The sequence below is a fragment of the Mobula hypostoma genome, chromosome 20, assembly GCF_963921235.1.
Source record: "Mobula hypostoma chromosome 20, sMobHyp1.1, whole genome shotgun sequence".
NCBI classification, from domain to species: Eukaryota; Metazoa; Chordata; class Chondrichthyes; order Myliobatiformes; family Myliobatidae; genus Mobula; species Mobula hypostoma.
Window position 1 is genome coordinate 9,194,637 of NC_086116.1, and position 144,179 is coordinate 9,338,815.

The 144,179-nt window shown below is 44.2% G+C and overlaps 1 protein-coding gene across 2 annotated transcripts; it reads left to right on the forward strand.

Annotated features, from left to right (window-relative positions):
* Positions 1–2,226: 2,226 nt before the first annotated feature.
* Positions 2,227–66,229, forward strand: st8sia1 (ST8 alpha-N-acetyl-neuraminide alpha-2,8-sialyltransferase 1). Of its 2 annotated transcripts, XM_063072367.1 has the most exons (6): positions 2,227–3,622; positions 35,279–35,423; positions 45,264–45,373; positions 48,569–48,661; positions 60,067–60,308; positions 64,343–66,219. In XM_063072367.1, the coding sequence occupies exons 1-6, from the start codon at positions 3,441–3,443 to the stop codon at positions 64,384–64,386; spliced, it is 816 nt and encodes a 271-aa protein (XP_062928437.1). In that variant the 5' UTR covers positions 2,227–3,440; the 3' UTR covers positions 64,387–66,219. The 2 variants fall into 2 exon arrangements, with proteins under 2 accessions (XP_062928437.1, XP_062928436.1); XM_063072366.1 differs by having other exon boundaries at positions 60,067–66,229.
* The last annotated feature ends 77,950 nt before the right edge of the window (positions 66,230–144,179 follow it).

A 144,179-nucleotide genomic window follows, 5' to 3' on the forward strand; every position in this document is an offset into this window, starting at 1 on the left:
CTCTGGGTTCCCCCCCCCTTTTTTTCTCTCTCAGCCTCCTGTCCCATGATCCTCTCATATCCCTTTTGCCAATCACCTGTCCAGCTCTTGGCTCCATCCCTCCCCCTCCTGTCTTCTCCTATCATTTCAGATCTCCCCCCCACTTTCAAATCTCTTACTAGCTCTTCCTTCAGTTAGTCCTGACGAAGGGTCTCAGCCCGAAACGTCGACTGTACCTCTTCCTAGAGATGCTGCCTGGCCTGCTGCGTTCACCAGCAACTTTTATGTGTGTTGGTTGAAATTGTAGCATCTGCAGATTTCCTCGTGTTTGCGTAGAATAAAATGCTCAATTGGTGCTAAGGTTGATTCTGGTTGGCCTTCAATAATAATTGGTTTCCTGAATTTGAAATGTCCTTAAATATCATATGTTTGCTTCAAGCATATTTTTTACACAAGAGGCAGGGCAATTATTTTCCTTCATTTAAACAGCTTACATGACTGAAATAACCTGTATAATTTTGAACATGGATAAAACAAGTAATTGCCCAGCATCTTATTTAATAAATTCAGTGCCTTTCATTAGAATGATTACTGGGCTTTGTTAGAATTTTTGATGTGGGGACAGAAAATTGTCCAGGACAAAATCCATTTGTTAATTATTATTGTGGGTAAAACCCATGAAGTCATTTGTTACGTCACTTCAGGAAGCTAAAGATCAATGTTTTTGTACTCAGGAGACAACCCTGGTTAGTACTGGAAGGGCAATTCAATCTGTATCTGTACCTCCTCCTTTTCAATCTGTACAGTTTCCATGGTCTCACTACTTGATTCCCTCAATTCCATAGATTTCATGTCAGCTTCCTTAGTAAATACAGATGCAAAAAACCTATTTAAGATCTCCCCCATTTCGTTTGGTTCCGCACAAAGCTGACCACTCTGATCTTCAAGAGGACCAATTTTATCCCTTACAATCCTTTTGCTCTTAATATACTTGTAAAAGCTCTTTGGATTATCCTTCACTTTGACTGCCAAGGCAACCTCATGTCTTCTTTTTGCCCTCCTGATTTCTTTCTTAAGTATTTTCTTGCACTTCTTATACTCCTCAAGCACCTGATTTACCCCGTTTCCTATACATTTCATACAACTCCCTCTTCTTCTTTATCAGAGTTGCAATATCCCTTGAGAACCAAGGTTCCTTATTCCTATTCAATTTGCCTTTAATCTTGACAGGAACATACAAACTCTGCACTCTCGAAATTTCCCCTTTGAAGGCTTCCCACCTACCAATCACATCTTTACCAGAGAACAACCTGTCCCAATCCACGCTTTTTAGATCCTTTCTCATTTCTTCAAATTTGGCCTTCTTCCAGTTCAGAACCTCAACCCTAGGACCAGATCTATCCTTATCCATGATCAAATTGAAACTAATGGTGTTATGATCACTGGAACCAAAGTGCTCCCCTACACAGACTTCTGTCACTTGCCCAAATTCGTTTCCTAACAGGAGATCCAATATTGCATCCCCTCTAGTTGGTCCCTCTATATACCAATTTAGAAAACTTTCCTGAACACATTTTACAAATTCTAAACCATCTAGACCCCTAACAGTATGGGAGTCCCAATCAATGTATGGAAAATTAAAATCTCCTACCACCACAACTTCATGTTTCCTGCAGTTGCCTGCTATCTCTTTGCAGATTTGCTCTTCCAAGTCTCGTTGACTATTGGGTGGTCTGTAATACAATCCCACTAATGTGGCCATACCTTACCTGTTTCTCAGCTCCACCCATAAGGACTCAGTAGACAAGCCTTCTAATCTGTCCTGCCTGAGCACCGCTGTAATATTTTCCCTAACAAGCAATGCCACTCCCCCACCTTTCATTCCTCTGCCTCGATCACATCTGAAACATCGGAACCCTGGAATATTAAGCTGCCAGTCCTGCCCCTCCTGTAGCCAAGTTTCACTAATTGCTACAACATCATAATTCCACGTGTCAATCCACGCCCTCAACTCGTCCGCCTTTCCAGCATCTGCAGATTTCAGCCAACGCACATAAGTTGCTGGTGAACGCAGCAGGCCAGACAGCATCTCTAGGAAGAGGTACGGTCGACGTTTCGGCCGAGACCCTTTCTCAGGACTAACTGAAAGAGGAGATAGAGTTGCGTAGTCAACGTCTGTAGGGTTGTTGAGGCCGCAGGACAGCATTCTTCAGAAACAGTGCCGTGTTCACCACAGCAGGTAGACGGAACTCGGATTGATAAGTATGATTCAGTGGTCAGAATATGAGGAAATGATGTGTCAGTCAACGGGCTGGAAGGGCGTATTCCGCGCTGTACCTCAATCAATCAGTCAGTAATTAGGTTTGTGTTAGCTGGGTGATGTTAAATTAAACCCTGAGAGGTTTCTGTTTCCCCCCTCCCGTCTTTAAGACGTTTCTCCAAACTAATCCGATGGAACGCCTCAGTAGCGGTCATTTCAATTCCACTGCCTTGGATTGCTTTGTTTGTAAAACCGTTGTATGAAGGCAGGTAGTTTCTTTAAAGCGGAGGGGAAGGGGGATTGATGTGGAATATTATTTCCTACATCAGAGCACAATGCAAAATGTGGGCAGGTGCTGCTAGGGGGGATAAAAATGAAAATTGAGTGCGAGCAGGACAGTAGAGGGTGCAATTTCAAACCGGCATCAAGGTGCATTTGTGCAGATTGAGTGAGGGAGCGCTGTGTGTTGCGTCTTGTGCGGTTGCAGTGTCAGGATGTGCTTGATATTCGACACTACGTAGCAAAAGGAGGGAAAACGCTCCAATCTCTAGTTTCATATGAACGTCAAAAAAAAATCTCAGGCATTTAAATGCTTAAAAAATCACGAGGAGCTTGCTAACAAACCCCCGTACGTTTAGCAGCGGGTGTTTTCAAGCCAGAAAATTATATAATACATATATATTTTTTTAAAAGGCTTTGAGCAGCCCACTGAATGAGCATTGTGGCATTTGAGATCGAGGGCGGTGAAAAAACATAGCCCTCCCACTGTAACAGACAAGTCAGGAGCCAAGCAGCCGGTGGATGTGCCTCGCACACAAAGCTTGCTTTGTGTAGTGGGCGAGAAGATTGCATCTCCTCGATGCACAACACTTTTTTTTGCATCACGGATGCAGTATTTTTTGCATGCTGCAGATAACTTATCTAACCTGAGCTGCGGATTTATTATTCTGCATTAGTGCATCCCCCACGTTATTAGCAATGCATCGAGGTTAAACGCAAAACGATCTTTTTTTTTGATCGTCAAAGATTTATTTGGCTCGTTCAGCTGCGAGACCGAAAGGCTGGAAGCTTTCAGGTCGCAAAGCCCACCAAATGCTGCATTGTTACAATCTCTCTAATTGTCTGCATCTCGAGAGACTAGAGGACCATGTGAAGCCGGACGCCTCCCTTCGCCCCCCTCATCCTGCTCCGTGCGCCAAGCATGGTGCCGCGGTGGCTGTGCCCCCGCTCCCGGCTGTCGCTTGGGGTAGCCCTGTGTGTCTTTGTCCTCTGCTGGCTCTACGTCTACCCGGTCTACAGGATTCCTAACGAGAAGGAGATCGTCAGCGAGATCTTGCAGCAGGCGAAGTGGAGGAGAAACCAGACAGCCATCGCTGATTTCAGGTAGGAGAGGGTGGTCGAGGGCAAAATGGTCAGTGCGGGGAGATATAACGGCACGGTGATCTTTAATTGACGGCAAACGTGGAAAGAGCCGGTGAAGTATTGGGAGCAGCGCGGTGTCTCCATACATACAGCAAAGGACAGTGTCTCTTCCACACACATGCCCCCCATTGTACGGACACACCCACACATAGATAAATTCACACAGCCACATACCAGTTCAAAAACATCTGTTTATTATGTCGTGGATATATAAACAGGAATACACCATCCACATACAGTACCAGTTTAATAATATCAGTGGACTGTATATGCATTTGAGAATGGACTTCCCAATTCAAATAGATCCATGTAATGTGTGTATGTATAACTCACGCGTACAGGAACTTGCACCAACCCAAATATGCCCATGTTTTATTGTCCTCTATACACATGAACATAATATACCAATTGAAAGTTGTCAGTGTGTTATTAAATATCCGTGCATGTGTATATCCAATGTCTCATACACACACCCATGATGTGCATTTATGTGTAGGCATGACCTCCACATACATGTGAACATACGTGCACACATGGAGGTCTATGCTGTGTGGATCTGGCATCATTACAGCGGCCAAGCCCCCAATGAACATAGCACAGCACACATTCTTCGCCAGGTGTAACTTGTACAGTATATCTCACTGGCTGGGATTCTGCTGTTGGGCAGATAAACCAGGGAACACTTATTTCTGCCGCAACAGCCCTGTATCTGAAAGAGGGCTTGATCTTCCTAGAAACCACAGTGTCACGTCTCCAGGGCTGAGGAGAAGGATTTATTTTGGTTTGGTGTAAGTGATTCTCCTCATAGTCTTTAATTATCTGTCTGTTCTTTTAGTTGTAACCACACAGTAGGTAATCAGACAAATCTGATTAGAAGGTCAACAAATAAATGAATATTGCACTTGAGATCTGAGTTTCAAATCAACTGCTAATGGTTTAGATAAGACCATAAGACATGGAAGCTGAATTAGCCTTTGAATATTCTCTTGCTAATTTATATTCTTTGTGAAGGTGTGGAGATCTGTGGCTGCTGATTATTGGGCGTCACCGGCAGAGCCCTGTGTAGCAGATGTACCAATCATTTGTCTTGCTTATTTTGTGTCCCAAAGACTGGAGAGGTCAGTGGTCACTTGGGATACACTGATATTAGATGTGTTGTTTTCCCATCAAACCCCACTCCCCACCTTCCAGAAAATGTGTGTTGTGGATGTAAAGATCACAGTCTGCACATACAGTGGTTCACAAACAGGCTGACCGCTCCCAAGAGTGGTGCCTGGTCATAGAGTCATACAGTGCAAAAACAGGCCCTTTGGCCCACTGAGTCAGTGCTGACCATCGATTTTGCCAGATTCTACGACTCCCTGTCAATCTGGGGTCAACTTTCAATGGCTGCCTAACTTACTGATTGGCTAGTCTTTGGGATGTGGGGGTAACCAGAGCAGCCAGGGGAATCTCAGAGAGTCACGCGGACTCCACAAAGACAACGTCAGACAACAGGATTGGACCTTCCTCACTGGATGTGTGAGGCAGCGACACTGCTAACTGCAGCATTGTGCCTCTCCCAACTGTGCTGAAATCCCCCATAATCAGTACAGACACTTATTCTGCAGGGAGCACGGAGAAATTCCAGGAGACTCAGGAACTAATGAATTGTGCGTGTAAGGTGTTCTGAGGTCGGAAACACCCTCGATTTAAGGGCAGATTCGAGTTCCATTCATACCTTAGCATTGAGACTGAAGACATGCAGCTACCCCCGGGGCAGGGATGGCCACCACCAAACTCCTCAGCTGAGCAGGATGAAAGTCTCAAACCAAAACCTAAAATGCTAGAAGCACTCAGCGAGTCAGGGCCCGTCAGTGGGAACGGAAACAAAGTTTTGGGAGAGGGGGGAGAAGCATATGTAGTAAATTGAACAGGCAAGTCCAGTGGGCAGAGATGGTCGGGGAGATGTGGAGGGCGTCAGAGGACTGGTAGTCTTAACGTACAGTCGGCCCTCCTTATCCGAAGGGGATTGGTTCCGGGACCCCCCGCGGATACCAAAAAACACGGATGTTCAAGTCCATTATATAAAATGGCGTAGTATTTGCTTGTAACCAACGCACATCCTCCCGTATACTTTAAATCATCTCTAGATTACTTATAATACCTAATACAATGTAAATGCTATGTAAATAGTTGTTATACTGTGTTGCTTAGGGAATAATGACAAGAAAAAATGCTCAAACGACGAGTGCTGGAGAGAGAGCTTCCGGGTTTTCCGGATCCGCGGTTGGTTGAATCCGCGCATGCGGAACCCCTGGGTAAGGAGGGCCGACTGTATTTACGTTAATGCAAAGAGCCTTACTGGTAGGATGACTAAACTGGGAGTGTGGATCAGTACGTTGAGATAATGACATCGTAGCACCACTGAAGTGTGGTTGAAGGATGACCAGGAATAACAACACAATGCGATACTTCAAAGCATGACGGGGTGGCGGGGGGGGGAGCTGTTCAGGAAACAGAGCTAGCGCCATGCTGCTAATCAGGGAGAGTATTGTAGCAGTACTCAGAGAGGACATGCTGGAGGGATAAGAAGTTACGAGAAGGAGACAATCGCTTTGATCTGATTACTATATACCATAGGCCTCCAAAAGAGTCAGCAGGGTTCAGAAAAGCAAATAGGTGAATAAATAGCAATAGGGTGCACTGACCGGCTCTTCTGCTCTGCTGACATTAACGGAAAGGTTGTTCTCGTGACACCACGTCACTAAGCTCTCATCTCCTACTTACTCCGACTCGATGTTATTTGAGATTTGGCGCATTAATGTGGTGTCATTTGCAAATTTTTACATGGCGTTAGAGCAGAATCTGGCCAGGCAGTCGTGACTGTATCAGAGGTAAAGTAGAGGGCTGGGGACACTGCCTTATGGGGCACCAGTGTTGAGGGTAATCATGGTGGAGGTGTTTATTTATTGTTATTTTTATTTAGAGATTCACCATGTTAACAGGCCCTTCTGTGCCTGCACCGCCCAGTTGCATCCATGTAACCAGTGAACCTACTAACCTTTAAGTCTTTGGAGGAAACCAGAGCACCCAGAGGAAACCCACTTGGCCACAGGGAGAACATACAAATTCCTTACAGACAGCGGTGGGATTGAACATAGGTTGCTGGCTCTGCATGATTGTATGTTAAGTACTAACTGAATAAGGTCAGTTGGTGAGGAAGTCCCCAGATGCAGTTGCAAAGGGAGATGTTGCGCCCCAAGTCCAGGAGCTTGGAGATGGAACGGTTTATTTTTATATTATATTGTTTTTTTTTTAGTTTGCATGGAATCGCGGCATCGAAAACAGAACTGTAGTAAATAGGAGTCTGATGAAGGTGCCTTTACTATCCAGATGCTCCAGACATGAGTGATGGGCCAGGAAGATGATGTCCGCCGTTATCTTGTTTTGGCAGTAGGCAAATTGCAGTGTGTCGAGGTTGTGGGAGGCTGGGACTGATCTGTGCAATCACCAGCCTCTTGAAACGTTTCATGATGATGGATGTCAAAGCCACCAGATGGTAGCTGTTAAAACACGTAACCTTATTTTTCGTTGCTCCGGATATGATGGTCATCTAGTGGTGGAAGTCTGTGGAGGAAATGTCTGTGGGCAGTGACCACAATTTGCTTTAAGGTATTTGTGGAAGAGAATGAGGTTGGATCTAGAGTTAAAGTATTAAATTGGGGGAGTCACGAGGAAATCTGCAGATGCTGGAAATTCAAGCAACACACACAAAAATGCAGGTGAACGCATCTACAGGAAGAGGTACAGTCGATGTTTCGGGCCGAGACCCTTTGTCAGGACTAACTGAAAGAAGAGATAGTAAGAGATTTGAAAGGGGGACGGGGAGGGGGAGATCCAAAATGATAGGAGAAGACAGGAGGGGAAGGGTGGATCTAAGAGCTGGAGAAGGGAATGGATCATCGGACAGGAAGCCTGAGGAGAAAGAGAAGGGGGGAAAGGAGCCCGGCGGGTGGAGAGCAGGCAAGGAGTTATAGTGAGAGGGACAGAGGGAGAAAAAAGAGAGAAAAAAGGGGGGGAAATATATAAAATAAATAAGGGATGGGGTGTGAAGGGGAGGAGAAGCATTAACGGGGGCATTAAATTGGGGGAGTGCTGACTTAAATGGTACAAGACCAGGAGATGGCATGAGTAAATCGGGAAGACCTGTTAGAGGTGTAGCCCCCCCCAGCCACCCTCAAGGTCGCTCGGCTCGCTGTCGTCTAGGGAAACAGCCTCGGCCCCGGCAAACTGGGTTATTAGTTTGTGTGGATGCTGTGTGATGTACCCCACCTCGCCCAAATAACAGACAATACACCAGATACAATTAAATGATTTACAGTTTATAGATATTACTGGAACTATATAATTAAAAGAGAATAAAATATAAAAGGCGCCACACTTATCAAAGTTCAATCTCTTCGTGTACAAAAACCGTTGGAGCTCAAGGACCTTCTTCTTCACCCTGTGACCCCCTTGGACCACCTCGACCGGCTGCCTGGGACCAACAATGGTGGTCGACCAGACGCTCCACACGAGTCTGTCTCCGTCTCCTCGCCGAACGTCCCGCTCAGGGTCCGACCCCGTTAGCGGACATCACAGCACCTCGTCCATCCTCTGTCTCGCTCTCCCGCCTTCTGCCCCAAAACCCCGCGCATACAGTATCTTCAAATACACCAAAACCATAACAACTATCCCAATTGGTTAATAACGTATTTCTTATCACCCTCTAAACCACAGCAAGCTGCTAGCGCAAACTTTCTCAGCGTTTAACACAACAAAGCCGCATTCCCCAGATTAACATAACAAAAACGCCATTTTAATTAGACTCCGCAGTAACATAAAAATCGAAACCCCGTTACACTGGGAAGAAACACAAGTGACTAGATTAGATTAGATTAGCTTTATTTGTCACATGTACAAACATTTGTACATCGAAACATGCAGTGAAATGCATTGTTTGTGTCAAATTAAATCAGTGAGGATCATTGTCACCATACTTTTGGCACTAACATAGAGTGCCCAAAACTTACTAACCCTAAAGTATTTCTTTGGAATATGGGACGAGACTGGAGCTGCCGGAGAAAATCCAGTGTGGTCACAGGGAGAATTCACAAACTCCTCAGAGGCTGCGGTTGGAATTGAACTCCAGTCACTGATCACTGGCTTTGTAAAGTGACGCACTGACCACTACTCTTTAAAAGTGAAATACTGAGTTTGAAATTATCGTGTCCCTGCAAGGGTGAAAGGATTAGGGAGTCTTGTTTAACAAAGGAATTGGAGAATTTGATCAGGCAAGGTTGAGGGGGGGTGGGGGATTATGTCAGGTATAAGAAATTGGTATCAGGTGAACCCTTTTAGATTTATAGAAGCTATAGGAGACATTTTAATAAAGCACTTAGGAAGGCAAAAAGATGATATGAACTAGCCATGACCAACAGAATTGAAGAGAATTCCAGAACATCTTGTAAACATTAGAAGCAAGAAGGTAGATAGGGAAAAAGTATGTAGGTCCCTCGAGGGATCAAAAGGGAGACTTTTGTATGGAGCCGGGCTATATCTGTGGTGTCCTGAATGAATACATTAGTATTCATCAGGGCGAAGAATGGGGAGGATGAAGAGTCAAAGGAATGATAGTCTGCAATATATTGCAGTAATGGCTAGAAAATGGAAGACTGGGAACATTTTAACAAAGCAACAAACAACTATTCTGTAAGCAATAAGGAAATGGAAGATAAATTATGAAAGTAAACTAGCACATTAATGTATTTATGCATAGTAACACTTTTTATTATTAAATAAAGTGTAAAGGGATAAAGTGAACTTTAGTCCCTTAGAATAGGAGAAGGGAAACTATTACTGGGTAAAGCAGAAGTAGCTGAGTGTTTGAATGACTATTTTTTGTCACTCTTCATGGTGGAGGATGTGTCTCATATGCCAAAGAGAGATGTTATGGATGCATTGGGAGGTGAGGATATCGATACATTTGCTATCACTAACATGGTAGTGCTGAGCAAACCAGTGGGCCTAAAGACAAACACATACCCAATCTGAAGGAATGCATCTCAGGGTACTGAAAGATATGGCAGATGTTATAGTAGGCGTGTAACTGGTAATTTACCAAAATTCTCTGGACTCTCTGCAGGCTCTGGTAGATTGGAAGACAATTATTGTCACACCACTGTTTTAAAAAGGATATAGGCAAAAGACAGATAACTAGAGACTGGTTACCTTAACATTTGCAGTTGAGAAAATGCTGAAGCTATCATTAAGGAAGAAGTAGCAAGACATCTGGATAAAAAAGTTCATCATAGATTCAGGAAGGGCAGGTCCCGTTTGACAAACTTACCAGAGTTCTTTGAGGATGTAACATGTGGAGTGGATAGATGGGAACAGGAAGATGTATACTTGGATTTCCGGAAGTTGTTTGAGAAAGGCCCGTAGATTCATCGCCTTGGACAGTCTACTATCTGCGGTGGAGACGGCCAAAATGGTACCGCACCAGGTCTTCAGGATCCATGGTTTTCCAGTGAATGTGTCAGATTGCAGTTCGCAATTCTCGTCATGTTTTTGGAGGGTGTTCTGTAAATTGATTGGGGTAACAGTGAGTCTAATCAGGGTTTCACTTGCAGTCCAATGGCCAGATGGAGTGGGTAAACTAAGATTTGGAACAAACCCTAAGATGCCTGGCCTCAGAAAGAGCAGATGAGTGGTGTGACCATTTGATGTAGACACCTCGCCCACAATACTCTACAGCATTTGGCACACGGGATATTTCTTTTCGAATGCCAGTTTGTGTATCCTCCGACCCTGCAAGGAGAAATGGACTAGGGCAAGGCAGATTTTGTTGGCCTCTACCCAGAAGGCTTAAACCAAGGCTAAACGGTCTGGCTGTCTGCTCAGGATTTGCCTCTCCAGGTGGAGCCTAGGAAATTGGCATCCAAGTTCATTGGACCCTTCTGTCCATACCGATTCATTATTCAGTCGGAGAAAACACTCAAGAGGCCACGTTTTCGCTCGATCAAATCTTTATTTAATTTGATCCGAGGAGAAGTAACCACCATACGCATCTACAGCGTCTGGCAATCAGCTCTGCCTAGCACGAGTACAAGGTTACATTTATATCAAAAGAAATGGTTTCAGTTAGCACCTCTTTCCCCTGTCCGCGCTTATGACGGTTTTGTGGTCAGCAATTTCATCATGGTCACAGCAGCTTCACGTGCAGAGGTACAAGTCAGTAAGCGCTTCGATTCTAAAAAATGAGCATGCAGTTGCAACATCTTAACCGTGTCCGGTTCTGTTGTCTAGTTCCCGCCCCTGCTATATTTTCCAGGTCACATACACCACTTAACCCTTTCTATCCCGTACTCCAACCCCCTTTTCACTTACACACTTCAAGGTTCTGAAGGAGTAAACCCGGTGGCTTGTACCTTGCAGCTCCCCAAGACTCTCAGGGTCAATCCCACCTTTCATATTTCCAAATTAAAACCTATGAACACCAGCCCTTTCATCCCACCTCCGTTAGTCCTGCTGCCACCCAGGTTTGTTGATAGGAAAGGTCTTCACCATGAGGAGAATTCTGGATTCACGAACTGTTTAGGGATGTCCAGCAGTTCCTCATGGACTGGGAAGGATTCGGACCCACGGAACGGTGCTGGGTTCCTGAAAGGGACAACTTAGATCCAGCTGTCACCCACGATTACCATCACCATCTCTCCGAGCAACAGGGCCATCAGGAGTTGGCCGTAGGGAATGGGGTCCTGTTACGATGTGTACCCAACTGCACCAGCTTCCGGGGTTTAGGTGCTTCAGAATACGGATAGCTGGATTGGCCCCTTTAAGGATTCAGGACTGTCCCGCTAATTGGCAGCCATGTTGTGCACCAGGATTTCAATATTTAAGGAGCACCTGAACAGAGGTTCAGTGCTCAATCGTCAGCTCTAGTTGGATTATCATCGAGCATCTTGTTTAATATTCTGTGCTTGTTTCAGTCTTGCATCATGTCTCAATTCCAGTCTTGGGTACTCCATCCCTGCCTAGGTCTCATCGTAATAACCCCTTCAGTCATGTGTGGGAATCCCTGGTTTGTGAGGCTCAGAAAGAGAATGAGCTCAAGTCTTTATGGTAGTCACGGAGGTACAGCATAATAAAAGTGGACGACACTCGCGACGTAGTGAACAACGATCAGGTCAGGCAGCATCCGTGGAAAGAGAAGCCATTAACGTTTCTGGTCTGGTACCCTTCATCAGAACTAGCAAAGGGAGATGGGTTGGTTTAGGTGGAAGAAAAGTGAGGGAAGGCAATGGGTGGAACAAAGGGAATTGCTCTGAATGGATGAAATAAAGTGGCAATAATTTCATTAGTCTGTACAATGTGGTTCTAATATGGTATAGTCAGACTGTATATTTAAAAACAAAAGATAGTAGGCAAAAACTGCCACTGTAGATATAAACAGAAAGGAAGAGACAGTTTCCCAAAAGTTCAAGGATTTGATGTTGAGCCCTGCAGGCTGTAACATGCCAGAGGTGAGAGGAGATGGTGATATCCAAGTTTTGTTGGGCTTCGTTGTTATAGTGCTGAGACTACAGACAGAATGATCAGAGAAGGGTGGAGAATGATTGTGACAGGGAATGGGAAGCCTGGGATCACCCCTTGGACTGAGAATAGTTGATCTGCAAAGCAATCACTCAGTCTGTGTTTGGTTTCTCCAGTGTAGAGGAGGCCTTGTTATGAATGCAGTGCACTAGCCTGGAAGAAGAGCAAAGCAACCCATCCACCTTCTGCTTCCCTGCAGCAAACTCTGTGGACCATATTGGTGACCAGTCAGCTCGCAGCTCAGAGCAGAGCTGAAGCAAGTCATCCTTGATCACGAGGGACTGTCTGAGAAGAAGACAGAGACTTTCTGCCAAGCTTCGAAGTTTCATTATGAAAAGCAGACTGCTTGTCCAGTTTCATATGGTGCTACAAAGAAAGGTTGGGTGAGACTAGAACTGGAGATCATAGGTTAGGGGTGAAAGGTGAAATATTTAAGGGGAATTTCTTCTTGCAGAAATTTCTTCCCAACCCGAGTCAGAGGGTCTTGAGAATGTGGAATGAGTTGTCAGTGGAAATGGTGAATGCAGGTTTGATTTCAACATTTAAAAGTTTAGATAAGTACATGGATGGGAGGGTTATGGAGGGGTCTGGTCTAGGTGCAGCTCGATGGGACCAGAATGATTGTTGTGCTCGGTCTAGGTAGGTCAAAGGGCCTGTTTCTGAACCGTAGTAACTCTAAAGGGTCCTGTTCCAATCCACTTTTCATAACCCAGTGACATTACCAGTGAAATACTTTTCAAATGTAGTTATTGTTTCAGATGGGAAATATTATAGATAATGAATATGCTGTAAACTCACAAATAGCCATATAATGAACTGAGTGATTTTGGCCAAGAATAAATAATCAGATAAACTAGTAAAGAGAATTCACCTGCTCTACATCAAATACTATACAGACACAAATTATTAATCAGAAGAACGCTGATTAACAAACCCGGAAAGGTTGCCTCTTTTACTCAGTCTGGGCAAGGTGTGTTTCTGAAGAAGGGTCTGATGTATATGATTTGTGACATGGGTTCTGCAGCTGTGTCAGACAATACAGATGCAGCATTTTGTAAGGTTTCCCTGTCCAACTCACCTTAAGCCTTGGGGAGTCACCATCTCCAGTATACCTGTGAGGGCTGCATGAGATGTGTTGGGCAAGGAGATGTGAAGGTGTTAATTTATCTCTATGCCTGTGGAAAACCGGAAGGCTCCCAGGGGTTGCATTGTAAAACAGGGAATTTTTCAGTTCTTCAGTTCACTTTTCAGTTTTGTTTTAAATACTGCAGGTTAAGGAATTACATCATTTTTAGTTTTAAGACCATATGACATAGGAGCAGAATTAGGCCATTCAGCCCATTGAGTCTGCTCCGCCATTCCGTCATGGCTGATCCCGGATCCCACTCAACTCCATATACCTGCCTTCCTGCCATATATCTGAGCAATGTATCTCAGAGGTTAAGTTAGAAACTTAGGAACTGCAAGGTAGAGGAAGACCATAAATCATTGATTTCTTTAACTATCCCTATAGTTGAATAATCCAGCAATAACTAATTGTGACAATCACTTAGTTAATCCACAGCAGGTTCACACAGCGAAGAAGAAAACTTCAGCGGTGTAAAACTATGGAAACCATTGTCTAAATACCTTTTGTTCTCCGAGAAAGTTTCCCTTACACACGCTGTACATCAGATATTCCTAGAGAGTGAAACAAATAGCAGTTGTGAAATAAGCCCATCCAGCTGGCCTTAAAATGACTCTTCACTGATCCAAAACATTTCTTCTTTTGCACATTGGTGTATCAGACCAAATGTCGCTCCCTGACAACAGTATCAATACGCACATCATATTTCTAGGAATATTATGGAGTGATTGGGACTGGGGTGCTCCACAATCGCTGGGACCTCGGTGTTGTACCGATGGGCACGAGCAGACGGTAGAAGGATCCTAGTGCACTTGGGCTCAATGTTGCAGCCACCACTTCAGTGCAATATCAGAGACTTGCACCGAAAGCTGATGGCATGGTTTCCCACCTAGCTGTGGTCCTCACTGGAAGCTTCGCCTTGGAGGCTAACAAAGGGGCAGTAAAGCAACTGAGCATTTAGTTAGGGCAGTCCCTGGTCTACTCCAGAGTGCAATTAAACTGGAGCTGTAATGTGTCATCTGAAAATGTGAACACCACCCGACAGCCTATTGGGCAGAGAATGCGAGATGCACGGCACCTGAATACTTCAGAAAGTGATTTCAGAGAACTGTGAGGGTGTCCCCAGCAATATCTAGTGGTGTTGATAGGGTTTGCATCTTCCTCCTATCACCTCCAACACCTCCCAGATTCCCTTTTCCATCATCCCTTCAAAACAAATCAGTAAGCTTTAAGACCTGGGCCTCAACGTCTCCTTGTGTAATTGGGTCCTGGATTTCCTCCCCAGTAGGTTCGGATTAGCAACAACACCTCCTCCACAGTCTCCATCGGTACAGGTCATAAACCCCTTATGACCACGTGGCTCAGCAGCTCCAATGCTATATTGAAGTTTGCTGACAACACCATTGTCACTGGCTGAATCAAAGTTGGTGACAAATCAGCTTATAGGAGGGAGATTGAAAATCTGGCTGAGTGGTGCCACCACAACCTCTTCCTCAATGTCAGCAAGAGCAAGGAGCTGGTTATTGTCTTCAGGAGAGGGAAACCAGAGGCCCATGAGCCAGTCCTCATTGGGGTTCAGAGGTGGAGAGGATCAACAACCTTAAATTTCTCAGTGTTCTCGTTTCAGTGGATCTGGCCTGGGCCCAGCTGCGTGCAATTAGGAAGAAAGCAGAGTTGTGCCTCTGTTTCCTGAGGAGTTTGTGAAGATTCAGCATGATATTTATAACTTTGACGAATATAGATGTGTGGTGGAGAGTATACTGACTGGCTGCATCACAGCCTGGTGTGAAAACACCAGTGCCCTTGAATGAAAGTCCTACAAAGAGTAATGGATACGGCACAGTAGATCTCGAGCCATTGAGCACATCTACACGGAGTGTTGTCGCAGGAAAGCCGCATCCACCATCAAGGACCCCACCACCCAGATCCTGCTTTCTTCTCATTGCTGCCGTTAGGAAGAGAGTACAGGAGCCTCAGGACTCGTCCAGGAACAGTTATTACTTCTCAGCAATCAGGCTTCTGAACCAGAGGGGAATAAGTTCACTCAACCCGACTTGTCCCGTCACTGACCTGTTCCCATAACCTGTAGATCCATTTTCAAGGTCTCTTCATCTCATGTTCCTGGTATTGTTGCTTGCCTGCTTGTTTGTTTGTTTGTTTATTTATTTATTATTACTATTTATTTATTTTTGTATTTGCACGGTTTGTCTTTTGCACACCTGTTGGTGCAGTTTTTTATTGGTTCTATAATGGTTATTGGATTTATTGAGTATAACAACAAGAAAATGAATCTCAGGATTGTATATGGTTATATAAATTTTACTTCACTTTACCTGTAGTCATCCACCAGCTCAATTCCTCACTGCACCGCAACCTTGTGCCCTCCTCCTTTCCAGTCCTGCTGAAGTGTCTCGGCCCAAATCATTGACTGTCCATTTCCCTGCACAGATGCTGCCTGACCTGCTGAGTTTCTCTAGCATTTTTGTGTGTGTTGCTCCAGATTTCCAGCGCTTGCAGAAACTCTTTGTGCCTGCCGTGTCGTGTGGACCGACTTCAGACCGAGGGCTGTCACCGCCCCAGTATCCATCTGTGCTGAGGGAGACACATAATCTCCAGGCTGTAGTGATAGGTGCTGGTCTCTCCTCTGCAGTAACACTTTAGCAGTGAGTGGGGAGGATTCCCCTCTCCAGTGACACTTAGCAGTGAGTGGGGAGGATTCTCCTCTCCGGTGATGGGAATGATCTCTACCCTAGCGTACAACAAAATGAATCTCAGGGTTGCATATGGTGACATATACGTACTTCGATAATAAATTTACTTTGAACTTGGAGCTGTAGCAAGACTGATGGTGAGAAATTGGTCACAAAATCGTACAGCACAGAAACAGGCCCTTCAGACCAACTTGTCTGTGCTGATTAAGGTGCCTATTTCAGCTAATCTCGTTTGCTCACATTTGGCCCAAATCATTCTGAAACATTCTTGCCCATGCCTCAACCACTTCATCTGGCAGCTTGTTCTATATTTCACCATTTGCTGAATCTGGTCAATTTTAAATTTTTCTCCTCTCACTTTAAACATATGCTTCCTTGTGTAAAAGACTGTGTGCATGCCCTGTCTACGACCCTCATGGTTTTATACCCCTCTATAAGGTTACCCCTCATTCTTTTTAATTGCAAAATAAACTTTATTCATAATTTTAAGAAATTACAAGAATAAACCATGCAATGCCTTTTCATTCTTTACATTCATAGTCAATGCTTTCAGTTCTGTTGTATAGCATTCATTTACAGCAATAACACTGTGGCCACTCATGTGGCCCCCTGGGTGGGGTACTGTTACAATAATAAATGAGGAGCTTCCTCCCCAGTAAGAGAAGAACCTGACAGTGTGGTCTTCACCCACCAGATTCCTCATTCTGCAACATTCCAAGGAATATGGGAGAGTGGGGTGGCACAGTGGCGTAGCGGTTCCATCACCAGCGAACCCTGATCGGAGTTTGATTCCCACCACTGTCTGTACATCCACCCCGTGACCGTGTGGGTTTCCTCTGATTGCTCAGGTTTCCTTCCACGTTGCAGAGGCTTATGGTTGGGGTCACGGTTAGTTAGTTGAAGGCAGGCAGTGTTGGTTCTAGAAGCCTGGTGACACTTGCAGGCTGCCCCTAGCACAATCCTCGTGTCTGTGTTTGTCGTTGACACAAACTGTACAGTTCACTGTATGCTTTGATGTACATGTGACAAATGAAGCTAATCTTTAATCTTGAATGAAGTCCCAGCCTGCCCAACCTCTCAGGCCCTCAAGTCCTGGTAAATCTCACCACCTCCTGTGGAGCAGCTTTAATGGGTTTTGGTTTACCAGCCCCTTTCCATCTGCCACCCTCACCACTGCCATCTCCTTCTGCCACCCAGACACAGTCCTGTGTGCTGCACGTCTTATTCTTGCACCGTAATCTCTTCCTGCCTCCAGCCCGCTCTCCTGAATTGGATTGGAATCAAGTTGATTATCACTCATTTGTCAGTGCAGTGCAAGACCAAAAAAAAATCTGTAAACCCGAAAAATATAGATAGTGCAGAAGGGAAATATGGCATAGTGTTCATGACTTCATGGGCCTTTCAGCAATCTGGTGGTGGAGGGGAAGAAGCTGTTTCTAAAATGTTGAATGTGTGTCTTTAGGCTCCTGTACTTCCTCTCTGGTGGTAGCAACGGGAGCCAAAAAAATTCTTTGACAAAATTTCAAGGAGGGTGAACAAAGGAGATGTAGTAGACGTGGTGTACTTGGATTTTCAAAAGGCCTTTGACAAGGTGCCGTACCGGAGGCTGCTTGGCAAGATAAGAGCCCATGGAATTACAGGGAAGTTACTAGCATGGGTGGAGCATTGGCTGGTCGGCAGAAAACAGAGTGGGAATAAAGGGATCCTACTCTGGCTGGCTGCCAGTTACCAGTGGAGTTCCACAGGGGTCAGTATTGGGACCGCTGCTTTTTACGATGTATTTCAATGATTTGGACTACACTATTAGTGGATTCGTGGCTAAATTTGCCGATGATACAAAGATACGTGGAGGAGTGGGTAATGTTGAGGGAACAGAGAGCATGCAGAGAGACTTAGATAGTTTAGGGGAATATGTAAGGAAGTGGGAAATGAAATTCAATGTTGGAAAGTGTATGGTCATGCACTTTGGTGGAAGAAATAAACGGGCAGTCTATTATTTAGATGGGAAGAGAATTCAAAATGCAGAGATGCAAAGGGACTTGGGAGTCCTTGTGCAAGGTACCCTAAAGGTTAACCTCCAGGCTGAGTTGGTTGTGAAGAAGGCAAATGCAATGTTGGTATTCATTTCTAGAGGTATAGATTATAAGAGCAGGGATGTGATGTTGAGGCTCTATAAGGCACTCGTGAGACCACACTTGGGGTATTGCGCGCAGTTTTGCGTTCCTTATTTTAGAAAGGATATCCTGACATTGGAGAGGGTTCAGAAAATATTCACAAAAATGATTCCAGGAATGAAATGGTTACTGTATGAGGAAGGTCTGGCAGCTCTTGGCCTGTATTCCCTGGAGTTCAGGAGAATGAGGTGGGGATCTCATAGAAACATTCCGAATGTTAAAAGGCATGAACAGATTAGAAATGGCAAAGTTATTTCCCATGGTAGGAGATCCCGGGACAAGAGGGCACGACTTCAGGATTGAAGGATGTCCTTTTAGAACTGAGATGCGGAGAAATTACTTTAGTCAGAGGGTGGTAAATCCATGGAATTTGTTGCCACGAGCAGCTGTGGAGGCCAAGTCATTGGGTGTATTTAAGGCAGAGATAGATAGGTTCTTGATTAGCCAGAGCATCAAAGGGTATGGGGTGAAGGCAGGGGAGTGGGGATGACTGGGAGAATTGGATCAGCCCATGATTGAATGGCAGAGCAGACTCGATGGGCCAAATAGCCTACTTCTCCTATATCTTATGGTCTTATGGTTTTAAAATAATTTTCCAGGATGTTATTGAGCTAGATAGCCTGGGTTCTAAGGAGAGGCTGTATAGGCTTGTACTTTGCTCCCTGGAGCTTCGGAGATTAAGAGATGACCTCATAGAGGTTTATAAAATCACGAGGGTCATACATAAGGTGCATGGTTGCAATCCTTTTCCTGGAGTAGGGGTCCAAAACCAGATGACACAGGTTTAAATTGAAGGGGGAGAAAAGAGGTATCTTTTTCACACCTGGTGGTGAGTAAAGGAACAAGCTGCCAGAGGATATGGTGGAGGCGAGTATAATTACAGTAGTTGAAAGGCATTTGGACAATTACATGGATTGGATGAGGCGAAAGTGATATGGGTCATATAATATCTTTCTTAGAGTACTTTTTTTTGTCTTGTACTATACTTTGCCACAAACATAGGTCAGTGATAGTGAACCGATTGCTGCCATTGGTGGAAGTTGATTTGCAAGGCACGTTTTTCACACAGCGAGTGGTAGTTGTGCGGATCCCACTGCTGGGAGAGGCTTTGGAAGCAGATACGATGGAAACATTTAAGCGGCATTAGGCATTTAGAAAAGTAAATGAACAGGCAAGAAATATGAACAGTGTTGCGGCAGATGGGTTTAGTCATGATCAGCATAGACATTGGGGGGTTGAAGTGTCTATTCCTGTGCTTGACTGATTGCAAGAAGTTTGCCGACCCATGTTCTAAGCTTTCCTGTCTGAAGCTGTCTGTCTCTCTAACTGTCAAACCATGCTCTTTCTAACCATCCTTTGTGACCAAGCTCTAGACATCCGCAGTAATATATCCTCATCATCCAAATCTGTATAATAATGTTCCTACAAAGTGCCTTGGGACTCTAGTACTGTACATTAATGACATTTATTTATAGGCAGCCTTTAATGATTACTCCACAAATCTGTATTTAAATGCTTTGAGGTTCCCAGCATCCTGTGAAATTTGGAGATGTTCCATTTGGTTTTTCACTAATTTGTTGCTACTTCATTAATATCTTTTTGGAGGGACTATATTGGGGTATTTGCTGGGTTACCACCAATTATCCTACGAAGAGAGATTCTTAAATAAAACTTGGAGGTTGATAAAGAAGTATCCAATAACAATAACCACGTGGTACTGAAAAGAAGAAACAAAAATGGGACATAAATCTCAAAGATATTCCATTTCTCCATTCCAGAGAACTTTTGTCATTAAAGTTCCCCATGTTTAGAGAATTTTAATGAATGCTAGTGAGGCTAGAAATAGGAAGATAATGCAGCTAAATATGTGGCTAAGGAAATGGTGCAGGAGGGAGTGCTTCATGTTTCTAGACAGTTGGGCTTTGTTCCAGGGAAGGTGGGGCCTTTTTCTGACGGGACGGTTTGCACCTGAACTGGAGGGGGAACTAATATCCTTGCAGACAACAGGAATTCTGCAGATGCTGGAAATTCAAGCAACACACATCAAAGTTGCTGGTGAACGCAGCAGGCCAGGCAGCATCTGTAGGAAGAGGCGCAGTCGACGTTTCAGGCCGAGACCCTTCGTCAGGACTAACTGAAGGAAGAGTGAGTAAGGGATTTGAAAGCTGGAGGGGGAGGGGGAGATGCAAAATGATAGGAGAAGACAGGAGGGGGAGGGATAGAGCCGAGAGCTGGACAGGTGATAGGCAAAAGGGGATACGAGAGGATCATGGGACAGGAGGTCCGGGAAGAAAGACGGGGGGGTGGGGGGTGACCCAGAGGATGGGCAAGAGGTATATTCAGAGGGACAGAGGGAGAAAAAGGAGAGTGAGAGAAAGAATGTGTGCATAAAAATGAGTAACAGATGGGGTACGAGGGGGAGGTGGGGCCTAGCGGAAGTTAGAGAAGTCAATGTTCATGCCATCAGGTTGGAGGCTACCCAGACGGAATATAAGGTGTTGTTCCTCCAACCTGAGTGTGGCTTCATCTTTACAGTAGAGGAGGCCGTGGATAGACATGTCAGAATGGGAATGGGATGTGGATTTAAAATGTGTGGCCACTGGGAGATCCTGCTTTCTCTGGCGGACAGAGCGTAGATGTTCAGCAAAGCGGTCTCCCAGTCTGCGTCGGGTCTCACCAATATATAAAAGGCCACGTCGGGAGCACCGGACGCAGTATATCACCCCAGTCGACTCACAGGTGAAGTGATGCCTCACCTGGAAGGACTGTTTGGGGCCCTGAATGGTGGTAAGGGAGGAAGTGTAAGGGCATGTGTAGCACTTGTTCCGCTTACACGGATAAGTGCCAGGAGGGAGATCAGTGGGGAGGGATGGGGGGGACGAATGGACAAGGGAGTTGTGTAGGGAGCGATCCCTGCGGAATGCAGAGAGAGGGGGGGAGGGAAAGATGTGCTTAGTGGTGGGATCCCGTTGGAGGTGGCGGAAGTTACGGAGAATAATATGTTGGACCCGGAGGCTGGTGGGGTGGTAGGTGAGGACCAGGGGAACCCTATTCCTAGTGGGGTGGTGGGAGGATGGAGTGAGAGCAGATGTACGTGAAATGAGGGAGATGCGTTTAAGAGCAGAGTTGATAGTGGAGGAAGGGAAGCCCCTTTCTTTAAAAAATGAAGACATCTCCCTCGTCCTAGAATGAAAAGCCTCATCCTGAGAGCAGATGCGGCGGAGACGGAGGAATTGCGAGAAGGGGATGGCGTTTTTGCAAGAGACAGGGTGAGAAGAGGAATAGTCCAGATAGCTGTGAGAGTCAGTAGGCTTATAGTAGACATCAGTGGATAAGCTGTCTCCAGAGACAGAGACAGAAAGATCTAGAAAGGGGAAGGAGGTGTCGGAAATGGACCAGGTAAACTTGAGGGCAGGGTGAAAGTTGGAGACGAAGTTAATAAAGTCAACGAGTTCTGCATGCGTGCAGGAAGCAGCGCCAATGCAGTCGTCGATGTAGTGAAGGAAAAGTGGGGGACAGATACCAGAATAGGCACGGAACATAGATTGTTCCACAAACCCAACAAAAAGGCAGGCATAGCTAGGACCCATATGGGTGCCCATAGCTACACCTTTAGTTTGGAGGAAGTGGGAGGAGCCAAAGGAGAAATTATTAAGAGTAAGGACTAATTCCGCTAGACGGAGCAGAGTGGTGGTAGAGGGGAACTGATTAGGTCTGGAATCCAAAAAGAAGCGTAGAGCTTTGAGACCTTCCTGATGGGGGATGGAAGTATATAAGGACTGGACATCCATGGTGAAAATAAAGCGGTGGGGGCCAGGGAACTTAAAATCATCAAAAAGTTTAAGAGTGTGAGAAGTGTCACGAACATAGGTCGGAAGGGATTGAACAAGGGGTGATAAAACAGTGTCGAGGTATGCAGAAACGAGTTCGCTGGGGCAGGAGCAAGCTGAGACAATAGGTCGGCCAGGACAGGCAGGTTTGTGGATCTTGGGTAGGAGGTAGAAACGGGAAGTGCGGGGTGTGGGAACTATAAGGTTGGTAGCAGTGGATGGGAGATCCCCTGAGCGGATAAAGTCGTTGATAGTGTGGGAGACAATGGCCTGGTGCTCCTTAGTGGGTCACGATCGAGGGGTAAATAAGAGGAGGTATCCGCGAGTTGTCGCTGTGCCTTGGCAAGGTAGAGGTCAGTACGCCAGACTACAACAGCACCCCCTTTATCAGCGGGTTTAATAATAATGTTAGGATTAGTGCGGAGGGAGTGGAGAGCAGAGCGTTCCGAAGGAGTGAGGTTGGAATGGGGACAAGGTGCGGTGAAGTCGAGACGGTTGATGTCTTGCAGGTAGGTTTGCTATTTCTGTTCAGTGGGGTTTAAACTAGATTTGCTGGGGGAGGGGAACCAGAGTGCTAGAGCAGATAGTGAAGTGGAGGAGGATTAAGGTCATGCGAGGACTGCAAAGACAGTAATCAAAGGTTTGTACATGATAGAAATGTTCTCAGGTGCAAATATTTCAATGCGAGGAGTACTGTAGGTAAGGCAGATGAGTTTAGGGCATGAATTGACACGTGGGATTACCACATTATTGCTGTTAGTGAGACTTGGTTGCAGGAGGGGCAGGACTGGCAGCTTAATATTCCCGGGGTCCGTTGTTTCAGACGTGACAGAGGGGGAGGGATGAAAGGGGGAGGAGTGGCATTACTAGTCAGGGAGAATATCACAGCTGTGCGTAGACAGGACAGCCTGGAGGGTTTTTCTACAGAGGCCATATGGGTGGAGCTGAGGAACGGGAAAGGAGTGACCATACTAATAGGGTTGTATTATAGACCGCCCAATAGTGAGAGAGAATTGGAGGAGCAAATCTGTAGAGAGGTAGCAGACCGATGTAAGAAACAGAAAGTTGTAATAGTAGGGGATTTTAACTTTCCACATATTGACTGGGACTCCCACACTGTGAAAGGGTTAGATGGCGTGGAGTTTGTCAAATGTGTTCAGGGAAGTTTTCTAAATCAATATATAGAGGTACCAATGAGAGAGGAGGCAATACTTGATCTCCTATTAGGGAACCAGACAGGTCAGGTGACAGAAGTATGTGTAGGTGAACATTTTGGGTCCAGCGACCATAATGTCATTAGTTTCAAGTTAATTATGGATATGGATAGGTCTAGTCCTCGAGTTAAGGTTCTAAATTGGGGAAGGGCCAATTTTGAGGAAATGGGAAAGGATCTAGGAAGAGTGGATTGGGATAAGTTGTTTTCTGGCAGGGATGTGGTCAGTATGTGGAAGGCATTCAAAGGCGAAATTTTGAGAGTGCAGAGTTTGCATGTTCCTGCCAGGATTAAAGGCAAAGTTAACAGGCATAGGGAACCTTAGTTTTCAAGGGATGTTGGTGATCTGATTAAGAAAAAGAGAGAGGTGCATAGCAGGTATAGGCAACAAGGAACAAATGAGGTACTTGAAGAGTATAGAAAATGTAAGAAAATACTAAAGTAAGGAATCAGGAAGGCAAAATGTAGACATGAGGTTGCTTTGGTGGATAATGTGAAGGTAAACCCGAAGGGTTTCTACAAGTATATTAAGAGTAAAAGGATAGTAAGGGACAAAATTGGTCCCCTAGAAGATCAAAGTGGTTGTCTATGTGTGGAGCCTCACGAGATGGGGGAGATCTTAAACATTTTTTTGCATCAGTATTTACTCAGGAAACTGGCGTAGCGTATATGGAAGGAAGGGAAACAAGCAGCAGTGTCATGGAACATACAGAGATTAAAGAGGAGGAGGTGCTTGCTGCCTTACAGCGAATAAAGGTAGATAAATCCCCTGGGCCTGACATGATATTTCCTCGGACCTTGAGAGAGGCTAGTGTAGAAATTGCAGGGGCCCTAGCAGAAAAATTTTAAATGTCCTTAGCCACGGGTGCGGTGCCGGAGGACTGGAGGGTAGCTCATGTTGTTCCATTGTTTAAAAAAGGCTCCAAAAGTAAACCAGGTAATTACAGGCCGGTGAGCCTGACATCAGTAATAGGTAAGTTATTGGAAGGTGTTCTGAGAGATCGGATATATAGTCGGCCCTCCTTATCCGCGAGTTCTGCATGTGCGAATTCAACTAACTGCGAATCGGGAAAACCCAGACGTTCTCTCTCCAGCACTCATTGTTCGAGCATTGTTCGCCTCGCATCTCGTTTGCTCGCTACTTTGTTTCTGTGAAAAACATGGCTCCTAAAAAGCAATTACGTGGTCAAAGCAATTCCTCAAAGGCTAAGAGGAGCGTAAAGTGCTACCTCTCGCCGAGAAATTAGAAATATTAGATCTTTTGAAAAGTAGCATGTCGCATTCCGAAGTGAGCCGTAAGGTCGGTAAAAACGAATCGAGCATTCGCACAATAAAGCAGAAGGAAGCGGAAATTCGTGCAAGTGTTAGTGCCAGGGATGGCTGGCTGGCTATGTAAAGTGCTACAGCCTCAAGAACTTAAAGATCACAGGAGAATCGGGATCGGCTTTCCGAGAAGAGCTACGATGGTTGCATCTGTACTGAACATGTACAGACTTTTTTTCTTGTCATTATTCCCTAAGCAATACAGTATAACAACTACTTACATAACATTTACATTTACATTGTATTAGGTATTATAAGTCAACGGAACAGAAACATTGAGGGCTGTGGGTCCTGTGCTGCCCTGCGTCCTAAAGTCCACCCGCACTGAGACAGGTTAAATAAGGGACTTGAGCATCCGTGTTTTTTGGTATCCGCGGGGGGGGGCGTGGGGTGGGTCTCGGACCCAATCCCTTGCGGATAAGGAGGGCCGACTGTACAAGTATTTGGACAGCCAAGGGCTGATTAAGGATAGTCAGCATGGCTTTGTGCGTGGTGGATCGTGTTTAACGAATCTTGGAGAGTTTTTCGGGGAGGTTACTGAGAAAGTGGATGAAGGAAAGGCTGTGGATGTTGTCTACATGGACTTTAGTAAGGCCTTTGACAAGGTCCCACATGGGAGGTTAGTTCAGAAGGTTCAGACACTAGGCATCCATGGAGAGGTTGTAAACTGGATTTGAAATTGGCTGTGTGGGAGAAGACAGAGAGTGGTAGTGGATGATTGCTTCTCAGACTGGAGACCTGTAACTAGTGGTGTGCCTCAGGGATCTGTGCTGGGACCATTGTTGTTTGTTGTCTATATCAATGATCTAGATAATAATGTGGTAAAATTGGATCAGCAAGTTTGCTGATGACACTAAGATTGGAGGCGTTGTGGATGGCGAGGAAGGCTTTCAAAGCTTGCAGAGGGATCTGGACCAACTGGAAAAATGGGCCAGAAAATGGCAGATGGAACTTAATGCAGACAAGTGTGAGGTGTTGCATTTTGGAAGGACAAATCAAGGTAGGACATACACAGTAAATGGTAGGGCACTGAGGAGTGCGGAGGAACAAAGAGATCTGGGAGTTCAGATACATAATTCCCTGAAAGTGGTGTCACAGGTAGACAGGGTTGTAAAGAAGGCTTTTGGCATCCTGGCATTCATAAATCAAAGTATTGAGTATAGGAGCTGGGATGTTATGGTGAGGTTGTATAAGACATTGGTGAGGCCAGATTTGGAGTATTGTGTACAGTTCTGGTCACCTAACTATAGGAAGGATATCAGTAAGATTGAAAGAGTACAGAGTAGATTTACTAGGATGTTGCCGGGTCTTCAGGAGTTGAGTTACAGGGAAAGATTGATCAGGTTAGGACTTTATTCCTTGGAGTGTAGAAGAATGAGGGGGGATTTGATAGAGGTTTACAAAATTATGAGGGGTAAAGACAGAGTAAATGCGAATAGGCTCTTTCCACTTAGATTAGGAGAGATAAATAAGAGAGGACATGGCTTTAGGGTGAAAGGGGAAAGGTTTAGGGGGGACATTAGGGAGAACTACTTCACTCAGAGTGGTGGGAGTGTGGAACGAGCTGCCATCTGACGTGGTAAATGTGGGCTCACTCTTAAGTTTTAAGAATAAATTGGATAGGTACATGGATGGGAGAGGTCTGGAGGGTTATGGACTGGATGCAGGTCAGCGGGACTAGCGGAATAATGTTTTGGCACAGACTAGAACGGCCGAATGGCCTGTTTTCCGTGCTGTAGTGTTCTATGGTTGTATGGTTCTAATGTGTTTGACTAGAAATAGTATCCAGGAAAACCCTCATGTAGGGCAAGTAGCTTCTGCCTTTGGAAAAGTTACAGAATGATTTGTTTTGGGGTGTATTCCCAAGTGAAAGAGGTTACTGTCTGTAGAGAATGGGGCATAAGGGGAAGTTTGAACCATACTCTAAGTGGGTACATTGAAGCATTTCATGTGTATGTCATGTAACACAGAAACAGGCCCTTTGTCCCACCAAGTCTGGGTTCATTGCCAATCAAATAGCATGGAAACAGTCTCTTCACTGACTCCATGCCACATCCATCCACCCATTTACAGTAATCCTCCATTGACTGCATCATATTCTGTCACTCACCTTCACACTAGGGACTAGGTAGTGGTAGATTGGGAGTGTAGCTAGGTCAATATGGCGATCCCTTGTGGCGCGCTGAAGGAGCAAGTAGATAATGCGAAGCCTTTGTAAGAGACTCGTCAGGCTGCACTTGGCACTTGGGGATATTGTCAACAGTTTTGGGTCCCCATATCTCAGAAAGGATGTGTTGTCATTGGTGAGAGTCCAGAGGAGGTTCCCGAGGATGATTCTGGGAATGAAGAGGTTAACATATGTGAAGCGTTTGGCAGCTTTGGGCCTGTACTAACTGGAATTTAGAAGAATGCCAGGGAAGGGGTGGGGGGGGGATCTCATTGAAACCTACCAAACGTTGAAAGGACTAGATAGGGTGGATGTGGAGAGGATGTTTCCTGTGGTGGGGGTATCCAGAACTCGAGGGCACAGCCTCAAAATTGAGGGGGTGACCTTTTAGAACAGAGCTAAGGAGATTTTTTTTTTAGCCAGAGAGTAGTGAATATGTGGAATGCTCTGCCACAGACTGCAGTGGAGGCCAAGTCCATGGGTATGTTTAAGGCAGAAGTTGATAGTTCCCCAATCGGTCAGGGCATCACAGGATAGGGCAAGAAGGCAGGTGTATGGGGTTGAGTGGGATCCAGGATCAGGCATGGTGGAATGGCGGAGCAGACTCGGGCTGAATGGCCTAATTCTTCTCCTATGTCTTATGGTCTAATGTACGGCAGCCGGTTAACCAATCAACCCCCATGCCTTGAGGGAAGCTCGCGGAGGAACTCTCTTGGTCTGAAAGAGAAATTGTAAACCGCACACGGAGAGCACTGGAAGTCAGGACTGAACCAGGGTCACTGGAGCCGTAAGCCAGTGCCACTTCACCATCAGTAGTGTTGCTGAGCTTTTGATCAGTGGGGTTTTGTGTGCATTGGACTGCACTGGTAGATGGAGTGTGTAGCTAGGCTAATATGGTGATCCCCTGTGGTGCTGTGAAGGGTAGTAGAAGATGAGAGGCCTGCAGACCATGTCTCTCCACTGCCACAATCCTTCTGACGTCAGAGCTCTCCGGTTCTGGACTGGAATTGGGATGCAGTGTTGAAGCTGTACAAGGCGTTGGTGAGGCCAAATTTAGAATACGCAGTTCTGCTCATCGACCCACAGGAGCAATGCAAGTAAGCCTGAAAGAGTGCAGAGGAAAATCACACAAGGTCGTCAGGATTTGAGGACCTGTGTTCTAGAAAGAGTGCAGAGGAAAATCACACAAGGTCGTCAGGATTTGAGGGCCTGTGTTCTAGGGGAAGGTTGAATAGGTTAGGACTTCATTTCCTGGAGCACAGAAGAATGAGGAGAGATTTATACAAAATAATGAGAGGTATAGACAGGGTGAATGCATGGAGGCTCTGTCCCCTCAGGTTAGATGAGAATAGAACTAGAGGGTGAAAGGTGAAATTCCTAAGGGGAATATTGAAGGGGACTTCTTCATTCACTGGGTGGCTCGAATGTGGAACGAGCTGCCGGTGGAAATTATAGATGAAGGCTCAGATGTAGCATTTAAGAGAAGTTTGTATGGGTACATGGATGAGAGGGGTATGGTCTGGGTGCAGGTAGACGGGACTCGCACAGGCTAGCTGGGCCAAAGGGCTTACTTCTGCAGTTGTGGTGTTTTATGACTCTGCATCTAGCTGACACAGTGACATCAACAGGTAACCTTGACTCAGCTCTTTACTTCACCTGCCCCCTCCCCCTGTTTCACCTATCACCTTGTGTTTCTCCCCCCCCCCCCCACCTTCTAACCCTGACTTCACATCTTCTTCTCTCCATTTCTAATGAAGGGTCTCGGTCCGAAACGTCAACTACACTCATTTCCATAGATGCTACCTGGCCTGCTGAGTTCCTCTAGTGTTTTGTGTGTGTCACCCTGACTCAGATTTTTCTCTCTTTGCTGATGTTGCCTGACCTGCGAAATATTTCCAGTTGCTGCGTTAAATATCTCGGTTTTTTTCCTCTCTCCTCTGACCATTTGTCTCCATGAAGACTCAATCTGCCTCAGGCGGATTCGGTGCAGTTTAAAAAGCCTTCAGCATCCTCTCTCGGCGAGCACTACCGCCATCTCCCGACGTCCCGGCCCTGCTGGCCTCCAGCCTTAGTCACACGCTCTCTTTCTTCTCACCTCCATCCCCCTTTCCGGCAATTGAAAGAAAGCCTGTTTCCTTCTAAATCTGATGAAGGGTTGATGGACAGGAATGTCAGCCCTTTTCCTTCACAGATGCTGCCAAACGTCTCCAACATTTTCTACTTGTTCCATTTCAGATATCCAGCAATTGCAGTCTGCCTGCCCCTCATTAACTTTAAGCTCTTTGGTGAAATAATCTGCCAACCATCCTCAGGTTACAAATGTTCAAATCTGGAAAAGCACAACACAGAAACGAGCTCCTGTAATATTATTCAATTCAGAAATCCTCCATATGTACTAGGTTTGATCTTACAAACAGCTGAGCTAGTTTCCTGTCTCCATTTTTAGTCATTGTTATTTTTTAAAATCAATATTATGTACTTTTGTTACCTTTCATTACAATGCTGTGGAGGTATAGTGGCAAGAAGTGATTCTTGTATGTTTTCTGACTTATGGCCTAAATGGACTGATGGACTTCCGTAAAAACAACCCTTTTGTTACCCAGGGTTTCCTGTAGAGTGTTGACGGGGAAGTCTGATTGACGTTGTTGTAGACTTTCAAAGCTGATTGACAAACATCCTCGTGGGATTAAAAGGCGGAAATCAGTGAATGGCAAACTAACTAGATGGCGGCACACTAAAGGCTGATTTATACTTGTGCGTCAAAGCTGCGAACCCTACGCAGAGCCTACACAGATCCCTACGCCGTAACCTGACGAGCACCTCTCCCAAAATGTAACTACGCGTCGCACCAATGCAACCGCAACAACTGTGATTGGTCCGCTTGGTAGCATCGCATTTCCTCCTACACTGCAATAGCTTCCCATCGGGCGACTGAAGGGCAGGGAAGGAACTCTGGCTGCAAAGCTTTCCATAAAGCTTCACAGACCTGTGAAATTATGGAGGACACATTTCGCTTTTACGAGAAAAGATGCTCGCTTTAAACTTGTTTACTCCGAGAAAGACTACCATGACCATGAAGCCTTGCGTGGGCAGGTGTGTGTGCGTGCGTGCGCGACGTGCCCAAATTGCAGAGCGACGCAGACACACCAACGCACCAGTATAAATGCTCACAACGCGCGTAGGCCACTTGTGTAGGTTATGGCATTGAGTTGACACACCAGTATAAATCAGCCTTAAAAGTCATGGTGTATAGTTGATTTTCAAACTAGAGAAATGCAATGGTCTTTGGAAGACGAGATTCTGCAGCTGCTGAATATCTTGAGCATCACACACAAAATGGTGGTGGAGCTGAGCATCTATAGTTGACATTTCAGGCTGAAACTCTTCATCGGGACCTGGTGTTGGGATCTGATGAAAGACCTCGGCTGGAAGCATCCATTGTTTATTTCCCTCCATAGAGGCTGCCTGCACTGCTGAGTTCTTTTCGTCTGGCTCAGGAATTCTGCGATTTTGTTAATGGCATCACAAGTGCACTGGTTATGTGTAATTCAGACACATAATAAGCAGAAAGGAAGATGTCTACAGGCACTGGGAGTCTGAAATTGGTCACCTGTATTCAGGTGAAAGGCTGAACTGAAGAAAGACTGGGAATCTGAAATTTGTATAATCTATCTTTTTACATACTTACTGAAGATTTTGCAGTCCATTTTTAAAATCTTTCTTGCAAGTTTGCTCTCATAACTTTATTTTTCCTCTTTTGAGCACTTGGTCTTTTTTTGCCAGAATTAAGCCTGCTTGTACTCCTTGGACCTACTACTCTTTCAGATAGCTTTGTTTCCTCTGGATCCAATACTGTCCTTGACTTGTTACTGTCATACATTAGTGTGGGCATCTGTTTCTTCCAAATCAATGTTTTATTATTTAGAGTTACAACAGGATAACAGGCCCTTTCAACCGAGTTACACTCGTGACTACTAGCCTGTATGTCTTTAGAACGTGGGAGGAAACCAGAGCACCCGGGGGAAACCAGAGCACCCAGAGGAAACTCACACAATCACAGGGAGAATGTACGAACTCCTTACAGACAGGTGGCAGAAATGAACCTGGGCCGCTGGTTCTGTAATAGCGTTATGCTAACCGCTACACTACCGTGCTGCCCAGGGCCGGATTAAGCTAGTGCGGGGCCTGTAGCATATGTTATAAAGGGGCCCTAAATTTCAAAAATGCGCATAACTATTAAAACATAAATTATTTACTTGCGTAGTAAAGTAATTCAATTTTTTCATTTGCTATACAGCCAGATAATGCGACAAATGTCTGACACTTCAGTAATAGTATTACTTACATGTAGGTATCAATTTCAAATGTCAAAAGTAACAAAACTACAATTTATAAGTTAGATTTTCTAGATTTAGCATGAGCAAATTTGTTGATGACACTGGACATGTCTATTTCACGCAGAAGTTCATGTTCAATACTCATTAGAGTGAGATTGTTCAATCTGTTTTGACCCATGGTGCTCCTTAGTTCATTTTTAATCCTCTTCAGTTTTGAAAATGAGCGTTCTCCACTACAGTTGGTAACCATGAGTGACAAACAGATGCACAAGGCATTTTCTACATTTGGAAAACATGACTCCAAAGAATTGTCGGTTATCAAACAGTACAACTGTAACTCTACAAGGTCTTGTTTGGTGCCAATATGAGAAGCAAGATCAGTTTTCAACAGTTCAGTAAACTGCACAAATTCTTCATCAAGACTTTCTTCCAGATCTTCCGGATATGATTTAATAAGATTTGATGACCTCTTTACAATTTCTTCAGGTGTAAATGACTGTAACTGATGAAGGAATCCAAAAACACCATTCACCTTTAGATAAGCTTTCTGCCTTTTTGACAGGGCAGAAAGCAATTTGTCAATAATGGCAAGAAATGTTCGGCTTTTAAACTTCTGAGAAGGCGTTTGAGATTCAACAAGTGGATCAAGAGTGCTGGAACCACTGAAATAATCATACGTGCAATTTTGCTTGTGTTTTCTTCGAGTTTGCTGTTGTTAATCTTCACACTTAGTCAGATCCTTGGCTTTTTGCTCAATGTCTGAAAAAGTAGACCGCATAGCTTGAATATATCCATGCAAGGATTCATAGAGTGCACAAGCTGTGTTCAAGTCTTGGCCAGAAGATTGCAAAGAAGCAGTGGTCATTTGAAAACACTGTAATACTTGATCCCACAATATGACCATTATTCCTGTTTCCAACTTCATCATGGTTGAAAGTAGTCCACGAGCCTGTTGGCGACACTCTGCCTTCTGATCATTGTTATTTGAAATGTCATCTAAGACTTGCTTTATTGCAGAAAAGCTGTGTAAAAGTGCTTTCGAGCTGCACGAGCTGACCACCTGGTATCTGACATTCTTTTCACAATGGGCAAATGAGCACCACCATCAGATAATGCAGCAGAAAGGAGATCCCACCGATAAGCAGAAGCAGAAAAAAATGTGTACAGGCTTTCTACAAATTGAAAGAAAATTAATGCTTCTTGACAACATTCAGCAGCACATTTTCCAACCAAATTTAGTGAATGTACAAAACATGGAATGTAATCCGCAAACACGAGGAAATATGCAGATGCTGGAATTTCAAGCAACACACATAAAAGTTGCTGGTGAACGCAGCGGGCCAGGCAGTATCTCTAGGAAGAGGTACAGTCGACGTTTCAGGCCGAGACCCTTCATCAGGACTAACTGAAGGAAGAGCTAGTAAGAGATTTGAAAGTGGGAGGGGGAGAGGGAGATCTGAAATGATAGGAGAAGACAGGAGGGGAAGGGATGGAGCCAAGAGCTGGACAGGTGATTGGCAAAAGGGATATGAGAGGATCACAGGACAGGAGGCCCAGGGAGAAAGAAAAGGGGGAGGAGGGAAAAGCCCAGAGGATGGGCAAGGGGTATAGTGAGAGGGACAGAGGGAGAAAAATGAGAGAGAGAAAAAGAATGTGTGTATATAAATAAATAGCGGACGGGGTACGAGGGGGAGGTGGGGAAGTTACGCACAAGATGCTGCAAAACCGTAGGTGACTTCACCACATCCCGCGATATACCATAAACAATAAATTTGACCCTTTGTTAAACTGCAACGTAGTTATCAACCTTTAACTTCAACTAGAAAATAGTTACAAACAAATTATTTAAGGCGGAAATTTAATAAAGTTAAATAAATGCCTTAAGGGCAACACGACAGTGAGATACCGATTTCACCAGACTGCAGCTTGCAAGCATTTAGTGTGGGGCCCTCGAAAATGCTGGGCCCATAGCATATGCTACTTTTGCTACTAGGTTAATCCGGCCCTGGTGCTGCCCATGTGGACCTGGAATTGCTGTTATCTCACTTCCCTTTGTCCTCCAGTCACTGGTGCAGCTGCGTTTCAAAGGCAGATTGGAAAACTAGCTAGAGCTGCCTTAAGTCAGTCGTTACATTCCTCGCAGACCTAATATAACACATGAAGGGATCTAAACTGGCTACAATATGTGATGTGGTCTCAGACTTAATGAAGGATTTAAAACTGCTTCTCTGTTTTGTATAGACTCATACCATGAGAGGCCTGCGCCTTACAAGGCACAGATTGGAAGTCTGTGTGGGGCGCCGTTCCTTGCTCAGACCGGAGCAATGTGCCTTGTTCAAGGACACAAACACGCTGCCATAGCTGAGGCTCGAACTAGCAACCTTCAAATCACTAGATGAACGCCTTAACCACTTGGCCACGTGCCCAGCACATATCTCAGCCTGAAAGGGGGGGGATCTTAAACCTGATATAATGAATGAGGGCTCACACTGGTATGGCGTTTGAAAAGGTCTTATAATTAGAGCATCATATAGAGGGGAAACATACTTTTCAAGAGGGCAGAGTTGCAGAATACAAAGAACAGATGAGGGAGGAATTCCTTTAGCCAGAGGGTGGTGAATCTCTGTAATTCATTGCCACAGAGGCCAATTCATTGGGTATATTTAGAATAGAGGTTGATAGGTTCCTGATTAGTCAGGGTGTCAAAGATTGCAGGGAGAAGGCAGGAGAATTGGGCTTGAGAGGGATAATAAATCAACCATGATGGAATGGCGAAGCAGACTTGATGGGCTGAATGGCCTAAAGCTGCAAACTCTACGTAGTCAGCACCTGAAGCCAAGGTTGCTGGAAGTGTAATTCTGTGTCTCTGGGTTCCTGATTGCAAGAACCTTAATCCTTGTGTTTCTACTCAGGCCCAGATAACGTACTGGGAGTACAGTAGGCCCTCCTTATCCGCGAGGGATTGGTTGCGAGACACCCCACGGATACCAAAAACTGCGGATGCTCAAGACCCTTATTTAACCTGTCTCAGTGCTGGTGGACTTTAGGACCCATGGCAGCACAGGACCTGCCGCCTGCAGTGTTTCTGTTCCGTTGACTTAAAATACCGAATACAATGTAAATGCTATGTAAATAGTTGTTTCACTGTATTGTTTAGGGAATAATGACAAGAAAAGAAGTCTGTACATGTTCAGTACAGACGCAACCGTTGTAGCTCTTCTTGGAATGTTGTTGCTGCCTCGGCATCAGCCGATCCCGATTCTCCCGTGATCCTTAAGTTCTTGAGGCTGTAGCGCTTTACATAGCCAGCCAGCCATCCCTAGCACTAACACTTCCACGAATTTCAGCTTCTTTCTGCTTTACTGTGCGAATGCTGGATTCGTTCTGACCGACCACCGGAATGCGGCACGCCACTTCTCAGAAGATCTACTCTTAGCCTTTGAGGAATTGCTTTGACCACGTAATTGCTTTTTAGGATTATAAAATTTAAAATTTAAAGATAATTTAAAGAAAATTTAAAATTTAAAATAAGATTTAAAATTAGCCATTTTTTTCACAGAAACAAAGTAGTGAACAAATGAGACACTAGACGAACAATGCTCGAACAACGAGTGCTGGAGAGAGAACTTCTGGGTTTTCTTGAGTCGCGGTTGGTTGAATTCGTGCATGCGGAACTCACGGATAAGGAGGGCTGACTGTACTATTAATCTTTTAAGGACTCTAACTATTATTGTTTAAGCTGCACTTGCATTTCCCCTCTAACGCTGTATTTAGTCACGATGAAGGGGCTGGGCACCAATCGCCAACTGTTTATTCCTCTCCATAGATGCTGCCTTTAGCATTGTTGCTCTCCATGTTGCAGATAAATGGAAAGTACTTCCGCAATTCAAAGGTGCAGCCCTGGTATCCTCCTCTAATTTTGGTGTCTCATTGGTGTCCCACCTTCCTTTAACTTCCCTTCCCGTACTTGTACATTTGTAAACAGACCCCGTTGCTTCCTGTTAATTTAACAACCGGCAACACAGCCTATGTCAGAAGCACAAATTTGTCAGAGCTGTCGTCTGTTCATCACTTTGAGATTTTCCATTTAAAATGCACCTTGTTTTTTTTTCCCCCTTAGGCAACTACTGCAGCAATGCTGTGATACACAGAGGCTTTTTGCAGTAACCAAGTTGAACTCTCCAATGGGAAAGAGCCTTTGGTTTGATGGAGAGTTCCTCTACTCGCTCGCTATCAACAAGGAAATCTTCTCCATGTTTCCTCAGGTTAACTATTTTAACTATTATTACTTTTGTGAATGAGGGATCGCGTGTGTGGAGGCTTTGGAGAGAGCGCAGAGGAGATTTGCCAGGATGCTATCTGGACTAGAGAGCATGGCTTATGACGATGGATTGAGCAAGCTAGGGTTTCCTCTTTGCAGTGAAGGAGAGTCAGAGGTGACTTGATAGAGGTGTACAAGGTGATAAGAAGCTCTGATGAAGTGGAAAGCCAGAGACTTTCCCAGGGTAGAAATGGCTAATATGAGGGGACAACATTTTAAGGTGGTAGGAGGGAAGTATCAAAAGTAAGTTATTTACATAGAGTGGTGGATGTGTAGACTATTTTGCCGGGGGTGCTGGAAGAGGCAGATACATTAGGGGTATCTAAGATGCATGGATAATAGAAATCTGTATTTAGTTATTGAGATACAGTGTGGGATGGGCCCTTTGAGCTGCAACACCCAGCAACCCCCAGTTTAATTCTAGTATAATCACAGGACAACTTGCAATGACCAGTTAATCTACTAACTGGTCCGCCTTCGGACTGTGGGAGGAAACCGGAGCACTCGGAGGAAACCCATGCATTCCACAGGGAGGACATCCAGACTCCTGTGCTGACAGATGATATTGATGTTGAAATTGGACTCCGATCTCCAATGCCCCGAGCTGTAGCAGCGTTCCTCTCACCACTGCGTTTCCGTGGTGAAAAAGGGAGGAAAGTCAGGTTCATCCTAGAGTAGGTTAAAAAGTCAGCACAACATAGGAGCCCAAAGGGCCTTCATTGTGCAGTAGTATTGTATGTTCTGTGTAAGCCTGGGGAGCACAGGTGAAGCATATGTAGTGTGGCACATCAGGTTCTAAACATGGCACAAAGTACTGATGCCCAGGAGAAGAGAAACAAAAAAATAATCATAGTGTGCATGGAAAATGTATTTATAATCATGCAGGTTACTCAGTTGGTAATATTATCAACAGTGTATGGTCTTTCCATGATGTAAAAGTGATTGAATCAGCACAGAAGCAGACTCTTCAGCCCATCGTGCATATGATAACCATTATGCCTTTCTCTCCTTAACTCACTTGCCTGAGTTAATTCCACATTATTTATTCATGTACCTCTCTCCAGTTACTTTTTCTGAAATGTCACTGTTTCTGCTTCCACCACCACTTCTGGCAGTTCATTCCAGATACCAAAGACTGTCTGTGAAAAATTTATCCCTCAGGTGCTCTTTAAACTTCTTCCCTTTCACAAACCTGTGCTGTCTAGTTTTAGAGGCCCCGTACAGACTGGCTATCTACCCTATTAATGTCTCCATATGCTTCTATCATGTCATCTCTCAGCAGGAAAAAGAGATGCAGCCTATCCAATCTCACTTTATAACTCAAGTCCTCTAATCCATGTGACTTCCTCATGAATATTTTCTGGTCTCTCTCTAGCTTAATTCCTCTTTGCTATAGTGCAGTGCTGAGAATGACACATAATATTCCAGTTATGGCCTAACCAATGTTTTATACTTGTAAAATGATGTCCCATCTCCTGTAATCAATGCCTTGGCTGATGAAGACAAGCATACCAACTGCCTTCTTCACCACCTTGTCCACCTGTGATGCTACATTCAGGGAGCAATGGACTTGTACCTCAACGTCCCTGTCACTACTTTCGGAAATGGCTCGAATGTGGAGAGAGAGAAACACTGAAGTGGGTTGATGGTTCACAGACTTTAATGTCAACAGGATTTTAAGGGAAAAGAAAACAAAAAACACCAGGCAAAATGGGGCCGTTACTAAAACTCCCAAATGGAAAACTACCTGCCAACACAGTGGCTGAAATGAATATCTAAATATAAAAGGAATACAGCTAGTCTTCAGAGTCAGTTGTCTTGACAGCCCACTTTCTCAGGCAAGGCTGAATGCAAGCCGGCAGCGTCATGTTGCTGTGCTTTGCTCAAGTCTTGACAAGTGCTGCAATGAAAGGAAGGGAGTTAAATACAGCCATAATGAAATAATAATTATCTGGCATGCACATATTCATGAGTACAATTGCCAAATCTGCTGCTGAACCTATCTGCAGGGGCATGTAGACCCTGCAGTTGAGTCCGTGACTATGTCAGGGTCCCCCCTCCCTAGGCGCAGCTCCTGGGCCCCCTGGAAGTCGCAGATGAGCGCCTTGTCCAAGATGTCCTTTGCCAAGATCCAAGAATGTTCTTCAGGACCATACCCTTCCCAATCCACAAGGTTCTGGACCTTAACACATACCTGGTGAGATGCCAGGAGGTGCCACACCGTATAGACCAGGGAACCATCTACCAAGCGGGGAGGAGGGGAGGCAAAGTGACTGGGGCCAGGGGAGAGGTAGTAACGGGCTTGAGCTGGGAAACATGGAATACTGTGTGGATCTTCAGTGATGCTGGTCGATGCAATCTATACGAGGCCTTGTTGACAACCTTTTCCACTACGAATGGTCTTGCATAGCACAGAGACAATTTGTGGCTCTGGGCTTTCAGCAGAAGATCCATTAAGCCCAACAAGACCTCCCCTCCTTGCTTAAAAGGTCTCACCCGTCGGTGGAGCTGGTCAGCCTGCTGGGCATGTTCTTTCTGGGCACGCAGCACAGAAGCCCTGGCTCGTTTCCAGGTGCGCTTGTCGCACTGGATCAGTTGTTCAGCAGCAGGAACTCCTACATCAATCTCCTGGTCAAGGAAGAGCGGTGGTTGGAATCCCTTCTGGCATTCAAAGGGGGACATAGATGATTGGAGGATATTGTGGGCGATCTCTGCCCAAACCAATTGGGAGCTCCAGGACGTGGGGTTGGAAGAGTCAAGGCAGCTAAGAATTGTCTCCAACTCCTGGTTCACTCTCTGGCCATTGGATTGGGGGTAGGAACCAGACGAGAAGCTAGTCGTGGCTCCTACAAGAGAGCAGAAAGCCTTCCAAAAGTGGGAAGTGAACTGTGATCCACGATCAGACACAATGTCGTGAGGAAAGTCACGGAGCCTGAGCACGTGTTGAACCATGAGTGCGGCAGTCTCATGAGCTGATGGGAGTTTGGGGAGGGCAATGAAGTGGGCAGCCTTGGAGAATCGATCCATGATGATCAAAATGGTGGTGTTTCCATCAGATGGGCTGCCCAGTGACGAAATCCACTGAGAGGTGGGACCAGAGGTGGTGGGGCACAGGCAGTAGACATAACAGACCTATAGGATGCTGGTGTGACATCTTGTTTTGGTGGGTCAGACAGACACGAAGTTGTGGACATCCTGGGACACAGATAGCCACCAAAATTATCTCTTAATAATCTCAATTGTCTGTAGCTTATCCCCTACCTGACCATTGAATGTCAGGGCCAAGGTCAGTTGGTCTCTCCCTGCTGGGTCCATCTTTGTATGGTCAAGACTTGCTGTCACTATGTTCGGATATGGCCCAAGTGCAGAGAGAGAGACACTAAAATGGGTCGATGGTTCACAGACTTTAATGCCAACAGGATTTTAAGGGAAAAGAAAACAATAAATGCTCGGCTAAACAGGGCCATTGACTAAAACTCTCAAATGAAAAACTATGCCAACACTGCGGCTGAAAGGAATATCTAAATATAAAACGAACACCGCTAGTCTCCAGTGTCAGTCAACTCGATAGTCCACTTTCTCAGGCAAGGCCGAATGCAATCAGACAGTGAAACGTTGCCACCTACATACTTATCTAAGCTGTTAATATATTTGACAAACAACAAAGCTCCCGGCCCCGAACCCTGTGGCACACCACTGGTCACAGGTCTCCAAGCTGAAAAACAATCTTTAAACTGCCACTCTTTGCCTCCTACCACCAATCCATTTTTCTATCCAGTCTGCTAGCTCGCCCAATATCTAATCTATTCTAAATAGTTGGACCAGCCTACCAAGCAGGATTTAGCAAAGTCTGTACAGATAGTGTCGACCACCCTGCCCTCATCAATCCTCTTGGTAATCTCGTCAAAAAATTGTCAGTCAAATTTGTGAGACATGATCTCCTACATACAAAGCCACGCTGACTCGCCTTAATCAGTCTTTACCTTTCCGAAAGTGAGTCAATTCTATTTCTCAGAATCTCTTTCAGTAACTTTCTCATTGCTAATGTAAGGCTCACTGACTTGACCAGCTTTAGGAAGTTGTAAACCAAATACAGTTCATGTGAGGTTCTTGCAACTGATCTGGGGTTTAAAGAAATTTTAAACCTGGTTCATTGTTTATAGTGTTCTTAAATCTGGTAGACTTCATCAGGGAGTTTAAACTCAATATACGATTTGAGAGACCTTTCACTATTAATGCAGAATCTTAATCCAGTGTAACATTTGAAGATTTTATAAAGACTTGTATAGAAATGACAGATATTAGTCTTGCTGGAATAGACGAAGGGTTGTAAACTTGATGTGGGTCTGAGAGAGCCTTAATCCCAATAGAATATATGAAGGTATCTTAACCCTCCTAAACAGATGAAAGTCTTAGCACCTGGTGTGAATTCTGCATTAATGCGCAAAAGATTTTGAAAGTTTGTTTAATGAATGAAAGTATCTCAAACATGGTATATAGTATATGATGGGGCTTAAATGTTGCAAGAGGGATCATAAATGAATTGGCCATTATAAATTGTCCCATGATTAGGCTGGGGTTAAATCTGAGGTTGCTGGGTGACGTGACTTGAAGGGCCGAAACAGCCTGTTTATCTCAATAAATAACTAAACCTGGGAGAATATACAAGAGTAGGGCGGCAAGGCAGCACAGCTGTTAGCATAACACTATTGCGAGGCCAGCGAGCGGGTTTAACTCCTGCTGCTGTCTGTAAGAAATTTGTAGTCTCCCTGTGACTACCCGGGTTAGTAGGTCAGACGATCTCATTGGGCAGCGTGGGCTCGTTGGGCCAGGAGAGTCTGTTACTTTGCTGTTTCTCTAAATAGAAAATAAATACATTGAAAGTGAACCGCAAACTTGGTCTGATGTATGAAGGGATGTTAAACCTGAAACGATGCAGATGGAAGTGTAAATCTCCTAGCAGGCATCCCGGGTCATAATCCTGTCAAGTTTGCCGGTCTTTACAGTGGGGTAGTTAGGAAGTCTGGAATAATGCTTGAGGAATGTTAAAATAATTACACTTTTTGGAGGACCTTACCTTGTTTCTGTAATAATGACTGACGGGCTCAAGCAGCAAGTAGAGAGATGAAGAATTCCTAGTCTGTAAGAGGGACCTAAAATCTGGAATGGTGCTGATCCTACCTCTGGTATAGAAACATAGAAAATAGGTGCAGGAGTAGGCCATTCGGCCCTTCGAGTCTGCACCGCCATTCAGTATGATCCTGGCTGATCATCCAACTCAGAACCCTGTACCAGCCTTCCCCCCATACCCCCTGATCCCTTTAGCCACAAGGGCCATATCTAACTCCCTCTTAAATATAGCCAATGAACTGGCCTCAACTGTTTCCTGTGGCAGAGAATTCCACAGATTCACCACTCTCTTGTGAAGAAGTTTTTCCTCATCTCGGTCCTAAAAGGCTTCCCCTTTATCCTTAAACTGGGACCCCTCGTTCTGGACTTCCCCAACGTTGAGAACAATCTTCCTGCATCTAGCCTGTCCAATCCTTTTAGGATTTTATATGTTTCAATAAGATCCCCCTCAATCTTCTAAATTCCAGCGAGTATAAGGCTAGTCAATCCAGTCTTTCATCATATGAAAGTCTTGCCATCCCAGGAATCAATCTGGTGAACCTTCTTTGTACTCCCTCTATGGCAAGAATATCTTTCCTCAGATTAGGGGACCAGAACTGCACACAATACTCCAGGTGTGGTCTCACCAAGGCCTTGTACAACTGCAGTAGTACGTCCCTGCTCCTGTACTCGACTCCTCTTGCTATGAATGCCAGCATACCATTCGCCTTTTTCACCGCCTGCTGTACCTGCATGCCCATTTTCAATGACTGGTGTATAATGACACCCAGGTCTCATTGCACCTCCCTTTTTCCTAATCGGCCACCATTCAGATAATAATCTGTTTTCCTGTTTTTGCCACCAAAGTGGATAACTTCACACTTATCCACATTAAATTGCATCTGCCATGAATTTGCCCACTCACCTAACCTATCCAAGTCACCCTGCATCCTTTTAGCATCCTCCTCACAGCTAACACTGCCGCCCAGCTTCGTGTCATCCGCAAACTTGGAGATGCTGCATTTAATTCCCTCATCTAAGTCATGAATATATATTGTAAACAACTGGGGTCCCAGCACTGAGCCTTGCGGTACCCCACTAGTCACTGCCTGCCATTCTGAAAAGGTCCCGCTTATTCACACTCTTTGCTTCCTGTCTGCCAACCAATTCTCCATCCACATCAATACCTTACCCCCAATACCGTGTGCTTTAAGCTTGCACACTAATCTCCTGTGTGGGACCTTGTCAAAAGCCTTTTGAAAATCTAAGTATACCACATCCACTGGTTCTCCCCTATCCACTCTACTAGTTACATCCTCAAAAAATTCTGAGATTTGTCAGACATGATTTTCCTTTCACAAAGCCATGTTGACTTTGTCCGATGATTTCACCACTTTCCAAATGTGCTGTTATCACATCTTTGATAACTGACTCTAGCATTTTCCCCACCACCGATGTTAGGCTAACCAGTCTATAATTCCCCGGTTTCTCTCTCCCTCCTTTTTTAAAAAGTGGGGTTACATTATCCACCCTCCAATCCTCAGGAACTAATCCAGAATCTAAAGAGTTTTGAAAAATTATCACTAATGCATCCACTATTTCTTGGGCTACTTTCTTAAGCACTCTGGGATGCAGACTATCTGGCCCTGGGAATTTATTTGCCTTTAATCCCTTCAATTTACCTAACACCAGTTCCCTACTAACATGTATTTCCCTCAGTTCCTCCATCTCACTGGACCCTTAGTCCCCTACTATTTCTGGAAGATTATTTAAGTCCTCCTAAGTGAAGACAGAATCAAAGTAGTTATTCAATTGGTCTGCAATGTCCTTGTTCCCCATGATCAATTCACCTGTTTCTGACTGTAAGGGACCTACATTTGCCTTAATCAATCTTCTTCTTTTCACATATCTGTAAAAGCTTTTACAGTCAGTTTTTATGTTCCCTGCCAGTTTTCTCTCATAATCTTTTTTCCCTTTCCTAATTAAGCCCTTTGTCCTCCTCTGCTGGACTCTGAATTTCTCCCAGTCCTCAGGTGAGCCACTTTTTCTGGGTAATTTGTATGTTTCTTCTTTGGAATTGATACTAGCCCTAATTTCCCTTGTCAGCCACGGGTGCACTACCTTCCCTGGTTTATTCTTTTGCCAAACTGGGATGGACAATTGTTGTAGTTCATGCATGCGATCTTTAAATGCTTTCCATTGCATATCCACCATCAACCCTTTAAGTATCATTTGCCAGTCTATCTTAGCTAATTCACGTCTCATACCTTCAAAGTTACCCTTCTTTAAGTTCAGAACCTTTGTTTCTGAATTAACTATGTCACTCTCCATCTTAACGAAGAATTCCACCATATTATGGTCACTCTTACCTAAGGGGCCTTTCACGACAAGATTGCTAATTAACCCTTCCTCATTGCTCAATAGCCAGTCTAGAATGGCCTGCTCTCTAGTTGGTTCCTCGACATGTTTGTTCAGAAAAGCATCCCGCGTACATTCCAAGAAATCCTCTTCCTCAGCACCCTTACCAACTTGGTTCACCCAATCTATATGTAGATTGAAGTCACCCATTATAACTGCTGTTCGTTTATTGCACGCATTTCTAATTTCCTGTTTAATACCATCCCCAACCTCACTACTACTGTTAGATGGCCTGTAGACAACTCCCGCCAGCGTTTTCTGCCCCTTAGTGTTACGCAGCTCTACCCATATCAATTTCACATCCTCCAGGCAAATGTCCTTCCTTTCTATTGAGTTAATCTCCTCTCTAACCAGCAATGCCACCCCACCTCCTTTTCTTTCATATCTATCCCTCCTGAATATTGAATATAGGGAGTTAGGAAGGGAGTTGAGAAAAAGGACTGCAAAGGTAGTAACCTCGGGATTACTGCCTGTGCCACGCAACAGTGAGAGTAGGAATGCAATGAGGTGGAGGATAAATGCGTGGCTGAGGGATTGGAGCAAAATGTAGTAAGGTGAAAAGTAAAAGTGGCAGGCCGGCAAATCCAGGGCAAAAATCAAAAAGGGCCACTTTTCAACATAATTGTATAAGAGCTAGGAGTGTTGTAAAAGCGAGCCTGAAGGCTTTGTGTGTCAATGCAAGCATTCGTAACAAGGTGGATGAATTAAAAGTGCAGATTGTTATTAATGAATATGATATAGTTGGGATCACAGAGACATGGCTCCAGGGTGACCAGGCTTCTACCCTCATTTTACACCCCTCTGACTCTCTGCACTTGTTCCCATCCCCCTGCCACATTAGTTTAAATCCTCCTGAACAACAGTAGCAAACGCTCCCCCTAGGACATTGGTTCCAGTCCAGCCCAGGTGCAGACCGTCCTGTTTGTACCGGTCCCACCTCCTCCAGAACTGGTTCCAATGCCCCAGAAATTTGAATGCCTCCCCCTTGCACCATTTTTCAAGCCACGTATTCATCTGATATATCCTCCTATTTCTACTCTGACTCGCACATGGCACTGGTAGTAATCCAGAGATTATTACCTTTGTGGTCCTACTTTTTAGTTTATCTCCCAACTCCCAAAATTCACCTTGTAGGACCTCATCCCCTTTTTTCCCTATATCGTTGGTACCTATGTGCACCACGACCACTGGCTGTTCACCCTCCTACTCCAGAATACCCTGCAGCCGCTCAGAGACATCCTTGACCCTTGCACCAGGGAGGCAACATACCCGCCTGGAGTCTCGATTATGGCCGCAGAAACGCCTATCTATTCCCCTTACAATCAAATCCCCTGTCACTATAGCTCTCCCACTCCTTTTCCTTCCCTCCTATGCCACAGAGCCACCCATGGAGCCATGAACTCGGCTGCTGCTGCCTTCCCCTGATGAGACGTCTCCCCCAACAGTATCCAAAGCAGTATATCTGTTTAGGAGGGAGATGACCTCAGGGGACTCCTGCACTACCTGCCTACTGCTACGCTGTTTAGTGGCCACCCATTCCCTTTCTGCCTGTGTAGCCTTTACCTGCGGTGTGGCCAACTCACTGAACGTGCTATTCACGACTTTCTCAGCATCGCGGATGCTCCAGTATGAATCCGATCGCAGCTCCAGCTGCTCAATGCGGTCTGTCAGAAGCTGCAGCTGGACACATTTCCTGCACACATAGTCGTCAGGGACACTGGAAGTATCCCTGATTTCCCACATGCTGCAGGAGGAACAAACCACGGGGCCGATCTCAGCTGTCATGACCCACCCAATACGCCACAACCTCGCCGCCTTCCTTGCTTCAAATAAAACACCGCTGCAGACCGTTCTTCTTTTAAAGGAACTTACCTGGCCTTACCTCACTTGGAGTGAAGCTCGTCCTCAGCCTCTGCTCGCTGAAGCCTCTCGAGACAAAGCCTCCCTACTCTGTCTCCCTGTACTCCGTCGCCCGCTCCGTCAAACTGCTCTCTTTTAAATACTCCCGCTGACTCACGGACTGACTTACACGCACATGCGCAGTCCTGTCCCAATCAACCGCTGAGAAAAATGTATGAAGTACAAGAGATCATACAGCCAATGCACTGTACAGAGAATTACCTGTATAAAGCCTTGTCTAATGAATGATGAACCTTAAAGCAAAGATAACGTGGTAAAAATAAGAACTGCAAGGATTTAAAGCACAAGGGGACATGAAAGATTGGCTGCAATGACCAGGCTTCTTGTCCGTTGCTAGGATACACCGTTCCAGCTGCCATTGAAAAAGTGTTCAGTGGTTGGAAATGGCGGAATTTTGAAGAAGAGTAACTGTGGCAGCTTAATCGACGAGGCAGACTTTGTCATGCGGTAAGAGAACTTTTTGATGCCCCTTATCTAGTCTGTGGTTAGATATTCTACTTCAGCATACATAGTCTTGCTGGTGCTGGAAATCTGAGTGACACATACAAAGTGCTGGAGGCATTCAGCAGGTCAGGCAGCATCAATGGAGGAATAAACAGTCAACATTTGGGGCCAAGAACCTTTATCAAGACCAGAAAGGGAAGGGTGCAGAGATCAGAATGAGAAGGTAGGGGGGAAGGGGAAGGAGTACACGTTGGCAGGTGATTGGTGAGACCAGCTGAGGGGCAGGGTGCGTAAGTGGGTGATGTCAACTGGTGTGTTGATAGGTAGAAAAAGTAAAAGACCGATGAAGGAATCTGATAGGAGAGGACAGTGGACCGTGGAATAAAGGGAAGAAGGTGGGGAAGGTGATTGACAGGTCGTGAGGGCATGGGAGGAGAAGAGAACAGGTGAGATCAGAAACTGATAAAAAGAACTGAGAGGAAAATATTTGAACAATGAGGTATCCTCCTCACAGCTCTGAGCCCTGGGAAGTAGAGTCATGCCATAATCCACCCATTGCCGCCTCTGATACTGGTGTTGTGTACTGTTCAGCTAGGCCTTCTAATATACAGTAACAAACTCAGAAAGGATCAAATTATTGACACATTATTGTTTTAATTGCAAGGAAAGCTACATCGAGACATAATGTCAGAAAATAGCTTAAATCTTATAACTCAAACAAAGTACTTTTATACTTTTTACAGAGAACAGTAATTAGGTTGTTTCATTCCATAACATTCCTCTGTAAGTGGAAGTGCGGAGGATGTTTCCAATTGTGAGGGAGTCTTCAGACCAAGAGAGCATAGCCTCAGAATAGAAGGATGTGGGTAGTGAGGTAGTGTTCCTGGGTTCAATGTCCATTCAGAAACCAGATGGCAGAGGGGAAGAAGCTGTTCCTGAATCACTGAGTGTGTGCCTTCAGGGTCCTGTACCTCGTTCCTGATGGTAGCAATGAGAAGAGGGCATGTGCTGGGTGATGGGGATCCTTAGTGATGAATGCCACCGTTTTGAGGCACCGCTCCTTGAAGATGTCCTGGGGAGGCTAGTGCCCATGATGGAGCTGACTGAGTTTACAACTCCCTGCAGCTTCAATCCTGTGCAGTGGCCACACCCCAACCCGCCCCATACTAGATGGTGATACAACCAGTTAGAATGCTCTCCACGGAACATCTGTAGATATTTGCGAGGGTTGTTGGTTACGTACCAAATCTCCACAAACTCTTAATGAAATATACCCGCAGTCGTGCCTTCTTTGTCACTGCATCGATGTATTGGGCCCAGAATAGATTCTCAGAGATGTTGACACCCAGTAACATGAAATTGCTTGCCCTTTCCACTTCTGATCCCTCTATGAGGACTGGTGAGTGTTCCCATCTTACCCTTTCTGAAGTCCACAATCAATTCTTTGGTCTCACTGATGTTCAGTGCAAGGTTGTTGCTGTGACACCACTCAACTAGCGGATCTTCCTCACTCCCATCGCCATCTTATCACCAATCCTTCTCGTCACCCTCTGAAATTCTGCCAACAATAGTTATGTCATCAGCAAATTTATAGATCGTATTTGAGCTGTGCTTAGTCATACAGTCATGGGTGTAGAGAGAGTAGAGCAGTGGTCTAAACACACACCCTGAGCTGCACCAGTGTTGATTATCAGCAAGGTGGTGATGTTATTTCTGATCTGCACAGACTGTGATCTCCTGGGTCCAGTTGCAGAGGGAGGTACAGAGGCCCAGGATTTGGAGGTTTTCGATCAGACCTGTGGAAGCCAAATTATATTTAAAGCTGGAAGTTGGTAGGTTCTTGATTAATGAGGCCGTCAAAAGTTACAGGAAGAGGACAGTAGAATGGTGTTCAGAGTGAAAGCAATTCAGCCATGACTCGATGGACAGAATGGTTTTCTGCTCCTATGTCTTATAGTTTTATGGATGAATTGTAGCAGATATAGTCAGGTCTGATCCAGGGAGAGTGCGTTCAAGTTATTTTGAGTTTATTGTCGAAGTGCACAAGCACATTGAGGTACAAGTAGAGTGAAAAACTTCTTTGCAGCAGCATCACAGGCACGAAAGTACAGCTAGTACACAGACTGTAAATTACACAAGACACTGAAGAAAGAGAAAGGGAAAACAAAAGACTGAAAAAACAAGATCTTAGTGCAAAAAAGAGTCATGACCATGCAAGCCCATAATGTTCTGTTGCTGCGGGAAGGTTAGGATTATGCAGATTGGTAGGTTCAAGAACATGATGGTTGTACGAAAGTATCTGGTCCTGAACATGCTAGTGTGGGACTTGTTTCTGCACCTCCTGCCTCATGGTAGCTGCGAGAAGATGGGGTGACCCAGATGGTGGGGGTGATGCCCCCTTCTAAATGCAGAGCCTGTTCTAGTATCAGATATTTCTGCCCTGGGGTAAAGATACCGGCTGTTTATCAATGCCTCTCATAATTTTACAAACTTCTGTTAGTCCCTCCCTCAGCCTCTGCCACTCCAAACAAAAGAACCATTGTTTGCCCGACCTCCCCTTGCAGCAGGTGCCCTCTAATGCAAGCAGTATTCTAGTATACCTCTGCACGCACTCTAAATCCTGCACATCTCTTCTACCAGAATTGAAGTTGATATTCCAGGTGCGGCCTAAAGCTGCAACGTGACCTCTGACCCTCAAACTCTCTGTTTCAACTAATAAAGGCCAGTATGCCATGCGTCGTCTTTGCCATCCTATCAACTTGATGGCCACTTTCAGGGAGCTATGGACTTGATCCCCAAGATCCTTCTTGTTTTCACTCCGGTGCCATAGGCACTGAGGTATTGATGGGGCACCTACTAACTCTGTCACAAATGGGGCTGAAGATAGTTGATAGGATGCGTAGGCTGGTGCACGCCTTCTATCACTTGCACAGAGTGAAATTCAAAGTAGAGCTTGAACACGCCTAGGCTCTACAGTAGCATCCTAACATCTAAGACAGGAGGGTAAAGTCCCATTTTACTAATGTGCTGTTTTATAAAATAGAACACTGTGTGTGCAAAACTATTGAAATTCAGTTGCAGAAAGCATAATGTGGTGTGTTACATGACTGAAGTTTTAGTCCTGTCGGGGAGTTTGTGAGTAAAGGGGGAACAGATGTGGACTGTAAGCTGACAAGTGCACCTTATTTCTCTGTACAGCTGCAACCTCCCCCCTCTCTCCAGTGAATACACCAGCGATGCTGGCTACAGAACACACCTGGTGACTGCAAATCCAAGCATCATTGAGAAAAGGTACAGTAGAAAATGCGTTCGTCCAAAGCAGAAATTCATTCAAGGACAGAGGCAAAGTTTTGTTTGTTTCCCCTCCCTGCACTGTTATACTCCATGTCATTCTGTTTCCTGGTGACCTTCGTTAAGGTAACACCGATAACAGTAATTAACCTAAGAGGCAAAGGGAAACAGTGCAGGGATGGTGGTCAGTTCCTGTAGCTTCTGATGCACGGTGATGAACTGTTTCGTTAGCTATGAATTATCGCCCATTGCCAAACATGTTGCAACTTGAATGGATGGGTGGAAAAAGCAGTAACTAGTTGCAGTGAACACAAACTAATTGTGCTGACCTTCATATGTACCTGTTAGCTGGGCGTCAAGCCAGATAGATTTTGATCTCTTTGGGTGTGATCAGTGTGGCTTTTGGCTTTGAGCTCATTTGATTTATGACATTTTAGAACATAGAACATTCCAGCACAATACAAGCCCATGATGTTGGGCCAACCTTTCACCCTAGTGTAAGATCAATCTAACTCTTCCCTCCTACGTAGCTCTCCAGTTTTCCATCATCCATGAGCCTATCTAAGAGGTATTGACTTGTGCTCCTAGTACCCCTAATGTATGTACAACCATCCTTGACAGGACATTCCACGCACTCACTATTCCATGTGTAAAATAAAAGTTACCTCTGACCCCCCCCCCCCCCATTTTTTCCAATTATCTTAAAATTGTGCCCCTTCATATAAGCCATTTCTCAACAGGTTTCAATAGGTACATTTAATGTCAGAGAAATGTACAATATACATCCTGTGAAGAAAAAGAATTTCAGGATGAATTTTACACACATGGGATGGTGAGTGTGTGGAATGTCCTGTCAAGGGTGGTTGTAGATACATTAGGGGCAATAGGGGCACTTTCTGCTTTGGGAGACAGTCTTTGGCTGTCCATTTGATCTATGTCTCTTATCATCTTATGCACCTCTATCAAGTTACCACTCATTCTCTTTCACTCCAGAGAGAAAAGTATGCTATCTTCTTAAGGCATTCTCTCTTATGCAGGCAGCATTCTGGCAAATCTCCTGTGCACCCTCCCTGAGGCGTCCAGGTCCTTTCTATAATGAGGCGACCGGAACTGAACACAGTATTCCAAGTGTGGTCTAACCAGGCTTTTATAGAGCTGCAACATTACCTCACGTTTCTTCAATTCAGTTCCCCAACCAATGAAGGCCAATACACCAGAAGCTTATTTAACAATCTTATCAACACACAACTATTGATGTTTCTAGTGTTTGGATTTTTCTCTTTGCTATCTCAGTAACGTAAACACAAAAGGTGATTGAACAGTCTCTCGACATCTTGTCAGTATATTCAAGTGAAAAGAATAAAATGTGGAAAGAGTAGGACCAGTTTGAGACAATGGGGGCAATTGGTGCATGGACTGAGTTGCTATAGGTGAGGGTCAAATGAATACATTTCATTGATGATCACAAAGGAAATAGACCTTGTAGATGGAAAACTCGGTGATGGGTGCATAGGTGAAACTCCAGTGCAAGACTCCAGAATCAAAGACAATACAATATCCTCCTGCTTCTTTCTTCTTCTTTTTTGTTTTATGGCGGTTGGCACCCAGTTTTCAGTGCATTACCGCCATCTGCTAGACTTCTTGTGTTCCAACCAAATATGTCCTGGAGTTCTCTACTTTAGACAACCTAGTTCAGCCTGCAGTTCTCTATTGGCATCACTCAATTCCTCGTGAATGCTTAATGCGCTCATTAGATAATGCCGCAAACTGCTATTCTACAGTAATTTTGTTACGTATTTTCATGTAGTTGCATTACCTCAATTACATTGATTTCATCTACATCACTTGTAAGACTAAAAGCGTCTTGTTAAAGAATAGTAATTATCACACGTTATACTTCTAAAATTGCTATTTTTCCAAGTCTATCTGCTTTTCCAGTTTCCAGTTTTCCTTTTCTTGGATCGTAGCCTGCAGTTGTTTACTGAGACCTTGGAGTTCTTCTTCATTTGCTTCCATGTTTTCATTTTATAATCTGAATGTAGATAATTCACTTTGCAACGAATTCCTTTTCCTTTTGTATCCTTGTAATAATTTCCTCCATTTTCCAATCTCTTTTCAACTCACCATTATTCTTGTCGGGTACATCTATTTGTTGTTGGAGTTCTGCACATTTACCCTGGGCTTCAACCATAAAATCTGAGGATTTTCCTTAAGTTCTGAAACATTTCTTAAATTCTTGACCATTTGCGATAAATATACTGCCATTTAACATTCCATCTCCCCTGCCTGTGAACTGTTGGATCCTCCATTCAGTGTTTCTTTGATTTCTTCCCACCTAATCCCTTTAATACCAAGATACTTTTCTGCAGACTTGACGATAATTTTAATTTTCTCAGTTCTTTTTCTTGTTTGCGCTGAACAATTAATTACATCCACCATAAAAAGCACGAAATCCTTTCTACTCATTAATAGTGTATCCTTATTTTTCATATTACAGCTCTCACAATTCACCAGTTTATTATTCCCTGTATTTGTTTGCTTGACAGCCTTTTTTTCATCAAATTCTTTCACTGCCTCTGCATAACTGATTCCTTGAGTTACTTTTACAAATTGTATCTCAGCCGCCTTCTTGCTATAAATGCACCCTCGATAAGCTGCGCTGTGTTCCTCGCCACAATTGCAGCATTTCAGCCTAGCGCCTGCTTCACATTTCCCATATTCATGTTCTCCAGCGCATCTCCCACATCTTTGTTTTCCTCTGCAGACTGCCGCAATGAGCCCGAATTTCTGACATTTCTAGCATCTTAAAGGCGGTGGTATATATATTCTAATGGCATAACACATATACCCTAAGTAAACTTCAGTCAGCAGTCTCTCTTCATCAAAGTTAATCGTTACCGATAAACTATCCACACTTTTTCCTGTTTCTTGTAACTTTCAAACGTTTGGCCTCAATAACTTTTGCTCCTTTTATATTCTGTTTAATCTCATCCATAGTAACTTCTGTTGGTATCCCCGAAATAACTCCTCTAGTCCACTTTCTATTGTTGGGTATTGAGCGTTGTACTCCTTTGCTGTCTATTTTACATAATCTTATCACTTTGCCTTGCTGGGCACTATCCCGACAAATCACTAATAGCCATCCATTTCGTAAAATCTTTGCTCCTTTAATCTCGCCTATAATTTTGTTGAGCATCTTCGTCAAACGAATCAGGTTCTTAGTCTTCACTTAGTGAAGACTAAGCTTTAATCTCATCTTCTTTCCATTGTTTTGCTGTCCTGTTTTGATCATCCGCTGACTCCTCAGAATTTGATACCCTGTACCTCTGCTTTCTTTTCTTCCTCTTTCCATTCCGTTCCTCTTTCCCGCCAACCTCCATCTCTAGTTCACTTCCACTCTCGCCAAAAACTTCCTTCAACAGCTTGGTTCTTTCCTTGATGTTCTCTCTCTCTGCCATTTTCCAGTCAGAACTATGACTCCCATAACCATCTCTGTCTGCCAATACAATATCCTAGCTGGCTAAAAGCTGATAAACCCCAGATGAGGTTTATACCAGGCTGCTAACGGTGGGTGGGGGTGGGGGGCATGATAAGAAGTTGCTGAGATTTTTATTTCTACATCTGCCATAAGTATAAGAAATCTGGTCCCCTTTTCAAGAAAGACAGCAGGAAACATCTGTCTGTTTTAGAGCTTAGTATCAATAGCAGGGTGGTAATTGGAAAGGATTCTGATGGACCAAATGAATTAGGCCCAATTACTTCCAGCTGCTTCATCAATGACCTCCCTTTAGGCTTAAGGTCAGAAGTGGGGATGTTTACTGATGCACCCACTGCTCATGCAAGACCCGGGCAATATGCAGACCAGGGTCGATCAGTGACAAATTTTCCTCATGCCACACATGTAACTGGCAACGACAATATCCAACAAGAGAAAATCCAGCTGTCACCCCCTCTCACTGAAAGACTAAAAGATATAGGAGCAGAATTAGACCAGTTGGCTCGTTGAGTCTACTCTGCCAGTCCACACATTCACCACCCTCTGGCTAAAAAAGCCATTGCCATTGCTAAGTATCTCCGCTATCAGTAACCTCGGTGTTAGCATTTGGTGCCATGGTAGCTCAGTGATTGGCGTGGTGCTATTACAGGTTGGGGCGTCAGAGCTCAAAGGTCAATTCCAGCATCCAATGTGAGGAACCTCTGTATGTCCTACCGGTGGAATGCATGGCTCTTCCCTGAGTGTTCCTGTTTCCTTTCACAGTCCAAAGACGTACTGGGGGTAGGTTAATTGGTTGTTGTAAATTGTCCTAGGATTAAATCGGGGTTGCTGGTGCAGAAGGGCCTACTCCGTGCTGTATTGCTAAATAAAGTAAGTAGAAATAAGGTCGACCAGAAACCGGAGTAGCCATGTACACAACGTGGCTGCAGGGTCAGCTCAGAGACTAGGGCTCCTGAGGCGATAAACTACCTTCTAGCTCCCCAAAGCTTGTCCCCTCACTCCGATGCCCAAGTCAGGTGTGTGTTGGAATACTCTCGAGTTGTCTGTGTGAGTTCAGCTTCAAGAACATTCAGGAAGCTTAACAGTTCCTTCATTGGAGCATAGCAGAATGAGGGGAGATCTTACTGAAGTGCATAAAATCATGAGGGGCCTAGATAGGCTAGATAGGGTTCATATGCACAGTCTTTTTCTCGGAGTTGGGGAATCAAGAACTACAGGACAGAGAGAGAGGAAATATTTAATTGGAACAGGAACAGGAAACAATTAATCTGATGAACCAGTCTAGTTCCTTCTCCCACCCCACCCCTTTATTACCTCAGTCACTGCACATAAACACTTTAAACTACTTTTTATAAAGCTGTTTACATTGTAAATACATGATGTTGTGTTTTTGTATTTGTGCACGTTTTATTCTATATCCATCTTTAACCTCTAATTGTAGTGTTTTTATATAATCCTTTATTATTTGTATTTGTTTAAAGTGTTATTTTTCTGTTGCATGTGACACCTGACCAACACACCACATCAAATTCCTAGGACATTAAGGCATAAGACAAATAAAGTTGATCTTTGATCCTTAGCAAGCAATTATTTTCACCCAGACATTTAGTAAATGGGATGAGCTGCCGGGGGGATTGATTGAGACGTCTGTGGAAGGAAAGCTTTAAAGAGATATGAACCAAACATGGGCAAGTGGGTCTGACTTAGCCGGAATTTTTGATTGGCATGAACCAGTTGTTATGAAGGGCCTCTTTGCGTACTATTTGATCCTGTGACAATAGAGGACATTGCAGTCCACTTGATAGGCAACATGTCTACATGGTAGCAGCCGTTTGTATCAACTACCAGGTACACTGCAGCAACTCACCAAGAATTCTTGTACAACACATGATCTCCACTGGCTAGAAGGACAGGGCACAACCTGGAAGATAGTCTCCAAGCTGCACAGCATCATGTATTATAAATCTGTCGCTGTTCATTCACTACTGGGCCAAATCCCCTGACAGCAGTGTGGGTATACCCACCCACCAAGATCTGCAGCTAACCAGCACCTTCTAAATAGCAACTGTTGTTCAGTGGTTAAGTCGAATCTGACTGTTCGTGACCTCATGGACCATAGGGTCCATGGCAAGATACGAAAGTAGATTGCCAGGCCTTTCTTACTGGTGCTGCCCAGGTCGGGACCCGGCTGGGTTTGAACTCAGGGCCGTCTGCCTTGAAGCCTAGTGCTGATGCCACTACACCACCAACCAGCCCAAAAATGGCAACTAGGGAGGAGCAGTTAAACGCTGGCTCGTACTGTGAAGCCCACATCCCTTGAATGAACAAAAATAAACGGAATAAATTAATGATTACTTGGAAAGAGGACTAACAAGATCTCATGCAGGAGGCTGGTCTAAAGATTAGGACCCATGTGTTCCAGATGGAGTTGGCAAGATAGATTGTGATTGGAGGCCTGTGACTAGTGATGCCCTGAAGGCATCTGTGCTGGAACTTCTGCTGTTTGTAATGTAATAATGCCACAAGATTTAGGAATAGAATTGGCCCATTGAGTCTGCTCCACCATTCGATCATGGCTGATTTATTTTCCCTCCCAATCCCATTCTCCTACCTACTCCCTGATTCCTTTGACGCCCTTACTGATCAAAAACCTGTCAACCTCTGCTTTAAATATAGATTAGATTCAACTTTATTGTCATTGTGCCGGGTACAGATACAAAGCCAATGAAATGCAGTTAGAATCTGACCAGAAATGCAAAGAATAGTGTTATTTACAAAATAACTGTGAATAAAAAGTAAGTGCTACAGCACACAAATATAAAAGTACTGAGAGTACAATATGGGTGCAGTACTGCTTAGCGCTGTGATGTGAGGTTCAGCAGTGTCACAGCCTCAGGGAAGAAGCTCTTCCTGTGCCTGCTGGTGCAGGAGCGGAGGCTCCTGTAGCGCCTACCGGATGGGAAGAGAGTAAAAAGTCTATGGTTAGGGTGAGATGCATCCTTGATAATGCTTTTTGCCCTGCCCAGGCAGCGTTTATGGTAGATGTTCTCAATGGTGGGCAATTGAGTTCAAAATATACTCAATGACTTTGCCTCCACAGTTGTCTGTGGCAATGAATTCAACAGCTTCACTACCTTCTGGCTAAAGAAATTCCTTCTCATCTCTGTTCTAAAGGGATGTTCTTCTATTCTGAGGCTTTGCCCTGTGGGTGTAGACCCCTCTCTCCCTCCATAATAGGAAACATTCTCTCTTTGTCCATTCTATTTAGGCAGTTCAATATTCAATGTTTTTCAATGCAATTTCCCACCCGTCCCCCATTCTTGTAAACTCCAGCGAGTACAGGCCCAGAGCCATTAATGAGCTCCTCATACATTAACTCTTTCAGTCCTGGGATAATTCTCAGGAACCTGCTCTGGACCCTCTCCAATGCCAGCACATCCTTTCTTAAATAAGGGCCAAGATTCAGCATTACATCTTCGCTTTTATGTACAGGAGTGATTTGGCTGTGGACTTAGATTGTATATTCAGCAAGTTGGTGGATGACACTAGACTGCTGGGGTTGTCTTAGACTTACAGGGTGATATCAGCGTGCTAGTGAAATGGGCTGAGGTCCTGGTAAATGTGAGGTCACTGGGGGCACTTAAGGCAAAGGTTAATTAGTCAGGGAATAAGAGGTTATGGGGAGAGAGCAGGAGAATGGGCTTAAGAGGGAAGTGGATCAGCCACACTGAAATAGCAGAGCCAGACTCGATGGACCAAATGGCCTAATTCTGCTCCTATGTTTTATGGTCTTATTATGCATTTTGAGGGTACTAGTGAGGCAGAGCAAATTCTAGGGTCGTAGGGAGTACTGAGCAATATTTGTATGCAAGTCCAAAGATTCTTGAAGGCCGCAGCATAATTGATATGTGGGTAGAAAGGCAAATGGAATACTACTGGACACTGTAGTATTACTACAGGACACTGGATACAAGAACATAGAGCACCTCAGCAAAATACAGGCCCTTCGACCCATGATGTGCCAACCTTTTAACCTACTGTAAGATCAATCTAACTCTTCTCTCCTACATAACCCTCAATTTTTCAGTCATCAGTGTATCTAGCTAAGAGTTTCTTAATTGTTCCTATGTATCTGCCTCCACTAAACCCCCGGAAGGGCATTCTATGCACTCACTACTATTTGTGTATTAAAAAGAACTTACCTTTGACATCTTGCCCACCCCTCCATCCCTCCAATCACCTTAAAATTATGCTCTCTTGTATTAATCATTTCTGCCCTTGGAATAAGTTGCTTGCTATCCACTCAATTAATGCCTCATCATCTTATACACCTCTATCAATCACCTCTCAACCTCCTTTGGTCCAAAGAGAAAAGTCTAGTTCTCTCAACCTATCTTGATAAGACATGATCTCTAGTTCAGGGAGCATCCTGGTAAACCTCCTTGGCACCCTCTCCAAAACTTGCACATTCTTCCTACAATGAGGCGGCCAGAAATGAACACAATATTCTAAATGTGATCTAACCAGAGTTATTTAGAGCTGCAACATTACCTTACAGCTCCGGAATTCAATCTGCTGCCTAATGAAGACAACACACCATACACCTTCTTAATAATCTTATCAACTTGCGTGGAACAGGAAGGTTATGCTCCAAATGTACAGCAGGGGTCCCCAACCTTTTTTGCACTGCGGACCGGCCAGCCGGGGGTGGGGGGTGGTGTTCAAGTAGGGTTAAACTCACCTCAACATGTCTTTTACAGTTAAGGTTGCCAACTTTCTCACCCCCAAATAAGGGACAAAAGTAGCAGTCAAATCCCGGGACACTTTACCTCTGGAAAGACTACCATGACCATGAAGCCTTGCGCGGCCACCTGTGTGCGCATGTGATGTGCGCGTACCTCCCGACTATACTGTACATACATTTCTACTTTATATAGGCTGTGTATTTATCATATCATTCCTGCTTTTACTATATGATAGTGTTATTTATTTTCGGTTTTATGTGTTATTTGGTATGATTTGTTAGGTTATTTTTTGGGTCTGGGAACGCTCAAAAATTTTTCCCATATGAATTAATAGTAATTGCTTCTTCGCTTCAGGCCATTTCGGCACGAAAGGTTTCATAGGAACGCTCTACCTTAGCGGGGGAAATACAGGACAAGGGCAGTCCCATATGGGACAAAGCAATTTAGCCCAATATATGGGATGTCCCGGCTAATACGGGGCAGTTGGCAACCCGATGTTCAAGTTTAACAGGGAATGAGGAAAGGTGCAGCTGACTCATATCGGTTCCACACGGCCCAGAAGCCCATGCTTTGCGGCCCGGTACTGGTCCGCGGCCCGGTGGTTGGGGACCACTGATGTACAAGATAAAACGTTGATAGATTCTCGGCTGGAATATTGCCTGCAGTGCTGGCCACCTTCTCACCCTGGAGAGGGTGCAGAGGAGATTCTCCAAGATGATTCCTGGGTTGGAGTTATGGAGAGAGACTGGAAAGGTTGTTCTCCCTAGAACTAAAGAGGTTAAGAGGGAACATAGGGCATAGAATGGTACAGGCCCTTTGGCTGACTATGATAGAGGTGTATAAAATTATGGGTTGTACAGATAGGGCAAACCACAGAAAACTTTCTTAGGTAAAGCTAGAGGACATAGGGTTAGGGAAAGGGATAAAAGATTTAGGGGGCATCTGAAGGTGAGGTTTTTTTCACCCAGAGAGTGGTGAGAGCCTGGAATACACTGCCAGTGAGAATATGTCGGCATTATTTGTCACATGTACATCAAAACATACAGTGAAATTCATCCTATTGCATCAAATCACATCAGTGAGGGTTGCCTGGTGGTGGTGGGGGCGGGGGGGGGGGCAGCTCACCAGCACCAACATAGCACACTCACAACTTACTGTCCCTGACCATGTGTGTTTGGAATATGGGAGGAAATCAGGGCACGTGGAGGAATATCGTGTGGTCACAGGGAGAACGTGCAAACTCTTTACAGACAGTGGTGGTAATCGAGCACTGATCGGTAATTGCTATAAAGCAATTGCATTAGCTGCTACACTATTGCGCTGCCCAGCTACGCTGATTAGTAGAATCAGAGTCACTGACACAGTATCCAGACAATCACTTGAAGTGCCGAGCGATAGAAGGCTCACGTGCTGGAAGAGGGGAATCAGTGCAGATGGGTGCTCAGTGGTTGGTGAGGATGTGGGCTGACTAGTCAGTTCACATTTTGTGTGGCTCTATGACTGCTAATTTTATGTGTGTGGGTGAGACTGAGTGAGTATATGTGAGTACGTACACTGTGTGTGTGTGTGTGTGTGTGTGGGTGCAGATGTGCGTGAATTCCAAGTGTGTGCACGCATGTGAGAGCTTAAGTGTGCACGCGAGTGTGTGTGTGTGTCCCCACTCCAGTGACTTGAGAATTGTTGAGTTCATTTGGGGCCAATTTACATTTTGTTCAGACAATGCATGTCTGGAAAGGGATATTCTGTGTCCCTGCCTGAATGTTCTGATTGTCTGTCATGATTACAGAAGTGCTATTCTTTCAGTCCCTAAATCCCAGCAACGTCTTTTTGGTGTGTGATTATATCTGAAGGTTTTTTTTGGGGGAGGTGGAATGAAACAGAACCTTTCAGTGAAGCCCGACGACTTCCCGCAGCTCCTGGTAACAACAGCATTCCCTGCTGTGGCCATCCATGCAAGAGAGTGGAAAGAAACTCCTTCAAAAGAAATGATCAGTAGTGAATGAAGTCTGTCTTGAATTTGTCTTTTCTTCTACATTACCAGACACAAACCCTGGATAGTTCCCCAAGGAGTCCTGGCGGTTTGATTTTGTTCCTGAAGTTGAAGTTTGGAGGCTGTATTAATGAGGGTGATTATCTACCTTCCTGCTAAACTTGCTGTTCAGTACAGAAATGACTCACAAGGAAGGCTTGAGTTAAGGACACACTGGATATAGAGTCATAGCGAAATGCAGCCCTGTGGCCCATCTAGTCTATGCCTAAAGCATCTAAACTGCCTGGGACTTTTTTTGCCTTTTGTATAGGGAGGCACATACATTTTTGGGGCTATGGTTAAAAGTGAAGAGTCAGGGTTTTTCCCAGGGTTGGAGAATCTGAAACAAGATAGAATTGAACAGTACTGTACAGGAACAGGCCCTTCTACCCACAGTGTTGTGCCGAGCCAGCACAAAAAATAGAAAACTAATCCCTCCTACATACACAATGTCCATATCCCTGCATCTTCCTCACATTCATGTGCCTATCTAAACAGCTCTTAACAGCCTCTGATGTATTTGCTTCTACCACCATGGCAGGCAGTGTATTCCAGGCATCCACTTGCCCTTCACATCCCCCCGCGAACCTAATCCCCAGCACCTTTCAATGCATGCCCTCTGGTATTAGGCATTTCTACCTCGGGGAAAGGATACTCCTTGTCTACTCTATCTATGCCTGTTATAATCTTATAAACCTGTACCATATCTCCCCTCAGTCTCCGTCACTCTAAGGAAAACACCACAAGTTTATCCAGGTTTAGGGTGAGAGGAGAAAGATTTAATGGGGAACTAAGGGACACTTTTTCGCTGTTTCAAAGCGATGGTTATGTGGAACAAGTTGCCAGAGGAAGCAGTAGTGGCAGATACAATTACAGTGTCAAAAAAAATTGAGACTGGTACGTGTACGGACAAGGTTTGGACGAATACGGCTAACTCAAGTAGACAAGTTAGATGGCGTGGACGAATCGGCCTCTTGCCTTGCAGTATCACCGTATGACTCTACAGCAGCCTGTTCAATCCGTTGATAACATTATATAAGTGGACATGCCATGATGACATAAATTGATTATTTATAAAATTTAAGTGGTTGGTACCAAACATTTCTATTTACAAGATCCCTTCCCTTTCTTTCAGATTTCAAAACCTGCTGTGGTCTCGGAAGTCCTTTGTTGAGAGCATGAAAGTGTATGGCCGGAGTTACATTTACATGCCAGCCTTTTCCATGAAGACTGGCACAGATCCATCCTTCCGAACGTACTACACCTTGTCTGACTTCAGTGCCAACCAAACCATACTCTTCGCCAACCCGGACTTCCTGCGCAACGTGGAGAAGTTCTGGAAGAGCAAAGGAATCCATGCCAAGCGTCTCTCCACAGGTCTGTTCCTGGTCAGTGTAGCCTTGGGCCTCTGTGAAGACGTGACCCTTTATGGATTTTGGCCGTTTTCAATAGACCTGCACGGTAACATGATTAGCCACCACTATTATGACAATGTGATGCCATACTCAGGCTACCACGCCATGCCGGAAGAGTTTCTCCAACTTTGGCTCTTGCATAAGAGTGGCATTTTAAAGATGCAAATTGGTAAATGTGCAGATGGCCCAAAATAATCTTCATTCCAGAAGAAGAGGTTTATATTGTACAGATTTCTGCTGTTTCCCTTTGGGTAAAATCTTATCAACTTGCACTGACAAGATGTTCCATTTTTTTCTTGAGTGAATGGAGAGCATACCCTATTCATTACCACAAATGGTGAATGGATTTACAACAGGCAAGGGTGAGCCCAATCTCACTTCCAGCACCCGACCTGCACTGTGCCTGGGGTATTATGTTGAAAGGCATAAATGAGAGACTGTTGGAGGGATGGTGTCATTTTATACTTCTACCAGGAAGCAAACATATTGAATGCTTAGGAAGTTCAGAGGATGAGTTTCTACAAGGCTGTGTAAATATTGTCTTTGCAGTTGTTGCTGAAAGATTCCCAAGGAGCATTGAAACATTGATGAACATATCACCTTGGTTACTGGACTTATCTGTTAGGTTGACTGGGTCCAGGGTTAGTCTTGGTACATTCTGTAAAAGTGCATGCACTAAACAAATTCTTTTACTCATTTCTGTTTTGTTCCTAGGAATTGTTTTGCAAGCATTTCAGTCAGTGTCAAGGAATTAGCTTTGTACTTTTTAAAGAAGGTGGATCTTTTGAACCAGCATAAACAAGTCAATCTCAATCAGTTTTGCCTTAAATTTGCAGATACAGAATAGGCTTCCACCCTTGTGTTGGTCTATAAATTTTATTACATCGTTCCATTGTGATTTCTCCTTTGTTCCAATGTGGTCTCTTGAGACAGCTGATGATTTTTCCCACAGTGGGCATGCTATTGAATACATAGAAAAAGGCAGAAGCCCATTGATGTCATAACTTACAAAAATACTGACAGCAGTTGAATGCATTTGTTTACTGGATGTTTTTGTGTACCTCTCTCTAACATAGGAAAGGCAAGGTAATTACCTGTGGGCGGGGGCTGGCTTGATTGGCGTTCATACTACTGAAGATGGGAGTGTTGAGAGCAACTTTGCGATCTCCACAGCAAGGTAGTAGGGATCGCAAAACTGCTCTCGTCAGTTTGTATGGATTCCTGAGAGTAAAGAGGGCAGAATTACTCTGTACGCTTACCAGTTGTGCAGCCTATGTTTTCAGTAAGTTATATTTTAGGCCAAGAGTGAGTGTCAATTATTTCACCTCATTTGGTACAACAAATCTTTGATCTCCTGATTAGAACCTTTGGCAGTCCTGCCTTTAATTTTCTATCAGGTATCTTTGGTCAGAAAGATTTGTGGATGTAGCAGCAGAGTTGTCTGTCTGGTGTCATTTTTTTTAAAAAGATGATCTTTTCTGACTCAGGTTTAAAGCTATTTCCAATACATTTGTCCTTCACTATTGTCTTTATGAAAATATTTTAAAGAGAGGTGACTTTTTTCTTTGTAGCAAATCCATGCCAAATTCTGGGAATGTAGGACTTTCAGAAGCACTATGTCTCCCTTCTGGTGAAACTTATTTGCCCTCGCGTCAGGATTTTCTCGTGTTGATATAGCCAGTGGAAAGGAATATGGGAGGTTTTTAGTGAGACACACAGGTTTTGGGGATTCTGGATCCTTATGGTAAATACGCTTGCATTGCCATGTCTCTGAGGAATTCTGGATTTCACAAAACAGGTTTTAACTTTGCAAAACGTATTGCCAATTTGTACACAATTAAGGAGGATAAAAAGGTAATTTCTTATTCTTATAGTAAGTGGTTTTGTGAACTTGTAACTTAGACAAAATGTACTTGAATATTCATGGATCTGCCAAGTTACATAAATACACTTGGCATCTCCTGTTGTGAGGGGCTTTTTGACTTCAGAAAGGAAGTCATTGTTGGACTTAGAGTCTAGAGTGGTATAAGCTTTCAATCCCAGGAGACGGTGAGGAATTTTGGGTTTTTAACTCGGCAGCCTGCTGCTTTCCAACCTGTGTTTGGAAAGTGTCAGGAATTGGGCTGTTGGATGGAGCATTGTCAAAAAGCAGACTGCTTCACTCCTAGTCAGAGGCCAGTCCCTCTGAAAGCTTCCTTCCAGCTTGCTAAAATGCTGAATTTACAGGAAGGAAGTATATAACCTACTAGTTGTGTGGAGGGAAATCCTATAAAATGAAATAAACTAGAGGCTGCAAACAAAATAAAATAGGTTCAAGCCCACGTGGGTCAGTATAATATCACAGATTGTGAATGATTAGTGGGTGTCATTGGATGTTTGGTCTATTAAGTGCTTATGTGAAAAGCCTTGTAGTCTCTTTTGAAGGTTTTAGAAATAGATCTTGTGGAAAACTGTTGAAGAATAGCATATCCTGCGGGGGTGGTTGAGTAGCTATTGAAGCATTGAGGGATAAAAGTGTTTAAGAGGTTCTAGATATCCATATCTTTGTCTGTATAGTCATTTTAGGTTCTGGTTAGCAAAGTAGCTACAAATTGTCAGTGGGAGTCTATTACTTTGCTGATGGTCCAAATAAAATTAATGTGAAATAAAGCAGAAAAGTAGAGAGAGAAAATACTCAGCTAGTCAGGCAGCATCTGTGACGGAGAAACGGCTATAGTTTCAGTACAAAGACCGTTCATCAGAAACTCTGAATGTGTGTGCCAACAGTTATTTATGTGCTGAGCTCCCGTATTTAATATTTTTTTAAAGGGGCAATTAACAGTGTTTTGTGTGTTGTGTTGTCAGTGTGTATATGAGCCAAATGATGCAGCAGAATAATGCTGCATCTTGAGAATACAATCAGCTACTTGGACTGTTCTTTACTGAACAGCTGACATGATTTGACCTGGTTTCCTATCTGGCTACCTCAGATGTGTGTATATGACTTCTATCTGCCTTAATTATTCTTCCGTCTGAAAAAAAAGGGTGCAAATCTGAAGGAAAACAGAAATGAAAAGGGCCAGATTTTTAAGGCCAATATTCAAACTGGATGGTTTTTATGATTCTGGTGCAATTAATTTATGGTGTATTCCTGTCAGGAGGAATGTAATACTTGTTCAGCAACATAGAAGAAGGAAAAGGCAGGAAAATGGGGTTGTGAGGGAAAATAGATCAGCCATGATTGAATGGCAGAGCAGGCTTGCTAGGCCGAATGGCCAAATTCTGCTCCTATATCTTAAGGTCTAAAGGAATTTGATTCTGGTTCCATTTTATGTACAGACTGATTCTGTTACGACTGAATTTTGAGCATTTCCACTGTTGATAAGTTTGTTCATTGTTAAATTGATCATTTGACTTCTGTCTTTCCAAATTAATAATTATTTTCTTCTATTTCCATAAATGTGTGACTGAAAATATATAAATCAAATTTATTTCAAGTCTTAATGAGTCCTGTAACAGTTTAATAGATAATGTCGTGTTCAGTCCATTTCACAATAGAAGTATACTGTAAGTCTTTACAGATGACATTTGCACATGTAATCTTTAATAGGAGGTTCTGTTTTAGGACAATGCAGCTATAGTATTTTCAGTTCTTTAGATTTGTAAATCAGAAGATACTGTATTTTATTGAGTTTTTGAAAACTTTTGTCACAACAAAGACAAGGAAATTACTGGCACACCAACACTAAATGGGTGTCCAGTTGTCGGGCATATGACTTTATTGTGAGCAACACAATCGTCGTCTGATTGTGATCGATTTTTAAATGTAGCATGTGGATTTAAAAAAAACAGAACTGTAGCATGATGTGTTAACATTTTCCCTGTTCATTTCCCCGATATTGTTTCTGGAATCGTAAGCCCCATTGTAACTTGGATTGTTTTACGATATTCGTGTCAGTGTGTCTTTTGAGAAGTATGTACAGTTGGGAATGAAACTGTAATTTCATGTGCAACCAGGGAGAACACTGCATGCCAACCAGAAGCTGTGGTGTAAAGCCTGAGGCCTGAGCTGTCGTGGATGGGAACACATTTCAGAAGGAGGACTTCACATTTATTCTAATGCAAAATTCTGCATAAGAATAACAGCAAGGATTTCTATTTACCGCAGGGCTGTGTTTATGTTTGAATTTGTTGTCCTACTCGAATATTGTTTATGGTAAAATACTATTGGTGTTCTAATTTAAATGAGTTCTCTTTCAAAACTGATGCCTGTATTTTAATGTTGTTCCGTTTACTACCTGCAGAATTCCAACCACCTTTCATGTACGTTCAAAGACTGATCAGACTTTGAGTGCTATGTTATTTTACAGGCAGTTGATACCAGAAGGGATTTTCTCCCCTCAGTTCTGATCCTTGAATTGCTGCTGAAGTTCGAAACTCTCTAGTCTGACACCCTTGGGACCTGACTCGTGCCAGACCACTGGAGCTGAGCATCAGAATCAGCTTGAGTATCACTGGCATATGTCGTGAAATTTGTTGTTTTGTGGCAGCAGTACAGTGCAATACATAAAAAATACTTTAAATTACAATAAGAACTTCATATAAAAATTAACCAAGCAGTGCAAAAAGAGAGCAAAAATAGCGAGGTAGTGTTCGTGGGTCGGTTCGTTGTCCTTTCAGAAATCTGATGGCGGAGTGGAAGAAGCTGTTCCTAAAACATTGAGTGTGTATCTTCATGCTCCATTTATACTGCCTCCCTGATGGTAGCAATAAGAAGAGGGATTGTCCTGAGTGCTGGGGGCCCTTAATGATAAATGCCGACTTTTTGAGGCATTGTCTTCTGAAGATGCTGGCAAGGCTAGTGCTGTGCTCAGACATTACTCCTGATCATCTTCTTAGCAGGAGGTCTGTTTTAAAATGAACTAGGAAGTGTCTATCCTTAGGGTTTCAAGAAGAGTCTTTAGCCCAAAGTTACCATAAGATTAGATCTGCTGAGACAACTGAGATCACAGTTGCACTGATAGGTTAATTAGGTACAGATTAGTGTACATCTTGGATCACTTTAGATTTGCGTAGAATTGGTTAGTTAGTGTGGATCTGTACCACAGTTTTAAAACATGCCTGCCGACGGGAGTTACTGGACCACAGAATGCCACACTAGAGAGTTTCAACCTGTTTAGTGGTGGAGCAGGCTCAATGGGTCAAATGGCCTAATTCAGATCCTATGTCTTATGGTCTTACCAACCCCTTTGCCTATTTTAGTTCAGTATCCTTACCACTCCTTCCCGGCCTGATGCGTTGCTTACCGTTTGAAACTTTTAATTGATTTGGAAGAGAAAGTTACAGAAATTCCATACCCCTTGTGTGAGCCTGTGCTTTCTGTCAGAGGCTTTGAGTTGCCAGGCCCCAATTTTTAAGGTTCCAGCTCCTTGTTTTGGAGATGGCCTTCAGCTATCAGTTGTTCGGTTCAGATTTCACTCCACACTCTGCTGCTGGTGGAGTTAAGTCAAGTGTTCGAAGATTGAAGAGCAATGTAAGCAATTGGGAGTAATTGCAGTAATGTTTCAGTTACTTTCAGGCTCACCTCTGCTGGTTCATCATACAGGGATTACCTGTGTTTATGTGAGAAGGCGACTTAGTTCCAGATTCAACAGACATCTGCCCTACATAATGGCTATCAATGGTTACTGACTGAAATTTATATGGAAGTTTTTATGGATTCAAAATTCTTACTGGTTTGGGCCTTGTAGCTGTTGGTAGGCCCCGTGTTGTGTCAACATTCAATAAATTTCTCTTAAGTTATGAAACATAGTTTTTGTTTGTCTAATTTCTTGACTTCAAAGTATGTATATGTCACCAGATGCTACCTGGAGATTCATTGTCTTGCAGGCATTTACAGGAAAATGAAGAAATATAATAGACAAATAATTTCTTCTTGGGCTTCCAGCCAGGTACAAGTATCGGTTTTTAACCACCGTTTCAGTGACAAACTCTGCCATCTTCACCAGGGGCAATGTCTGTGCACATCTAGTCCAGTGCTAAATATACACTCGTCATCCATCCCCGCTGATTGGTTAGACCTCAATCAATCATCTTTCCACTGTCCCACCTTCTCTAACAAAGATGAAGGTCTCACTCCAAGTAAGAAAGGAAATTCGATTGTGAGCAAGGTGGTACTGCGGAAACCTTATACTCATACAGTATACACCGGGAAAGCATGAGATCCTTTTTCAAATGTTGTAGAATTTATAAAAACTATACGTAAATTAAGACTGACAAATAACCAATGTGCAAAAGAAGACAAATAAGAGTTAACAGCACAGAAACCAGTCATTTTCTCCAATTGCCTTGTGACAGTGTTTATGATTCCATCCATCCTGCCAACAGATCATCATCATTTATTCTGGTTAACATACTGCCCTTACAAATATATCCTCAACCTTTCCATGTTGTAACTGATTCCCAGTTTAATCATTCCCATTTCCTTTATTGGGTTTGCTACTGATGATATAATGGCCCTTAATAACTTGCTTCCCTCAAATGCAAACATCCCTACCCCCACCAAACCTCTTTTAAAGAGCCACTCAGTTTTTTTCTGTATCATAAGACCACAAGATAGAGGAGTAGAAATGGGCCATTCGGCCCATTGAGTGTTCTGCCATTCAATCATGGGCTGATCCAATTCTTCCGGTCATCTCCACTCCCCTGCCTTCACCCCATACCTTTTGATGCCCTGGCTAATCAAGAACCAATCTATCTCTGCCTTAAATGCACCCAATGAGTCGGCCTCCACAGCCATTCATGGCAACAAATTCCACAGATATACCGCCTTCTGACTAATTTCTCCACAACTCTGTTGTGAATGGATGTCCTTCAATCTTAAAGTCGTGCTCTCTTGTCCTAGGCTCCCCTACCATGGGAAATAACTTTGCCATATCTAATCTCAGGCCTTTTAACATTTGGAATGTTTCTATGAGATCCCCCCCTCATTCTCCTGAACTCCAAGGAATACAGCCAAGAGCTTCCAGATGTTCCTCATACAGTAACCCTATCATTCCTGGAATAATTTCTGTGAATATTTTCTGAACCCTCTCCAATGTCAGGATATCCTTTCTAAAATAAGGAACTCAAAACTGCGCACAATACCCCAAGTGTGGTCTCACGAGTGCCTTATAGAGCCTCAACATCACATCCCTGCTCTTATAATCTATACCTCTAGAAATGAATGCCAACATTGCATTTGCCTTCTTCACAACCAACTCAGCCTGGAGGTTAACCTTTAGGGTACCTTGCACAAGGACTCCCAAGTCCCTTTGCATCTCTGCATTTTGAATTCTCTCCTCATCTAAATAATAGTCTGCCCATTTATTTCTTCTACCAAAGTGCATGACCATACACTTTCCAACATTGAATTTCATTTACCACTTCCTTACATATTCCCCTAAACTATCTTAAGTCTCTCTGTAGGCTCTCCATTTCCTCAACACTACCCACTCCTCCACCTATCTTTGTATCATCGGCAAATTTAGCCACAAATCCATTAATACCATAGTCCAAATCATTGAAATACATCGTAAAAAGCAGCGGTCCCAATACTGACCCCTGTGGAACTCCACTGGTAACTGGCAGCCAGCCAGAGTAGGATCCCTTTATTCCCACTCTGTTTTCTGCCGACCAGCCAATGCTCCACCCATGCTAGTAACTACCCTGTAATTCCATGGGCTCTTATCTTGTCAAGCAGCCTCCGGTACGGCACCTTGTCAAAGGCCTTTTGAAAATCCAAGTACACCACATCTACTACATCTCCTTTGTCTACACTCCTTGTAATTTCTCAAAAGAATTTTTTTGGCTCCCATTGCTACCATCAAAGAAGAAGTACAGGAGCCTGAAGACACATTCAACATTTTAGAAACAGCTTCTTCCCCTCCACCACCAGATTGCTGAAAGGCCCATGAAGTCATGAACACTATGCTATATTTCCCTTCTGCACTATCTATATTTTTGGGGTTTACAGAATTTTTTTGTCTTGTACTGCACTGACAAATGAGTGATAATCAACTTGATTCCAATCCAATTCAGGAGAGCGGGCTGGAGGCAGGAAGAGATTACGGTGCAAGAATAAGACGTGCAGCACACAGGACTGTGTGTGGGTGGCAGAAGGAGATGGCAGTGGTGAGGGTGGCAGATGGAAAGGGGCTGGTAAACCAAAACCCATTAAAGCTGCTCCACAGGAGGTGGTGAGATTTACCAGGACTTGAGGGCCTGAGAGGTTGGGCAGGCTGGGACTTCATTCAAGATTAAAGATTAGCTTTATTTGTCACATGTACATCAAAGCATACAGTGAACTGTACAGTTTGTGTCAACGACAAACACAGACACGAGGATTGTGCTAGGGGCAGCCTGCAAGTGTCACCAGGCTTCTAGAACCAACGCTGCCTGCCTTCAACTAACTAACCGTGACCCCAACCATAAGCCTCTGCAACGTGGAAGGAAACCTGAGCAATCAGAGGAAACCCACACGGTCACGGGGTGGATGTACAGACAGTGGTGGGAATCAAACTCCGATCAGGGTTCGCTGGTGATGGAACCGCTACGCCACTGTGCCACCCCACTCTCCCATATTCCTGCAAATCTCCTATATTCCTTGGAATGTTGCAAAATGAGGAATCTGGTGGGTGAAGACCACACTGTCAGGTTCTTCTCTTACTGGGGAGGAAGCTCCTCATTTATTATTGTAACAGTACCCCACCCAGGGGGCCACATGAGTGGCCGCAGTGTTATTGATGTGAATGAATGCTATACAACAGAACAGAAAGCATTGACTATGAATGTAAAGAATGAAAAGGCATTGCATAGTTTATTCTCATAATTAAAAACAAAATTATGAATAAAGTTTATTTTGCAAATAAAAAGAATGAGGGGTAACCTTATAGAGGCATGAGGGTCGTAGAAAGGGGGAATGCATACAGTCTTTTACACAGGGAAGCATATGTTTAAAGTGAGAGGAGAAAGATTTAAAATTGACCAGATTCAGTGGACGGTGAAATATAGAACAAGCTGCCAGAGGAAGTGGTTGAGGCATGGGCAAGAATGTTTCAGAATGATTTGGGCCAAATGTGAGCAAACGAGATTAGTTGAAATAGGCACCTTGGTCAGTACGGACAAGTTGGGCTGAAGGGCCTGTTTCTGTGCTGCACAATTTTATGACCAATTTCTCACCATCAGTCTTGCTACAGTTCCAAGTTCAAAGTGAATTTATTATCGAAGTACGTATATGTCACCAGATGCAACCCTGAGATTCATTTTGTTGTACGCTAGGGTAGAGATCATTCCCATCACCAGAGAGGTGAATCCTCCCCACTGATTGCTAAGTGTCACTGGAGAGGGGAATCCTCCCCACTGACTGCTAAGTGTCACTGGAGAGGGGAATCCTCCCCACTCACTCCCCACTTACTGGAGAGGAGAGACCAGCATCTATCACTACAACCTGGAGGTTACGTGTCTCATGTATTTTCTTTCCAGCAAATACAATAGAATCGATGAAAGATTGCACTCAACTGCAAATACGAATGAGAAAAAAGCAATGAATATCAAGAACATGTGATGAAGAGTCCTTGAAAGTGTGTCAATAGGTTGCGGAACGGTTCTGTGATGGGGTGACTGAATTTATCCCCTCTCGTTCAAGTGCATGATGTTTGATGAATCTCAGCCCAAAAAGTCGACTGTTTACTCTTTTTCAGAGGTATAGCTTGGCCCGCTGAGTTGCTCCAGCATTTTGTGTATATTGGTTGATGGATAATAACTGTTCCTGAACCTGCTGATATGAGTCCCAAGCTCCAGCACCTTTTATTTCTTCTACCACGCTGTGTGGCCACACACTTCCCGCATTGTTGCTACGATTAAATCATTAAAGGTCAGCAAAGCCCCAGGAGACAATTCGAAGGCCGAACCATTCCAAGCTCAACCAGAAGGTGAAGCAGCCATCCTGCAATCACTGTTCACCATAATTTGCAAACGGGGACAAGTACCCAAGATCTGGACAGAGGAGTTACTGTTTGGATTCCCAAGAAAGGAGCACCGAGTAATTGCGAGATCACACTGGTCAGTGACCTGCAAGGTTTTCGCTGAAGAAGTCACTGTCCAGTGGATTACAGATGCTCCCGAAGTACGCTTGCAGAAGGAGCAAGATGGCTTCAGGAAGAAGAGAGGCTGTAACTTCCAGCTGTGTAACATCATAGAACAATGCACAGCGTGGCAGGGGCAACAGTCTGTGAATTTTGTGGACTTTGAAAAGGATGTTAATGACATTCACAGGCAAATTCTCAGATTATACGGGATTCCTTCCAAAATGTTCCAGTTTATCCAGAGTTTCTACACTAATTTCACCTGCACAGTTCAGGACTGCAATTTGAGCTTTGAAGTTAAAACAGAAGTCAGATAAGGCTGTGTGATGTCGGTGATATTGTTTATCCTGGTGACTGGGTTATGAGGCAAACAACAAAAGATAAACGGAGAGACATGAGGTGGACTCCATTCTCTACTTTAGAAGACATTGACTTTGCAGATAACCTTGCATTACTGTCACATACACACCAGCACATGCAAGAGAAAACTGTGTACCCTTGGGGGACAGGTTGGACTCAGAGTCAACCAGAGGCAGACTGAGACCATGACCCTCACTGTAGAGTCTCCCTCTCCCGTCAAGGCCTACGGCATCGACTTACCCAGCTCTGGCAGTTATTGTTACAGAGATGGCGCAGACAACGAAGTGCAATGGTTATGACAGGTAGATTGTGAGGTAAAGGGTTCACCTTTATTGTACTAGAGGTCCATTCAAGGGTACAACAGTGGGATAGAAGCTGCTCTTGAACCTGGAGGTGCGTGCTTTCTAGCATTTATATTTCCTGCCTTATGGAAGGGAGGGAAAAAGAGAGAATGACCATAGACAGTCAGTGGAAGGGACCATAATTGTCTACCACAAAAGCTTTGTGATCTTGGACACCTCAGTGGAAAATGATTCCTAGTTTAACTGTTCCCATTTTCCTTATTGTACTTATCACTGACAAATTAATTACCTTAATTTCTAGCTTTCTTCAACTGAAAACATTTTTATCCCTAACAAACTTGTTTATAGAGTCGCAGAGCACTACAGCACACAAACAGGCTCTATGGCCCATCTGGGCCATGCCAGACTGTTTTTCGTAGTTCCATTGACTCACACCTGGACCATAGCTCTCTATACTCTCCCATCCATGCGCTGATCTGAATTTTTAGATTAGATTCAACTTTATTGTCATTGTGCCGAGTACAGATACAAAGCCAATGAAATGCAGTTAGCATCTGACCAGAAATGCGAAGAATAGTGTTATTTACAAAATAACTGTGAATAAAAAGTAAGTGCTACAGCACACAAATATAAAAGTACTGTGACAGTACAATACTGATGCAATACTGCTTAGCGCTGTGATGTGAGGTTCAGCAGGGTCACAGCCTCAGGGAAGGAGCTCTTCCTGTGCCTGCTGGTGCGGGAGCAGAGGCTCCTGTAGCGCCTACCGGATGGGAGGAGAGTAAAAAGTCCATGGTTAGGGTGAGATGCATCCTTGATAATGCTTTTCACCCTGCCCAGGCGCGTTTATGGTAGATGTTCTTAATGGTGGGCAATTGGGTGCTGATAATCCGCTGGGCAGTTTTCACCACACGCTGGAGTGCTTTGCAATCTGATACGGGACAATTGCCATACCACACTGAGATGCAGTTGGTGAGTATGCTTTCAATGGTATTGAACCCGTATCCACCACCTCTGCTGGCAGCTCATTCCACACTCTCAACACCCTCTGAGTGAAGAAGTTACCCCTTATGCTTCCTTAAACATCTTACCTTTCACCTTAACCTATGACCTCTATTTCTACTTCAGTTTATAATTCAACTTTAATTTAGTTTATCATATTTTTTTCTGATTGTACTTGCTTATTTCCTTACAGTACAGGCTTCCCCTGCCATCCGAAGGTAGAACGTTCCTATGAAACAGTTCGTAAGCCGGAATGTCGTAAAGCGAAGAAGCAATTACCATTAATTTATATGGGAAAAATTTGTGTGCGTTCGCAGACCCAAAAATAACCTACTAAATCATGCCACATAATTCATAAAACCTAAAATAACAGTAATGTATAGTAAAAGCAGGAATGATATGATGAATACACAGTCTATATAAAGTAGAAATATTTTTCCACAATCATTGCTGGCACTGTTCTAGGTAGCGAAAATCTCACGCAAGCGCCATCGGCAAAAACACTCTCTCCAGTAACCTTTACACTATGAAGCTGCCAAATCATACCAAATAACACCTAAAAATACACAGCCTATATAAAGTAGAAATAATGTATGTACAGTGTAGTATCACTTACCAGAATCGGGAAGACATCGAGCACACTGATGATGGTGTGTTAGGCTGAGTCGTCGGACGATGGGGTGGTGCAGTGGCCCCCACCATCCGGGCAGCGAACTAATACTGATCCGCGAAGCATGCGGGGTACCACGGCAGCTGGGACACACACACATCTTTAAGAAAAAAGCCGAAACAAACAAGCTAATTAATTAGGTGCCGCCCAGCACGTAAATGTCGGCCCAGATCAGAGGTGATGCAGGTCATCTTCTTCTATGTCTGCCTGCCTCGATGTCGAAGGTCGAGGTTCGCCGTCTGCTATGGCTGATCTGGAAGGCTTGCTTGACTGCTCAGCTTCGCGCATTTTTCTATCGTACAGTTCTTTGTAAGCATTCAAACCATCCTGCAAATTTGCCCTAAGTCGACGTACCCTTTCAAAATTAAAGTCCTACTTTATCATTGCAGCGAAAATCCCACGCAGTTGCTTCACGTCCAGTTCCTGGATGACTTCACTTTCGGTCCGTTCGCTACTGCATTCGGTTTCAATTGTTATCCTTTTCTCTTCCAGTTGCATTGGTTCTTCATCCATCAGTTTTTGGTCTTGGGATGCCAAAACCTCTTCAACATCATCTTTGTCAACTTCCACAAGCCAGACTCACTTTGTCCTTACTTTGTTCACCACGATCGAAACGCTTAATTATGTCTAGTTTTACGCTAAGTGTAACACCCTTACAAGCTCTTTCAGGCTTTTCCGATACCTTAGAACTCATCTTGCTAACAGCTGCTCACAGGGATGTGTTTAAGCAATGCTGGCGAGAATGCAGTTCCGAATACTGGGGAGAGCGGCTGCTCGGGGCGCGCACGGCCTTTTTTTCGTAACAGTGAAAACACCTTCTGTTAGCGAAAACAGGGAACTAATGTGGGTCCTTCATAACAGTGAGGTTTCATAAAGTGAACGTTCGAAAAGTGGGGGGCACCTGTATTGAAGAAGGCCATTCATCCTGTCAAGTCTATGCTGATTTACTGACCAATCCAACACCCCTAATAGTTTTCCCAATAACTTATTCTCCTCATATACCCATCAATTCTTCCACTCTCCTACATATTCCTTTGCAGCAGGCAATCGACCTACCAACCTACACTCTTCGGGATGTGAGAGGAAACCGGAAGACCTTGCAGAAGCTCATGTGGCCACAGGGAGAAAGTGCAAGTTCTGCAGAGATGGCACTTGAAGCTGGGTTTGAACCTGGAACTGAGAGAAAGCAGTCCTATTTCTTGTTACACCCTGTGATACCCTTCCTGCTATGGAAGGATCTGAACTGTTTAGCCTGCACTTGGAGATGGATTTTGCAAGGAATAATATCACAGCTTTTAAATCCTTCCCCTGTAAATATGAGTCCCAGTCTTTTGTTGGCATTATTTATAGAGGGAGTGAGAAGAGAAAGCAGAAACATAATTACTTAAAATTGGTGTCAAAGGTAGATAGGACCGTAAAGAGAGATTTGACACATTGGCCTTCATACATCAGAAGTTGGGATGTTATGTTGAAGTTGTATAAGAAATTAGTGAGGCCTAATTTGAATGTTATGTGCAGTCCTGGTCATGTTCTTACAGGAAATATACCAGTAGTATTGAAAGAATGCAGAGAAAGTTTTTTAGGATGTTGCTGGGCCTTGAGAACCCGAAGTCGAACAGGTTCAGACTTTATTCGCTGGAGTGTAGGAGAATGAGGGGAGAGTTGATAGAGGTTCATGCTTGAGTGCTCAGTGGAGGGTGCTGATGCTTTTTGCTGGTGGGGCTGGGTTGTTGCCTTACTGCTGCTTGTGCAGTAAGGGGGGGATCTGGGGGGTCTTTGGGGTTCTAATCTTTAACTCATTCATTCCTTAGGACACTCCTCTGCTTTTGTGGATGTTTGCGAAGAAAAAGAATTTCAGGATGTATATTGTATACATTTCTCTGACATTCAGTATACCTATTGAAAACTATTAAATTATGAGAGGATACATAGAGTAAGGGCAAGCAGGCTTTTTCTACTGAGGTTGGGTAAGACTGGAACTAGAGACCACAGGTAAGAGTGAAAGGTGATATATTTTAGGAGGATCTTTTCACTCAGAGAGGGGTGAGAGTGTGGAACAAGCTGCCAGCAGAAGTGGAGGATGTTGGTTCATTTTCAACGTTTGTGAGAAATTCAGATAAGTACATGGATGGGAGTGATCTAGAAGTGGGATGATGGGACTCGGCAGAATAACAGTTCAACATAGACTAAATGGGCCAAAAGGCTAGATTCTATGCCATGATGCTCTATGACTCCAACTCTCACGCTCTTCTCTCTTATCAATTACTTTGCTGCCCATTTAAGACACCTGGATTTGTGCCCTAGGCTCTAAATGAGAAAACATGTTACCGATAAAACCCTGGCAGATCCAAGAGGAACAAAAAAATCAGCTGGAAGAAGTCAGTGGGTTGAGCAGCATCTGTGAGTGGAGGGGAGGTGTATGCATGAGGACTGTGAGTGGAGGGGAGGTGTATGCCTGAGGACTGTGAGTGGAGGGGAGGTGTATGTGTGAGGACTGTGAGTGGAGGGGAGGGGTATGCGTGAGGACTGTGAGTGGAGGGGAGGTGTACGCCTGAGGACTGTGAGTGGAGGGGAGGTGTACGCGTGAGGACTGTGAGTGGAGGGGAGGTGTACGCGTGAGGACAGTGAGTGGAGGGGAGGTGTACGCGTGAGGACTGTGAGTGGAGGGGAGGTGTACGCGTGAGGGCTGTGAGTGGAGGGGAGGTGTACGCGTGAGGACAGTGAGTGGAGGGGAGTGAGGACTGTGAGTGGAGGGGAGGGGTATGCGTGAGGGCTGTGAGTGGAGGGGAGGTGTACGCGTGAGGACTGTGAGTGGAGGGGAGGTGTACGCGTGAGGACTGTGAGTGGAGGGGAGGTGTACGCGTGAGGACTGTGAGTGGAGGGGAGGTGTACGCGTGAGGACTGTGAGTGGAGGGGAGGTGTACGCGTGAGGACAGTGAGTGGAGGGGAGGTGTACGCGTGAGGGCTGTGAGTGGAGGGGAGGTGTACGCGTGAGGACTGTGAGTGGAGGGGAGGTGTATGCGTGAGGGCTGTGAGTGGAGGGGAGGTGTATGCGTGAGGACAGTGAGTGGAGGGGAGGTGTATGCGTGAGGACTGTGAGTGGAGGGGAGGGGTATGCGTGAGGGCTGTGAGTGGAGGGGAGGTGTACGCGTGAGGACAGTGAGTGGAGGGGAGTGAGGACTGTGAGTGGAGGGGAGGGGTATGCGTGAGGGCTGTGAGTGGAGGGGAGGTGTACGCGTGAGGACTGTGAGTGGAGGGGAGGTGTACGCGTGAGGCCTGTGAGTGGAGGGGAGGTGTAGGCGTGAGGTCTGTGAGTGGAGGGGAGGTGTAGGCGTGAGGACTGTGAGTGGAGGGGAGGTGTACGCGTGAGGACAGTGAGTGGAGGGGAGGTGTACGCGTGAGGGCTGTGAGTGGAGGGGAGGTGTACGCGTGAGGACTGTGAGTGGAGGGGAGGTGTATGCGTGAGGGCTGTGAGTGGAGGGGAGGTGTATGCGTGAGGACAGTGAGTGGAGGGGAGGTGTATGCGTGAGGACTGTGAGTGGAGGGGAGGGGTATGCGTGAGGGCTGTGAGTGGAGGGGAGGTGTACGCGTGAGGACTGTGAGTGGAGGGGAGGAGTAGGCGTGAGGACTGTGAGTGGAGGGGAGGTGTACGCGTGAGGACTGTGAGTGGAGGGGAGGTGTACGCGTGAGGACAGTGAGTGGAGGGGAGGTGTACGCGTGAGGACAGTGAGTGGAGGGGAGGTGTACGGGTGAGGGCTGTGAGTGGAGGGGAGGTGTACGCGTGAGGACTGTGAGTGGAGGGGAGGTGTATGCATGAGAACTGTGAGTGGAGGGGAGGGGTATGCGTGAGGGCTGTGAGTGGAGGGGAGGTGTACGCGTGAGGACTGTGAGTGGAGGGGAGGTGTACGTGTGAGGACTGTGAGTGGAGGGGAGGTGTACGCGTGAGGACAGTGAGTGGAGGGGAGGTGTACGCGTGAGGACAGTGAGTGGAGGGGAGGTGTATGCGTGAGAACTGTGAGTGGAGGGGAGGGGTATGCGTGAGGGCTGTGAGTGGAGGGGAGGTGTACGCGTGAGGACTGTGAGTGGAGGGGAAGTGTACGCGTGAGGACTGTGAGTGGAGGGGAGGTGTACGCGTGAGGACAGTGAGTGGAGGGGAGGTGTACGCGTGAGGACAGTGAGTGGAGGGGAGGTGTACGCGTGAGGGCTGTGAGTGGAGGGGAGGTGTACGCGTGAGGACTGTGAGTGGAGGGGAGGTGTATGCGTGAGAACTGTGAGTGGAGGGGAGGGGTATGCGTGAGGGCTGTGAGTGGAGGGGAGGTGTACGCGTGTGGACTGTGAGTGGAGGGGAGGTGTACGCGTGAGGACTGTGAGTGGAGGGGAGGTGTACGCGTGAGGACAGTGAGTGGAGGGGAGGTGTATGCGTGAGAACTGTGAGTGGAGGGGAGGGGTATGCGTGAGGGCTGTGAGTGGAGGGGAGGGGTATGCGTGAGGGCTGTGAGTGGAGGGGAGGTGTACGCGTGAGGACTGTGAGTGGAGAGGAGGTGTACGCGTGTGGACTGTGAGTGGAGGGGAGGTGTACGCGTGAGGGCTGTGAGTGGAGGGGAGGTGTACGCGTGAGGACTGTGAGTGGAGGGGAGGTGTACGCGTGAGGGCTGTGAGTGGAGGGGAGGTGTACGCGTGAGGACAGTGAGTGGAGGGGAGGTGTGCGCGTGAGGACAGTGAGTGGAGGGGAGGTGTACGCGTGAGGACAGTGAGTGGAGGGGAGGTGTATGCGTGAGAACTGTGAGTGGAGGGGAGGGGTATGCGTGAGGGCTGTGAGTGGAGGGGAGGTGTACGCGTGAGGACTGTGAGTGGAGGGGAGGTGTACGCGTGAGGACTGTGAGTGGAGGGGAGGTGTGTGCGTGAGGACAGTGAGTGGAGGGGAGGTGTACGCGTGAGGACTGTGAGTGGAGGGGAGGTGTACGCGTGAGGACTGTGAGTGGAGGGGAGGTGTATGCGTGAGGGCTGTGAGTGGAGGGGAGGTGTATGCGTGAGGGTTGTGAGTGGAGGGGAGGTGTATGCGTGAGGGTTGTGAGTGGAGGGGAGGTGTATGCGTGAGGACAGTGAGTGGAGAGGAGGTGTATGCGTGAGGGCTGTGAGTGGAGAGGAGGTGTAACCGGTATAGAGAGGAGGAGAGGAGAGGCAAGAAAGGACCCCAGGGGATGCCGGGGGGGGGGGGTGGTGTAAGATAATAGGCGGTTAGGGGAAGTGAATTCGGGTGGAGTTGGAAGACCATACAGCTGCGTGATTGATGGAGCCAGAGAGAGGAAAACAGGGGAAAAAATGGGAGCACAGTAGTGGGAGGAAGGGAATGTAAAGATAAGAGGCACGTGCTGGAAAGAGATAAGCAGGAACAAAAATTGTAATACATTGGGGCAGCAGGGTAGCGTATCAGTTAGCGTACACCACTACAGTGCCAGAAATCTGGATTTGATTCCCGCCACTGTCTATAAGGAACTTGTACCTTTTCCCCAATGACTGCTTAGGTTTCCTCTGGGTGCTCTGGATTCCTCCCACGTTCGAAAGACAAGTGAGGTAGTAGATCAATTGGCCACGTGGGTGTCATTTGGAGGCCCAGGCTTGAGGGGCTGGAATGGCGGGTTACAGCGCTGTAAATAAAAAATAAATTGAAAACTTCTGGAGTTGGATGCTGATAAGTGAATTGAGCAAGAACGTGAACTACTAGTGCTGAAGAGTGCAGTAACTCGACCCAGATGGGGTGGAGTTACAGGACCTGTGTGTGAAGGGGGTGGATGAACCTGGAATTGGCCCCTACACTTGAAAGTGAGAGAACACATCACCACTCAGCCCCAGTAGATCCAAGCGGCTTGTGTGGGTGAGGAGGATAAATTAGCCGGACTGCTGATGTTGCATTGCCATTGGGTGAGCTCTGCTCGGAAGTGCATTCTTGGGAAGGAGGCCTTTTGGCCCCTGACGATGTGATGACTTTTAAACCTACTCTAAAACTAATCTGACCCTTCCCTCCTACAAAACCCTCTATTTTTCTATAATCCACGTGCCTATTTAAGATTTTTTTAAATGCCCCTAATGTATTTGCCTCTACCACCACCCCTGGTTAGGGCGTTCCAAACAACCATCATCTGTGTGAAGAACTTACCTCTGAACATCCCCCTATACTTTCCTCCAAATTTAAGAGCCACTTACAGAGTGTAAAATAGACACTTAACATGGATGAACTTTACATAGGCTTTTGTAAGAAGAAGAGAGAGATGATTTGCATGGTGAGGAGTAGGGTTATGCACCAAAAATCAGTTCATACCGGAAATTAAGCTGTGATAACAAAGGTATTCTATGCTGGTTGTGTGTTGGCCAGTTCCTTATGTACAGTCCTGAAGCATTTTAAGTAGAAAACCATTGGAGATGTTCATGAAGCCAGGTGGATTCATCATTTGAAATGCTGGAGTTTAATACAGCTGCACTTCACTAAAGAAGACCCATCAGCCCATTGAACCTGTGCTGGGCTTTGAGAGAGCTGTTCAGTAAGGACTGATACTCCTACTGGCATTGCATGGAGTAGACACCTTTCTCGAACGGCTCTGTTCTTTTTAAATTACTGAATCCAATCAGCTTTGAAAAACTTACTTTTGGAGTATTATAATGTCTCGTGCTAAAACTTCAAAAAAAGAAGAGGATCGTTCTGTGACTATGGAAGATATTAGCAGAGTTAATTCGGAAAGCTCAGAGCGAAACATCTGAACAACTTTCGGATGTATATTTAAAAGTTACCACAGAGCTTAAATGAATGGAGATTCTGCTGCAGACTTTGCAAAAAATTTTACAGGAACATGCTACTCAGATTCAAGAACATAAAGATGCTTTAACCAGACTGGACACTAAAACGGATGAATTAGAAAAGCTCAGAGATAAACAATTGAAAATAGTTGAATCTTTAAGACAAAAGATTGTCTCTTTGGAGAATAGATCAAGAAGGAACAATATACGAATTCTGAGTCTTCCTGAGTTGGTCGAAGGCAAGCAACCTGCAGAATTTTTTGCAAATCCGTTGGCTCGTTTGTTTTCTGATATTTTGGATACTCCACCAAGAATAGACCGGGCACACAGAATTCCAGTGCTTAGACCTGCTTCTCAACAAAAACCTCGACCTGTGATAAACGCTTTTCATGACTTCCAAACTAAAGTTTCTATAATTCGCCAATCTTGTTGATTAGGTATGATTAACTTTGAAGATTATAAGATAAGACTGGTCGAAGATTATTCGCCTGAGGTGTTAAACAAACAATTTAAGTATAAAAAGGTTATGGCAGAGTTATACACCAAAGGCTATAAACCTTCACTAAATTACCCCGCTCGCCTCAGGATCATTTTGGAAAATGGATCTCCTAAGTGGTTTCGTTCAATTGAGGAAGTGCACGATTTTCTTCAGGCCAAATCAAGTCCAGAAGACTAATTGTTTATTACTGTATCATATAAATTATGCTTCCTTAGCTTGACCGATTCTTTGTTGTCGGATGTTTGCAATCTAATGGTTTAGTATGACTTTTTTTTGAACAATTCTCTCTTCTATTCTTGTATACTCTTATAATTAGTTTCTGTTCTTATCATATTTTCTTTGCTGTATTAATCTTTTTTCAACATGATGTTTTGAACTCTTCTTTAGCTCTTTGGAATAATATTTAGTCTATCAACTCCAGAAGTTTAAATGTTTATTTCTGTTTTAGATAACCTCTGGCCACTATTGCATCTGGGAGATCGTCTGTGTCTTCCTTAGTGAAGACAGATCTGAAGTACCTGTTCAACTCGTCTGCCATTTCCTTGTTCCCCATAATAATTTCACTCTTTCTGTCTTCGAGGTCCCAACTTTGGTCTTAACTAATTTTTTCCTCTTCACATACCTAAAGAAGCTTTTACTATCCTCCTTTATATTCTTGGCTAGCTTACCTTCGTACCTCATCTTTTCTCCCCGTATTGGCTTTTTAGTTATCCTCTGTTGCTCCATAAAATTCTCCTAATCCTCTGGCTTCCCGTTCATCCTTGCTATGTTATACTTCCTCTCTTTGATTTTTGTACTGTCCTTGATTTCCCTTGTCATCCACGGTCGCCCCTTACTCCCCTTAGAATCTTTCTTCCTCTTTGGAATGAACTGATCCTGCACCTTCTGTATTATTCCCAGAAATACCTGCCATTGTTGTTCCACTGTCATCCCTGCTGGGGTATCTTTCCAGTCAACTTTGGCCAGCTCCTCCTTCATGGGTCCATAGTCCCCTTTGTTCAACTGTAATACTGACACTTCCGATTTTCCCTTCTCCCTCCCAAATTGTAGATTAAAACATCATATTATGGTCACTACCTCCTAATGGCTCCTTTACCTTGAGTTCCCTTATCAAATCTGGCTCATTACACAACACTAAATCCAGGATTGCCTTCTCCCTGGTAGGCTCTAATACAAGCTGCTCTAAGAATCCATCTCTGAGGCTCTCCACAAACTCCCTATCTTGGGGTCCAGTACCAACCTGACTTTCCCAGTCTACCCACATGTTGAAATCCCCCATAACAACCGTAGAATTACCTTTGCGACATGCCAATTTTAACTCTTGATTTAACTTGCACGCTATATCCAGGCTACTGTTTGGGGGCCTGAAGATAACTCCCATTAGGGTCTTTTTGCCCTTACAGTTTCTCAGTTCTATCCATACTGACTCTACATCTCCTGATTCTATGTCCCCCCTTGCAAGTAACTGAATTTCATTCCTCACCAATACAGCCACCCCACCCCCTCTGCCAACCTATCTGTCCTCTCGATTGGATGTATATCCCTGAATATTCATTTCCCAGCCCTGGTCCTCTTGCAGCAATGTCTCTATTATTCCCACAACATCATACTTGCCAATTTCCAACTGAGCCTCAAGCTCATCCACTTTATTTCTTATACTTCGTGCATTCATATATAATACTTTTAATCCGTTTAAAGTAATACTTTTACTCCCCTCACCTTTCACATCGATTCCTATTGCACTTGGCCATACTCTCCGATCCCTTCCTGAGCTTTCTGCCCCGTTAATTCTGTTGTCTTTCTTATCTTTTCTTATTCTCTCTTTCCCTTTCACTCCATCCTTATATTTCCAGTTCATCCCGTCCCCACACTATTTAGTTTAAACACACCCGTGTTGCAGTGACAAACCTGCCTGCCAGAACGCTGGTCCCCCGTCTGTTAAGGTGCAACCTGTCCCTTCTGTACAATTCAACCTTACCCCAAAACAGATCCCAGTGGTCCAAGAATCTAAATCCCTGCCTCCCGCACCAGCTCCTCAGCCACACATTCAGATCCCCTATCTCCCTGTTCATGTCCTCTCCAGCACAAAGAGCTGGAAGCAAACTGGAGATAACCCTTGGAGGTCCTGCTTTTCAGCCTTTTTCCGAGATCTCTGAAGTCACGCTGCAGAATTTCTTTCCTCAACCTCCCGACGTCATTTGTGCTGACATGCACCACCACTTCCAGCTGTTCATCTTCACCCTTGAAGATGCCCTGCAATCGGTCTGTGACGTCCTGATCCTGGCACCAGGGAGGCAACACACCATCCTTAAATCCCACCTGTTTCTGCAGAAACCCCTTCCTGTACCTCTCACTATGGAGTCCCCTACTACCATGACTCTGCCTGACGTCCTTCTCCTCGGCTTTGCTTCAGCGTCAATTATTGACTCGCAGACCTGACTGCCTCTCAGACTGGCAACGTCTTCTGTCCCGACAGCTTCCAAGAGGGTGAACCTGTTTTCAAGAGGTATATCCCCCAGGGTCTCCTGTACTCCAAGCATCCATCCCTTCCTCATCGTCGCCCCGCACCTCTCTTCCGGTATCTTCGGTGTAACGATCTCGCTGCAGGTCCTGTCCAGAAAAATCTCTGTTTCCTGGATGAACCTGAGGTCATCCAGTTGCCTCTCCAGTGCCTCAACACGGTCCTTCAGGAGCTGAACCTGGACACGTTTTCCACATTTGTAGCAGCCAGAGGTACCATCAGTGCCCCTGACCTCCCACATCATGCAAGCAGCACACTGAATCACTTGACCTGCCATTTCTTCACCACTTCTCACCCTCTCCAACTGTGGCGTAGTCTCCTCCCTCAGCCTCCTCGCTGAAGACTCTCGAGACAAAGACCCGCACTTTTCTCATAAGGCACTTCCCTTGACAAGGCTGCTCCCCGACAGTCTGCTCCCCTAGAGCAAACCTTGATTATATTGGCTGATATTTTGACTAATTCGTTTCACTTGTCGCACCTCTGCCAACCTCGAACGTTTGTGTTGCAGGCTGGTCCCGATCGATTTTTAAATCAACGGCTCCTTCTCAGCCAATCCCCTCACTCACTCCTTCACTTGTCTCACCTTGACCGACCTCGAACGTTTGTTAGACTTAACTTCAGTACGTTTTCTTTGTAATTATTTTTTGCAAACATTATGTTTTGATTTTTTTAGTTCTTTTGAAGGTTATTTAGTCTAGGATGGAATTCATTCTGTACTGATCTTTTCTTCTCTTGGAGCTTTGCCAGTAAGATGTTGGGGGAGGGATTTATCAGTAGATTAGCTTTCGCCCTTGCTTGGGTGAGTTTTCTCCTTGGGAGGGGGGTGGGTGGGAGTGGGCTGTTTTTTTTTCTTTTTCTTTTTTATCAGCTGTTTGGTTATCCCTGCCTCATCTATTGCTTGGTCAAGTATTTTGAATTTTACGGTTTGGAATTTTGGTATATTCCAGTGGTTTGTATGATTAACCTCTGTTTTAAACATAATCAAATGGTATATGATATTAATTTTCTTATTTTAAATATGAAAGGTTTAAACCACCCTGTGAAACGCAATAAGATTTTTACCTATATTAATAAATTGAATGCCTCAATTATTTTTTTACAAGAGACACAGGTTTGCAGATCTGACTGTGGGTGTTTGTTTAAATGTTGGAATGGTCTAGCTTTTCATTCTTCCTTTCAAACCAAGGCCAAAGGTGCTTCGATTTTGATTGACAGTTCAGTTGCTTTTGTTCAACATGATGTAATGTCTGACCCCAGTGGGTGGTTCGTTATAGTCTCAGGGAAAGTAGATAACAAACGAATGATTCTTGCTGATCTCTATGCTCTGAATATAGATGATCCTAGCTTTTTTGAACGTTTTTCTCCCTTTTTACCAGACTTAAATTTGTACCCTTTAATCTTGGGAGGGGATTTTAATTGTTGTCTTGACCCTGTTTTAGATTGTTCATCTTCGAAATGATTGAATATTAGTAGATCTGCCTCCTATATCCAATCTTTTCTAATGAAATGTGACAATATTGATGTTTGGTGTTTTTTACACCCAACAAGTGGAGAATATTCCTTTTTTTCTCATGTTCATCATACCTATTCCAGGATTGATTTTTTTTTGTCGATAGTCATTTGATACCCTCGGTTCAATCCTGTGATTATAAAGAAATTGCTGTTTCAGATCATGCCCCTGTTTTTTTATTTTTAAATCTCCCGGGTGTTTCTCGATCAAACAGATTTTGGCGTTTTAATCCAATTCTACTACCGGATAAGGCTTTTTTACAATTTTTAGAGAGTCAAATTACTTTTTTCCTTGAAGAGAATACGCTGGATGGCACTTCTAGCCTTATTATTTGGGATGCTTTCAAAGCTTATATTAGAGGCCAAATTATTTCCTATACAGCAAGTATTAAGAAAAAAGCAGAGAACTGATTTAGCCAATCAGCTGAAACATTTAGATAAAAAATATGCTTCTGATCCAGATCCCATTTTGTATAAAAGATGTGTGGAAGTTAAAACTAAATATGATCTGTTCTTAACTTACCCTGTTGAAACTCAACTTTTAAAAGATAAAAGTCAATTTTATGTTCATGGTGATAAAACGGACAAACTTTTGTCTAATCAACTTAAAACTTTAACAGTTAAATGTCAAATTAAGGAAATCTCCAAAGGGAATGGTGATAATATTTCTGATCAATTAGAAATAAATGATATTTTTAGAGAATTTTACTCTAAAATTCCCCTAAAGTTCAGATTCCCCTAAAGTCAATTTTGCTATGAATAATTTTCTAGATCGTTTAAACATTCCCTCACTTTCTGAGGTTAATTGAAAATGGTTAGATCAACCTTTTTCTTCTGAGGAAATTGCCCGGGTTGTCCATTCTCTGAGTTTGGGGAAGGCTCCCGGTCCTAATGGATTTTCTGGAGAGTTCTACAAGGCTTTTGCTCCTTTGCTTATTCCTCACTTACTTTCTGTTCTTTCTGACTCTTTTAAATTAGATAGGTTGCCACGATCTTTTTATGATGCCTCTGTTGCACTTTTTCTCAAAAAGAATAAAGATCTAACTGATTGCTCTTCCTACAGACCTATTTCTTTAATTAATGTTGATGCTAAAATTTTATCTAAACTTTTGGCTCATAGGATGGAAAACATTCTGCCTTTTATTATCTCTGATGACCAGACCGGATTTATTAAAAATCGTTTTTCTCATTTTAACATTCGTCGTTTACTCAATGTTATTTATTCTCCCTCTAAAGAAACTTCGGAATGCGTGCGTGATTTCTTTGGATGCTGAGAAAGCCTTTGACCAGGCTGAATGGAATTATTTATTTAAAATATTAGAAAAATTTAAATTTGGCTCCAATTTTATTCAATGGATTAAATTACTTTATTCATCTCTCACTGCACAGGTTCTTACTAACTCTTAGAGTTCTAGACCATTTAATCTCCAATGTGGAACCTGACAAGGATGCCCTTTGAGTCCTTTGCTTTTTGATTTGGCTTTAGAGCCTTTAGCCATCACGTTTTGTGAATCCGTTGACATCTCGGGTACTTTAAGGAGGGGTATCACTCATAAGGAGTCACTTTATGCTGATGACCTTTTGCTCTACATTTCTAATGTGGAGTCCTCTTTGCCCTCAATACTCACTTTACTTTCTGAATTCAGTCAGTTCTCAGGATATAAACTTAATCTTCATAAGAGTGAACTTTTTCCTTTGAATAATTTGGTATCAGTCAACTCTGACCTTCCTTTTAAAATTGTAGGAAATCAATTTACGTATTTGGGTATAACAATTACTAATAATTACAAATTTCTTTTTAAAGTAAACTTAATCACTCTTTTGGAATGTGTTAAGAAGTTACTATCAAATTGGTCTCCCCTTTCTTTACTGCTGATTGGACATATTAATTCTATTAAAATGAATATTTTGCCTAAATTTTTATACTTATTTCAAGCCCTAACTGTCTTTATTCCTAAATCCTTTTTTGACTCTTTAGATTTGATTATATCTTCTTACTTACGGAAGAATAACCCCCCCCCCCGATTAAACAAAGTTCATCTTCAGAAAGCTAAAAAAATGGGAGTTTAGCCCTACCCAATTTTAGGTTTTACTACTGGCAGTCAACATACGCTACCTTACGTTTTGGATATACTACATTAATCGTGAAGTCTGTCCGGTTTGGGTTTCTTCAGAAGTTAATTCTGTTAATACATTTTCTATTATTTCTCTTCTTGGTTGTTGAATTCCTCCATCCTTAAGTAATTTAACTAATGGTTTTGTAGTTAAACATTCTTTGAGGATTTAGTTACAATTTAGAAAATTCTTTGGGTTATTTGGTTTTTCACTCTCTAGTCCCATTTTTTCTAATTAATTTTTTAAATCTTCTTTGACTGATGTAATTTTTAAACAGTGGAATAGACTAGATATTAAATGTTTTCAGGATCTGTTTGTTGGAGATAGTCTTTCCTCATTTGATCAACTATCTATTAAATATAATCTTCGTAAAGCTCACTTTTTTAGATATTTACAAATTAGTGACCTCTTGTGTTCTCAACTTTATACATTTCCTAAATGTCCAGATAAGAACTTAATTGATACAATTTTTACTTTGAAACCTTTTCATAATGGATCTATATCTAATATTTTTAGTATGTTGTTGGTATTGAGAAACATTCCACTAGACAAAATTAAAAACCTCTGGGAACATGACCTACAGATTTCAATTGATGAGGATACTTGGAATGCAATTTTTAAACTTGTTCACACCTCTTCGTTATGTGTGCGTCACTCTCTTTTATGACTTAAAGTGGTTCATAGAGCCTATATGACTAAAGATTAGCTCTCTCGTTTTTACTCAGATTTTTCTCCATACGGTAATAGGTGTAATGTCAAAGAGGCCTCTCTAATGCATATGTTTTGGTCCTGTCCACGGCTTGATAAATTTTGGGAAGAAGTATTTCAAACTTTCTCAGAGCTTTTTAAAGTAAACTTTAAACCCAACCCTCTAACTGCCTTGTTTGGCGTTGTTGGAGGAAATTATTTTACTCTTGAGCTGAATGATTTGCATATTTTGGCTTTTTTTTCTCTTTTAGCCCGAAGAGTTTTGTTGCTGAAATGGAAAGATGCTGCTCTGCCTACTCATGCCCATTGGTTGATTGATGTTATGTCATGTTTAAATCTAGAGAAGAGTAAGTGTTCTATTTCTATACCTAGACAAGATTTCTTCACATTATGGGGACCTTTTTGGAACTACTTTCACAATTTTTGATTTGGTCAGCAATGATGATGGCTATTATATGTTCGAATTTACGACTATCTGTCAGAGATTTTTTTTCTTTTGACCAAACAGCACTTTTTTTCTGTTTCTTTTCTATTTTGTTATGGGGTTTTGATTTTGCTTTAGATTAGAATAAAATATACCTTTTCAATATTATGGTTAATACATAGTAATGGGGAAATTCAATCTTGTTTCTGTTTCCATAATACCATAATGTATTTTGTATTTGTCTATGCAAGTAATTAATAAAAATATTGAAAAAGAAAAATAAGGATTGATCACTACTCTGTCCCTGTAGCCCTGCAGATATTTTGGACTGAAGGACGAAGTAATGAAAGAGCCCGAGTTGGCCGATCTCTGTGACTCCAACGGGGAAGTCGTAGGCCCTCTGCCTGTGAGTCAGAACTAAGGTATAAGATACAAGAGCAGAAATAAACCATTTGGCCCATCTAGTCTGCTCTGCTATTTCATCATGGCTGATCCATCTTTCCTCTCAGTCCCAATCTCCTGCCTTCCCCCAGTATTTCTTCATGCCCGAACCAATGAAGCATCTATCAGCCTCTGCCTTAGATAAACATAAAGACTCGGCCTCCACAGCTGCTTGTGGCAATGAATTCCACAGATTCAGCATTCTCTGGCTAAAGAAATTCCTCCTCAAATCTCCATTCTAAAAGGATGCCTCTATTCTGAGGCTGTGTCCTCTAGTCTTAGACCCTCCCACCATAGGAAACATCTCTGCACATCCACTCAATTAGGCCTTTCACCATTCAATAGGTTTCTGTCAGGCCACCCCTCCTGTCCTAAATTTCAGCGAATACTGGCCCAGACCTATCAAACAGTCTTCATATGACAGGCCGTTCAATGATTTTCCTGAACCTCCTTTGAACCTTCTCAAGTTTTAGCACATCCTTTCTGAGATGAGGGGACCAAAATTGCTCACAATGCTCCAAGTGAGGCCTTTTTCAGAACCCTGGAATGTACGTCATCTGGTCTAGTTCACTTATCTACCTTAAAACCTTTCAGTTTCCCAAGAACCCTCTCCCTAGTAATGGTAAATCCACACACTTCATGACCCCTGACACCTGGAACTTCCACCATACTGCCAGTGTCTTCCACAGTGAAGACTGATGCAAAATACTTATTCAGTTCATCCGCCATTTCCTAGTTACCCTTTACTACCTCTCTCACCTCTTTAATATTATTAGCTAGCTTACTTTCATTTACCTTTTTAATGACTTTTTCAGTTACCTTCTGTCGATTTTTAAAAGCTTCCCAATTGTCTAACCTCACACTAATTATTGCTCCATTATTTGACCTCTCCCTAGCTTTTATGTTGGGTTTGACTTCTCTTGTCAGCCACGGTTGTGTCATCTTTCCTTTAGAATGTGTCTTCCTCTTTGGGGTGTATATATCCTGTGCCTTCCAAATTGCTTCCAGAAATTCCAGCTATTGCTGCTCTGCTGTCATCCCTGCCAGTGTTCTTTTCCAATCAATTCTAGCCAATTCCTCTCTTATATCTCTGTAATTTCCTTTGCTCCACTGTAAATCTGATACACCTGACTTTTTCTTCTCCTTCTCAAATTTGAGGCTGAATTTGATCATATTACAATCACTGTCTCCTTAGGGTTCTTTTACCTTAAGCTTCCTAATCAATTCCAGTTCATTCCACAACACCCAATCCAGGATAGCTGATCAACCACAAGCTGCTCTAAAAAGCCATCACATAAGCATTTTAGAAATTCCCCTCCTGTAATCCAGCACCAACCTGGTTTTCCCAATCTAACTGCATATTGAAATCCCCTATGACTATTGTAACATTGTCCTTTTGGCAACCATTTTCTATCTCCCATTGGAATTTGCAGACTAGATCATCATTATGGTTTAGGGGTCTGTATACAACTCCAATCAGGGTCATTTTACCTTTGCAGTTCCTTAGCTCTATTCACAATTATTCGATATCTTCCGACCCCATGTTGCCTCTTTCTCATGATTGGATTTAATTTCTTACTAACTGACCATTTGATTTCATTTTTTACCCCCTGCCTTCCTGCCGGTCCTTTCGATACAATGTGTATCCTTGAACACTATGCTCCCAGCTATAATCTTTTATCAGCCATGATTCAGTGATGCCTACGACATCATACCTGCCAACCTGTAACAGTGCTACAAGTTCCTCAACCTTATTCCGTATACTCTGGACATTCAGTCCTGTATTCACCCTTTTCGATTTTGTCTGCCTTTTACGTTGCAACTCATCCCATTGACTGCAATTTTGCCCTATCAACAGCCTCTACTTGCTCGGAGTCTCACTGGACATTGCCTGGGTTTGTTAACCAACTACCACATCCTCAGCACTATCACTCTGGTTCCCATCCCTCTGCCAAATTAGTTTAAACACTCCCCAACAACTCTTACCAAACAGCCCACAAGGATACTGGAACCCCCTCCCCCCCCCCAGATTCAGGTGTAAACTATCCCTTTCGTACAGGTCGTACCTTCCCAGAAGAGATCCCAATGATGCATAAATCTCAACCCTTGCCCCGTGCATTAGTTCCTTGGCCACACACTCACCTGCCAAATCGTTCTATTCTTACACTCAATGGCGGGCGTCTTGAATGCATTCCAGATCTGATTGTTCTTTTTTGTTGCTACGTTTGGATGATTTTTGAACTGGGGCGGACTGCAGATAAAAACACTGAGATGAACTGAACTAAAATGTGCCTTTTGATTTCATGCTTTATAATCTGTGTTTCTGCTTGTTTTTTTTTTGTTGCCATTTATGCAATTTTTTGGGTGTGCGGTGAGGGTGGTTTGCTGTTTGATATCTTCCTTGGAACAGTTTTGTTCCATCGTTCTTCTTTCTTTCAAGACTGTCTGTGGGGAAGACGATTTCAGGGTTGTACACTGTATACATACCTTGATATTAAATGTACTTTGAATCTTTGAATTAAATGATCAGGAAGTAATTGTACACTCGATTTTTACTTCTGTACTATATATTGGGAATGTCATTCACAGAGAAAAATGCAAATTAGTGAATGATGTCAAGCACAGCAAAGACAAAGAGCGGCTTCTTTAGTGAAGGGACAGATGGTCAGAGTTTATGTAACCAGACTTTCAAAAGACATTTGATAGAATACAGCTGTAATACACATTTAACAGAATTGAAGTGTGTGGGATTAAAGGGTTAACAATCAACTTTATTTGCCATGTACAGTACATTCTCATTTATTAGGAATTTGCTGTGGTGTGTTGGCATGACACGCAACATGAAAATAACATTCATCAATTATAAAGAATTATATAAAAGTAATGTTGGAGGTTAAAGTTCTTGTATAAAATAAAATGTGCATAAGTACATAAATACTAGCATTTACTTACAAAGTAAACAACATTATAAAAAGTGGTTTAAAGTGTTTACACTGCAGTGGAGTGACTGAGTTAATAGGTAGAGGGGACTGGGGGAGTCTAACTAGTATGTTTGATCAGATTTGGGAGCTTTTGGAAATAAAACAGTTGTCATGTGGGTAGCGTCCACAATGGTTTCCTGCTCGCTTCTTTGTCCTAGACACATACAAGCCCCGTAGTGATGGTAGACTCCAGCCAGTGACCTTTTCTGCCAGCCCAGTCATTCTCTGTAGCTTTCAGGTACTGTGAGAGGATGCTGCACGAAACCAGACAGTAAAGACTGTAAAGGGATAATGACAGTGGAAATACATGACTCATTTCCATAGATACTGCCAGAAATGCAACAGACAGCAAAGCAGATGCAGTGTGCAGCTGTTTCTCAGACTGAAGGCAAGAGTAGAGTGGTGTTGAGGCAAGTATGACAACAAGCAGAGCTTAATGCCAACATTTGGAAATGACACAGCACTTCAGGAGTAAAGAGGAGGATTGTTTCTGATTAACACAAGACATGAGTTGGTTCAATTGGTAAACCCATTCTGGTTGGAAGTTAACACGAAGTAATTGGGGATTCAATTTCAGTCCCGATGCAGGATTTTCAACCCAAACCATCAACCATTCCTTCTCTCTTCCACCCCCCCCCCCCACCCCACCATACGGATGCTGCTCAACCTATTGAGTTCCTCCAGCGGATTAGTAGTTGCATAAATTCATCAGGAGTGCTTTGTAAATAAACATGGACCACTCTGCAAGACTTCTATGAAAAGAAATCTAGGCACAAGAGATTCTGCAGATGCTGGAAATCTGGAGAAACACACACAAAATGCTGGAGGAACTCAAAAAGTGACAAAGTATCTATGGAATGATGAACAGTGGACATTTCAGGCCACGAACCTTCATCAAAATGGAAAAGTAAGAGGGAAGAGGTCAAGGTTGGTGGGGGGTGGAAGAGCACAAGCTGGCAGGTGAGAGGGAGAAGTTAGGAAGGTGGTTAAATGGAATGATGTGAGAAGTTGGGAGGTGATAGGTGGAAGAGGAAAAGGGCTAAAGAAGAACAAATCTGATAGAGGAGGACAGTAGATCATGGAAAAATCTAGGACAATGAGTTAATTTGAATACCAGGCTTGTGGGACTTCAATAAGATGGCAAGACCTAGGAAGATGGATTATTCATCTACAGGATGAGCTGGTTAAGTGTGAATTTAATCAGAATCATAATGAATTAAGAAAGAGCAAATTAAGAAAAAATATTGCTAGTTATTTCTGATGAGTAAAAATAGGACCCAGAAATCATGTGAAAAGTTGTTGGAAATAGGAAATAAAGACAGAAATGGCTGGAAACAATCAGCTGGTCAGGCAGCATCCGTGGAGAGAGAAGCAAATTTGATTTAAGTGCTTTAGTTTGGAACATTGACTCGGTTTTTCTTTCCACAGATGTTGCCTGACCTACAGAATGAAGGCACTTGTCTAAGAATCCAGGGTGACGAGATAGGAATATTTGTGGGTTGCTGTGATTTAGAATACTTTGCATGATAGGGTTGTGGTAGTAGATTCAATAGGGACTTTAAAGAGAAAAGTTGACTGTTGTATGGAAGGAATGAGAACAGAACCATTTAGTTCTTCTGAGAGCTAGCTCGCGCACTGAGGGTTGATGGCCTCTGTTTATCTCACACTCTGCTTTCCACAGGAATCACTCTCTGCAGGATTCCCTTGTTGTACTGTGGGGCCATGGCTTATTCTGCTTGTCGAAAGTCGCTTCTGTCGTTAGTGGTTGGTGAACATTACACTTGTTCACTCATCCCTCCCACTGATCTCCCTCCTGGCACATACCCCTACAAACTCCTCCTTCACCACCATTCAGGGCCTCAAACAGTGTTTTCAGGTGAGGTGACACATCTTCTGTGAGTCTGTTGCTGTCAGCTACTGTATCCAGTGCTTCTGATATGGCCTCCTCTACATCGGTGAGACCCGACATAAACTGAGGGATTGCTTCATTGAGTACCTTCACCCTATCCGCCACAAGAAGTGAGTTTTCCCAGAGACTGCCCATTTTAATTCTACATCCCGTTCCCATTTTCACATATTGGTCCATGGCCTCCCATACTGCCATGATGAGGCCTCTCTCTGTTTGAAGATCAACACCTCATATTCCATCTGTGTAGCCCCCAGCCTGACAGCACATAAACATTGATCTCTCCAACTTCTGGTAACTTACTTCTTCCCCCTTCCATCTTTTCTTCATTCCCCATTCTGGCTTCCCTCTTACCCCTTCTCTTTTCCTCATCTACCCATCATCTCCCTCTGATTTCCCTCCTCCTTCCAATTCTCCCATGGTTCACTCTCCTCTCCTATCAGATTGCCTGTTCGCCTATCACCTTCCCTCTTTTCTACCTATCCCCTCCCTCACTCCCTCTGGATGGACTACCCACCACTCTCTCTGCACCAATCCCAGCCACACTATCAAAATTGCAGACGAGTGGGGTGATGTTGTAGTCTGGCAGGCTGATCTCTATCTTCTTAAGACCAGAGAGCAACTCTCAGACACCTCCTCTTATTTACCCCTTCACTGGTGAGACCCAGATTGGGGGGCTGCTTCTTTGAGCACATTCGCTGCGAAAGATAGGATTTCTCAATGGCCACACATTTTAATTCAACTTCCCATTCCCATTCCGACATATCGGTCCAAGGCCACACTGGAGTATAACCATCAGAAACCTCATATTCTGATGGTTGTTCTCCAGCCGCATGGCATGAACATCAATTTCTCTAACTTCCTGTAATTTCTTTCTCCTCCCCCCCTTTTTTTTCTGTTCTCCACTCTGGCTCCCTTCTCACCCCTTCCGTTCTCATCACCTGCCCATCACCTCCCTCTAGTGTCCCTCCTCTTTCCTTTTCTTCCGTGGTCCACTGTCCTCTCCTAGTAGAATCTTACTTCTTCAGCCCTTTATCTCCTCCCAGCTTCTCACTTCATCACCCCACGCCAGCCACCCACCTTCCTGCACACCTGGTTTCACCTATCACCTGCCAGCTTGTGTTCTTTCTCCTGATTAACCTTCCCTATTCTGGCTTCTTTCCAGCCCTGATGAAGAGTCCCAGCCTAAATCGTGGACTGTTTGTTTCCCTCCATAGACAGTGCCTGTCCTGCAGAATTTCTTCTGCACTTTGTGTGTTCCTCTGGATTTCTGTTCCATTCAAAATCCTATTTTCAGATTACTTCCATAAGCAAACGTATGAAGAAGGTAAACTCAATATGACAAGGTCTCTTCCAAATGAAAGCACAGATAAACGCTGATAATGCGGTCAAACAATATTCTTCAAGGCCACATGGCATTTAGATTCCCTCTCCCTCTGCCTCTTTCTTTCTCTCCCTCCCTCCCTCTCTCTCCATCTCTTCATCTCTCTCTTTATCTTTCTCTTTCCATCTCTCTCTCTCTCTCTCTCACACACACACACACACACACACACACACACACACACACACACACACACACACACACATCCCCCCCACCCCCCCGCACCCCCAGCTGGAGCCTTAATGCTATTTATCTGCCTTGCTAACCCAAACAGATTGGTTGGTACCAGGGTCAGCTTGACAGAGACTGGGTTAAAGGTTTTAGAATCTTGTTCCTCACAGAGAGGTGAAGCTCAGCACTTTATAAGCAAGGTTGCCTTTGCAACGAGGGGGGAGAACGCGTTGGACCTTGTTTACACAAACATTCTCGAGGCGTACCGGGCGGAGCCCCACCCCCACCTCGGTTACTCAGACCACATCTCTGTTATGCTAATCCCAGCATACAGACCGCTGGTCAGATGCTCCAGACCAGTTCAGAAGCAGGTGAAAACCTGGCCAGCAGGAGCCATCTCTGCTCTTCAAGACTGCTTTGAGCACACTGACTGGCACATGTTCAGGGAGGCTGCAACCGATGGCAATTCCACAAATTTAGAGGAGTACATGGCATCAGTGACTAGCTACGTCAGCAGGTGCATCGATGACCTCACTGTGGCCAAGACCATCACTACACGCGCTAACCAGAAGCGATGGCTGATCGCGGAGGTGCGTGCGCTGCTGAGGACCCATGACTCCACCTTCAGAGCAGGTGACAAGGCAGCCCTAACAACAGCAAGGGCCAAACTGTCCCAGGCCATCAGAGAGGCAAAGCGTGCACACGCCCAGCGAATCCACAGCCACTTCCAGGACAGCAGTGACACGTGGCGCATGTGGAAGGGCATTCAGGCCATCACCAATTACAAGACGCCACCTGCCTGTGCCGGTGATGTCTTCCTCCCAGATGCGTTGAACAACCTCTACGCTCGTTTGAGGCAGAAAATGACGTGGTGGCGAGGAAGACCACCCCTCCTCCACATGACCAGGTGCTGTGACCGTGGCCGATGTGAGGAGAACCCTGTGCAGGGTCAACCCACAGAAGGCTGCTGGACCAGACAATATTCCTGGCAGAGTGCTTAGAGGATGTGCAGATCGGCTAGCAGATATTCTCACTGACATCTTCAACATCTCCCTGAGCAGCGCCATCGTTCCTACGTGCTTCAAGGCTGCCACCATTGTCCCGGTGCTGAAGAAGTCTTCAGTGTCCTGCCTCAACGACTACCGTCCCATCGCACTCACATCCATCATCATGAAGTGTTTCGACAGGCTCATCATGAGGCACATCAGGACCCTGCTGCCCCCCTCACTGGACCCCCTGCAGTTCACGTACCGTCCCAACTGCTCAACAGATGACACCATTGCCATCACCCTCCACCTGGCCCTAACCCACCTGGACAAAAAAGACACGTACGTTTGAATGCTGTTCATAGACTTCAGTTCAGCATTCAACACAATCATTCCTCAGAAACTGACTGGAAAGTTGAGCCTACTGGGCTTGAACACCTCCCTCTGCAACTGGATCCTAGACTTCCTGACTGGGAGACCTCAGTCAGTCCGGATCGGAAGCAGCATCTCCAACACCATCGCACTGAGCACAGGGGCCCCCCAGGGCTGTGTGCTCAGTCCACTGCTGTTCACTCTGCTGACCTACGACTCTGCTGCAACACACAGCTCGAACCACATCATCAAGTTCACCGATGACACGACCGTGGTGGGTCTCATCAGCAAGAACGATGAGTCAGCATACAGAGAGGAGGTGCAGTGGCTGGTGCAGAGCCAACAACCTGTCTCTGAATGTGAACAAAACAAAAGAGATGGTTGTTGACTTCAGGAGGCCATGGAGCGACCACTCTCTGCTGAACATCGACGACTCCTCCGTAGCGATCTTTAGGAGCACCAAATTTCTTGGTGTTCACCTAGCAGAGAATCACACCTAGTCCCTCAACACCAGCTCCATAGCAAAGAAAGCCCAGCAGCATCTCTAATTTCTGCAAAGGCTGAGAAAAGTCCAACTCCCATCCCCCATCCTCAGCACATTCTACAGAGGTTGTATTGAGAGCATCCTGAGCAGCTGCATCACTGACTGGCTCAGAAATTGCACCGTCTCAGATCGCAAGACCCTGCAGCAGATAGTGTGATCAGCTGAAGGGAACATCGGGGTCTCTCTTCCCACTATTACAAACATTTACACCCACGCTGCATCTGCAAAGCTAACAGAATTATGAAGGACCCCACGCACCCCTCATACAAACTCTTCTCCCTCCTGCCACCTGGCAAAAGGCACCAAAGCATTCGGGCTCTCATGACCAGACTGTGCAACAGTTTCTTCCCCCAAACCATCAGACTCCTCAATACCCAGAGTCTAGTCTGACACCATCCTACACACACACACACACACACACACACACACACACACACACACACACACATACACACACACTCAACTGAACACCAATCCACTCCCTTTGCAATTTTTGCTCATTTCTTTCTCCATTCCTGCTAAAACATTGTTTACATTGTTTGCATTTACATTGACATCATTTATTATTATACTGTAATTTGACCATCACTGTGCCTATTGTCTTGTTTATTACCTTTTGTACTGTCTTGCACTGTTTTGTGCACTTTCTGTAGTCCTGTGTATGTCTGAAGTCTAATGTAGTTTTGTGTTGTTTCACGTAGTCTAGTGGCAGATGCCATCTCTCTGGCCCTATATTCCTCCTTAGAATACCTGGAGAATAAAAACGCATATGTAAGGTTCCTTTTCATTGACTACAGCTCTGCCTTTAATACCATCATTCCAAATAAACTGATTCCTAAGCTCCGGAACCTGGGCCTTAGCACTCAGATCTGCAGCTGGATCTTCAACTTCCTCACAGACAGGACCCAGGCTGTAAGAATAGGGGACAAGCTCTCCTCTACAATCACTCTGAGCACCGGTGCCCCACAAGGCTGTGTACTCAGCCCCCTGCTGTACTCACTGTACACCCATGATTGTGTAGCCAAGTTTCCATCAAACTCAATATATAACTATATAAACATATAACCATATAACAATTACAGCATGGAAACAGGCCATCTCGGCCTTTCTAGTCCGTGCTGAACTCTTACTCTCACCTAGTCCCACCGACCCGCACTCAGCCCATAACCCACCATTCCATTCCTATCCATATAGCTGTCCAATTTAACTTTAAACAACAACATCGAACCTGCCTCAACCACTTCTGCTGGAAGCTCGTTCCACACAGCTACCACTCTCTGAGTAAAGAAGTTCCCCCTCATGTTACCCCTAAACTTTTGCCCTTTAACTCTCAACTCATGTCCTCTTGTTTGAATCTCCCCTACTTTCAATGGAAAAAGCCTATCCACGTCAACTATATCTATCCCCCCCATAACTTTGAATACCTCTATCAAGTCCCCCCTCAACCTTTTACGTTCCAAAGAATAAAGACCCTACTTGTTCAACCTTTCTCTGTAACTTAGATCATGAAACCCAGGTAACATTCTAGTAAATCTTCTCTGTACTCTTTCTATTTTGTTGACATCTTTCCTATAATTCAGTGACAAAAGTTTGCTGATGACACCACAATTGTAGGCCGTACCTCGGATCATGATAGTTTGAGTACATCAACGTCAGAAAGACGAAGGAATTGGTTGTTGACTTCAAAAGGAGTAGTGGACCGCATGACCCCATTTACATCGGTGGTGCACAAGTGGAACAGGTCAAAAGCTTTTAGTTTCTCAGAGTCAATATCACAAATGACCTGACTTGGTCCAACCAAGCACAGTCCATTGCCAAGAAGGCCCACCAGCGCCTTTACTTTCTGAGAAAACTAAAGAAATTTGGCCTGTCCCCTAAAACCCTCAATAATTTTTATAGATGTACTGTAGAAAGCATTCTTCTAGGGTGCATCACAACCTGGTATGGAAGTTTTTCTGTCCAAGGCCGGAAGAAGCTGCAGAAGATCGTGAACACAGCCCAGCACATCACACAAACCAATCTTCCGTCCTTGGACTCACTTTACACCACACGCTGTCGGAGAAGTGCTGGCAGGATAATCAAGGACACGACCCACCCAGCCAACACACTTTTCGTCCCTCTTCCCTCCGGGAGAAGGATCAGGAGCTTGAAGACTTGTACAGCCAGATTTGGGAACAGCTTCTTTCCAACTGTGATAAGACTGCTGAACGGATCCTGACCCGGATCTGGGCCGAACCCACCGAATATCCGGACCTGCCTCTTGATTTTTTTGCACTACCTTACTTTCCTTTTTCTATTTTCTATTTATGTTTTATAATTTAAATTTTTAATATTTACTATGGATTTGTACTCTAGGGAGCACGAAGCGCAGAATCAAATATCGCTGTGATGATTGCACGCTCTAGTATCAGTTGTTTGGCGACAATAAAGTACAAAGTATAAAGTATAAAGTAAGTATAAAGTATAGTTTTGTGTTGTTTCATGTATCACCATGGTCCTGGAGGATTGTTGTTTCGTTTTTACTGTGTACTGTACCAGCAGTTATGGTTGAAATGACAATAAAAGCGACTTGACTTGACTTGGACATAATATGGGTGAAAGAGCAGATTTTACAGCTGTGTGATTAGGCAGTAGGTGACCCGTGCAAAGACTGGACTGAGTAGCATTTAAAAAGTTTGGGTCTAGGGGAGGTCACAGGAGGGAGGCAGAGTGACATTGTTAACCGTGGAGAAGACTAGGGGAGCTGGAGAGAGATTCCAGAGCAGGTATATGATTGGAGGAGCAGGGAGATTACGGTGAAATGGTGAGGCAATTTTGGGAATGTGTGATCATCATTAGCTGGAGTCTGTGAGAAGGTGGGTGGACACTCGATGGGGAAGGACGTTGGAAAAGAAGGAGTATAATCGGAGTGAGGAGTTGGGGTGGGGAGACATGGGGGATGGTGCATGAAAGAAAGAATATTAAATAAAAAACAAAGTCTGCTTCTAAAAAAGAGCTCTTGCTATGACTAGACTTCTGATTTTTCATTTGATGATGTACTAAAATATTGAGATACCAGTGCCACACTGGATAAACTGCCAGTGTCACCTCAAGATACACTGGCTGTGTCACCTCACGATACACTGGCTAGGTCTCAGTGGAAAATGTTGCTAATGTCATATTGGGACACATTGCCAGTGTTTCTTTGGAATGCAATGCCAGTGTCATTTGGATCATATTACCAGTGTTAACACTCAGTTTTATTGATTCTGCGACGTGTCTTCAGGTCCTACACTCTCCCACTATAGGAAACATCCTCTCAACATCCATGGGTCCAGAGCCACCAAACACTCCTCATATTTTAACCCTTTCATCCTGGAATCATTTTTGTGAACCTCTCCAACGCCAGCACATCTTTTATTAGATAAAGGTCCCAGATCTGCTCACAATACTCCAAGTGCAGTCTGACCAATGCTTTATAAAGCCTCAGTGTTACATCCTTGCTTCTATATTCTAGTCCTCTCAAAATCAATCCCTGATTTCTAAATTTTTTCCCTGTTTAGAAAATAGTCTGTGCCTTTATTCCTTCTACCAATGTGCATAACTATATATTTCCCTGCATTATATTCCATCTGACACTCCTTTGCCCATTCTCCTGACCTGCCTAAGTCTTTCTACTGACTCTCTACTTGGTCAGCACCACCTGCCTCTCTACCTATCTTTGTATCATCTGCAAACTCAGCTACAAAGACATCAATTCTGTCATGCAAATCATTGACATACAGCAAAAAAAGTGGTCCCAACATTGACCTCTGTGACACTAGTCACTGGCAACCAACCAGTGAAGGTCCCCTTTTACTCCCTTCTTGGAAGATCCTTCGTAATTGCTCCACATTTCATAGTCCAGCTCCAGAGGCCCTTCGGACTTTGTGAAAGCGGTGACAAGCCCTTTGACAATCTGCATTTCAAGAACCCATCAGCGCTTCCTTGCACTGTGTTTGTGTCGGTCTTGAGCAGGGGCAGCTCTGAAGGCAGCTGCAATCCTTTTCAGGTTGAATACCCACCAATACTGTAGTCAAGGCTGGGATCAATGGGCACCTTACAGAGCAGCGCAGACCCGCAGTAGTTTGTGAAATCTTTCTTCAGGACACAAGGGTGGAAAGAATGATAAAACCAAAATGCGACCTGTCACAGGGCAAATGTAAAGATTAGAGATGCGATGTCAACTTCAATTTTAGAGGTTCTCAGCTGACCCTGAAGGCATTCTCATCTCTTAAACTGCCACCATATAAAGGACATTGCTATTCATACATGAAGAAATGTAATTATGGGCTTAAATGAACTTACTGTTTCTGAATAGAATGGGCTCCGCTTTAATTTTAGCTCTTGTTGAATGAGGCTGATTCATCAATCGTTTCTCCACCAGCTGCTTTTCATTCAGTCTCATTAAACTCTCAGAATAACACTGCTCTGATAACCTGATAAGGCTCAGTCTATAATAACCGGATCCAACCAAGGGAACCCAACAATGAGTTGTATGCAATTGCCCTTAGCATTGAGTGAGTGTGCTGAGGCTCAGAGGGTATCCTCGCCTACCTTGCAAAGTTCAGGGAGCTTCTTGCTCACACTAGAGACCACAGCCAGAAATCCAGAAGAGTCATGAAATGGTGAGCAGCACAGGTGATTCTGCAGATGCTACAAACCTTGAACAACGTGCACAAGATGCTGGAGAAACTCTACAGGTCAGGCAGCATCCTTACAGCGAAATACACAGTCACATTTCCAGCTGAGAACCTTAACCGGGACTGGAAAGTAAGGGAGCAGAAGTCCTGATGAAGGGCCTTGGCTCGAAGCCTCGACTCCATAGATGCTGTCTGACCATCCGAGTTCCTCCAGCATTTTGTGTGTCTTGCTCAATAACTGAAGCTCTGCTCCATTCTAGTGCTGCTCCAGTTCCATGTGGATGAGGTGGGCTATGGGACTGAAGTGAATGTGAAAGGCCCCAGGCACTGGTGTGTTAACCATGGCATTCTGAACAATTCTCAAAAAAATCTCTTTACCAAGCAAGCTAGTTGTTTTTTTGTTGTTGTCTGGTAAGTATTTTATAACATCATGAAACTGTGAAAGGTGCAAGTTCTTTGGTGCTTTCTTGAGTTAATCATTGGTCCTTAGTTGTACATGGCAACACACAGACAGATAAAGAAGCCCACCCTGGAGTGGCACTGCTGGTTACTGAAGCCCTCCATTGTCGGCAACATCATCATCATTATGTGCTGTGTCGTATGATGCAGGCAACTATGGTCTCATGACCATCATTGTTCTTGGCAAACTACAGAAGTGGTTTGCCACTGTCTTTTCACAAACAAGAGAAAATCTGCAGATGCTGGAAATCCAAGCAACACACACAAAATGCTGGAGGAACTCAGCAGGCCAGGCAGCATCTATGGAAAAGAGTACAGTCGATGTTTCGGGGCTTGCCGAACGGTTTCGGCCCGAAACGTTGACTGTACTCTTTTCCACAGATGCTGTCTGGCCTGCACAGTTCCTCCAGCATTTTCTGTGCATTGCCATTGCCTTCTTCTGGGCGGTGTGTTTACCCAGTGGGTGACCCCAGCCATTATCGATATTCTTCAGAGACTGTCTGCCTGGCATCAGTGGTTGCTTAACCAGGATTGTGATATGCACCGGCTGCTCGTACAACCATCCACCACCTGCTCCCATGGCCCTACGTGCCCCTGATCGGGGGTGGGGAGGGTTGGCTAAGCAGGTGCTACACCTTGCCCAAGGGTGACCTGCAGGCGAGCAGAGGGAAAGAGTACCTTGCACCTCCTTTGGTACAGACATATCTCCAACCCGCTGCCGACGGTATTGAAAAGAATTTACAATTTAGAAGCAAGCTGGTCTATTCTGGAAATCTGCTTCACATCCTCCCTCCCTCATTTGAGCCCATCGGCAAAGCTTTCTATCCACTTTCCTTTCCGATTCAGATTATTGTCAGGGTGCACTAAAATCCTCTGCTCGCTTGAAGTTCACAGAGTAATCAGTGTACATGGTGGTTATAAATACAACAATAAGACCATCAGAGTGTAATACTTAGGAACAGAATTAGGCCATTTGGCCCATTGAGCCATTCCATCATGGCTGATTTATATCTTCTCTCAACCCCATTCTCCTGCCATCTCTCCAAGGAGAAGTAACTACGGTGATCACAAAATTACAGAATGGTGGTAGAAATGCAGGTAGCACGATAAGAAATGCTGAAGTAGCAATAATAGGATAACCAAGAGAAGTAGATTTTTGACAGGGACACAAGAGATTGTGCAGATGCTAGAAATCTGGAGCAACACACAAGTAATGCTGGAGGAACTCCACCGGTCAGGCAGCATCTATGGAGAGGAATAAACAGTCGACGTTTTGGTTCAAGACCGTCCAAGAGGACTCATATTTTTGACAGAGATGGAGGAGTTTCTCTAAACCATCTTTGAAGTTCTTAGTGAGGTTGTAGTCCGAGTTGTGCCAGATACAGGCCTGACTGTGGGGTGGGCATTTTGTTGATGCTGCTTAGGACCTTTCAGCCCTCCTTCCAGTTGGGCAGGTACCTACAGGTTTCAATAATTCACCCACACTGATAAAACAAGGTTCAAGGTCAGTTTTAGGTTGACTACAGCCTGGAGATTTGAGCCAGGGGATGTGCTGCAGGTCATGGTCATACACCACAGAAAGTTGCCCATCAGCCCATCACATCCATGCTGACCTTTTGTCCATTTATTTATTTATTATTCCATGTAGCGATACTGCATAGAACTGGCCGTTCCAACCCAACAAGTCACACTGCCCAGCAACCCACCTGTTTAGCCCTGGCCTAATCACTGGACAGTTTATAATGAGCAATTAACCTACTGGCCATCCAGTGGTGTAGTGGGACCTACACTGGACTTCAAGGCTGGTGGGCCCGGGTTCGAATCTGTCCAGCTCCTTGCATGCTTTCCATCCATGCTGGGTTGAGCATCGAGCTAGGAACTCGGCCTTGTAAAAAGCAGATAAAGAAATGGCAAAGGTTACCGCCTGATGCACCACAAGGTGTGGTAAGGAACAACAAAATAAATTAACCTACTAACTGGTACCTCTTTGGAAGGAAACTGGAGCACCTGGAGGGATCCTATGGGCTCGCGTGAAGGGTGTACAAGCTTCTTACAGAGAACACGGAGATCGAGCGACAATCTCTAATGCCCTGAATTGCAATAGCGTTGCGTTAAGTGCCATACTACACCACTTCCATTTGCCCACACCAGGTCTGTATCCTTTCATGCCTTGCCTGTTCAATTGCCTCTTAAATATAATGATTGTACCCGAATTCGCTACCTCTTCTGGCAGCACCTTCTAGATATGACCTATTCTCTGTGTAAAATACTTTCCCCACTATCTCTCAGAAGTGTCCCAAAAACAGGCAGAAATTCACAGGGAATCTTCCAAGCTACCAGGCAAGGGTCAATGATAACATTTTCCAATCTGAGTCATAGCATTTTGGGCTTAAGTTCCATTTCATTTCAGAGCATCTAATCCAGACTGACCACATTTCAAACATATTCCTTTCCCCTTGAAGCTTATGATAAGTGCTATGCAGAGTAAAAAGTTCTTTATAGTCATAGTCATACTTTATTGATCCCGGGAGAAACTGGTTTTCGTTACAGTTGCACCATAAATAATAAATAGTAATAAAACCATAAATAGTTAAATAGTAATAAGTAAATTATGCCAGTAAATTATGAAATAAGACCAGGATCAGCCTATTGGCTCAGGGTGTCTGACCCTCCAAGGGAGGAGTTGTAAAGTTTGATGGTCACAGGCAGGAATGACTTCCTATGACGCTCTGTGCTGCATCTCAGTGGAATGAGTCTCTGGCTGAATGTACTCCTGTGCCCACCCAGTACATTATGTAGTGGATGGGAGACATTGTCCAAGATGGCATGCAACTTAGACAGCATCCTCTTTTGTATATACTGTTGCCTAGGATAAGGCAATTGTAGATAGCACTCTGTTTAACCATCCGTACATATGTAGATTAGTTTTATTTGTCACATGTATGTTGAGACATTGAAACTTACAGTGAAATGCATCATTTGCATCAAATCAAATCAGCAAGAATTGTGCCGGGCAGCCTGCAAGTATTGCCACAGTTCTGGTGCCAATATAGCATGCCCACAGCTCACTAACTCTAACCATACAATTTTGGAATGTGGGAGGAAAGTGGAGCACCCAGAGGATAGCTATGCCATCATGGGAAGAACGTACAGACTTCTTACAAACAGCAGAGGGAATCGAACCCCAGCCAGTTCCGAACCAAGCAGGTACCAACAACCATGGAACAGATTGCTCCTTGTAAGTCATACATGGGTCTTGCTGTCCATATGGGTCTGATCGTCTCAGGACCAAGTCTCAGCACTCAGGCCTCAAGCTTTCTCTTATTGCCATAGTAACAACCCGCTCTTCAGCCCGCTGCTAAGGCCACACCTACATGCTGCCGGGAATTCTTGGAATAGCCCCTTCTTCTCCAGCTCCCTACACCAGCCAGTCTTGTTGCTTCCAATTTATTAGGTCCCTGAAACGTTGGACCTTAGTAATTTCCCAGTTTATGATGGCTACTGATGAAGCCGGGAGCATATTATTGTGGGGTATTTTATCACATTCCAGTTTATAGTTATGGTTATTTCACAGAGTTTTAACTGCCACTAATATATTCTCAAAGTAATTCCTGATTCAGAATCTTATGAACAATCATCCCTTTGATTAATCTCCTTGCTTATACATTTTTAACACTCTGAGAGAACTTCACGGATCATTAAGCACCTCTGTGCATAGTTGCTTCCAGATGCCATTTAAAAATGAACACACTGTACATTCTTTTATTCTGTAATGGCTGCTTCAACTTTCTGACCACCATACTTCCATCGTCAATTGAGAAGTGGATATTTTCGTAAGACCAGAAGATATAGGAGCAAAACTAGGCCATTCGGCCCATTGAGTCTGCTGAGCATTCAATCATAGCTTTTTTTCAGCGTGTCGCACCAGACAGTCAGCCATTCCTGTCTGGCACGTGGTGTCAGGATGGGTCTGCTTTCCGATTAACCGAGTCACGATATGAACGTTCCTGAGTCGGCCCCTTTTTTTTATGAGGCCGAGTGGCTAGCTCGACGCTCAACCTGGCACGGATGGAAAGCGTGCTCGGGGGGTGGCCCGACTTGGATCTGAACTCGGGAGCCTTTGCTCCGGAGTCTGGCGCTGATGCCATTGCGCCACCAGCCGGCAAATCATGGCTGATTTATTGTCTTTCTTGACCCCATTCACCTGCCTTCTCCCTGTAAACGTTGACGGCTTTACAAATGAAGAACCTATCAGACTCCGCTTTAAATATACCCAATGGATTAGCTTCCACAGCTCCTTTTGACAATGAAATCCACAGATTCTCCATCCTCTGGCTAAAGAAATTCCTCTCCATCTCTGTTTTAAAGGAGATCCTTGTATTCTGAGGATGGGCCTTCTGGTCTTAGACTTCCCCTTTATTGGAAACATCTTCTGCATGTCTAATCTGTTTAGGTCTTTCAATACTTAATATGTTTCAATGAGATCCCCCCCTTCATTCTTCTAAACCCCAGCAAGCACAGGTCCTGAGCCATTAAACCCTCCTCAAACGTTAACCCTATAATTCCACTGATAACTGCACAGCATTCAATCCTATTTGCAGCTTCTCAGCAAATGAAGTAGCTCGGGCCTGCATGCAACATGACAATAGACAATATACAGGTATGGACTGAGAAGTAGTAGTTAGTACTTGTACTACAAAGGTACCAGGGCACTGACCATCTCCAACGTGACAGAGTCTAACTTCTACCCTTCCTTGCAAAGTCTCTCCAGTCTCTGGGTATCATGATTGGCCTGATGTCCAACAGGACCGACTGTACAAGCACCATGGCTACAAGATTGGGAAGTGAGTGACTCGTCTCCTGACACCCCAACACCTTCCGCCATCTGCGAAGGACAAAGTCAGGACTTTGAAGGAATGCTTTCCGCTTGTGTGCAGCACCAAGGGCTCCCAGGAAGCCTGACCCCTTCCAGAACTAAGCAGCCTGTTTAGCCACCCGAAACGTTTCATCTTTCCACCACAAGTGCACAATGGTTGCACTGTGTACCATATAAATGAATGACACTCTAATTATAGACCATGGAACGTCACAACACAGTGCAGGCTTTTTGGCCCACGATATGGTGCTGACATTTTAATCTACTCAAAAATCATTCCATCATTTCCCTTTTACGTGGCCTTCCATTTTTCTATCATCCACATCCCCATCTAAGAGTTTCTTAAATGCCCCTAATATATCTACCTCTGCCTCTACCCTTGACATCTGTAAAAAAACTTACCTTTACTTTCCTCTAATCTTCTTAAATTTATGCCCCCTTGTATTGGCCATTTCTGCCCAGGGAAAAGGCCTCTGGCTATCCTCTTGATCTATGCCTCTTACCATCTTGTACACCTCTATCAAGTTGCCTCTCATCCTTCTTCATGCCAAAGAGAATAGCCCTAGCTCAATCAACCTCTAAGACGTGCTCCGTAATCCAGGCAGCATCCTGGTAAATCTCCTCTGCACTTTCTCTAAAGTTCTCTCATCCTTCCTTTAATGAGTGGATCAGAACTGAACACAATATTCCAAGTGTGGTCTACTCAGGGATTTATTACCTTGTGGCTCTGGAACTCAATTATCCAGGCTAATCCAACAGCATCTGGATTGCCTACCACTCATCATTATCTGCCATTTCATATGACATGGGTTATCATGGTCCCATGACCATGATTGTTTTTGGCAAATTTTTTTCTACAGAAGTGGTTTGCCATTGCCTTCTTCTGGGCAATATGCTTCCAAGACGGGTGACCCCCGCCATTATCAGTACTCTTCAAAGATTGTCTTCCTGGCATCAGTGGTTGCATAACAAAGACTTGTGATATGCACCGGCTGCTCACGCGACCATCCACCATCGGCTCCCGTGGCTTCATGTGACCCTGATCGGTGGGGGCGGGGTGGGAGGGTTGGCTAAGCAGGTGCTACACCTTGCCCAAAGGTGACCTGCAGGCTAGCAGAGGGAAGGAGCACCTCACACCTCCTTTGGTAGAGACACATCTCCACCCACCACCGCTCACCCACCACTAAGAAGATTAAAGCCAACTGGTGCTTGTGTGCAGGGATACACATGCTGGTTCCCTCCTATCCTGGCTGGGATTCCAGAAGTGGCTGCGTGACCTTGGCTTCACTAGAAGGGAGATCAAGTCAACCAGCAGGGCTGGAGCTGAGGCAGCAGAGAAAGGATCAGCATGGGTGTGGACCAAGTATGTCCAGAGGGGCAGATAGTCAGACAGTGTATGCATATCTTGCAAACCCTTCAGTAGTTGCATAGACACCTGAAGAGTAGACCATCTGTTGGATGGAAGTGATCAACAACTCTGATAGAGGCAGATGCCAAGTTTTTAAGCTCACCAGTGAGAAGTGGTGCTTTAGCACTGCTGGCCCACCACCTCGAGGGAGTCTTGATCATAAGCGGGCCGAAACTCCTGAAGACAGGTGGCAGATCAACTGATGATCCCACTGGTGATAGCACAGGACAGCTAACATCTTAGTCCAAGTGTATTTTTAACTATATATATACATTTGTGTATATATATCAGCTATGAGAGGAAAGTCTGATGAGGATTGTAATATATTCTGCTTAAAAATTGGACAGTGATATTTTTCTAGGCTTTTGCTAAAGCTTTGCCCATTGTGTTGCAAACCTGCTGAATATTTAACTCAGTTGTTTCCATCTGTAAGTCTCTTGCATTTTCTGCGTCTGTTATGTGTGGCTCCTGGCACAAAAATAACTCTGACCTCTGTGTGCATTCAGTCTGGAACACATTTCAGTGCAGACGTGCTTCACGTTCCATCTGGTGACTTGCCTGTGCTCTGAACCATTGCTTGTTCTCACTTCATCTGCTGCTGCTCACCAAAATCATTGCAACCGCATCACTTGCATTCCAATCTGCTTCCTTACACATGCTGACTAATGGCAACAAAGATCAAGTGGCTAAAAATGTTCTTGTTCTTGCTTGCACTGTCATCCATCTAACGACCTTCCTTACACCCTTACACAGTCCTTGTAGCAGCCACTCCTGCACCCAGATGAGCAAAATGTGTAAGGAGAACGCTCAGACTATGCACTATTGTCTTGTCAATCATACCAAGTCCTAGGTTAAGGGATGGATATGGACTAAATGTGCATAAATAAATAAACACCAGCATGTATTTACAATGTAAACAGCTTTATAAAAAGTGGTTTAAAGTGTTTACAGTTCAGTGCAGTCACAGGGTTAATAGAGGGAAATTTATTGAGTTATGGGTTCATGGACTGTTCCTCAATCAGATAGTGAGGGGAAGAAGCTGTTTTTGAATAGCTGAGTGTGGGCTTTCAGGCTCCTGAACTTCCTCCCTGATGGTAGTAATGAGAAGAGGGCATGCAATTATCTGGCATGGCAGCAAGAGAGTGTAGCCCTTCCTGCTGTCCTGCTGTGAGCTAGAGAAATATTCAGGTAATTCCTGCCTCTAATCTGGACATCATTATGCCCAACCTAACTATTTCAATGCCACCCCCCCCCCCCCATACAAGACGGTTATGGTATACTGCCTGTTCTGCCGACAAGGTGTACGTGGTGTTAGAAATGGACCAAATGAATTTAAGGGCAGGGTGGAAGTCAAATTTGATTAAATTGATGAGCTCAGTATGGGTGTATGAAGCAGCACAATGCAGTTGTCAATGTAGCAGAGGAAGAGTTGGAGAGCATTACCTGGGAAGGCTTGGAACATGGAGTCTTCTGTGCAACAAAATGGCAGGCATAGCTCGGGTCCATGTGGGTGCCCATGGCTACGCCCCAAATCTGGAGAAAATGGGAGGAGCTCATGGAAAAATTGTTGAGGGTGGGGACCAGTTTTGCCTGACGGAGGAAGGTGGCAGAGTAGGAGGAACTGGTTGGTTCTTTTATTGAAAAAGAAAGGGAGAGGCCTTCTTGATGGGACATAGAAGTGTATAGGAATTGGTCATCCACGGTGAAAGCAAGGTGGTCAGGGCCAGGGCATTGAAAGTTAGTGAGGAGATCGAGAGCATGAGAAGTGTTGTGGATGTAGTTGTGAAGGAACTGAACGGAGGGGGTTAGAATGGGGTCAAGGTATTGTAATGCCTGGGTTAAGATTTCTTCTGCTATGCTGTGGGTATTTCATTTCATAGTCTTCTGTAAAAGAGTGGTTTTGACTGAAGATAAGGAGGCATATTGTTCAACTTAGTAATGTGGTGTCAGCCAATCAGGCTGGTGGAGTTGGGAGAAGGGTCTAGAGAGCGCTGGACAGAGAGAGGTATGTGCCAGACACTGATGGGGTTCGTGGTCTTTTAGCGGGAGATGTGGGGAGGAGAAGATCGGGAGAGATGGCCATAGGATTCAATCTGATGGGAAGCCGCTATTACAAGGAGTGTTTCACGAGATGAAGGAGTCCAAGATAGGAAGCTCTACTGGTGATTGGTGTTACACCCAGCTTTTGGAAGAGACGAGCTCCAATCACATGTGCTCATTTAGACTGGTTTAACTGCAATGTGTTCTTTTATTTTTTTCTTTCCTTTCTTTTGTTTCTTTTAATAACTGTTTGATAAAACTGAAATTAGTAAATATACTTTCTTTATAATTTAATGCAGTGTATGATCTGTTATTTCTTGCCAAGCGATAATGGTGTATGGGCAGTATTTACATAGCATTCACTCAAGCTGGGGTTCCGTTAATCAGAACATCCCAACTTTCCTGTTTGGTTGAACCCAAATCATACCGACCCTAGATGTGTATTGCTTATGAAAAGCAACGTGAAAAGAAGCCTTCTCACCGCTGATTCACGTGGCTGTTAGCCGAGTCAGGTATTGAGCCAAGTTTGCATACGAGCCCGGTGAGAGGGTTACAGTATAAAGACATGAGCTCAGTGGGGCAGGGGGAGGCAGAGACAATGGGCCTACACGGACAGTCAGGATTCTGGATCCTAGATAGGAGGCAGAGGCGAACAGTGTGGGGTAAGGGAACTATGAGCTTGGTGGCAGTGGATGGGAGTTCTCCAGAGTATAGTTACTACTCAGCAACTATATTTGATTCCGCTTCTTTCTCAATAAAAGAGCCAATTAATTCCCCTCCTTAACCACACTGCTCCATCTGGCGGAACTAGTCCTCACCCTTAACAATTTTTCATTTAGCTCCTCACATTTTTCCAGATTTGAGAGGTAGCCATGGACACATGCATGGGCCTCAGCTATGCCTGCCTTTTCATTGGCTTCGAAATACATGTAATATTGGATCATTTTTCTCAATAAGTAGATGAACAAGTATAACGTTTTTTTGTGTCATTTATTTAATTCAGTTCTCTTTGTCTAGTTTTAGCATGTACGTGAAGATCTGATCACATTTTATATCACATATTTATGGAGAAATAGAGAAAATTCATCAGGATTCACAAGCCTTCTAGCACCACTGCCACTTCCTTCTTTTCGTTGTAGCCTTAGACCATAAGACCATAAGGTATAGGAACAAAATTAGGCTATTTGGCCCATCGAATCTACTCCCCGTTTCATCATGGCTCATTCAATTTTCCTCCCACCACCATTCTCCTGTCTTCTCTCTGCATCCTTTCATGCTCTGACCAATCAAGAATCTACTCTCCTCTGCCTTAAATATCCATAAAGACTTGGCCTCCACAGCAATAAAAAATTCCACAGATTCACCATTGTCTGGCTAAAGAAATTCCTCCTTATCTCTGTTGTAAAAGAATGCCCCTCTATTCTGAGGCTGTGTCCTCTGGTCTTAGACTCCCCCACCATAGGAAACATCCTCCCTACATCTATTCCATCAAGGACTTTCACCATTTGATAGGTTTGAATGAGGTCAACACTCATTCTTCTGAATTCTTGTGAATACAGGCCTAGAGCCACCAAACGCTCTTCACATGACAAGTCATTCAATAGATAATAGACAATAGGTGCAGAAGTAGGCCATTCAGCCCTTCGAGCCAGCACCACCATTCACTGTGATCATAGCTGATCATTCACAATCAGTACCCTTTTCCTGCCTTCTCCCCATATCCCTTCACTCCACTATCTTTAAGAGCTCTATCTGTCTTTTTTGAAAGAATCCAGAGAATTGGCCTCCACTGCCTTCTGAGGCAGAGCATTCCACAGAACCACAACCCTCTGTATGAAAAAGTTTTTCCTTAACTCCGTTCTAAATTATCTACCCTTATTCTTAAACTGTGGCCTCTGGTTCTGGACTCCCCCAACATCGAGAACATGTTTCCTGCCTCTAGCGTGTCCAATCCCTTAATGATCTTATATGTTTCAATCAGATTCCTCTCTCATCCTTCTAAATTCCAGTGTATACAACCCCAGTTGCTCCAATCTTTCAACATATGACAGTCCAACCATCCCGGGAATTAACCTCGTGAACCTACGCTGCACTCCCTCAATAGCTAGAATGTCCTTCCTCAAATTTGGAGACCAAAACTGTACACAATATTCCAGGTGTGGTCTCACCAGGGCCCTGTACAACTGCAGAAGGACCTCTTTGCTCCTATACTCAATTCCCCTTGTTATGAAGGCCAGCATGCCATTAGCTTTCTTCACTGCCTGCTGTACCTGCATGCTTACTTTCAGTGACTGATGAACAAGGACACCTAGATCTTGTTGGATTTCCCCTTTTCCTAACTTGACACCATTCAAATAGTAATCTGCCTTCCTGTTCTTGCCACCAAAGTGGATAACCTAACCTCACATTTATCTACATTAAACTGCATCTGCCCACTCACCCAACCTGTCCAAGTCACCCTGCATTCTCATAACATCCTCCTCACATTTCACACTGCCACCCAGCTTTGTGTCATCTGCAAATTTGCTAATGTTACTTTTAATCCCTTCATCTGAATCATTAATGTATATTGTAAATAGCTGCGGTCCCAGCACCGAGCCTTGCGGTACCCCACTAGTCACTGCCTGCCATTCTGAAAAGGACCCATTAATCCCTACTCTTTGTTTCCTGTCTGCCAACCAATTTTTTATCCAGGTCAGTACCCTACCCCCAATACCATTGGCTCTAATTTTGCACACTAACCTCCTGTGTGGGACCTTATCAAAGGCCTTCTGAAATTCCAGGTACACTACATCCACTGACTTTCCCATGTCCACTTTCATAGTCACATTCTCAAAAAATTCTGGAAGATTAGTCAAGCATGATTTCCCCTTCGTAAATCCATGCTGACTCGGACCTATCCTGCCACTGCTATCCAAATATACCGCTATTTCATCTTTTATAATTGATTCCAGCATCTTCCCCACCACTGATGTCAGACTAACTGGTCTATAATTGCCTGTTTTCTCTCTCCCTGCTTTCTTAAAAAGTGGGATAAAATTAGCTACCCTCCAATCTGCAGGAACTGATCCTGAATCTATAGAACATTGGAAAATGATTACCAATGCTTCCACGATTTCTAGAGCCACCTCCTTAAGTACCCTGGAATGCAGACCATCAGGCCCTGGGGATTTATCAACCTTCAGTCCCATCAGTTTACCCAACAACATTTTGTGCCTGATTCGAATTTCCTTCAATTCCTCTGTTACCCTAGGTCCTCTGGCCACTATTACATCTATCACCATTCAACCCTAGAATAATTTTCATGAACCACCCTGGAACCCTCTCCAGTTTCAGCTCATGTTTTCAAAGATAAGGGGCCCAAACCTGCTCACAATATTTCGAGTGAGGCCTCACCGGTACTTTATAATGTTTCAACGTCACATCCTTGCTTTTATATTCTAGTCCCCTTGAGATGTATGCTAACATTGCATTTGCCCTCCTCACCACAGACTCAAACTGCAAATTAACCTTTAGAGAATCATGAATAAGGACTGTCAAGTCCCTTTGTGTCTTAGTTTTTTGTATTTTCTCTCCATTTAGAAAATAGTCAAACGTTTCATTTCCTCTACCAAAGTGCATGACCATACACTTCCCGTCACTCTATTCCATCTGCCATTTCTTTATCCGTTCTTCTAATCTGCCTAAGTTCTTCTGTAGCCTGTTTACTTCCTCAAAACTACCTGCCCTTCCACCTAGCTTTATATCATCTGCAAACTTTGCAACAAGCCATCAATTCCATCATCCACATTATTAACATATAACATAAAAAGAATCGGTCCCAACACATACCCTGTGGAACACCACTGGCAGTCAGTCAGAAGAGGCTTCATTTGTTCCCACTCATTGCCTCTTGTCGATCAGCTGCTGCTTTATTCAAGCTAGAATCTTTCCAGTAATACCATGGTCTTTTAAGCAGCCTTATGTGAGGCACATTGTCAAAGGCCTTATGAAAATCCAAGTGCACAACATCAACCAATTCTCTTTTGACTTTCCTGCTTGTTAGTTCTTCAAAGAACTCCAACAGGTTTGTCAGGCAAGATTTTCCCTTGAAAAACCATGCTGACTCCAGCATATTTTATCATGAGCCTCCCCGAAACCACATCCTTAACAATTCACTCCAACATCTTCCCAAGCACGGAGGTCAGACTAACTGGCCTGTGGTTTCCTTTCTTCTGCTCCTCTCCCTTCTTGAAGAGTGGAATGACATCTGTAATTTTCCGGTCTTCTGGAACCATTCCAGAATCTAGTGATTCTTGAAAGATCATTACTAATGCCTCCTCAATCTCTTCAGCCACCTCTTTCAGAGCTCTGGGGTATAAACCACCTGGTTCAGGAGACTTACCTATCTTCAGACCTTTCTGTTCCCCAAGAACCTTCACTCTAGTTATGATAACTTAACACGTTTCCTGCCCCCGACACATGAAACTTCCACCATACTGCTAAAGTCTTCCACAGTGAAGACTGATGCAAGATACATATTCAGTTCATCCACTATTTCCTTGACCCCATTATTACCTCTCCAGCATCGTTTTCCAGCGATCCAATATTCACTCTCACCTCTCTTTTACATTTTATGTATCTGAGGAAACTTTTGGTACCTTCTTTAATATTATTGGCTAGTTTACTTTCGTATTCCATCTTTACCTTCTTAATGATTTTTTTTAGTTCCCTTTTGTTGGTTTTTAAAAGCTTTCCAGTCCGCACCTTCCCACTAATATTTACTTTGTTGTATGCCTTCTCTTTGGCTTTTATGTCGGCTTTGACTTCTCTTGTTAGCTACAGCTGTGTCATCTTTCCTTTAGAGTACTTCTTCTTCTTGTTACATTGATAGCTAAGAGGGCCGTTTTATTGAAGTGGAAAGATATGTTGTCTTCCATTTTGTCACAATGGTTCTCTCAAGTAATGCTATGTCTTAGTTTGGAGAAAATTAGAAATTGAACCTTTGAACCTATGTTTGATTTTGAGGAAAGATGGGGTTCATTTGCTCATTACTGTCATTTGAGTTAATTGATAGATTTCCTCCACGACCTAATTGTAAATTTTTGGTACATTTTTTTTCTTGCTGGCAGTTTGATCTTTATCTTTAGAAGCTTTTTGTATGACGCATGGCTCCAGGGTTGAACACCAAATGGGGTTTTTCCCCCTCACTTTTCTTTGCTTTAGTAGGGTGTTTTTTTCCCTCTTTTTTTGTCACCAAAATTTTTTCAATCTTTAAAACAATGTTTTTTTCTCTTGAGACATTGTAAGTGTTGCCTACTTCGATGTACTCTTGTTAATTTTGGACAATAATAATAAAAAAGATTTGAAAAGAATACTTCTTCCTCTTTGCAATGTATATATCCTGTGCCTTCCGAATTGCTTCCAGAATTTCCAGCCATTGCTGCTCTGTCATCATCCCTGCCAGTGTTCTTTTCCAATCAATTCTGGCCAACTCCTCTCTCATGTCTCTCTAATTCCCTTTACTCCACTGTAATACTGATACAACTGACTTTAGCTTCTTCTTCTCAAATTTCAGGGTGAATTTGATTATATTATGATCACTCACAAAGGGTTCTTTTACCTTAAGCTCTCTGATCAACTCTGGTTCATTGCACATCACCCAATCCAGAATAGCTAATCCTCTTGTGGGCTCAACCACGAGGTGCTCTTAAAAGCCATCTCATGGGCATTCTAAAAATTCCCTCTCTTGCAATCCAGCACCAACCTGATTTACCCAATCTATCTGCATATTGAAATCCCGCATGACTATTGTAACATTACCCTTTTGGCATGCGTTTTCTATCTCACATTGTAATTTGTAGGCCACATCCTTACTACTGTTTGGGGGTCTGTATACAATTCCCTTCGGGGTCTTTTTACTCTTGCAGTTCCTTAACTCTATCAACAATGATTCAACACCTTCCGATCTTAAGTCACCTCTTTCTAATGATTTGATTTCATTTTTTACCAATAGAGCAACGCCACCCTCTCTACCTTCCTGCCTATCCTTGGACATTAAAACCCAGCTATAATCCTTCAGCCATGATTCTGTGATATCTATAACGTCATACCTGCCAATCTGTGTCTGTGTTGCAAGTTCATCTGTCTTATTCCATATATTGCATGCATTCAGATACAACACATTCAGTTCTGTATTCACCCTTTTCGACGTTGTCACATCATGCTCAACCTAAAATTCCGAATTTTGTCTGAGGTCTTCCCGATATCTGCCTCCACAACCTCTCAACTAACTGTTCCCATCCCCTTGAAACTCTCATTTGAACCCCACCGTGCAGCATTAACAAACTTTCCCATTAGGTTATTAGTCCCCTTCCAGTTCAAGAGCAAACCATCTCTTCTGTACAGGTCCCACATTCCCTGAAAGAGAGACCAATGATCCAAGAATTTTATTCCCGCCCTCCTACACTAACTCCTCAGCCACATATTGTCGAGATTTGAGCAAAAGCACAGCAACATTATGCTTCCAGCTTGCCCTTGTACTTGTCTGGGAAAGAGGACCACCATTTTGACAGATGCTAGAAAGGAGCAGTACGTCATGGTCTGGTCCGTGAAGTCTGCATTCCGGTTCACGGTTCGGTCCATAGACCCTTGCTCCAAGTTTTTCTGTCTACCCTGTTTCTGTTCCTGTTGAGCACTAATTGAGGCAGCTGATTCTCGCTGGGGCTGGCTGCATAAATACCTCCAGAGACCAGGGTGTGGCTGCTGGATTGTTCTTGTCCTTACTCCTTGTATCCCTTCCCCTGCCTTCTGTTTCCTCGCCTGAAGCCCTGCCTTGCCTTGTCTTGCCGGTAACTCTTGTCTCGCCTGAGGTCTTGTCTTGGAGCCACCCTGTATCTATGTCCCTTCCTGTCCCTTGCCTCTGTCGGGTAAGTCAGGCCAGATTGCCCTTACCCTGTGGTGGGTTCTGTCCCTTCCTGTCCCTTGCCTCCATCAGGTGGAGATCTGCGCCCTGCCCAGGTGATCCGCAACTTGCCCAGGAGTACCGCGCCCTGCCCAGGAGGAGCTTCAAGCCCCCAAGCCTCTAGCCGAGCCTCGCCTCAAGCCTCTAGCCGAGCCTCGCCTCAAGCCTCTAGCCTCGCCTCGCCTCAAGTCTCTAGCCTCCCTTGCCTCAAGTCTCTAGACGAGCCTCGCCTCAAGCCTCTAGCCGAGCCTCGCCCCAAGCCAAGCTTTCAAGATCCCAAGCCTTAAGCCTCTGGTCTCCAGCCTCGCCTCAAGTCTGAAGACTCCAGCCTCGTCCTGCCTGCCAGCCAAGTCATGTCCTTGTCTAGTCTGGGGTCCGAGCCAGAGGCAAGACGCAGGTTCTGGGTCCTTGTCCAGTCTCTGGCTCGGAGTCCAAGCCCGGGCTCCTAGCTCTCTTACCCAGTCCTGTTCCGCGTTCCAGGTTTTTGTGTCCATGTCCTAGCCCTCACCCTGTATCCTAGTCCTGTCCCTAGTACTTCAGTGTCTGTGTCTTGCACTTGGGTCCGTTCCCAGCCACCACCTTATGATGCGGTATTCATTTCGTATTTAGATATTGCTTTCAGCTGTGGTGTTGGCTTTTTACTTTCAGTTTGAGAGTTCTCATTAAGGACCCTGTTGGCCACATTAAAGCCAGTGAACTGTTGACCGTGGTTCATTGTCCCTCTCAGCACTTGGGCCATATCTACTGACCTTTTCTTTTCCAACGAGACCTGAAATTATCTGAATGAAGCCATCCTTTATCATGTCAATTATAAATGTAAATTGGAAACCATTAGGAGATTAAAATTAGTTAGGAGATCCTAATTTATTGGAGGCTTGTTTCCCATATCGAACTATTCCAATCATGCAGAGATGGATTCCAACTGGCTGCATGCCCAAGTATGAGAAGTCGATACACTGAAAGCTGTCTCTTAGGTAAGACTATAAATCAAATCTCTGTCTCTTTGCTCCAGTAGTCTTTCAACTCCATTGAATAGTAGGTACTTATCCTAATATTAGTGTATATTTAGAGATATGGCCTGGTAACAGCTCCTTCTGACCTGTCAAGCCTATGCTCCCCAGTTGCACTCATGTGAATAATAAACCTATTAATCCGTACGTCTTTGAGATGGGAATTACCGAATTGAAACTAATTTTTGCCGTTGCACATATTTGGATTTATATTAGGCACAATAAGGGGTGGTGTGGTAGTATAACACTATTACAGCACCAGGGACATTTTCAACCTCTCACTGCTACGGGCAGAAGTTCCCACTTGCTTCAGAAAGGCAACAATTATACCAGTGCCTAAGAAGAATAATGTGAGCTGCCTTAATGACTATCGCCCGTTAGCACTCCCATAGATAGATAGATAGATATACTTCATTAATCCCGAGGGACATTAGGTTTCGTTACAGCCGCACCAACCAAGAATGGAGCGTAAATATAGCAATACAAAAACTACAAACAATCAAACAACGAAATGCAAACTATGCCAGATGGAAAATAAGTCCAGGACCAGTCTATTGGCACAGGGTGTCTGACCCTCCACGGGAGGAGCTGCAAGTTCGATGGCCACAGGCAGGAACGACCTCCCGTGCCGCCCAGTGTTGTATCTCGGTGGAACGTGGCCAAAGTCCAACAGTAGAAAGTTCAATATCCAGTCTACAAACGCGTTCCTCGATTGTAATATGACCCGGATTGCACCATCTGTTGTTAACCAGAACAGTAAGCCCCCAACTCCTTTACGCTTACCGCTCTCAGTGCACTTCCGGTCAGCCGGAACGGATTGGAAGCCGTCCATGGAGGAGTTTTGATCGGGAATGTCCTCGTGCAGCCCTGTTCCAGAGAAACACATAACACTGCACTCCTGAAATGTTCTCTGACGCCTGGCTAGCGCCGTGAACTCGTCCATTTTATTACTCACCGAACTCCTCTTCTCCATAAGTCTCTGTTGTCTTGACCCGGTCCTCTCTCCTCGACTTTGTGATCCCCCTCTGCATCCTCTGTGTGTTTTCCTCCGGATTTCAGCAGGGGTGTCCGCCGCTCTGCTTGCTAAACTGGCCGGCTTTAGCGCAAACAGCTGGTCCCTGGAATACACAATGCGACCTTGCTTCTGTCCCGCGTGTCTGGATGTAACTATTTCCAGTGCTAAAAACCCAAATAAAACTCTCTCCACCAGCAGGTTAGAGAGGGTGCAGCTTCAACATGTTACCGTGAAAAAACATACAAAAATAACGTAAGTTAAAAAGTAAGAAGAAGAAAGTGAGAATAGATCAGAACGGCTGTACCAGGCTGCATGCACGACTGGTGCATGCGCATCTGCAGTGATGAAATGCTTTGAGAGGTTGGTCATGACTAGACTGAACTCCTGCTTCAGCAAGGACCTGGATCTATTGCAATTTGCCTATCGCCACAATAGGTCAATGGCAGTTGCAATCTCAGTGGCTCATCACATGGTTTTAGACCACCTGGACAACACAAACACCTATGTCAGGATGCTGTTCATCGACTATAGCTCAGCATTTAATACCATCATTCCCACAATCCTGATTGAGAAGTTGCAAAACCTGGGCCTCTGTACCTCCCTCTGCAACTGGATCCTCGAATTCCTAACCAGAAGACCACAATCTGTGTGGATTGCTGATAACATATCCTCCTCGTTGATGATCAACATTGGCGCACCTTGGTGTGTGCTTAGCCCACTGCTCTACTCTCTCTATACCCATTACTGTGTGGCTAGGCATGACTCAAATACCATCTATAAACTTGCTGATGATACAACCATTGTTGGTAGAATCTCAGATGGAGACAAGAGGGCGTACAGGAGTGAGATATACCAACTAGTGGAGCGGTGTCACAGCAACAACCTGGCACTCAATGTCATTAAGACGAAAGAGCTGATTGTGGACTTCAGGAAGGGTAAGATGAAGGAACACAAACCAATCCTCATAGGGGGATCAGAAGTGGAGAGAGCGAGCAGTTTCAAATTGCTGGGTGTCAAGATCTCTGAGGATCTAACCTGGTCACAACATAGCAATGCAGTTATAAAGAAGACAAGACAGCCGCTATACTTCATTAGGAGTTTGAAGAGATTTGGCATGTCAACAAATACACTCAAAAACTTCTATAGTTGTACTGTGGAGAGCATTCTGACAGGCTGCATCACTGTCTGGTATGGAGGGTATACCATATCACTGACTGCACAAGATCGAAAGAAGCTGCAGAAGGTTGTAAATCTGGTCAGCTCCATCTTGGGTACTAGCCTACAATGTACCCAGGACATCTTTAGGGAGCCGTGTCTCAGAAAGGCAGCGTCCCTTATTAAGGACCTCCAGCACCCAGGGCATGCCCTTTTCTCACTGTTACCATCAGGTAGGACTGTAGAGCCCTCGGACAATCACTCTTGCTGCCTTTGATGTTCCCGCTACTCTTCCGTTAGCGACACAGCCTAGCATTTGTGTCCACAGGGCCGCACATATCCCTGAAGACTTCAGGCCAAAGCTGTTGTGCTGGAAGGACCTGTTACTGTGCTGTATCTCTAAACAAATACAAATAATATTTACTTACTTTTTAACATTATGCTGTCATTTGGATATTTTATCGCTTTATATTTTTATGGAAGAATATATTTTTAATTATATACTTCAGGAATTATTGGGGTCGATAGTATTCAAGTGATTAAATCTCTGCTGACTCCAGGCAGGGCTATCTTTTCACTGATCTTTCAGCAACCTTGTGAATTACTTTTCTTCAAAATCCTATCCGTTTCTCTCAAGGGCCGATCCAATTTGAAATTCCTATTCATTCTATTTCAAGTAGTGAAATGGCGAAGTGCTGATCATCATAAAGCCTCTGTAAAACTGTCATTCTTCACATCTGCTTCGTACCTTTTGCATAAATAGTTTAATCTCCACTGCTACTCCTTGACCCACTCTTCAGGGAGATTGGCCTCTCTCTGTCTGCACTATCTGCATCCATTATCATCTTGTGCAGCTGAAAAATAAACTGCTGGAGGAACTCAGTAGGTCAATCAATGTCTGTGGAGTTTCAACGATTGAATGGCGGCCAATCAGAGATCGGGATTCATTAGCAACTGCAAATTAAAATAAGGCTGGGTCAAGCAATGTGGCCATTGTTGGAGTGACCATCATTGGAATAGATGGTGCTAGAATAGGGATTTTGAGGCATTCACTCTTCAAGGCTTCAGTGAGGAGAGTCTTGAGCGAGAGAAAGCAAAAAGCTATGGGGAGATTTTCTTTTTAGCTTATTTATCATTTTCTTTTTTATAATTGCACATGTAAGGGGTTTCCTTTTTTTATGTCACTGCGTAGTCTAACTAAAATGGCTTCTTTGTTATGTTAACTACTGAGAAAGTCCTCCCGCTAGCAGTTTGTTTGGATCACGTTACTGATAAGATGTTACGAACCAATTGGGATAGTTGTTATGCTTTTGGTGTGTCTGTAAGATATTGTATGCGCGGGGTTTTGGGGCAGAAGGCGGGAGAGAGAGAGACAGAGGATGGACCAGGGGCTGTGAGTCCGCCAACGGGGTCAGACCCCGAGCGGGGCGTTCGGCGAGGAGAGGAGACGGAGACGGACTCGTGTGGAGCGTTTGGTTGACCACCGTTGTTGGTCCCAGGTGGCCGGTCGGGGTGGTCCGAGGGGTTGCAGGGTGAAAAAGGGTCCTGAGCTCCAACTGTTTGTGCACGAAGAGATTGAACTTTGATAAGTATGGCGCCTTTTATTTTCCTTTTATATTTTACTCTCTATTAATTATATAGTTCCAGTAATATCTATAAACTGTAAATCATTTAATCGTATCTGGTGTATTGTCTGTTATTTGAGCAGGGTGGGGTACATCACACATCATCCACACAAACTGATTAGCCAGTTTGGCGGGGCCGAGGGCTGTTTCCCTAGACGACAGCGAGCCGAGCGACCCTGAGGCTGGCCGGGGGGGGCTACACACAGTTATAGCAGTAGGAACTCCAGGCGGGATAGATGAGTGCTCCTTTTGCTGGATGTGTGAATTCTAGTGTCGCTGACAATTTCACCGGCAAGAAGTGCATCCAGCTGCAGCTTCTAACGCTCCTCATTAAGGAGTTGGAACTGGGACTGGATGAACTCCAGATCATTCTGGAGGCTGAGGGAGTGACAGACAGGACATTTAGAGAGGTCGTTACACCTAAGGTGTGTGACACAGGAAACTGAGTGACAGTTAGGAGGGTGAAATGGAGCATATCCCTGTGGCCATTCCCTCAACAACTTTGGATACTGTTTGGAGGGATGACCTAGCAGAGGAAAGTCACAGCAGTCAGGTCTGCGGCACTGAGTTTGTTTCTGTGATGCAGATGGAAAGGGGCTGGGGCGGGGGTGGGGGAGAAGAGGTGATCTGTAGTGATACGGGATTCATTAGTTAGGGGAACAGAAAGATGGTTCTGCGGATGAGAACGGGATTCCCCAATGGTATGCTGCTTCTTGGGTGCCAGGGTCCGGGTCATCTCGGATTGAGTCCTTAGCATTCTGAAGTGTGATGGCAAACAGTCAGAGGTCATGGTCCATGTAGGTACTAATGACACAGGTAGGAAGAGGGACAAGGTTCTGCAAAGTGAGTTAAGGAAGTTAGGTGCTAAGTTAAAGGACAGAACCTCCAGGGTTGTGATCTCAGGATTGCTACCCGTGCCACATGCTGGTGAGGCCAGAACTAGGAAGATCATGCATTTTACCACGTGGCTAAGGAGTTGGTGTAAGTGCGAGAGCTTCAGATTTTTGGGTCATTGGGTTCCCTTCCAGGGAAGGTGGGTCTTGTAAAGAAGAGATGGTTTGCACCTAAACTGGAGTGAGAATAATATCTTAGCGGGAAGGTTTGCTAATATTGCATGGGGGGTGGGAGTGGTTAAACTAGAGTTGCAGGGGAATGAGAACCAGAGTGCCAGAACAGATAGTGGAGAGATTGTGAAGACAGAGGCTGTTAAGACCTCAGATGAAGTCAGGAAGCAGACGGTTGAGCATGGTGGGACCAATGTCCTGAACTACATATATTTTAATGCAAGAAGTATTGTAGGAAAGGCAGATGGGCTCAGATGAGTATAGTTCAATACGTGGAAGTACGATATTGTAGCCATTAGTGAGACTTGGTAGCAGGAGGGGCCGGACTAGCATCTCATATTCCTGCGTTCTGTTGTTTTAGACGTGATAGAGTGGGAGGGATTAAAGGGGGAGGGGGGAGGGGGGTAGCAGGGAGTGGAGGGGAGGGGAGGGATTAAAGGGGGAGGGGAGGGGTGGGGTAACTAAAAGGTTTGAAGTTTCAAAGGTTCATTTTATTATCAATGTATGCAGAATTCAACACAGAGATTCGCCTTCTCCAGGTTGCCACGAAATACAGAAAAACCACGGAGATTGTTGAAAGAAAAGACATCAACCTCCCTGCACGATAAAAGAAACAAAAATCCACAAATCCCAAGCCCCCAACCCACTCCCTCGCAAAAAAACCTAACATATCACCCACAAGAATAAAAAGTGACAATAACATTAAACCCCCTCTCTCGCACACAAAAAACTAACGAATCCCCCACATGGAAAAAACGTCAACAAGAACATCAGACCCCAAATCCCCAACCTCTCCCTTGTACAAAAACTAACCCATCACCCACAAGGACATCAAATCCCCAACCCACCAATCAGCAAGAAGAAAGACGTCACAGAAAGCTGAAGGAGACCAATATAAACTACAGTCCAATTATCACATAAAGCTCAGAATTTCAAAAACGTCAGCATCGAGGAGAGTGACTACTCAAGCTCAGTCCTTCCATGGAGGGTGACCGCCATCCCACAACCTCCGTGGAGGGCAATCGCCAACCTGGCTTCCTCTGCATTCGTCTCAGTGTTTCAATCTTCCTCGGCAATTTGATCTTCCTCTTCTCGAGTTAGCTCATGCTCACAGTTCTCTTCTGGAACTTCCTTGGGGATAGCAGAGCATTAGATCACTCAATTGAACTACAAACTGTAAGTCATAGGCTCCAACAGATTCTGAAACATAATTAAGACAAAAAGAATAAGCAAAAGATGTAGAAAAAGTGAAATAATTGACTATCTGGAAGATGTCGTCTGAGGAATCGTTGTTCACTTGGCCAGGCGACAATGCAGGGAAAATGTCACAGCAGAGCTCAGTCTGGCCAGACTGGAGAACTTGTCCATCGAGGCTTTATGGGTGGAACTGAGGAATAAGAAAGGTATGACGACGTTAATGGGACGATATTATACAGTTCATGGGAGTTAGAGGAACAAATTTGTATGGAGTTCATAGTCTGTTGCGAGAAGCATAAGGTGTGAGAGTAAGTGATTTTAATTTTCTCCATATTGACTGCAACTCCCATACTATAAAGGGTCTAGATGAAATAGAGTTTATCAAATGTGTTCAGGAAAGTTTCCATTAGTTTATAGAATTCACAACCAGAGAGCCTGCAATACTTGATCTCCTACTAGAGAATGAAACAGGGCAGAAGACGAAAGTGTGTGTAGGGAACACTTTGCGTCTAGTGATCATAATGCACTTAGTTTCTTTTTTTTTAAATTTTATTTTTATTTGGATAAGGAATTCACAATTATCATGTACTTTTTTCACACATATAACCTTTTCCATTTTTTTATATGTATAAAACTACAATTATTTATACATTCTTAAGTACACATTGAGATGATATAAAAGGAAAATAAACATTTAAATAGATAATTATGTACTGTGGTAAATCTAACCTATTAGGCTAAGTAATGAAATTATTGTTAAGAAAAATGGTAATAATAGTTTCCATACAACCCTTCTGGACCATTTCCACTGGTCCAAAATGTTGCATACAAGCCTATATACCAACCATTGTAGGTGTTTATATCCCAATTTGTTCGTGCTTGTTCCTGCCCGCAGACATAATTATCCAATCCCTATGTACTTATTTACTTAATTTTTTCTTTTTTTTTATCCCTTTCCCAAATCTTTCCCTTTACTTGTGTTAATTCTCTATTTTCCAAAAAAAAACAACAAACATTTAGACTAGGGGTGCTTACGTTAGCAATATTACTGTGTTGATGAGAAGAGCAATATAAATCATTAGGAGAGTCATCTAAAGTCTGCTCGCATTGGGGTTATATATTCAATCCATTTATTCCAGATTTGATAAAATGTTTCTTTTTGAGTTCTCAGGGAATAAGTCAACTTTTCCATTTTAAATATTTCCAAGATAATTTCGTGCCAATCTTCTAATGTAGGTGGTATTGGATTTTCTAGTGATTGATTTCTTACTTGCCGCTAAGAGGGCCTGCAGCAACTTTATATCTTCCTTCTGTTCAAGGAACAATACATGCCCCAAATAGAGCGTCTCAAAGTTCAGAGGTATCTGGGACCAAAGTATCTTAACTAATGTTCTATGAATACCTTCCCAAAATAGACTTAATTTAGGGCAATCCCAGAAAATATGAAAATGATTTGCCTCCTTGGAGCCGCACCTTCTCCAACACATCACATTTGTATCTTTATATTTTTCCTGATATGGGGTCTTGAAGTATCTTATAACGTTTTTCCAACAATGTTCTCTCCAAGTCAAAGAATTAGTCGAGGACCATTGAAAGCTGCAGATTTTCCCCCAAGCCTCCTCTGAAAGTACCAACCCCGCTTCTTTCTCCCACTTCTCTTTAATATACAGTGTATTTACATTTTTAGCATGGGAGAGTGCATTATATAGGCGAGAAACTGATTTACTAGGTATTGAACTGCAAGCCGAATTCAGAATCTTGAAAAATTCTAATTCTACTGTTGATAGGTCTGTATATCTACAGCTCTGGTTAACATAGTTTCATATTTGAAGGTACCTAAAAAAGTCATCATGTTCTAGGCCATGTTTGTCCTGCAGGATTTGGAAACTTTGTAATACTCTTTTATCTATAAATGAGAGGTAGGTTGTAAGACCTTTCTTTATCCATAGCTCAAATCTTTTATCTCCTCTGTTGGGAAGGAATTCGGTATCATATGCACACCATCTAAAGAGTTTTAGCATGTTATTAATTCAATGCACTTAGTTTCAACGTAGTTATGGAAAGGGATAGGTCTGGTCCTTGGGTTGAGATTCTAAATTGGAGAAGGCCAATTTTGATGGTATCAGAATGGATCTGGCAAGTGTGGATTGGGACAGGTTGTTTTTGGCAAAGGTGTACTTGGTAGGTGGGAGGCCTTCAAAATTGAAATTTCTGGAGTACGAAGTTTGGATGTGCCTGTCAGAATAAAAGGAAGGATAACAGGCTTGAGTAGCTTGGTTTTCAAGAGATGTTGCAGAAAAAAAGGTGTATAGCAGTTGTAGGCAAGGAGGAGCAAATGAGGAGGAACTTGCGGTGTATAAGAAATGCAAGAGAACACATAAGAAAGCATTCAGGAGAGCTAAAAGAAGGCATGAGGTTGCTCTAGCAGATAAGGTGAAGGAGGATCCTAAGGATTTCTACAGATGTGTTAAGAACAAAAGGATTGCAAGGGATAAAATTGGCCCTCTGAAGATCAGAGTGGCAATTGATGTGTGGAGCTAAAAGAGGTGGAGGAGATCTTAAATTGATTTTTCGCATCAGTATTTACGTCGGAGGAAGACACAGAGACTATTGAAGTGAGGCAAAGCAGCAACAAGGTTTTTGGCCGTATACAGAGAACAGGGGAAGAGGTATTTTCTGTCTCAAGGCAAATCGGAGGTGGGGGAGGAGGTTGGGAGGGACAAATCCCTAAGGCCTGACAAAGGGATTTTGCGCAGCCCTCCAGTGAAAAATGATATTGTATCTGTTAAATAGGGGCTGTGGACAATTCTGATTTGATGGAGAATGGACATGAAAGCACAGAGGAACATCTGGAGAAATTTCTGAAACGCCTGTTCGCTGCCGTTGTTACTGTGTGGTCGGGAATCTTTCATAGAAACATAGAAAATAGGTGCAGGAGTAGTCCATTCGGCCCTTCGAGCCTGCACTGCCATTCAGTATGATCATGGCTGATCATCCAACTCAGAACCCTGTACCAGCCTTCCCTGCATACCCCCTGATCCCTTTAGCCACCAGGGCCATATCTAACTCCCTCTTAAATATAGCCAGTGAACTGGCCTCAACTGTTTCCTGTGGCAGAGAATTCCACAGATTCACCACAGTCTGTGTGAAGAAGTTTTTCTTAATCTCGGTCCTAAAAGGCTTCCCCTTTATCCTCAAACTGTGACCCCTCATTCTGGACTTCCCCAACATCGGGAACAACCTTCCTGCATCTAGCCTGTCCAATCCCTTTAAGATTTTATACGTTTCAATAAGATCCCCCCTCAATCTTCTAAATTCCAACGAGTATAAGCCTAGTTGATCCAGTCTTTCATCATATGAAAGTCCTGCCATCTCAGGAATCAATCTGGTGAACCTTCTTTGTACTCTCTCTATGGCAAGGATGTCTTTCCTCAGATTAGGGGACCAAAATTGCACACAATGCTCCAGGTGTGGTCTCACCAAGGCCTTGTACAACTGCAGTAGTATCTCCCTGCTCCTGTACTCGAATCCACTTGCTATGAATGCCAGCATACCATTCACCTTTTTCACCACCTGCTGTACCTGCATTGCCACTTTCAATGACTGGTGTATAATGACACCCAGGTCTCGTTGCACCTCCCCTTTTCCTAATCGGCCACCATTCAGATAATAATCTGTTTTCCTGTTTTTGCCACCAAAGTGGATAACTTCACATTTATCCACATTAAATTGCATCTGCCATGAATTTGTCCACTCACCTAACCTATCCAAGTCACCCTGTATCCTCTTAGCATCCTCCTCACAGGAGGGTAGGCCTCAAAATCCTCGGCCTTGCCTGCTTTTAGCAACCGAGAAGGAGATTGAATCGTTCGGACAGAGATGGCGCTCAGTACTCGGTGTCGGAGAGCTGATCAGAGCTCGAAGTTTTCGGATGACTCAGAGTCGGATTGTGGTCGGCATGGCAGGGGGATTTTTTCTTCCTTCTCCCGTCTGCGTGAGATGTGGGACATTTGAGAAACTTTGAACTTTACTGTGCTCATGGACTTCTTCATCAAGTTTTGGTATTGTTGCACTGTTTGTAACTATATGTTATAGTTATGTGGTTTTGTCAGTTTTTTCAGTCTTGGTCTGTCCTGTGTTTTGTGATATCACACCGGAGGAAATAATGTATCATTTCTTAATACATGCCTTACTAAATGACAATAAAAGAGCACTACGTGTCTTCATAATCTAAAAAAAAGTGTTCCTTCAGACCTTGTGGGAGGCAAGTGCAGAAATTACAGGGGCCCTGCAGAGATATTTAAATCATCCTTAGCCATGGGTGAGATCCTGGAGGAAAACCTCTGAGAATAAACCAAGAAATTATAGGCCAATGAGCCTGACATCAATAGTGGGAAGGTTATTGGAAGGTATTCTAAGGGACTCGATATATAAGTATTTGGTTAGACAGGTACTGATGGTATTGTGCATGGTAGATTGTGTCTAACCAATCTTATAAAGTTTTTTGAGGATTTTACCAAGAAAGTTGATGAAGCCAAGGCAGTGGATTTTGGCTATATGGACTTCAGCCAAATATTTGACAAGGTTCCACATGGGAGATTAGTCAAGAAGGTTCAGTCCCTTGGTATTCAAGATGAGGTAGTAAATTGGATTAGACAGTGGATTTGCAGGAGAGGCCAAAGAGTGGTTGTGGAAAGTTGATTCTCTGACTAATGGAGTGCTGCAAGGACCAGTGCTGGGTCCTTTGTTGTTTGTCATTTATTTCAACAGTAAGACCATAAGACATAGGAGCAGAATCAGGCCAATCTGCCCATCGAGTCTGCTCCACCATTCCATTATGGCTGATCCTGGATCCCTCTCAACCCTATACACCTGCCATCTTGCCAAATCCTTTGATGCCCTGACCGATCAGGAAATGAACTACTTCTGCCGTAGATATATGTACGGACTGGACTTCAACTGCAGTCTATGGTAGAGCATTCCACAGATCTACTATTCTCTGCCTAAAAAAATTCCTCCTTACTTCTGTTCTAAAGGGTCTCTCCTCAATTTGGAGGTTGTGGCCTCGAGTTCTGGATACCCCCACCGTAGGAAACGTCCTCTCCACATCCACCCTATCTAGTCTTTTCAACATTAATTTCCAAATTTCAATCTGGATGATAATGTGGTTAACTGGATCAGCAAATCTGCGGACGACACCAAGATTAGGGGTGTAGTGGATAGTGAAGAACACTATCAAAGGCTGCAGTGGGACCTGGATCAGCTGGAAAATGGACAAAAAAATGGGAGATGGAATTTAATGCAGTCAAGTACGAGGTGATGCATGCTGGGAGGCCCAACCAGGATGGGTCTTACACAGGGAACGGTTGGACACTGAGATGTGCGGTAGAACAAGGTGATCAGGGACTCATTGTCTATAATTGTCTAAAAGGTCTATAATTCCTTGAAAGTGGTATCACAGGTAAACAGGGTCGTAAAGAAATTTTTTGGCATTTCATAGCTAAAAGTATTGAATACAGGAGTTGGGATATTATGTCTAAGTTGTATAAAATGTTGATGATGCCTAATTTAGAGTATTGTGTGCAGTTTTGCTGTAGGAATGATGAGCAAACTAATGTGGCACTGTAGTTCAGGGAGCCATTGAAGAGGAGGGAAAGAAGACAAATGTAGTGGTAATTGGAGATAGTATAATCAGGGGAATAGACAGAGTTTTCTGTCATGAGGATGGAGTGTCCCGAAGGCTGTGTTGCCTGCCTGGTGCCCGGGTTCGGGACATTTTATCTGACCTGCAGATGAATTTGCAGTGCGAGGGGAAATACCCAGTTGTCATGGTCCATGTGGGTACCAATGACATAGGTAGAACAAGGAAAGAGGTTTTGCTGAAGGATCAACCTTCAGGCTTTGATCTGGACCTCTGATCAACCTTTGAGCTTCAATATTCAGAACTGACCCAGGACTCTCCGCTGATGATGAATGAGGATCCTGGATTAGCACCCAAATTCCAGGCCTCAAACTCCAGACTCGCCAATGATGGGGCCCAAATACTAGGCTCATTGTCAGTCTCATTGATTCGTGTACCTGGAGCTTCTCTCGTGCATTCACATGTACAGAACTCCATACTTGGAATACACCAGTGAATCAGTGACATGGGGGCAGGAGAGGGAACCTGCCCTCCTTCATGCTTGTCTGCTGGCCTGACATCCAACCACGTCCACATCACTAGCCTTTGAAAGTAGAGCAGAGGCCCAGACTCCGATCTGTCATCTAATTACCCCATATTCTTGTCTCTAAATCCTAACCTGGCCTCCTACTCCCCTCTCTGTCCCCAAAACCATCCCTATGAGCCGAGAAAAAAAACCTTAAAAGACAACTAGACTTGAGCTTCAACCTCGATGGAGATCTCAGCTCAGTACCATCTCGACCGGAAGAACAATATGGTGGGTTGGGAAACGATGGGAGTCAGAAGGGGATGTGCATATGCTAATAAACCCAACTTTCACTTTGAACCATTTGCTTTGAAGAATGTGATGGGATTCTACCATGATTCTACCATCCACTCACTGACACCAAGCAATTTGCAGTGGTCAGACCCTTAGGATGTGAGATCAACTAGATGAACCAGCAGAAACCCAGACTGCCACAGAGAGAATGTGTAAACTCCACACGGCCCTGGGGAGAAGGTCAAGCCAGTCTGCAGTAGCCATGGGGCAGCCGATCTACCAGCTGCACCACTCTGTCACCCAAAGGCAAAATTATCCATGGGCATCATGGTGGCATAGTGATTAGCACAATGCTATTACAGCTCCGGGTGCTCCAGAGTTTTGAGTTCAATTCCAGCATCGCCTATAAGGAATTTGTATATTCTCCTTGTGAACAGTGTGGGTCTCCTCTGAATACTCCTGTTGCCTCCTACAGTCTAAATATGTACCAGTAGGCAGGGTAATTGGCCATTGTAAATTGTCCTGTGATTAGGCGTGTGTTAAATAGGTGGGTTGCCGGACACTGTGGCTCATTGCGCTGGAAGGGCCCGTCCGCACTGTGTCTCCAAATAAATACATTTCCAAGGCGATGAAGTCTTGGCCATTTGTGGGTGTTTCTGATACCACTGGGAGATTTATGTCCCCCTTCCAAACATTTTTGCATGCAAAATGAAAAATCTGCAGGTGGGTCAGATACGTGATGAACTGAGGGATATTTGAAGGCAGAGGATGGAGTAAGCATAAATAAGGGGAAAGTTGTCTGTTATTGAGCAGATAAAAATCAAAACCTAACAATGGAGGATTCTGAAGCAGATTAAAAATATGCAAAATATTATTATAACTGGAAAGAGGATAAAATACCTGAAAGAATAAGGATATTAAGGAGATTTATTGTATTTAATATGCTAAAAATGGCACTGAGAAAATATGTCTATCCACGGCCTCTTCTACTGTCAAGATGAAGCCACACTCAGGTTGGAGGAACAGCACCTTATATTCCATCTGGATAGCCTCCAATCTGATGGCATGAACATCGACTTCTCTAACCTCCGTTAGTGCCCCTCCTCCCCTTCACACCCCATCCCTTATTTATCTATCTACCTGTTTATTTATTTATTTATTCTCTTTTTTTTTCTCCCTCTGTTCCTCTCACTATAACTCCTTGCCCATCCTCTGGGCTTCCCTCCCTCCCCTTTTCTTTCTCCCGTCCCATGATCCTGTCCCTTCTCCAGCCTCATATCCCTTTTGCCAATCAGCTTTCCAGCTCTTGGCTCCATCCCTCCCCCTCCTGTCTTCTCCTATCATTTCTGATCTCCCCCTCCCCCTCCCACTTTCAAATCTCTTACTAACTCTTCCTTCAGTTAGTCCTGACGAAGGGTCTTGGCCCGAAACATCGACTGTACCTCTTCCTACAGATGCTGCCTGACCAGCTGCGTTCACCAGCATTTTTTGTGTGTGTTGCTTGAATTTCCAGCATCTGCAGATTTCCTCATGTTTGCACTGAGAAAATGTTGGGTCATAGAATAAACAAGTTTCCCGAACAAAAGATTTGTGCCTTTAGATTAGAAAATTATTTGATAATGTGTGTGCTCATGGTGTGTGAATGTATGTTGATGATGTGTAATTCTGTGTGTTAACACCGCATTTGTGTGCTAGAGTATAATTTGTGTCTTTGGTGTGTAGGTGTGTATCAATGTGTGCACTTGTCCTATGTATTTGTGTGTGTCTGTGTGTGTGTGCACACGTGTGCGCGACAGTCTGTCTCTCTTTGTGTTTGAGGTCAAAGTTCGAAGTACATATATGTCACCATATATAACCCTGAGATTCATTTTCTTGCAGGCATACTCAATAAATCTAATAACCATAACGGAATCAGTGAAAGGCCGCACCAACTGGGCACGCAGCCAGTGTGCAAGAGACAATAAACTGTGCAAATACAAAAATAAATAAACAAGCAATGAATACTGAGAACATAAGATGCAGAGTCCCTGAAAGTGAGTAGGAACATTTCAGTGCTGGGGCAAGTGACTTTGAATGAAGTTGTCCCCTTTGGTTCAAGAGTGTGATGGATGAGAGTAATAACTCTTCCTCAGCCTGGTAGTGTGAGCCCCGAGGCTTCTGTACCTTCTTCCTGATGGCAGCAGTGAGAAGAGAGCATGTCCTGGGTGGTGGGGGTCCCTGATGATGGATGGAGTTTTCCTGTGACAACACTCTGTAGATGTGCTCAATGGTGGGAAGGATTTTATCTGTGAAGGACTGCACCATATCCACCACTCTTGTAGGAATTCCCGTTCAAGGGGATTGGTGTTTTCATGTCAGCCAGTCAATATACTTTCCACCACACATCTACGGAAGCCTGTCAAAGTTTTAAATGTCATGCCGAATCTTCACAAACTCCTAAGGCAGCAGAAGAGCTGTTGTGCTTTTTTATAATTGCACAATGGCCTACCACAAGTCCTCTGAAAAGATACTACTGATGAATTTTAAGTTGCTGATCCTCTCCATCTCTGATCCCCTGATGAGGACTGGGTCAAGGACCTCTGGTTTCCTGCTCTTGAAATTAATCATCAGCTGCTCGGTCTGGCTGACATTGAGTAAGATGTTGTTGGTGTGGCACCACTCAGACAGATTTTGAATCTTCCTCCTATATGCTGATTTATCACCACAGTGGTGTCGTCAGCAAACTTGAATGTAGCATTGGAGCTGTGATTAGCCACACAGTCATTGTGTAAAGTGAGTAGACCAGGGGGCTAAGCGGGGAGAATCCAGAGGCTGGACTCCCGCCAATTTAGTATTATTAGTAGAGAATGCAAAGAAACAGAAAACAGAGCAGGTGAACAAACATGACCTGGACTGTGAAAATAGCAGCTTACATTAGACTAATCCAGTGACCTATCAGGAGTTAACTAGCATAGTGGACAAGTGGATAATGTCAATGCAGACTTCCAGATTTACTGTAAGGTATTGTTAGCAATAACCAACATTCATGTAATTTGAGGTAATCTTGTGATACGCATTGGTAATTCATTTGGAAATAGAGTAGGTAGGACAGAGATGAAGGGAACTTTCTCAGAGTGCTGAGATGAGAGACTGATGTCTTCCTGGACCTGTACAATACCTCAGTATTTCATTGACTACACCCATCAGCTGGGGTAAGAATCAGTGGCTGTGAAAAGTATTGGCAAAGGGCCCTGTGCTTAAGGGGAATTGTTGTTGAAGTGAGTCAAGGGCCAAGATATATCTAGGCAGGAAGTGAGCAGCAAAACTATTGGCCATAGAGTTCAAGGTAAGGGAAGTGACATAGTCTTCTGGCAAACGTAATTAGTTTATTGGTTATTATTGCGCAAAATTCAATTTGAAAGAATGGTCTTGAAGCTTCAACAGTTGAGAAAAGAGGTTTGTTGACTTCAGTGATGCTTCGCTTGGAAACCTTCCTGATGGGGGTATTCAAGGGGGACATTTTATTGTATTATTGATGGGAGAAGAGGGAAGATTTTCACCTCTCTGTTGGCAATCAAAAGGGATCCAAAGAGTTGTATGGAGTACAGTACACTGGCACGAGAAACCCTTGCAAGGTCTGAAGGTATTGACAATGCTGTTTTTCTGGCCACATTCTATTCAGAGCTTTTCCACGGTGAACCAAAGAAAGACAGTCTACAAATGACTTGTGTCACAAACAGCTACTCTTTGACTGATGTGATTCAATCCATCAAATCAGTTCCAGAGAAGAGGATTCATCTAGAGATAAGCAGCATCAAAGAAACTGTGCAAGCACAGAAAATTCATAGGCCTGATTTTATTCTCACAAGTCAATGAATATGTTGTAAAAAAAAACACTCCCTACTCTGTACATAGTTGATTGTTCTTTCTTTCCTCTCCTTTCTATAAGTGTATACCTCAGATAAATATTATGTGGAGATCTGTGACAGATATGATTATATGATGTATATGTACAGTATCTGAAATACATCTTTTGGAAATGTTTGTTTGATGATGAAATTCAATAAAAAATAAGTTACAAAAAAAAAGAACTGTATCAACATCAAGGGTTAGAACTAATTCTCATATCCTAATGGACATTTCAATTGTATTTAAATTTATAAAAATTGTTTTTACTATACATAAAAAAGGATGGGAGATTGTTGAGTTCTGTTCATTTGGGCTATGTAAGTATTTATTAGGCATACACACTCTCCTTGTGCGCCGGTGGGGGGGGGGTATGGTGTATTGTGGGGATAAAAGGTGGTGGCCCTCATGCATTGAATGGAGACGTTGAAAGTAAAGTTGTTTAAACAAAAAAGAACTTGTCTTTGTTGCACTAGATCCTTTTTCACTTGTCTTTGTTGCTTGAATGTTAACATTCTCACAGCAAAAGCAGTCACTTGCCACTGTGCATTCTTCAAATGATTAAAGCTCCCAAAGCATTATTAACAACAATGCAAAGATACTCTCTGTGCCCTGGACATTAGGATGCTAATAAGTGATTTTTCCTCTGTAATGATTATATCAATTGAATACCTCAGTCATGTGATGATATTTAATGACAGCATTCATAACAAGTTTGTTCAGTTGAAAGAAGGATTGTGGCTTTGTTTGGAAATAGAAGCACACACTTTGAAAAGCAAGTCATTTTCCAGTTTAGGAAAGGACTTTGCAGAAACTATGAGCAATACGGATGTGTACAACTTAAAAAGAAAAACAGAATATGTTTTTTTCTAAAATCCTGACAGCAGCAAAAGAAGTCTTACATCTTACATACAAAATCAGAGTTAATGCTTAGAATCATGGTTAGCTCAGAATGCAGTCTTAGGATAGAGAGCCATTCATCATTCACATCTGATTCCAATTAGCGACTAAAGCTGGGGACACAGTGAATTGTAAGGTTAAACCGAATCTCAAGCTGTCAGCTGAAACTCAAGCACCTGGGCTGGAGTGTTCTCCAACCTCAATTGACAAGATCCGCCCAGACATGGTGTTAATATCGGAGTCTACAAAGCAAGTGGTCCTGCTGGAACTTACTGTCCCCTGGGAAGACCGGATTGAAGAGGCCAACGAGCGCAAGAGGGCTAGATACACTGATCTTGTTGCAGAACGCTGGAGCAATGGCTGGAGAGCTCGCTGTGAGCCAGTCGAAGTTGGGTGCTGGGGCTTTGCTGGCCATTCATTACAGCGGACTCTAAAACTCCTTGGAGTTAAAGGACTGCAGTGCAGAAGAGCCACCAAGAACGTTCTGGAGGCTGCTGAAAGGGCCTCGCAGTGGCTGTCGATCCGGACGGGGGATCCGTGGATCAGTGCGCCACTTGGACACAAGTCGGGGGCTGGGTCGCCCGGTCGAGGCTGTCTGACGATTAAAGACCCGAAACACCCTATGACCCCGGGTTCATCACTGAAGACGTGTCCAAGTAGCACCGGAAGGTGTATTCTGCAACTTGGAATAGGTCCCTGCCAGGAGCTCCGTCATTAGCCTGTCAGTCTCTTGGTCTCCTTGGCACCAATTGGAAGCCAGAATCGATTGTTCACAACCTTGCCCTCCTAGTAGAGCACGAGGTAGATTAATGGTCAAATATCTCTGAATCCTAACCTACCTCTGCCTCTGTCTCAGTTCATCAAATGCCGAAATGCTCAACATTGCCTTTGCTGTTGGTAGGCTTGTTCATTCCAGTGACATCCTTCCACGGTGGAGTCTGCCTCAATGTCATTAGGCGGATGGAGGTGGGGGGAGGCTGAGTTCACTTGGGAGCTCTGTATTACAGGCTTCCCAACCATTTTTATGCCATGTTCCCCCCACCATTAACTGGGGGGTCCAAGTTAGGAACCCCTGTTCTAGGGGTTCTGTGATACAACTGTTCTCTGCTCCTCCAGCCGCTTACAGTATCTGTTGACCAGAAAGCAACCTATCCAGATGCATCACAGCTTGGTACAGCCACTGCTCTGCCCGAGCCCGCGAGAAATTGTGGAGAATTGTGGGCACAGCTCAACCTATCGCAGAACCCAACTTTCCTTCCGTGGTCCCTGTCTACACTTAGCGCTGCCTCAAAAAAGCAGACCGTAGAATCAGAGACCCCTCCTACCCTGGGCATTTTCTCTTCCCCCTTGGCCATGCTTGTGGAGACACTTGTAGTCTGCCCCAGCACATCCTGAGATGTGTTGGTTGTTAATGCAACTGGCATTTTTACTCTATATTTCGATGTTCATCTAATAAATAAATGTGAATCTGAAACAGTCAAGTGGGTTCAGATTACATGGTTAGTTCCTGCTTGTTCACTCTCCATTTGGCACTGACCATCAAGTTAAGCATGAAGTTTCAGTGTAGTCACTAATACCTTTCCTCCTATCCCGAGTCCTTGATTTCATTGCGGTTCATGGTTTCCTCTGCAAAAAGGCAGCTAACTTTTAAGTTGATTTTGTCCATAAATCGGAAAATACACTGAAATCACTTGACAGAGTTACAAAATACACGTGGACTAAGATGTTAACTGTCCTGTGCTATCACCAGTGGGATCATCAGTTGATCTGCCACCTGTCTTCAGGAGTTTCGGCCCGCTTATGATCAAGACTCCCTCGAGGTGGTGGACCAGCAGTGCTAAAGCACCACCTCCCACTGGTGAGCTTAAAAACTTGGCATCTGCCTCTATCAGTCACTTCCATCCAACAGGTAGTCTGCTCTTCAGGTGTCTATGCAACGACTGAAGGGTTTGCGAGATATGTGTACACTGTCTGACTATCTTTCCCTCTGGACATACTTGGTCCACACCCATGCTAATCCTTTCTCTGCTGCCTCAGCTACAGCCCAGCTGGTTGACTTGGTCTCTCTTCTAGTGAAGCCAAGGCCACGCAGCCACTTCTGGAGAGTGAACGCAATAAACCCACGGCAGCCTACTTCGAACGGATAGCATATGGTACGTATACATCCATAGTATTGTAATGAATGGGCATCAACAAGACTTGAGATGGACAAGAAAGAACAATTACAAAAAGTGCAGTAATCACAAGTGCAAATGTTAATGCAATCATTCAAGGTGGAGCTTGACATACGCTTCCTGGGCCTTGTCAATCAGCTGAGAGCCGCTCTCCCGTTGGAAGGCCTTGTGTAAGATCATTCTTGAAGGTGGCAATGCGGTCTACGTGCTGACATCTGCTGAACTCAGGAAAGAGCAGAAGATCAGCTCATTCTTTTGGGGCAACCTGGAAGAGTTCAGAGAGTGAAACGGGTCTATGCAAATGCAGCTGCTGTTTAGAACTGGAAGTTCTTGTGAAAGCAGATTTCAGTGGAAATCAATTGGTTATCTTTGAAGAAAACTATTTTGGCATGATGTGGAGGAAAGGGAACTGTGGTGTGAAGTTAAAATGGCTGCTCTTTTATAGATGGTCCCAGGTGGAAGGGAGCTGATTATGTAATTTAAAAAAATACTTAAATGGCAATTTCTTTCAGAAAGCTATCATCAAATTTCACAATGCTTGCTGGATAAAACCAGACAAATGTTAGAAATTTATCTTTTCAGATAAATTCAACATCTGGTGAATGGGGCTTTAATTTGTTACAGATGTAGAAGTATGAAACTCAAGACTAAATGACACGGTGTTATTATAAAGTTTAGTGGCTGCTCTGTCTTTCTCCATACTCTTTGCTCTTTCACTGATTATGATAATCTGGCAGTCGCACACAAAGGAAAGGAACTTAATAAATGGTAAGACCCAAATGGTAATGAATAACCTTTATATTCCCTAAAAAGGGAGAGATTGTGGTGTGTTATTTAAAATGATTAATTAAAATAAACAAACATAACCTAAACATAGTTTCTGTGATTCACTTTGATCTCTTTAAAGGAAGCTGTCAGTATTTTATTACCATCTGCTTCACGGAAGATTGTCGCAGAATTTGCACACTGACTGATTTCTTTAGCTGAAAGCATCCTCACTTTGGGAAATTATCGCTTCATAGCTGCCAGGTCCTTTCAGTCATGTGAGAAGAAACAGAAAGACGAGAAGATTTAAAGGATTATGGACCAAACACAGACAAATGGAACTAGCACAGATAAACAACTTGGACTATTTGGGGCAAAGAGCCCGTTATCATACTGTAAGACCAAAAGCTAAAGTAAGTATGCATGCATTTGAGGTTGGAACAGGGGAAATTTTAGTGGCGGGGGGAGGAAAGGTGCTTATCCCTAGCAGTGTGATGGTTAGAATTCAACACTTTCATCACTTCCTACTCAAGGAAACTGATTTACTTTTAATAGACGATATGAAGTAGTAGAGGCATTAAACAAGTATTTTGCACCTGCCCCATGACTGGAAAACTATCCAAAAGTAATTTCCACAAGAAAACAAGGATCTTGTAAGAATAAAGAGCTTAGTGCGAGTTTCAGAGAAATGTGAGCGGGGAAATAATAGAAATATGAGTAAACAAATTTCTAGGACTTGATGCCTTACAATTGAGACAAAGATAATTAATGCAGTGATCTTCTCTTCCAGAAATGTTTAGATTCCACAGTGATCCCTAGGTTGGATGATAATAAGTGTATTCAAAGAGAAAGAGAGAAGATATCACTTGGTCTGACATTAGTAGTGAGAAAAATGTTTAATTCCATTATTACTGGTGTAATATGGTAGGCTGGGTCACTGGAATTACTCAGGGTTGAAGATAGTTTGTTGCTATTCTTAAATACTCAAGAATAAAGGAGAATGAAACATTGGCAATCTGGATCCAATGCCATTGCAGCAAAATAAAACACAATAAGCTTAGGGGAGGGGAGCGTCGACTCAGACCATGAGAGGCCTGCGTCGGGCATTTTCATGCCTTACAAGGCGCAGATTGGAAGTCTGTGTGGGGCGCCACTCCTCACACAGACACTAGAGCAATGTGTGATTAAGTGCCTTCCTCAAGGGCACAAACACGCTGCCACAGCTGAGGTTCGAACTAGGGACCTTGAGGTAACTAGACAAACGCCTTAACCACTTGGCCATGTGCCCAGCACAAATAAGCTTAAGAACACACTAAATATAAATATCAAAGCAATCCCATAAGCACAATGTACTAGTATCTGTTTGAGAGTGGTCATATTCTGTATGGTATACATACAATTTGCTTATATACACAGACTGTTTGCATGTACAGAACATAGAGTGATGCTACATGCAGGAATATCTGTGCGTAAGGTGACCCTGACAGGAAATGATACGTTGACAAAGTGGCTCTTGGCCAGAAGAGCTGCTCTAGGTAGCAGCAGGGCATATGAAAACACAGTAGGACAGTGACTGTCAGAGTAGGTGTGTGGAGTGTAATGGTGAAGTGGTAATGGCACTGTGAGATGAGGGGTGCTGAGGGCTCTAAAAAGAAGTAGCTGACGTGGATAAAGGGGAACTCATGTTTGACAATACTGATAGAGTTTTTTGAGGTTGTAACTGGCAGGTCAGATCAGGGAGATTAAGTTAATCACAAAATGCTGGAGGAAATTGGAAAGTCAGGCAGCATTTATGGAGAAGAAATAGTCGTCCTTTTGCGGCAAGATCCTTCATCAGGACTCAAAACATCAGCTGTTTATTCACCTCCATAGATGCTGTTTGACCTGTAAAGTTCCTCCAGCATTTTGTGTATTGCTCTGGATTTCCAGCATCCCACATATTTAAATTAATTAGTCAGTTGCGCATTACCATCTGTGTGGTCCTGATCAGGAAACTATTGAGAGCATGAAAGGAAGTATGCACAAAATGCCTTAATTCCTGCCTGTTTCAGTCTCTAAATGTTTTGTGCATTTTTAAACTGCTGCTCTCAGATGGACTGAAATTACAATCCCATAACATCTGCATTGGCAATGCCTGCGCTGTGAATTGGTTCCTCTCTGGGGAACTGTCGGTGCTTTCTGATTCAGATTGTTTCTTTTTGCAATGCCAGGAAGTGGCAGCTAAAAGAAGACAAACGCATATACCACCTCAGCAAGTTTCAAAATACATGGATCTTTGAGGTATAGTGTACTGAAATGCAATTCAATAGAATGGACAGGGGATCAGTGTTGGGTGATGGTAAATTGGGGAGAGTGAGAAGGAAGATCAAAGGGCCAAAGTTCAAAGTAAACTTATTATCAAAGTACATTTATGTCACCATATGTTACCTCGAGATTCATTTTCTTGCAGGCATTCACAGTAGAACAATTGCAAATACAAAAAAAAATAAATATGCAGATAAATTAAACTGAAAACATAAATTGTAGAGTCCTTGAAAGGGAGTCCATAGGTCATGGAATCAGTTCAGTGCTGTGGTGAGTGAAATTATCCATGCTGGTTCAGGAGTCTGATGTTTGAAGGGTAATAACGGTTTCTGAACCTAGTGGTGTTGATAGATGTTCAAGGGCATTTGTTTTAACAGAAAGTTGTTGTTGCAGTGAACGAGGCGAACTCAAGCGCAGGACACAAGCACGGAGATTGCGTTAGGATGTAGACGCGGGCGTGAGCGTTGAACGGCGAACAGGAGAGAGTGCAGGAAGGCAGGGGACAGGCAGAACTGATCGCGACACGGAGCGTAGAAAGGGAAGCAGCAGACAAAACTTTACTTAGCATGGAGAGACGGAGTTACACAGGTAAACCTCGGAACTGGAGTCGAACTTAGAAAACTTGCCTTGGCACAAAGAGACTGAGTTTCACAGGTAATTCTCGGTACTGAAGCAAAACTTAGAACACACGGTCCTGAGCAGCCAGGAAACGTTAATCACCACACAGGCAAAACCAACGATCTGGCAACTAGTGGGTGCAAAGCCAGGGTTCTTATGCTGCAGGTCTTGATGAAAACCAAGTGTGTCATCATCAAAGGGAATTAGGGGAAAATGGGGAATTAACAGTCAGGACCCTGACAGTTGTGGCAACCCTCCCCACCTTCAAGAGGTGGTGTCTCAAGAAAATGGCATCGATCACTAAGGACCTTCACTATTCAGGATATGTCCTCTACTATCAGGAAAGAGGTTCAGGAGCCTGAAGACCCACACTCACTGATTCAAAAATAGATTCTTCCCCTCATCATCAGATTGATGAACAGTCTATGAACCCATAACTCAATAACTCTCCCCCTCACCTAGTCCCCATGAACACAATCTTTATTATTCCTTTCTTTTTGCATCATTTATTTTTGTAATTTATAGTGGAATTAAAATGGGTGGCCACTGGGAGATCCCACTTTTTCTGGCAGACAGACTATCTCTGGAGACAGCTTATCCACCGATGTCCCACTTCCGACACCTCCTTCTCCTTTCTTGATCTCACGGTCTTTATCTCCGGAGACAGCTTATCTTCCGATGTCTATTACAAACCTACGGACTCTCACAGCTACCTGGACTATACCTCGTCCCATCCTGTTATTTGTAAAAATGCCATCACCTTCTCCTAATTCCTCCATCTCCGCTGCATCTGCTCTCAGGATGAGGTTTTTCATTCTAGATTGAAGGAGATCTCCTCCTTTTTCAAAGAAAGGAGCTTCCCTTCTTCTACCATCAATGCTGCCCTCGAATGCAGCTCTTCCATTTCATGCACTCTGCTCTTAACCCAGCCTCCCATCACCATACCAGGGATAGGGTTCCTCTTGTCCTCACCTACCACCCCACCAGCCTCCGAGTCCAGCACATAGTTCTCCGAAATCTCCACCACCTCCAACAGGGTTCCACCACCAAGCACACCTTTCCCTTCCCTCTCACTTTCTGTCTCCGGAGATAGTCCATCCACCAGAAAAAGCAAGATCTCCCAGTGGCCACCCATTTTACTTTCCCTTCCTATTCCCATTCTGAATGTCCATCCATGGCCTCCTCCACTGTCATGATGAGGCCACACTCAGGTTGGAGGAACAACACCGTACATTCCGTTTGGGCAGCCTCCAACTTGATGGCATGAACATTGACTTCTCAAACTTCCGGTAATGCTGCCCACCTCCCCCTCATACCCCATCCGTTATTTATTTACATACACACATTCTTCCGCAACCTCCAACGGGATCCCATCACTAAGCACATCTTTCCCTCCCCCCCTCTGCTTTCTGCAGGGATCGCTCCCTACGAGACTCCCTTGTCCATTCGTCCCCCCCATCCCTCCCCAATGATCTCCCTCCTGGCACTTATCCTTGTAAGCGGAACAAGTGCTACACATGCCCTTACACTTCCTCCCTCTCCACCATTCAGGGCCCCAGACAGTCCTTCCAGGTGAGGCGACACTTCACCTGTGAATCGGCTGGGGTGATATACTGCCTCCGGTGCTCCCGATGCAGCCTTCTATATATTGGCGAGACCCGATGCAGACTGGGAGATCGTTTTGCTGAACACCTACGCTCTGTCCGCCAGAGAAAGCGGGAACTCCCAGTGGCCACACATTTTAATTCCACATCCCATTCCCATTCCGACATGTCTATCCATGGCCTCCTCTACTGTGAAGATGAAGCCACACTCAGGTTGGAGGAACAACACCTTATATTCCGTCTGTGTAGCCTCCAACCTGATGGCATGAACATTGACTTCTCTAACTTCCTATATGCCCCACCTCCCCCTCGTACTCCATCCGTTATTTATTTTTATACACACATTCTTTCTCTCACTCTCCTTTTTCTCCTTCTGTCCCTCTGACTATACCCCTTGCCCATCCTCTGGGTTCCCCCCCTCCCCCTTTTCCTTCTCCCTGGGCCTCCTGTCCCATGATCCTCTCATATCCCTTTTGCCAATCACCTGTCCAGCTCTTGGCTCCATCCCTCCCCCTCCTGTCTTCTCCTATCATTTCGGATCTCCCCCTCCCCCTCCCCCTTTCAAATCTCTTACTAACTCTTCCTTCAGTTAGTCCTGACGAACGGTCTCGGCCCGAAACGTCGATCGTACCTCTTCCTAGAGATGCTGCCTGACCTGCTGCGTTCACCAGCAACTTTGATGTGTGTTGCTTGAATTTCCAGCATCTGCAGAATTCCTCGTGTTTACATTATTGTGGGTAGAATGAGTAAATTCTGGAAATACTCCTCAAGTGACATAGAGAAGTGAGAGGAATTCTCCCAATGGCCAAAACCAGAACATGGAGCCTGGAGACTGGTGGCCAGCCCTGGAGTTGGGGACTGCCTGTATAGATGGGAGGGAGGAAAGGGGCCTGCTTTGCTTTTGTTGTTTTGTTGCTTCAAAGGTTCAAAGGTCCAATTCAATGTCAGAGAAATGTATACAATATACATCCTGAAATGCTTTTTCTTCACAAACATCCACGAAAACAGAGGAGTGCCCCCAAAGAATGAATGACGGTTAAATGTGAGAACCCCAAACTCCTCCCACCAGCTTCCCCCACCCGTGCATAAGCGGCAGTGAGCAATAATCCCCCCTCCCCCCACCGAGCACTCAATTGTGAGCAAAGCAACAGCAAAGAACAGACTCGCATTTACTTCAAAGCCCTCACATTTCATCCGGCATTTGACATACCACAGGTTCTCTCTCTCCCTAACAAGGGAGAGGAAGGTGTCTCCATTTTCCCAGTGAGTGGGGAGAGAGAACAAACAACTCACTGGCTTACGATGTTAAAAATCTGTTACGTCGCTTTTTTTGAGCTCTGTGCCTGAAGATTGCAAAGATCCTGGGTCTTCAGGCACACAGCAGAAGTAGATTTTCTGGCTCCCCTGACGATGCATGGGTCTCCTGCCGTGACAGCGACCTTCGATCTGCCCGTCTGCAGAGCCCCGAGATCTTAGGCTTCCAGATACAAGCCAGACTCTCAGGCCGAACCCTTGGCGTGCAGAACAACGGCTGGTTGTGAAACCCCGAGAGCGGGTCCCATTCCCACAAGGCACCTAAGTCAGCATGTAACTCCATGTCAGGGTCTTCAAAAGAACCCTGAAAGGGAAAAATAAAGATATTAAAAATGGAAATAGAGCTGTTTCTGAAGATGCAGGCAAAGGAGTTGCCATTTAGCGCCATCTTAACTCCACCTCCATGCTCGTTGTCTTCTATATTGTCCTGCTGAGCATTGTGGGTATATTGGTGCCAGAAAGTGTGGAACGTCCCTAGGTGTGTTGGTCTTTAAGGCAAATGATGCATTCCACTGCATGTTTCCATGTACCTGTGATGAATAAAACTGAATCTGAATCCTGAGTTTTCATTGACTACTTTATCATCCTG

Excerpts from the sequence above, each read along its gene's own strand:
- st8sia1 (XM_063072366.1), top strand. The coding sequence starts at position 3,441 with ATGGTGCCGCGGTGGCTGTGCCCCCGCTCCCGGCTGTCGCTTGGGGTA. Across the intron at positions 45,374-48,568 it reads GAGGCAGACTTTGTCATGCG|CTGCAACCTCCCCCCTCTCT; the intron begins GTAAGAGAACTT and ends TTCTCTGTACAG. Across the intron at positions 48,662-60,066 it reads CCAAGCATCATTGAGAAAAG|ATTTCAAAACCTGCTGTGGT; the intron begins GTACAGTAGAAA and ends CCTTTCTTTCAG.